Source organism: Nannobrachium achirus (genome assembly GCF_963921795.1).
Source record: "Nannobrachium achirus genome assembly, chromosome: 2".
NCBI lineage: Eukaryota > Metazoa > Chordata > Actinopteri > Myctophiformes > Myctophidae > Nannobrachium > Nannobrachium achirus.
The window spans coordinates 10,746,892-10,891,070 of NC_137811.1; the positions used below are offsets into that span (position 1 = coordinate 10,746,892).

Here is a 144,179-nt window from a genome sequence, read left to right on the forward strand (position 1 = left end):
ATGTGTAATGTAATGTATGTGAAATTGCTGAGTTTTATGGTCAGACATAGCCAATAAAAATATTTTTCTCTGCATTTTTCTAAACAGAAAAAAAAAAAAAAAAATCCTATTACATAATTACATTAGTACACTTATCTGATAATGCCTGAAGCCATAAAGACAAATATCAAGTGAGTTATCCACTTGAAAACAGATCATTCACAAAAAGGTCAATAACTCCAATTATTTTGAATTTCCACCTGGATTTTGAAAAAACAAGGGGTTTGAAATGGCTGAAACTCTAGATTGCTACATCGTACATACAAAAAAATATTTTTTGGAGAGACTAGAGGATGTCCTCTTTTATTTCAGGCACTGTATGACATTTTCGTGCAAACAGGGAATTTAGGAAAAATGTATAAATATGAAGAAAATGCTTAAACAAAATGGCAGGAGAGCCATACAGTCAATGTTAAAATGGCGGCCAATGTGTTAAGTATGTGCAACCTTGTGTAACGGTTGGTGTTAGCATTAGCGTTGGATTTTTTTTGGTGTTAGCATTAGCGGTAGATGAGCTTTCGATTTTTTAACATTAGCATTTTTTGCATTAGCTTTAACATTATCGACTGTACGACAAACGGTTCATGAGATATAGAGGCACTTCCTGTTTGGCGAAGGGCACTTCCTGTTTGGCAAAGGAAGCACCAATTAAAGTTAAGGACTCTTAAGCCCTTTGCACACAGGACAGTTACGTTTTTTTCGTTTGCGGCATGAATAAAACGCATTGGATTTGGTGTGCAAGGCTGTGCGGAATCGGCGCTGCGGATCCTAAAAGGAGTCATAAAAGGAGTGATGAGTTTTTTACCGCATGCGACAAGACGCACGAATCGAACTGGGTTCGATCGAGAAAAAAACGCACGGTGGCAGCCACTCGTCGCACGGCTAATTCGGAGCCGGTGTGCATGAGGTCATAGAGAATCATTGTTTTCTTTTCAAAAAATGATATTGTCCGTTTTATCCGTGCGGTTAAACGCGCCTGTGTGCAAAGGGCTTTAGGGTACGGTCACACAGTCGACGCTTCGGCTCGTTACTCCCATCCACTCCCATGTTAAGGGAAAAAAAGGACATGACGTATTGCGCGCCGGCGGGGACGCGTTCAAGGCGTTTCCGGCCGGGCGTTTCCGGCCAAGCGCTGGGGGTTCATGGTTCAGCACTGCTGTACTATCACCCGGCTGTGATGCACACTATCCAATGGGACAGAACGTCCTGTGGAGCTGGTTTTTACCTTGTAGTTTTCTTTCATCACCCAGCTCTCCAAATACAGAGGGAATGTATGGAAAATAAGTCAAAACAAACGGCAAGACACATGCATGAGTGTTTCAATAAATGTAAACATCCTTATTGTTGTTGAATTGCCAGACCAATTTCCACTCTTTCTCCCCATTGAATAGCTTATGTGAGCATATTAGGAAGAACAGCAGAATGATATTACTATCCAAAATATATATTTTTATTAACTCTCCAGTTACACAATCAAACACAAACGTGGGCTACAAAAAACAAATAAAAACGAAACATCTATTTTATTGTCATACATAACCATATGGATCTGTCATTAATAATTAATGATGTAATTCACATTATAGCCTATTAAACCCTCTATTCTCAGTAAAAACGGACCCACATTTCTTTGACTGCTTTATTTATATAAATCTTTACAAAAAATAGACAATCTACAAGCTCACAACGCGACGCAGAGCGACACGTTGTGAGCTTGTAGATTGGCTATTTTTGCTTATTCTCCCCCAGAATATGCATAGCTGGGGTTCATATTTGGTTTGTTTGATTGATTGATTGATTGATTGAAGAATTTATTAGAAGGTTGCATAGGAAACAGTACAATTCATGACAGTACAAATCACTGGTACAAGGCCAACTAAAAGGATATCAGCTTAGTTTCAGGTGGTGCACTAATGTTGATTGTTGTTGACTGTGGCATTCATATTATTATTATTGCATGCACATGCATGTTTTCATGTTGATTAGTGTAGGGTACGTAGGCTATATCCTTTGATCTGTCCTTCTGCAAATCGCGCTAGTTAACACGATGACTGCCAGGGGCCACAATGTGCCGCTAGAGTGCCAGCCATTCCTCCATAAGGCTTCATAGTAACATCCGGTTAACTACGAAGAAGTGGCTTGTGTTTTTTCTGCTAACAGTGTTATGAACGTGAAATGGAGGCCTAGAGCTAACAGTTAGCTAACGGCAATTTTTTTTTTAGAAGCCCGATCGGAGGCTATTTAGCCGCAAAAAAAACTTTTCCGCTGCACTAGGAACACAGTTCAGAGAAAATGAACTCTAAAGATGTGGCTATGTATTGGATTTGGCCGGCACGTTTCGGCGGCGTTACCCGATTACGGGCCGGTGGAAAAGAAGCTCGGTAGGCGGCTTGGATCAAGATTTAGACCGAGGCTTTGTTGAGGCCTCCGATTGTTTAATTCATTTTATTAAAGAAACCAAAATTGTTCGGTTTTTGTACCTCAGATACGTCTTGCAAAAATAGAGTTTTTTTGGGGGGGCTCTAAACTTTATTCTAAACCATTTTCAATGGAATAAATCGTCTTAACATTTAGCTTGGCTCGTTGGAAAGCGATGGACGAGCCAGGACCACCCACGTCGCTACTAGCAGCTCAGGGTAAGTAAAATAGCAAAAAAAATATTGTATTGGATTGAAAAAAATAACCAAAATTGTTCGGTTTTAGCACTAAAAGAGTTAAAAGAACTACACGTACTTCTGACCAGCGCCATGTTGACTGTCCCATAGTGCAAATCGGGGCTCACGGGAACAGCCGAGGATGATAGGATATGGAATTACACCAGGCGCGAGTACGAGATCTCAACGAGCCGAAGCGTCGACTGTTTGACTGTGCCCCTAATCAAGCCATATAACGCCACACACACGTCTGTACGACAAACGGTTCATGAGATATATACAGGCACTTCCTGTTTGGCGAAGGGCAGTTCCTGTTTGGCGAAGGAAGCACCAATTAAGGTTAAGGACTCTTAATCAAGCCATATGACGCCACCCACGCGTCTGTCCGACAAACGTTTCATGAGATATAGAGGCACTTCCTGTTTGGCGAAGGGCACTTCCTGTTTGGTGAAGGAAGCACCAATTAAGGTTAAGGACTCTTAATCAAGTCATATTACGCCACCCACAAGTCTGTACGACAAACCGTTCATGAGATAGAAGGTCACTTCCTGTTTGGCGAGGGGCACTTCCGGTTTGGCAAAATAGGCCCCAATTAAGGTTAAGGACTCTTAATCAAGTCATTTGACGCCACTCACAAGTCTCTACGACGAACGGTTCACGAGATATAGGGTCACTTCCTGTTTGGCGAGGGGCACTTCCTGTTTGGCGAAATAGGCCCCAATTAAGGTTAAGGACTCTTAATCAAGTCATATGACACCACCCACGCGTCTTTACGAAAAACGGTTCATGAGATAAAGAGGCACTTCCTGTTTTGCGAAGGGCACTTCCTTTTACAGGGCTTAGGAGGGGGCGGGGCTCAAGTAATAAGTCCCTGTTGGCTGTTTAAGTCCAGACACCAAGTTTCAAGACGGTACCATGCTGTGAACTGGAGTAGTGGCTGTTTAAAACCCAGCCAATAGGAGTACAGAGGGGGCGGGGCTTAATCAATTACAGCTCATCCCTATTGGCCGGAAAAAGAGCAAAGTTATGTGGGCATTTTAAAGTTTAAATCACGTTGCTAGGCAAAAGTATGGCAGAGTTATGTGGCACATAATTTTCTGTTTTTTTTTCGAGTCCCCCATTCTAAGTCAATGGGGTTTTTGGACGTTGTTTTTTGCGAATTACGTCACAATGGTAACAGGGATCGGAAATAAAAGTAATAGCACACCATTCCCGGCCGAGCCGCACATTTTGATGTATATATTGCGGCGGTGGCGTAAATCGTGCGGCAGTTATTACGTGCCGAAATTTGCAAGAACATTATTATTACTAGAAAAGAATATTTCTAAGAAATTTTAAGTGTGCCTGCAGCTCGCTAAGTGTGTGCAACCTTGTATAGCAGTTGGTGTTAGCATTAGCATTTTGCATTAACATTAAAATCATTATTAGAATTTTTTACTTCAACATTTTTATCATTAGCTTTAACATTAACATTTTTTTAGCATTAACATTATCATTGATTTTTTTCCTTTAAACATTAGCATTTGTTAGCATTAGCATTAGCATTTTTTGCATTTGTTAGCATTTGCATGTTTTAGCATAGCATTAACATGTGTTAGCTTTAGCATGAGCATGTGTTAGCATTAGCATTTGATAGCATTAGCATTTGTTAGCATTAGCATTTGTTAGCATTAACATTAGCATTTGTTAGCATTAGCATGTGTTAGCATTAGCATGTGTTAGCATTAGCATTTGTTAGCATTAGCATTTGTTAGCATTAGCATGTGTTAGCATTAGCATTTGTTAGCATTAGCATCTGTTAGCATTAGCATTAGCATTTGTTAGCATTAGCATTTGTTAGCATTAGCATTAGCATTAGCGGTTAGCCGTTGGGACTGTGGGACCACCCACCGAGTTTGTGACCAGTAACGTGTTGGGAAGTGGAGACATGGCTGTTTAAAGCCTAGCCAATAGGAAGGCAGAGGGGGCGGGGCTTAAGTATTTACAGATAGCTCCTATTTGCCATGTAAGTAAACTCAGCGAGTTTCGAGACGGTACCATGCTGCAAACTGGAGATAAAGCTGTTTAAAGCTAAGCCAATAGGAAGATAGGGGCGGGGCTTAAGAGGGGCAGGGCTTAAGTAATAAGTCCCTATTGGCCGTTTAAGTCCAGACACCAAGTTTCAAGATGGTACCATGCTGTGAACTGGAGTAGTGGCTGTATAAAACCCAGCCAATAGGAATACAGAGGGGGCGGGGCTTAATCAATTACAGCTCATCCCTATTGGCCGGAAAAAGACCAAAGTTGTGTGTGCATTTTAAAGTTTAAATCACGTTGCTAGGCAAAAGTATGGCAGGGTTATGTGGCGCCAAAGTTTCTGGGTTAGTCAATGGGGGTTTTTGCGCATAGTTTTTTACGAATTACGTTGCCATGGTAACGCGGATCGGAAAGAAAAGTAATAGCAACCTATTCCCGGCCGAGCCGCATGTTTTGATGTATATATTGCGTGGGTGGCGTAAATTGTGCGGCATTTGTGTTATTACGTGCAGAAATTTGCAAGAACATTACTGACTTACTGACTTACTTAAGTATGGCGGATTACAATAAGTGTTTTGCCATTGCATTGCATGGCACACTTAAGGCACACTTAATTAAGTGTGCCTGCCATGCAACGCAATGGCAAAACACTTATTGTAATCCGCCATACTTAATTACATAATTAACTAGAAAAGAAAATTTCGAAGAAATTTTAAGTGAGCCTGCAGCTCACTAAGTGTGTGCAACCTTGTGTAGCGGTAGGTGTTAGCATTAGCGTTAGATTTTTTTTATGTTAGCATTAACGTTAGATTAGCGTTAGATTTTTTTAAATTAGCATTTTTTCAATAGCTTTAACATTATCGACTGTATGACAAACAGTTCATGAGATATAGAGGCACTTTCTGTTTGGCGAAGGGCACTTCCTGTTTGGCGAAGGAAGCACCAATTAAGGTTAAGGACTCTTAATCAAGTCATATGACACCACCCACGCGTCTGTACGACAAACGGTTGATGAGATATAGGGTCACTTCCTGTTTTGTGAGGGGCACTTCCTGTTTGGCCAAATAGGCCCCAATTAAGGTTAAGGACTCTTAATCAAGTCATATGGCCGACCCACGCGTCTATACGACAAACGGTTGATGAGATATAGGGTCACTTCCTGTTTGGTGAGGGGCACTTCCTGTTTGGCAAATTAGGCCCCAATTAAGGTTAAGGACTCTTAATCAAGTCATTTGACGCCACCCACGAGTCTGCACGACAAACGGTTCATGAGATAAAGGGTCACTTCCTGTTTGGTGAGGGGCACTCCCTGTTTGGCGAAATAGGCCCCAATTAAGGTTAAGGACTCGTAATAAAGTCATTTGACACCACCCACGAGTCTGTACGACAAACGGTTCATGAGATGAAGGGTCACTTCCTGTTTGGTGAGGGGCACTTCCTGTTTGGTGAAATAGGCCCCTATCGAGGCTAAGGAATCTTAATCAAGTCATATGACGCCACCCACGCGTCTATACGACAAACGGTTCATGAGGTGTAGAGGCACTTCCTGTTTGGCGAAGGGCACTTCCTGTTACAGAGGGGGCGGGGCTTAATCAATTACAGCTCATCCCTATTGGCCGGAAAAAGACCAACGTTGTGTGCATTATAATGTTTAATTGATGTTGCTAGGCAAAAGTATGGCAGAGTTATGTGGTGCCAAAGTTTCTGGTTTTTTTTCCGAGTCCCCCATTCAAAGATAATGGGGTTTTTGCGCGTAGTTTTTTACGAATTACGTTGCCATGGTAACGCGGATCGGAAAGAAAAGTAATAGCACACCATTCCCGGTCGAGCCACACATTTTGATGTATATATTGCGGGGGTGGCGTAAATTGTGCGGCAGTTATTACGTGCCGAAATTTTCCCCATTCTAAGTCAATGGGGTTTTTCGGCATCGTTTTTGGCGGATTACGTCGCAATGGTAACACGGATCGGAAAGAAAAGTAATAGCAACTTATTCCCAGCCGAGCCGCACGTTTTGATGTATATATTACGGGGCTGGCGTAGATTGTGCGGCAGTAATTACGTGCAGAAATTTGTGGCGAAACTAATTAATTAAGTATGGCGGATTACAATAAGTGTTTTGCCATTGCGTTGCATGGCAGGCACTTAATTAGTTTCACCACAAATTTCGGCACGTACGCACGATTTACGTCACAGCCGCAATATATACATCAAAACGTGCGGGGTGCTATTACTTTTCTTTCCGATCCGCGTTACCATTGCGACGTAATTCGTAAAAAACTAAGTGCAAAAACCCCCATTGACTTTGAATGGCGGACTCGGAAAAAAACCCAGAAACTTTGGCGCCACATAACTCTGCCATACTTTTGCTTAGCAACGTGATTTAAACTTTAAAATGCCCAAACAACTTTGGTCTTTTTCGGGCCAATAGGGATGAGCTGTAATTGATTAAGCCCCGCCCCCTCTGTATTCCTATTGGCTGGGTTTAAACAGCCACTACTCCAGTTCACAGCATGGTACCGTCTTGAAACTTGGTGTCTGGACTTAAACGGCCAATAGGGACTTATTACTTAAGCCCCGCCCCCTCTTAAGCCCCGCCCCTATCTTCCTATTGGCTTAGCTTTAAACAGCTTTATCTCCAGTTTGCAGCATGGTACCGTCTCGAAACTCGCTGTGTGTACTTACATGGCAATTAGGAATTATCTGTAATTGCTTAAGCCCCAGTCCCAACGGCTAACCGCTAATGCTAATGCTAATGTTAACAAATGCTAATGCTAACACATGCTAATGCTAACAAATGCTAATGCTAAACATGCTAATGCTAATGCTAACAAATGCTAATGCTAATGTTAACACATGCTAATGCTAACAAATACGAATGCTAACACATGCTAATGCTAACACATGCTAAAGCGAACAAATGCTAATGCTAACAAATGCTAATGCTAACACATGCTAATGCTAACAAATGCTAATGCAAACAAATGCTAATGCTAACACATGCTAATGCCAACACATGCTAATGCTAACAAATGCTAATGCTAACAAATGCTAATGCTAATACATGCTAATGCTAACAAATGCTAATGCTAACACATGCTAATGGTAACAAATGCTAATGCTAACACATGCTAATGGTAACAAATGATAATGCTAACAAATATGCTAATGCTAATACATGCTAATGCTAACACATGCTAATGCTAACACATGCTAATGCTAACAAATGCTAATGCTAAGACATGCTAATGCTAACAAATGCTAATGCTAACAAATATGCTAATGCTAACACATACAAGGTTGCACACACTTAGCGAGCTGCAGGCACACTTAACATTTCTTAGAAATTTTCTTTTCTAGTTATTATTAAGTGTGCCTGCCATGCAATGCAATGGCTACTGTCTCGAAACTCGCTGTGTGTACTTACATGGCAAATAGGAATTATTTGTAATTGCTTAAGCCCCGCCCCCTCTGCCTTCTTATTGGCTGGGCTTTAAACAGCCATGTCTCCACTTCCCAACACGTTACTGGTCTCAAACTCGGTTGGTGGTCCCACAGTCCCAACGGCTAACCGCTAATGCTAATGCTAATGTTAAAAATGCTAATGCTAAAAATGCCAATGCTAATGCTAACAAATGCTAATGATAATAAATGCTAATGCTAACAAATGCTAATGCTAATGCTAACACATGCTAATGCTAACAAATGCTAATGCTAACAAATGCTAATGGAAAAAATCAATGATAATGCTATGCTAAAGCTAATGCTAATAAAAATGTTAATGTTAAAGCGAATGTAAAACATTCTAATAATGGTGTTAATGTTAATGCAAAAATGCTAATGCTAACACCAACTTAGCGAGCTGCAGGCACACTTAAAATTTCGTAGAAATTTTCTTTTCTAGTTATTATTAAATATGGCGGATTACAATAAGTGTTTTGCCATTGCATTGCATGGCAGGCACACTTAAAGGAGTGGTGACGCGCCCTGAAATGTAACATTGTGCTGCAGTAGGTCACGTGGTCTTTCTCCAAACAGTCTGAAAAGGAGGCTGGGCCGTATCAGTTAGTAGTGAATGTATACTTCGTCCGTCGTGCGGTGCCGCGCAATGTATACATCGTCCGTCGTGCGGTGCCGCGCACAACGTGATGCGTTGTTGTTAGCGTGTAGCCCGGCTAGCGCCGCACCGCACTATTTTCGAGAGCTATTGTGTGTGTACACACACACACACACACACAACACACACACGCGCACGAACGCACACACAAACACAGGCTACACACACAGAGTGTATGAGCCACGGACCTCACGGGCGTACAGCAGGACATATGGCTTGCTCCGGTCGGCCTGGTGCTCCAGTCAGGTTTAGGGGAAGAGACAGCAGGGTATGGCTGACAAAACCGTCTCATAGACGGGGAGAAGCGTGTTGACCCTCGTAACTAATCTCTGACACCTTTTTTAGCAATAATTAGCTGTTTTGGCCATGTCACCCAACCTTCAACTAACTAACTAACTAACTAAGTATGGGGGATTACAATAAGTGTTTGCCATTGCATTGCATGGCAGGCACATTTAATTATTAAGTGTGCCTGCCATGCAATGCAATGGCAAAACACTTATTGTTATCCGCCATACTTAATAATTAAGTGTGCCTGCCATGCAATGCAATGGCAAAACACTTATTGTAATCCGTCATACTTAAGTCAGTAAGTCAGTAATGTTCTTGCAAATTTCTGCACGTAATAACTGCCGCACAATTTACGCCACCCACGCAATATATACATCAAAACGTGCGGCTCGGCCGGGAATCGTGTGCTATTACTTTTCTTTCCGATCCGCGTTACCATGGCAACGAAATTCGTAAAAAACTACGCTTAAAAACCCCCAGGCCTATTTCTCTAAACAGGAAGTGCCCCTCACCAAACAGGAAGTGACCCTTTATCTCGTGAACCATTTGTCGTACAGACTCGTGGATGGCGTCAAATGACTCGATTAAGAGTCCTAATAAACCTTAATTGGGGCCTATTTCACCAAACAGGAAGTGCCACTTATCAAACAGGAAGTGACCCTATATCTCGTGAACCGTTTGTCATACAGACTTGTGGGTGGCGTTAAATGACTTGATTAAGTGTCATTAACCTTAATTGGGGCCTATTTCGCCAAACAGGAAGTGCCCCTCGCCAAACAGGAAGTGACCCTTTATCTCGTGAACCGCCGGAGATACGGACTCCTTCACCAGAGTAAATGCTGTTGTTGAGGCAAGCTACTTCCTGAGAAGACAGCAAGACGCGCTGTGATTGGCCGGCGTCGTATGATCCGCGCTGTGATTGGCCGGTAGTGTATGATCTGGGAGACACGTATACGGAATGATGCAACGGCCCAGTAGAAAACATAAAAGAAAAGGCTTTTGGGGCTGAAATTAACGGAGTGGGTGTTCTAAAACTTTAGTGATTTAACAGTTAGGACAATTTTAAGATTTGTTTTATTAAAAAAGTTACATAGTATAACTTTAAAGTGTGTGTGTCAGTGTGAGTGCGCGCGCATGCGTGCGTGTGTGCGCGTGTGTGTGTGTGTGTGTGTGTGTGTGTGTGTGTGTGTGTGTGTGTGTGTGTGTGTGTGTGTGTGTGTGTGTGTGTTTTCTTTCCCTTGGTAACCATCATAAATAGGTACACTTAGTGAGGTGGAATTTCCCCGGTAGGATGTAGTGCGTGGAAGGAACACGTTATTCCCACCAGCTCCTTTCCCTCCATCAGGCATGTGAGAACACACAAAAAGCACACGGTTACTTGAGAACAAGAGATCCAGTTTTACCTGATAAACTGTTTGTCACGTTAGAGAAAAAGATGATACTCTTGGTTTCATTCAGGTGAAGAGGCATTCTGTGTTGATGAGAAAGTCTTAAGCTATGCATAGGGGCGGTGTATCGCGTGTCTATGGAACAAGGAAGAAAAGAAGTAAACAGATCATTATGTTCAAGATGAGTGATTAATGAAGGACATGACTAGCATTCCTTTGATGCACGCACACACCCACACCCACACCCACACACACACACCTTGGACATGAACATGATCCAGCAGTGCCAGTCACAGGTTGTGACCTGAGCATGGGTCCTGCAACATTTCATTTTTTTTTATCACACGATTTTTTAACCCATTTTTCACCCAGTGCCAATTACCTAAGCTGTAATCCTGGGCTCTGCTGGGCTCTGCTCTCCCTCTGCCTCTCCCTCATTTATACAGCACCTTACTCATACACTCACACGCACATTCAGTCTTTGTCAGTCAAGGGCACTTCCGGGAACACTTAAGTATATGGCATGGTTCATTAAATTGACTTGTGACCTGTTTTACATCTCATTCAAAGTAATGATAAGGTTGTAGATCTGTAGTCCTACTCTGACGTGCTTGATAAATCAGACCCCTGAATTTGTAGTTTCAAAAGATTAATATATTGTTCATGTTCTGTTATATACAGTAGTAGGAGTTACGGGGTCCGTTCCAGCACACTATCATCCCATACATTTGGGCCAGTTGGGCCCATCTACCCAAATAGTTGGGGCTATTTGGGGCCTATCTTCACTGAGTGGGAAGTGAACCGAGGCCCTGGTTTAATGGCCTATAGGTGCTCTACCTACTGAGCTACCGTGCAGCAGGCCAACCACTGTTTTTATTTATTTATTTATTTTTAAAGCGGTGAAAGCCGCTTCCAAGGAGTGGCTTTGTGTGTCCCATGTCCATATATGGTAATTTAAGTCCAGAATGAACAGGTTTTATCAAAAACAAAATGTGCGTCCCATGTCCATATATGGTCATTTCAGTCCAGAATGAACAGGTTTTATCAAAAACAAAATGTGTGTCACCTCATGTCCATATATGGTCATTTCAGTCCAGAATGAACAGGTTTTATTTGTCCCGTACGTCCAGAATATGTGTCCGTCCCGGTCTGATGATTGGATTCTTTGAGGATTGGTCAAGCTTCACATGACAATTCGGCCCTCCAGATAAATACATTAATTCATTTATTCAGAATAAAGAATGTATCATAACTCTGGAACACATAGAATAAAGTAGAACTAATAATGTGGTATACGATAAGTTCCTATTAATCAGTATCACAGTGAAAAATCATTTTGTAAAAGTTAAAAATGTAATAAATATGTTTTTTGCACTAACTAAGACAGTGAGTAAAAGTTTGTCTGTGTGTGTATGTGTGTGTGGGTGCACCTGATCATCCCATAGATTGGGCTCTAATCAGCACACTATCATCCCATACATTTGGGCCAGTTGGGCCCAACTACCCAACTAGTTGGGGCTCTTTGGGGCTCATCACCCTTTTTAAGGCTGATTCAATAAGTGGTCTAAGAAGAAAAAGGAAAAACAAAAAAGACATTCCCTGAGTGGGATTCAGGATTCTCAGCCACCCGACACTGCTGCTCATGCCACAGGATCCATGATGGAGGTGCATCCTACTGATTAGGGTTAGGGTTAGGTTAAGGGTTAGGGTTAAGGTTAGGGTTAGGGTTAGGGTTAGGTTTCGGGTTCGGGTTCGGGTTAGGTTTAGGGTTAGGGTTATGTGCCGTCCATGGACAGAATAGTAATTTTTTGTCCCCCAGTATCCACGTTGTCAAAGATAATAAAAAAAAAAAAAACCTCGGTTCGAAGTGAAGCGGTGAACCTTTATTCTATGTGTTCCAGAGTTATGAACTCTGTAACACATAGATACATTCTTTATTCTGAATAAATGAATCAATGTATTTATCTGGAGGGCCGAATTGTCATGTGAAGCTTGACCAATCCTCAAAGAATCCAATCATCAGACCGGGACGGACACATATTCTGGACGTACGGGACAGATAAAACCTGTTCATTCTGGACTGAAATGACCATATATGGACATGAGGTGACACATATTTTGTTTTTGATAAAACCTGTTCATTCTGGACTGAAATGACCATATATGGACATGGGACGCACATTTTGTTTTTGATAAAACCTGTTCATTCTGGACTGAAATGACCATATATGGACATGGGACACCCAAAGCCACTCCTTGGAAGCGGCTTTCACCGCTTAAAAAATAAAAAATAAAAATAAAAACAGTGGTTGGCCTGCTGCACGGTAGCTCAGTAGGTAGAGCACCTATAGGCCACTAAAACCAGGGCCCCGGTTCACTTCCCACTCAGGGAAGATAGGCCCCAAATAGCCCCAACTATTTGGGTAGATGGGCCCAACTGGCCCAAATGTATGGGATGATAGTGTGCTGGAACGGACCCCGTAACTCCTACTACTGTATATAACAGAACATGAACAATATATTAATCTTTTGAAACTACAAATTCAGGGGTCTGATTTATCAAGCACGTCAGAGTAGGACTACAGATCTACAACCTTATCATTACTTTGAATGAGATGTAAAACAGGTCACAAGTCAATTTAACCCTTAAGTGCTGTTCGGGTCATTTTGACCCGTTTTACATTTTCATTTGGAAAAAAAAGGTAGAAGTTTAAATTTTTTCCACCTGAAACTCACTGGCCTTAAAGATTCTTCTGAGATGAACATGTAAAAAATATATTTTTGCACTACACCCATGCTACACCCCCCTCATATTTTTTGAACCTTAACTCTCCTACTGCCAGATTATTTATTTATTTATTGGGTCTGGTGCCATCAAAAAGCGGCTTACCTTTGCGACGTTATAGTAGATAGATAGACATTTATTTTTTGATTTTTTTTTTATTGTGCAATAGTGCACTTTGGTCTGCCAGGCAGCAGAGGGCGGCGTCATGCGAGAATGAATGTGAATTTGCCTGTTATGTGTTGCCGTACATTCAGACCAGTCACTGGCCACAGAGCCTCAGAGCCAGAGGAAATCAACAAGGAAGTGAATTGGTCTCCGTTGATGTTAACGCATAATGGATTTTTTACACCATCACCGCGGAAAATGTGTTTACAGTACACGGCGGCGCGACCCCTCATCATCTTAAAGTGATAGTTCACCTATTTTTGACATGAAGCTGTGTGAAATACTTGCCATTAAAATAGTGGTTACAAATGTATTAATCCATTACCAGAGTCCCGTGGTCAGAGTTCTGGTCAGTTTTAGATGAATATAAAGTAGTTCCGGTGATTTGGCAGGGGCTCAAGACCCAATCATTAAAAATAGATGAATCCACAAAACTAGCGTCATTTGTATTGTTGACCTATTTCTACCAAATAGACCAATTTTCGTTCAACTTTGACCCCTCTGTCACATGGTACTATTTTTTGTGTCCAGTATCACTACGCCGCTGCAACGTATTTCCCCAAAACAAGGTGCTTTGCAGTCAGCTGATCAGAACGAAACATCGCTCTATATGGTAGAAATATGCCAACAATACAAATGACGCTAGTTTTGTGGATTAATCTATTTTCAATGATTGGGTCTCGCCAAATGGCCCCCACCACATTGGAACTACTTAATATTCAGCTAAAACTGACCAGAACTCTGACCACGGGACTCTGGTAATCAATGAATACATGTTTAACCACTGTTTTAATGGCAATTATTTCACACAGCTTTATGTCAAAAATAGGTGAACTATCACTTTAAGGACATCAACAAGGTAAACGAACGAACGCGAACGAGCGCCGTATTGGCACGGAGGTCTCTTGAGAATTGGGGCGAACAGGAACGTCCAAAGCAGTATAAGAGTTAAGTGCTGTTCGGGTCATTTTGACCCGGAAGCACAGATGCACAGAAATACACAGTATTATGCCAAAACACAGACACACAGTCACCCCCACTTCTAACACCCCCCTTCCGAAGCCCCTTTCCGAACCCTCCCCCCCCTTCCGCAGCCCCCCCCCCCCCCTTCCGCAGCCCCCCCCCCCCCCCCCCCTCCCCACACTTAAACCCCCCTCCCTGATGCACAGAAATGCAAGGAATCATGTACAAACACAGATACACAATCACCCCCTAACCCCTTCCACCCCTCCCCCTCCAACCCCCCTCACCTCACCCTTACCCCCTCCCCTCTAAACCCCCCAACCCAACCCCCCCCACCTCCCTCCCACCCCCCCTCCCCCCGCCACCCCAGATGCACAGAAATAAAAGAAAGCATGTATACTGTATACTAACACAGACACACAGTCACCTCCCTCCCCCCTCCCCCCTCCTATCACCCTCACCCCCCCCCCCCCCCACACACCCTTCACCCCCTCTCCTCCTCACCCCTCCCCTCCTCACCCCTCACCCCTCACTTATCTGAAGTTTTCCTTGTGACGGTACTGTATCTTAGGGGAAATTTTACATTATTTTACATAAACATAAGGTGCTGTAAAGTAACACTGTAATTCAGGGGTGCTGTGGATGAAAATGTTGTTTACAGGGGTGCCCTGAGACCAAAGTGTTTGAAAACCTGTCCTAGTGTATACGTTCAAGTGTATATTCATATGTGATGTTCATGTGTGTTCACATGTGTGTTCAGCTCTATGTGAGAATGATGTCCTGTTCTTGAACCACAAGTATTCAATTAATGGGCATGTTGAAAAAAAAAAAAAAAGTTCATAAAAATATTGTCTGATTTTCATTTTGTCCTATAAGCATGAGCAATATTGCCCAGTATTAAATGAAGTAGTTTTTTTACATGAATTTCAGCTAAATGATTAAAAACGCCTAGCTCTTTCAGTGTTTAATGTGATATAGCAAAGCAGAAATGCAAACATTTACCATATATATCATATGAATTGATTGGTATTGAGTCAAAGTCAATGTATCATGATGATTTGTTAAGTAAAAATGTATATTAGAGTTGTTTTTTTAAACCAAATATCCCCCGGGTCAAAATGACCCGAACAGAACGAAGGTGTAGTGAATCTGAACAGAACTTAAGGGTTAATGAACCATGCCATATACTTAATAAGTGTTCCCGGAAGTGCCCTTGACTGACAGACAAAGACTGAATGTGCGTGTGAGTGTATGAGTAAGGTGCTGTATAAATGAAGGAGAGGCAGAGGGAGAACAGAGCCCAGCAGAGCCCAGGATTACAGCTTAGGCAATTGGCACTGGGTGAAAAATGGGTTAAAGAATCGTGGGATAAAAAAAATGAAATGTTGCAGGACCCATGCTCAGGTCACACACCTGTGACTGGCACTGCTGGATCATGTTCATGTCCAAGGTGTGTGTGTGTGTGTGTGTGTGTGTGTGTGTGTGTGTGTGTGTGTGTGTGGGTGTGGGTGTGGGTGTGTGTGTGTGCGTGCATCAGAGGAATGCTAGTCATGTCCTTCATTAATCACTCATCTTGAACATAATGATCAGTTTACTTCTTTTCTTCCTTGTTCCGTAGACACGCGATACGCCGCCCCTATGCATAGCTTAAGAGTTTCTCATCAACACAGAATACCTCACCTGAATGAAACCACAAGTATCATCTTCTTCTCTAACGTGACAAACAGTTTATCAGGTAAAACTGGATCTCTTGTCCTCAAGTAACCGTGTGCTTTTTGTGTGTTCTCACCGACATGTCCCCTAGGGTGATGCATTAATCCTATCTCTCCAATATCTATACTGGTGTGGCTGTGGCTCACAAGGTAGGGTAGGGTAGGTCGGCCAATGATCCCTGGGTCGGTGGTTCAAATCCCGGCTCCTCCTGTCATATGTCGAAGTGTCCTTGGGCAGGACTCTGAACCCCATATTACCTCCAATGAGTTGGTCAGTGCAAGCTTGCCACCATTGGTGTGTCAATGTGGAAAGTAAGGACGCTGGCACCACTGTTCGCCACTACACTTCCCAATGTATGAATGAATGGACCATTGTAAGTGCTTTGAGTTTGCAACTCAAAGGAATGTTAGTCATGTCCTTCATTAACACTTGGGTGACTGAAAATGAAAAACTACCACTTATCGTTCATTTTGACCATTAAATTTTCTCCCTTTTGGCCCAGGAGCGCAACACCTCCTCCATTTCCCAAGAGATTAGATTAGACACATGACAAAATAAAATAATGATGGGCTGTAGCTGAAAAAAAAAAAAAAAAAAAGAAAAACAGCCTCGCCAAACGTTTGTCTGTAGAGTGAAACCAAATGGACCCGTACGGTTCCATTTGGTTTCATTTGGCTAATTATATATGGTATACTGTATATATTATACTCAAGTCCTACAAATACCTCAAAACTGTAGGCCTACGTAACGTTACTTTACACCACCGCATGCCTGCATTCTCTATCGCAACGAAATGAAGAACTGTTACGGTTCTTTATTTGGTGGTGCGATAACAATACAATTGATACATTGATATTATCATTATTATTTTCAATATAATCAATTATTTTCAATCCTGAGAATCCTGAATCCCACTCAGGGAATGTATTTTTTGTTTTTCCTTTTTCTTCTTAGACCACTTATTGAATCAGCCTTAAAAAGGGTGATGAGCCCCAAAGAGCCCCAACTAGTTGGGTAGTTGGTCCCAACTGGCCCAAATGTATTGGATGATAGTGTGCTGATTAGAGCCCAATCTATGGGATGATCAGGTGCACCCACACACACATACACACACAGACAAACTTTTACTCACTGTCTTAGTTAGTGCAAAAAACATATTTATTTAATTTTTAACCTTTACAAAATGATTTTTCACTGTGATACTGATTAATAGGAACTTATCGTATACCACATTATTAGTTCTACTGATCCAAGATGGAACATAATTGACTGATTGATCATCAAAATAATAAAAATGCATAAGGCCCACTCAATTTACAACTTTGTAAGGACATTTGTTTTTTTTAAGATTTGGTCCCATTTGATCCTTGATCCAAGGACGGCTGCACTTGTTCATCAGACCCGTTCTCTCATATTAGATGTAATACTGTTAGAGTCAAAGGATATGGAGTAATATCTGACAATTAAATTAACAAATACAAAACCTAAACAATTCCTTTAGTAATTGACCTTTGCAACTAGACAGAGCTGGACTGGGACAAAGAAGTTCATCCTCAAACAGGCAGGGTTGAATAGTGTTAAAAGATGATAAGAAATCAACAAACAGCTTTGCATGATTTTTGAATAAAAGATCACGCAAGGTTACAGTAGTGTCCTGTACACCCTGCAACTCCTACTACTGTATACTGTATAATGCAAACAGAAGATGAACAAATAAGGATCTTTTGAAACCACAAATTCAGGGGTCTGTTTTATCAAGCATTTCAGAGTAGGAATGCTCATATACAACCTTATCATTACTTTTATTGTAAAATAATTCACAGGTCAGCACAACACTCAGGGCCGTAGCGCGTCTAATCAGCACTCTATGCGAGCTCTCTCGAATGCGCCTCTCTCCACTCGCACGATTTTTGATCTAGGCCGCTTAGCTGGCCTATAGCTAAAAACGGCCCTGACAACACCACAACATACAGTACAGACGTTGGTCCAGGTCTGGGCTTTGATGCCTAGTCTGGCCTTTAAAGACAGACCTTTAATCTCATTCATTTATTTTGATCATTATGTTCTGCTGGTTACTGACAGCGTAATGAACCATGCCATATACGGTACTTCCTGGAAGTGTCCTTGAGCAAGACAATGACTGAACCCCTGATTACTCCCAATGATAGGTTGATACCTTGCATGAAATCTTTGAAATACAAATAAAAAATAATAATAATACCAATGCGCAATCCGTAACACCCTAACCCTAACCCTAACACTTTCTTGCACAGGCCTTATCCTGAAGGCACAAACGTGGCATCTCTGTGGACCGTGTTGCTGCTTGACGCGTGCACAAACTTAACATACACAAAGAAATGTTGCAGGACCCATGCTCAGGTCACACACCTGTGACTGGCACTGCTGGATCATGTTCATGTCCAAGGTGTGTGTGTGTGTGTGTGTGTGTGTGTGTGTGTGTGTGTGTGTGTGTGTGTGTGTGTGTGTGTGTGTGTGTGGGTGTTGTGCGTGCATCAGAGGAATGCTAGTCATGTCCTTCATTAATGTCATCTTGAACCTAATGATCTGTTTACTTCTTTTCTTCCTTGTTCCGTAGACACGTGATACACCGCCCTTGTGCATAGCTTAAGACTTTCTCATCAACACAGAATACCTCTTCACTTGAATGAAAGTATCTTCTAATCTTATCATCTTCGTCTCTAACGTGACAAACAGTTTATCCGGTAAAACTGGATCTCTTGTCCTCAAGTAACCTGTCGACTTTACTCCCGATCCCGACGGCCTTTGCAGAAAAGTAAACTTCTTTGTATAGTAGAACTACTGGCCATCCATTTCATGAAGAGGACAAATCAAAGTTATGAACTTTCAAGTTTTGTACTACCGCTTATAAAGATCATCGCCATGCAGGATTATAGGGTGAAAAAGGCTGCTGATTCAGGTAAAACTTCATCTCTTGTCCTGAAGTGACCCAGTGCTTTTTGTGTTCTCACATATGCGTCTCCTCATGCCGAACAACTTTTACACTCTGACTTTTGACCTTTACTTCTCCCACAATTTTGAATTATATGAAAAACAGTAAAAATCTATCTCCTCCTGGGATTTTCGTGTCACGTGCGCAAAACGTTTTTTTTACATGAACTTTGGACCAATACGGTCAGATCTGTCTCGGCGGATTTTTTTTAAAGCAAAACATTATTTTTTAATAATTCACTCAATATTGCAGTTTTATGCAAATTATTCTTCTGCCTCTAAATCATACATGCAAAGTGACACATTCATGGCATTTGGCAAATATGTAGAGGGTTAGTCCAAATATCACTGAAAGCAATCTTAGTCCAATTGGCCAAAGGGGGGGCGCTATACGAAGCGTTTGAAGACTCAAACTTTAAAGGGGCATAAGTCATGCCTCGTATTGTTTGAAGACATGCAACTTGCTTACACGCGTGCCTTGACTCAAGCGGAAGACATCTGTGTCTTTGTTAAGTAAGCTCCGCCCTTCGATCTTCCGCCATTTTGAGCAGTTTGTAAAACGCTTAAACCCGCTTTTATTCCAGAATTTTCGCGTCGCGTGCACGGAACTTTTTATACATGAACTTTGGACCAATATCTAAAGATCTGTCAGATCTGATTATTTTTAAATTGAAACATGCTTTTTTAATAATTCAATCAATATTGCAGTTTTATGCAAATTATTCTTCTGCCTGTAAAACAAACATTCAAAGTAATATTTTCTCACTGTGCAGAGCTGTGCATAGCTCACCTTGTAAGGCCTTTGTCTATCATTCCAGAGGTCCCCGGTTCAAGCCTTACCTCATGCATTTAAAAAGCATTTCACAAAATATAGCCATGAAAACCCTCGTATAACAACCAAACATGGCAACCCAAACAAACATGGCAACCTTGTTAAGCAAAATTATAAATAACGGTTGATTTGCTGCCATTCCCTCTCTCACTCAATTTGTTTGGAAGCCGCATGCTGCTCCCTTCAATACTACACTTCTGTGCCCATCTACTCAGCGGTGAGTTAACAGTGCAATGGTTTATTGTCAATGGCTTGGTTGGTTAGTTTTGCTAAAGTGTGTTGAAATGTGTCTGCTAGTTGTTTGGTGATTTAGCAAAAAGGCTAACTTTAACATGGGATTTAACATGGAATGGCTCTGCATTTGTTTGGGACAAAACAGATGCAGAGCCACAAGCTCAAACCGCTTGATTATTTTATTATACAAAATGGAGAACAGTACAAGTATAGTCAATGCAATAGTAATTTAGTACAAGTAAGTTAAACACCCTGCCTAAATGGAACATCCCAAATAAGACCTTTTTACTGTATAATATATTTTTTTACATTGGACACCCAACTGGGCTTGAATTTTGATTATTCTCTTCTGAAGTATTCATGTTTTGAAGTAATGACGTTTTTGTTTCAGAGCTGGCTGGAGAAGGCAACGCCCACCCCTGGGCCAAGTGATGGGCCAATGTACCTGTTCAATCAGCCTAATCTAAGCACACCTGCAGAGAGCAGGGCTGGGCAGAAGTGCCTTCTCTGCTCCACTCGCCACTTTCCACTGACTCCTCCATGCTGACAGGGGCTGACGGTAAGAGAATTATATACTCCACAAGTCCTTTTAAATGCCATATAGTTAAATGAAATCCTAATGTTGCGTATCTGTCATTTCAGGCAATATAGGAGAACATGCACAGTGATGGGTGGAACGAGCATGCTTAAGGACTGCAAGTACAAATCATGGGTTGAATAGACTGTTAGACTGTTTTTGACTTTGACCTGAGTTACGTGGCTTTATTGTTTAAAGGAGTAGTTCACCCCAAAAATGACTTTTTTTCTATTGATTAGTCATGCCATGGAGACTTGAGTTAAATAATTATTTTTTGTATTGAAACATTCCAGACAAAAAAATTGATTATTGTACACCCCCATTGATTCTGGACGGTAAATTTATTGAAAGCAAATTGTTTTAGGCATGCGACAAAAAACTAAACATATTATTGAACTCAAGTCATTTTGGGGTGAACTACTAATACTTAATTCCTCATTTGATTATCTACTTCATTCGTACTTACTACCTACTTTATGGAGCAGAGCTCCGCTGCTGCTTGGCCTCCTTTTTCTAAATAAATGTGCCAGTGTGGCTTCACCGCTCAATTGTTTCTGAGTGTTGGTTTGGTCTCAGCCCCCACAATATATATTAAGTGCATTACATGGAACTTTTTTTGTTTCTAAACATGACTGTCATGTATGTGCATCAGCCAATGGTTAGTGCCTATGCTGAGTGAAAGAATACGATCACATACAAATGTCAAATACTCAGGTTACATTTACTCGGATTACTTTTAGTAGCCTCCAAAATATGGAAAATCGATAAAATACTGTGGCAATGGCTATTGAATCATTGTTTAATCGAAGGCACTCAGCCTACATGGAACCTTCTTTTTTAACAAACATGACTGACACCAAATGTGTGGCTGTCTAGCGGTTAGAGCATATGCCTTTTATGCAGAAGGTTGGTGGATCAAATCCCGCCTGGGGTTGATATTAGGGGTGCAGGAAAAAATCGATTTGAACTCGAATCGCGTTTTTAACATGGACGATTCAGAATCGGTTTTCTTTTTTCAAAAATCGTTTTTTTTTGCCGTTCCCGAGTGTGCGTTCTCGGCCCCCGTAGTACTAGCCAAGCAGCGCTTCACAACAAGGAAGCAGCATGTACATGCAGGGCTAGCCCGGGCAAGCCTAGTAAGCTACAGAGGGGAGCGTAGCGCCGTTGTTTGTCGTTGCCCTGCTAAAATATGGGGGATGAAGAAAAGGAAATACAGCCGCCTCCGCGGTCTTTGAAAGCAACCATTTGGAAATTCTTTGGCTTTTACCGTCAACCCGGCCCGGGTAAGAAAGGGCTTGACATGACATTTACGATTTGCAGACAGTGCAATGGTAAAGTAAAGTATTTCGGTAATACTTCAAATGCCCGTGCTCACCTCGAAAGACATCACCCGGAGTTGTTGATAGAATTGGATAATGCAGTGAAGCCAACGACAACACAACCAGCAGCTGATCAGCCCACACTCCACCACTTTGAAACTTTACCACCCGGTTCTGAACGGGCAAAGAAGTTATCAAAATCCATCGCTTGTTTCATTGGAAAAGACCAGCGACCATACAGCGCAGTCGACGGAGACGGCTTCCAATTCATGCTCAATACTTTTGAGCCAAGGTATGTCATACCCTCACGTACATACTTCACGGATACTGCTGTGCCTGAAGTGTACAGAGATACAAAGCTAAAGGTCTGGGAAGCCTTGCAAGAAGCCATCAGAGTAGCGCTTAGTTGTGACCACTGGACGTCGAGGGCAACAGAATCATACGTTACATTCACTGCGCACTACATCAACAACGAATGGAAGCTCGTGTCTGTAGTCCTGTTAACTAGGGTGACGCATGAAAGCCACACTGGTGTAAACATTCATGCAAGCTTTATCTCGGTCGCAGAAGAATGGAACCTGACGCTCGATGACTTGGTGATTGTTACCGACAACGCATCTAACATGCTTGCTGCTGTTCGGCTTGAGGAGAACCTCACGCACGTATGTTGTTTTGCACATACACTCAACCTCGCAGCCAAGCGAGCCCTGAAGCTCCCTACAGTGGAACGGGTGCTAGGGAGGATTAGGCGAATCACTGGATACTTCCATAGGAGCGCCCCTGCATCTGATGCCCTGAAAGCGAGTCAGAAGGCTCTTGGTTTGGAAGATCACAAGCTGCAAACCGATGTCCAGACCAGATGGAATAGCGCATACGAAATGGTCGAACGGTTTCTGGAACAGCAGCCTGCCATATGTGCCGCTCTCGCCAATCCAGCAGTGCGAAAAAATAACACAGCCGACACCTGCACACTAAGTGACGCAGAAATAAAGCATGCTGAAGAAATAACCATGACACTCAGGCCAATGAGAGACGCCACCAACATCATGTCAGAGGATTCATCACCTACACTGTCAATCATCGCTCCATTACTTAACCAGCTTCTTCAAGACACAGAAGATGACCCTGCTGGTGATGACTCCACACTTGTCCGGGACATGAAACGGGCGATGCATGAGGACTTGGCCGCGAGATACAGCAGTGTGAAGACCCAAAACCTTCTCCACAAGGCCTCTACACTCGACCCCAGGTTTAAAGCACTGCCCTTCTTTGATAGAGAACAACAGCTGGTCATCCATGCAGATGTGATAAAAGAGGCAGCACTTCAGGTAAAATTAAATTAACCTACAATTTTTAATACCCTTTAAAAACATATACCCTCTTCCCTGTTCTATATGTGACCACAACAGTATATTATATTTATAATGTGAAATAAATATGCAATTTCATTTTCATGCCTATCTAGTACTATGTACCATTTCATTTATTTTACATAGCATATTTCATCAAACAGTTCTTTAATCTTTACACAAAACAAGTGTAAAGAAACACATTGATAAGAAACGTGAAACGTTTTTTAAAGCCTTAAGAAAATATAACATAATAGAGCAAATAGAACAAAACAGACAAATAACAATAATCTTAGGGACCATGTTACAAAACTTTTTTTCTTTTCTTTTTTCCCTGCAGGACCAGGAGAGGCCTGGGGACAGAGGGGAGGCTGTCAGCAGTCCTGTGGAGCCAGGGTCAAGCGCAGAAGAAGGCCCTGCCCCTAAAAGGAGAACAACATCTACTGCTTTGGTGAATCTGCTGGGCAAGACGTTCACTGAGGTCAGAGTTGTGCACAAATCAGCCAGCACCAGGGCTGAGGAGGAGCTGGAAAAGTATTTGGCTGCACCTGCACTTTCTCTCACAGACCCCAAGACCAAGAAACCCTCAAACCCCCTTCACTGGTGGAAGGACAATGAGAGAGATTTCCCCCTACTATCCAGATTAGCTAAACGTTATCTATGCATCCCTGGCACAAGTGTTGCAGCAGAGAGGGTATTCTCCACCGCTGGAGATATAGTGACAGCTCAGAGGAGCTGTCTTTCTTCAGAACATGTAGATCAGCTTATTTTCCTGCACAAGAACCTTGAGCTTCCTACCAAAAAAAAAAAAGAGAACTAACAGACTAGAATTTGTAAAGTGTTCTTTTGCATGCTCTCAGAAATATAAAGGCAATGCCTATTTCTTTATAGAGTCTGCCTATAAACCTTTTGTTTTGTACTTGTTAGTTGTTACACAAAGAGCCTTTATTTAATCTGTGAAGTGGAAGTTCTGGCAGCTAACCTAAGCCTACCAATGTTATAATGTAACAGCACTTATTTTTTGGAAATAATTTCATTTATTTGTAATGTTTGTGATCTGTTAAAACAAGAAGAGAGAAATAACAGTATTTGTAATTTGTTCTCAGAAATATAAAGGCAGCTAGCCTAAGCCTCTTTCTTGTACAAAGCAAATAAGCACTGTGTTCTTTTTACATAACGAACAGTATTTTTGTATAATTTAAGTTTTGAGATGTGGCACGTTTTGGCAGCTAGCCTAAGCCTACCAATTTTATTTATTTTACAGAAGTTTTATTACTTAAATGTAACAATGTTCCGGTAACTGTGACCGAAGAAGTAGCTTGAGTGTCAGACTCAGAAGATATGTTGTGTTGGTACAAGTTAAAAGAATGTGTGTGTGCAAGCATGAATAAATCAGACATGTTGTCTTGGATTTACCTTTGTGTGTTTACATTATTGCAATAAGTTGATAACACCTTTACAATTATAAAAGCTACATAAATGTACTCTGCTTTCATGCCAGCAGACTGGAGTAGATCCTGATATTCTATTATTTGAATCGAGAATCGTTTTAAATCGAGAATCGTTTTTAAATCGAAAAATAATCGTTTTTGAATTCGAATCGTTTGGATTTGAAAGAATCGAAATAAATCGTGAATCGTGAACCCAAGAATCGATTCTGAATCGAATCGTGAGATACCCAAAGATTCGCAGCCCTAGTTGATATAAGCATAAAACAATAACATTTGTTAGACTTGTACAGTTTGGGTCCTTATGGAGCCTTTCCAAAAATGCCCCTCCTTGACGCATATTTTTATATCTGCCATTACTAAAGATATTTTGCATCATAACTCCTGAACCAAGCATTATAAATAATACAAACTATGTGATGTCTACATCTACTGTATGTTGTGATGTCCAAGGATTACAATGATATCATGTACCAGCTCAGTGGACTAGTGGTTTGAGTGTCTGCCCTGAGACGGGGAGATCGGGGTTCAAACCCCAGTCGGTTCATACCAAAGACTCTAAAAAATGGGACCCAGTGCCTCCCTGCTTGGCACTCAGCATCAAGGGTTGGATGTGGGCTAAGTCCCTGCGACATGCTAGCGTCATGTCAAGGGGGTGTACTTGTACATCAAGCTGCCTCACGCTACAGAAACAGGAGATAGGCTCCTGCCCTATGAGCCTCATGGCTCGGCCGAGTCATGGGCCTCATGGCTAGGCAAGGCTTACTATGTACAGCATCATAAACTGTCCATGTGAATAGTATCACACACTATTTTATGTCTGTTGCATATAGGCCTACAGTCTTTTGCATACATGTTGTGTAGAGGCCAATTTGTGCTTTTACCTATAACCACCGATTAGTGTAAAACTTTGTTGCACACTTCCCAGAGGCAGGAAGGAAGGAAAAACCTGTGCCCTGCATTTTTCACATCTGCCATTTATAGCGCCACCAGAAGGCCGACTTACAGTATGTAAAACACATTCTTCGATATTACTCCTTCAGATTTTATCCGAAAATCACACAAATCAGTACACAGTATCTCTACAGTGATGTAATCATGACGGATTTGTCAGATATCATATTCTATCTAATTGGCTAACATTGAATTGAAAGGTTTGCAGGAATGCTCCTATTTGAACAAAATGTCTCAAACACAGCCTGCTATGTGTGTGAGATTTTGCACACACATTCCCACTAGGCCAAGGAACAGATGCCACCCTTCTCACATTGGCCTGTTATAGCGCCACCAGCGGGTCAATTTTTGCAAAACATACACATGCAGCGTCCGATTGCCGTGAAAGGCCCAAGAACATGTGGTACCCTTTTCACTTTGGCCTATTATAGAGTCACCACTAGGCAAAAAAAAACCTACCTGACCTGCCGGAGTCCTGTTCGGAAGAACACTGCTTCTAGTTTTTCTTTGATGTCTTCTTTGCTTTCCCTTGATGCCTTTTTGCTTTCCTGCTTTTTATGCCTTGGCCACTTTATCGCTGCTTGCAGCTATATTTATTATTATTATTATTATTATTTACATCAGTCATTAAGGTGGTACTTCAAGAGACAGATATTTACAGAGGTGGTACTTGGTGTAAAAAGTATGAGAACCACTGTCCTAAACACTATTATATCATAGATATACAGACACAGAGAGAGAGAGAGATAGAGACACACAGGCTCCTACAAATTCACGCCCCCATTTTCTGCCAATTCCGCCTGGTAGGCAAAGCTATTCTTACTGTTTGCCTATATACTGTTGAATAAATACTTTCAAATCCATTTGGGAATGAATAAACACAATACATAGATTAACTCTTACACCTCAAAGTAACACTGTATCTTGAAAATAATCGCTCATCCCTCTTTAAAATTAAAGATAACACAAAATAATTTAGTTTTTTGGCTTTTCCACACGTACGCTGTACACGTACGCCAAACAAATCGACACATACGTCGCACTGGGCAGGTCCGCCTTCCCCACTGGGTCTGAGTCTCGCCGTTTTATCCGTGCTCTTTTGGACTTCCTCATGTGGATGTCCCTACAGTAGCTTCCTTGGCCTTCTGTGAGCCAAGCCTGCAAGACCCCAGGCAAACCCCAAATGACTGGGGCACCCGGCGATTCTCACGAGACTGCAACCGACACCTTGGGTCCTTCTGAGAGCAGTGGGTGAGACTCGGGTGTCTATGGGTGACCCGCCATACCACACAACAGTGGACATCCTCAGGGTTTTCCTCCCGCCCACGGTTTTATTTATTTGAAATTTTCTTTAGAGGATCAACCATTGAGTTGCAGCAACTCGTTTTCGAGGTTTTCCTTAAGCACAACAAACAACAACAACAACAATAAACAACACAGAATAACAAAACAAAACATACATATAAGGCTCCTCCAACATGTCAACCCCCACTACACCCCCCACTCCAACAGTATACTAGTATCCTTAGTGATAAAGATGAATAAAAATGATATACAAATGAAAACATAAAATAAAAAATAACCACACTTTGCAGATGCACAGATCATACAAATAACAGATCAGCATGAAAAATAAATACAAATAATTTAGTTAAGCATAATTACAATCAAAAACAAGAGCAGCTAGTTGTAAGATGGGCCCATAGAGAAGATTTGAATGCATTAAAATTTGAAATTGCTCTAAGGGACAAAGGCAGGATATTAAAGTCAGCTGGTGCTTTAAACTTAAAGGCACGTCTCCCAGTTTCTGAGTTCATAATGGGCACTATGAAGAAAAGATGCTGTGTATGTCTTAGGGAATATGATGATGTGAATGGCTGTAAGTACTGTTTTAAGTATGATGGAAAAATGAAATAAAAACATTTGAAAACAAAAAGTAACCAATGAAATTTTCTCCTAGCCTGGGGTGATAACCAGTTCAGTGATTCGTACATAACACAATGATGAGTAAGATAAGGACATCTCAAAACAAATCTACAAATACTATTATAAGCCACAGTTAATGGATGGAGATGCGTTTCAGAGGTGTTCTGGTAAATGACATCACCATAGTCCAGTATTGGAAATAACAGCTGCTGGGCAATTTGTTTTCTTATTTTAAAGCTAAAACAATTGATTGATCTATACATAACTTTGAGACTAATATTTTATAGTTTATTTTAGTTCGAATGGATTCAATGTGAGGCTTAAAAGAAAGCTCAGAATCCAGCCAGAGTCCCAGGTACTTGAAAGACTCAACCAATTTAAGGGGAGACTGATCAGAAAAATAAATGGACAAATCAGTGGATAAATGATTGAGGTTGTATCTAGTGCCAAACAGCATGCTACAGGACTTCTGTTTATTCAGTATGAGATTGTTATTTGATAACCAATCCTGGACCAGGGAAAATTCAGACTGCAGATTTCTTTGTATCTGAGCTACATCAGAGTGAGATGAGTGAATGACCGTGTCATCTGCAAATAGATGCATGGAACAAATTGACATTATTTTGGGGAGATCATTAATAAAAATTGTGAAAAGCAAAGGACCTAATACGGAACCTTGGGGCACCCCCTTTTCGACCACTAGAAATTCAGACTGAACTTGATTTAGAGAAACACATTGACGACGGTTATGTAGATAGCTGTTAAACCAAAATAAAGCTTGTCGAGAAACACCAATTGCATGTAATTTATGAAGGAGTAAATAATGATCCACCAAATCAAAAGCCTTGGTTAGGTCAATAAAAATAGCACCTGTTAATTGTCCGAGAACACATCATTGGTAAATTTTGTGAGTCCGACTGTCAACCTCCTCCTGCCCCCAGTGCATCCTGACCGCGTCGCGCTGCCCGGGCAGGGGCCGGCCCTCGTACAGCGGGTGTGAGGGGTTGGCGACAATGTCGGCTACCCACCAGACCTGTCTTGAAACACAGACCAAGGAGTCTAACGCGTTTGTGAGTCGTAGGGCTCAATCGAAACCCCGTGGCACAATGAAAGTGAAGGATGACCCGGGCTATCCCAGGTGGGATCGTTCCCACTCCACTCGATACGACCCGAAAGATGGTGAACTATGGCTGGGCTGGGCAAAGCCAGAGGAAAATTTGGTGGAATCCTGATGTGCAACTCGGTCACCCGACCTGAGTATAGGGTCAAAAGATGAATCTAACTCTCGAGCGATTCGCTCATCAAACCCCATTAAAGGTGTCGGTTGATATAAACAGCAGGACCGTAGCCATGGAAGTTGAAAACGGCTAAGGAGTGTGTAACAACTCACCTATCGAATCAACTAGCCCTGAAAATGGATGGCGCTGGAGCGATGGGGCCATACCCGGCCATCGTAGGCCGGGTGGAGTGTGGAGATCTTGGTGGTAGTAGCATGTTCAAAGGGTTGCATGTGAACCCTAGGCTACCACTCGCCATACTGATGCACAACCTGTCGTGCCAATAGGGCTGAGTCAGATTGGCAGGGCTGTTGTATGTCTTGACTATACTAACTATGGGGTCTTACAATCACCCCTCCCGACCCCCCCAAAGTGTAAAGTGTGTCCTCGCTAACCCGCTAATCTACAACCCTCTAACCCTCACGCACCGACCGTGGCACACAACGTCCCTCACGACCCTCACGCAAGGATATCATGGTCCTCCTCCTGCCGACTACGCCAGGTTGTAGTTCTCACTCGCCAGACCGACATGCAACCTGTAGTGCCAACAGGCACGTGAAGAGTGGGGGGGTGGGCTTTGAGTGCTTGGGCACCTGCCCTTTTGCCTCAAAGTGCACTTTTTGATACTAAAAACCTTTTTGATACTAAGTTATATGTACTACTAGCTACATTTCTGGTGTATAATGGCACGAGGGACCCCCACAAAAAGACCACCCCCAAAATCGACACATGCAGAAGCACCCTTTTGTGAGGTCTGAGCACCTGACCACTCAGTGCTCTCTGCACTGCCCTGCATGCCACTACCTATTTGGCTGAGCCTGATTGGCGGGGCTGTTGTGTGCTGGGTCTTGGCTTACTATGGGGGCTACACTTGCACTCAACCAGGAGCCATAATGCATTATGTAAATGTACTTTATTATATTAGAACTTTACAACATCTACCAGGTGAATCATGGTCCTCTCTTTAAGATTTATTTAATCTTTTGTGAAAAAATGGGGGGAAAAGTGGGAAAAACACATGTCCGATTTAGTTTTTTGGGTGGGGTGGGGTGTTTATTTCATGCAAAGTACCAACTCCCAATACAAAATATCTCCCAAATGACCCAATGCACCATCCCTGAAATGGGCGTAATCATTTTCAAAAGTTTTCATTTTTAGGTCATTTATCCTCCCACCCTATCCTTACCAGTCTTTTACAGTGTGTCAAAATGCAGACTATGTTTTATGGAGTGCACACGCACGCACGCACGCACGCACGCACGCACACACACACACACACACACACACACACACACACACACACACACACACACACACTTAGTAGCTAGAAGCATGAATAGATGGAGTTGGGAATGGATAAATGGAGAGACGGTGGCAAGGCAAGGTCATTTTATTGGTAGGCCTACTAGGTTTTCAGACCTTCAAATCAAATCCTATATTTCGCTGATCAGAGCAATGGTCACTGAGATGGACATTTGAAATATTAGACACTGCTGTAAAGCTGATGTGTGCAATCTTTTTTTTTCTTTTTTTTTGTGACAATTGTGCCTAGTCTGTTGAGGATTGGATCAGTGGTGTGCCTGAAGCCTCCGGGCAACGCTAGTTGCGTTTCCATGAAGCCTGTTAATGCGCATTAAGGGTTTTGCGCAAAAATCTTTTTATGGGAACATTTCAAAATTCGAATAAACTTTCATTGAATGGGGTCAGCCAATAAATGCGAATACATGATGACGTTCTGGTCCATCGTGTTAGCAAAAGCCCACAAAACAAACCGTCTGTGTGTAAATTCCTTTCCATTTCTGATAATTCACTTCCTATTTTTGAATACGTTTATGGAATCGCCACCATGTAGTCATAGTTGGGCAAAAATACATAAAAGAAGTTTTCTGATACAAATAAAAAAATACTATGTGAAATACTGACAGACTACAGAATCCTGTTCAGTTACCAAGAACTGGCCATGTGTGTGTGTGTGTGTGTGTGTGTGTGTGTGTGTGTGTGTGTGTGTGTGTGTGCGTGTGTGCGTGTGTGCGTGCGTGCGTGCGTGTGTGTATTACTACTTTATATGTATTTTCTCCCATCTCTGCATGTAGTGTTGTGAAAGCAGTTCCTGGAAGCTGACAGACACTTGTCACCCTGGCATAGGCTCAATTAGCAGTTCGCTGTGATCTTCTGGTCAACCACAAAATATAACCTTAACCAGCTACCCTTCTGCCATCTCGCTGTTTGACTGAGCTGCAAATACACACAGATGCACCGTTTCCACAATGCATCTTTATTTGTTGCAACAAAAGGAACAGGGAAATACTGTAGATGTTTTTTTAAGTAACTGATTGTTTATTTGAAAACAGAAATAAGTAACTGATTACTTTTACAATAACAAAACCAAAACTTTCTTACTTGTTAGGCCTACCCCAAAAAGGCTACTGAATAACAAAGTAACGCTTTACTCCCAACACTGGCAGAAAAAAGAAAGAAAAAACTAAACTGGAGAAACATTCATCCTTTAGAGATTTGAAGAAATTGACAAAGTAAAACTAAAAACTAAAAATATATACTCCATGGTTTTATTGTAAGGAGTTTAGTATAGGTGATTTATCCAATTAATTAAAGGTAGGGTGAGTGATTTAATTTAATTCAAATAATAACAAAATGGTATAGTACTAGTAACTGTGAGGAGAAAAAAAGCAAACTGTTGGGTGACAAGTTTTCCTCCAATCAGGATAGAGTGGGGCCTTCCTCCAATCATGGTTGAGTGGGGACAGGCCTTCCGCACACCAAGGCCTGCCCCCACTTGATCATGATAGGAAGAAACTGAAACTTAAAGGGGAAACCACCAATTTTCAATATTGAACTACCTTAGAGGAGTTGTGCGGAAACACATCAAACTTGTCACCCACATCATACTGGTGTGGATCATACCGTACTGAAATACAACCCCCAAAATCAATCCTCCAGTTCTAGGCAACACAGAAGGGGGGGAACTTTTTTTTTTTTTTTATTTCCACACGTATATTAATGACAGTTCAATATTGAAAATGGGTGGTTTTCCCCTTTAAGTGAAATCACTTACCCTACCTTTAGAAATAACTAAATGCAAAAAAGATATATACATGCAATTTGCCATCTTCAATATAGTAAAAACACATAGGGCCAATTGCACCAAGAGGGATTAAAAACATCTTAGTTTAGTAGTCGGGGGATATCTTAAAAAAGTCCTGGAATAAATTCCTTACCAAAAACTATCTTCACCAATGTGTTTGTAAAGGTGTCTAGTAACACATCCCACAAAGACTGACATTCAGTTTCCCTAGGAGAATCCGTGACAGCTGCAGAGAGTTGGGGTCCCATTAACTTAACCCTAACCCTAACATACAGGATAAAACACACCAAAATAATTATGCTTTAAAGGGGTATTTCACTTTCAAAAAACTTTTGGTCATTGTATCGTCTAATCAGGCTTTTATGAACACCCTGAACAGTTTTTAATTTGCTTGATTCAATATTTAGATATTTGATGTAAATGTTACCAGGCCCTCCAGGCCCAGGGCCTCTCCCCACACACACACATTGTAACTTCAAACTTCATTTTAACCATGATAGATTCATTAAAAACACCCATTATTTTTTCTGGTGACTCATACTAACCTCCTAATATGTGAGCAGGCCGTGTTTTTTCAATAACTTTTTTCATTTATTTTTAATAATTATTTTTGATAATTCATTTTTTCCATTTTCCCAAATAATTATTAAAAATACATGAAAACAGTTATGGATAAAACACGGCCTGCTCATGTATTAGGAGGGTAATATGAGTCACCAGAAAAAATAATGTGTGTTTTTAATGAATCTATAATGGTTAAAATGAAGTTTGAAGTTACAATGGGTGTGTGTGGGGAGAGGAACCCTTCCACTGTTACCACTGTGGCCCTGTTGAAAGTGGAATATCCCTTTAAGTAGAATGTGAGGGGTCAAACTAGGGTTTTTTCATAATTCTGAATCCATTGCAAGCATTTGTTTTGCACACAAAACATTCCTTGGGGTGAAGGGGCTCCCACAAATCTGTGAAAAGTGATGACTAAACCATAGTGTAAACCATAGTGTCCCCCATCAAATCAAACTAAAATTATGAATTTCAGTGAAGTATTGACATCACATCACCAGTTCCAAGGGAATATTTTTTGAACACCATCCCAGAGCTTTTCGTACCACGCTTTCTGCTGCCGTTGCTCTACCTGCCTCTGTCTCCTGAGAGCCTCCTCCTGTTCTTCCAACCGACGTTTCTCTTCCATATCAGCTCTTTCCTTTTGTCTCTTAATGGCCTGAAAGAACACATGAGCAGACACATTACACGACAACATATACATCAAATCAAATCCATAAGCAAGGCAAATAATCATGTACGTACATTGAATGTATGTGATGTGTGTGATTGGTGATTGCTCTGTGCTTAAAGACATTGAGCGACTTTTCGATCCTTAAGGATCGTCTTCAGGTTTAAAGAATGAAATTAATCTAGTGGAGATCCAAGATTCCTTCTCTATTTCCCCCATACATACACTATTCATATAATATTCAATTCACTCACAGCCTTCAGCTTCTCGTGCTCTGCTTTGGCTTTCATCTCCTCTCGCTTCTGCTTCTCCTGGAGCTGTCTCATATTTTCCTCTTGGGTTCTCTTCCGATCAGCCATCTCCCTCTCCAGTACCCTCTTTTGCTCCTCCATTTCCAGTCTCTCCCTCTCAGACTTCTCCCATTTCGCCTTCTCCTCTGTAAGACATCAGTAAGAGGGAACCATACAAAAGACATAATTACAGACAGCAAACAGGAGCGCAGAGCACCTATGTCCCATCAACCCTATGTTCCCTTTAAAAAATTATCGATTGTTTTATTTATCATTGTTTACTGGCAATTTGATACCATCGCGGACATTCATTTTCGGTTAGATTAGAAGGTGTTAATGAAAGGGACTTCCCCTCCTTTCCTCCTATGTACATATTGTCATCTGAGTCCTTGCTTTTAAATACCTTATTTTGGTATTTGTAAAGCACAATTGACTAGGAAATGTAAAGCTTGATTGATTTACTGACTGACTCTTTAATATATTTTACCTTCTGCTTTCCGCTGTGCCTCAGAGAGGTGTTTATCTGTTGCCAGTAAGGCCTTGCCGACTATCGCCTTCTCATCCCGGTATTTCTTCAGCACCTCCTCAGCCTGTTGTCATGCACGTACGCACGCACGCACGCACGCACGCACGCACGCACGCACGCACGCACGCACGCACACACACACACACACACACACACACACACACACACACACACACACACACACACACACACACACACACACAAAGCAACTACAATTATGTCTGCATGCCATTTGATTTAAAGGTTCCTCATCAACTTGAAATGATCAAGAATCAAAAATGCAGCTAGAAAGCATTCATGATCTATGTTTTGCAGACTTGCAATAAAACATAAATCATCAGAACATGTAACATTATTATTATTATTATTCATGTTTGAAACTCTGTGACTACTTTTGTTGTTGACTCTAGTTTGATGATGCTATAAGGACACATTCAAGTATCTGACCATGTATAAAGTCACCGTTCCGACTTTGATGAGGCAATATTGTTGTTGTTCTAAAATCATGTTTTATTTTTCCTGAAAAGTAAATATGTTTGGCTGGTTTTTGCCCGACTGCAGAGATATATAATACAACGTATAAGCCTAGATTATTTGTGTTTTTTTGTCTTTCCCTGATTTTTTTTCCAAGTATAATTTATTCAGATCTGAAGTTGACAGGAATCTGACTCACCTTGACTCCTTTGCCTTCTGTATGGTTGTATTTATCGGTCATCCTCTCTAGGTCCTTGCAGAACGTCTTGTATCCTCCAGGGACAGTATAGAGACCAGCTTCCAGGTTGTTCTCCAGAGGTTTGAAGACACTTTTGATGATTTGTTTACATGCCTTCCTGGACATGTTGAAGTTCTTCTCACAGATCTGATTGTATTCCTCCTGAAGTATACTCTAAAAGCATTGCAAATTGGTTAATTTGTAATGTGCACTGTGTGCTCCGACGTTTATTATCTATCTTAATGTCTTAGTTCAGATTTTTGAGCGTAAAGCTGTAGAAAATCCTTGCCATTAATATAGTGGTTGCAAAGGTATTAATTGATTGCCAGAGTCCCGTGGTCAGAGTTCTGGTCAGTTTCAGATGAATATGGAAATAGTCCCAGGGGGTGGGGGGCACTCATTATATATAGTAGATAAATAGCCTGGAGCTCGCTAAGTGTGCAACCTTGTGTAGCGGTTGGCGTTAGCGTTAGCATTAGATTTTTTAACAAGCATTAGCTTTAGCATTTTTAGGATTATCATTAGCATTTTTAGCATTAGCTAGCTTTAGCATTTTTTAGCATTAACATGTTTTGCATTTGCTAGCATTAGCATTTGTAACATTAGCATATTAGCGTTAGCATTTTTTAGCATTAGCATTTGTTAACAATAGCATTACCATTTTTAGCATTAGCATTTGTTAGCATTAGCATTTTTTTTGTATTAGCATTTTTACCATTTGCATTTTTAGCTTTAGCATTAGCGGAAGTAGCGGTTATCATTAGCGGTTAGCCGTTGGGGCTGTGGGACCACCCACCAAGTTTGAGACCAGTAACATGTTGGGAAGTGGAGTTATGCCCGAATAAAGTTTTGGCCAATCAGAAGAGGGGGCGGGGCTAAGTTAAACCAATTGAGCTGAAGGACTCTGAAACAAGTCAAATGACACCACCCAAAAGTCTGTACGACAAACGGTTGACAAGATAAAGACAAATTAATTATCCGCCAATCAGAAGAGGGGGCAGGGCTAAGTTAAACCAATTAAGCTGAAGGACTCTGAAACAAGTCAAATGACACCACCCACAAGAGTGTACAGTTGACAGTTGACAAGATAAAGTCAAATAAAGTTTCGGCCAATCAGAAGAGGGGGTGGGGCTAAGTTAAACCAATTAAGGTGAAGAACTCTGAAACAAGTCATGACACCACCCACACGTCTGTACGACAAACAGTTGACGAGAAAAAGACAAATAAAGGTTCGGCCAATCAGAAGAGGGGGCGGTGCTAAGTTAAACCAATTAAGCTGAAGGACTCTGAAACAAGTCACATGGGGCGGGGCTTAAGTAATAAGTCCCTATTGGCCGTTTAAGTTCAGACACCGAGTTTTGAGAGGTTACCATTCTGCAAACTGGAGTAATGTCTGTTTAAAGCTCAGCCAATAGAGAAACGAAGCCATGTCGTCATTTGTGCGTAATGTCGCCCTCTAGGGGGTTCATGCTGGTATTGTTTTGTATTCAAATCACCATTGGGGATTCTGCGATCGCCGCATATAAGGACTGTGTTAAAAAAATAAACACACCATGTGCGCGTTTCTGTCAGCGGGGGGGTTCTGCATAGTTTATGATATTCATTTATATCTGATATAGCCTGTGTAACTCGTTTCCAGCGTTTATTGTGTTACTCTTTGGGTAAATCTGTACATTTCCACCTTAGTCGATGCTTCATATCCATTTGGGTCAATCCGAGAGCATGGTGTGTTTATATTTTTAACACAGTTCTTATATGCGGTGATCGCAAATTCCCCAATGGCGATTTGAATACAAAACAATACCAGCATGAACCCCGTAGAGGGCAACATTTCACGCCATTTCACGGAAGTGACATCACACTTCGCTACTGAATAGGAAGACAGAGGGGCGGGGCTTCAACAATTACAGTTCGTCTCTATTGGCCGGAAACAGTCCAAAGTCGTGTGAACGTTTTAAATTGTAAGTTTTAAATCACGTTGTAAGTATGCCAGAGTAATGTGGTGCCAAATGTCAATGGGGTTTTTGGCCGTCGTTTTTACGTCGCCATTGTAACGCGGATCGGAATGAAAAGTAATAGCAACCTATTCCCGGCCGAGCCTCACGTTGTGATGTATTTATTCCAGGGGTTGCATGAATTGTGCGGCAGTTATTACGTGCAGACATTTGCAAGAACATGACTTACTGACTTACTGACTTACTGACTTACTGACTTACTTAAGTATGGCGGATTACAATAAGTGTTTTGCCATTGCATGGCAGGCACACTTAATCACCATGTGACAGAGGGATTGAATTTGAACAAAACTAGCGCTATATAGTAGAAATCGGTAAACAGTACAAATGATGCTAGTTTTGTGGATTAATCAATTTTTAATGAATGGCCCCTGGGCCCCGCCAAATCATCGCTCTGTGATACAGTGGTTGCAAAGGTAACTAGAAAAGAAAATTTCTATGACATTTTTAGTGTGCCTGCAGCTGTGCCTGCAGAAGTGTGTGCAACCTTGTGTAGCGGTTGGTGTTAGCATTAGCGTTAGATATTTTAACATTAGCATTTTTTGCATTAGCTTTAACATTATCGTTTTTAGCATTAACCATTTTAGAATTTTTATTAACATTAGCTTTAGCATTTTTAGCATTTTAACATTAGCATTTTAACATTATTTTAGCATTCACTAGCATTTGTTAAATATTAGCTTTATCATTTGTTAGCATTAGCATTTGTTACCATTAGCATTACCATATTTAACATTAGCTTTTTTAGCATTAGCATTTGTTATTATTATTATTTTTTTAGTATTAGCATTTTTACCATTAGCATTCTTAGGACCACCCACCAAGTTTGAGACCAGTAACGTGTTGGGAAGTGGAGTTATGGCCAAATAAAGCTTCGGCCAATCAGAAGAGGGGCGGGGTTAAGTTAAACCAATTAAGGTGAAGGACTCTTAACACATTAAATGCCCACGTGGTGCCCACGCGCCAATCTCTTTGATGTTTACGTTTGCCCATCAACGCGTTCGACGCGTTTTACAGTAAACTATACTGTACTGTAGCTACTGTACTTGGCTACCGCGGTGATGAAACAAACTCCATTTCCCAATGCAGCGCAAAATCACGTGACCAGGAAGTGCTGTCTGTCTCGTTGACTGCCCTGTTAAGCGGCTGCACAAAAATGCAGTTTTCTCCGGATTCTTTTCCTTTTTTTCTCAAAACGGCGGCCTCTTCTACCGGCTGTAACACAAACCCGCTGTGGCTTAGAATTGATAAAAAACGGTCCTGACTGAAAGAAAGGATTTTCGCGAATTAAACAGGACATGCTTGGATTACATTTACTCTGATTACTTTTCTCGCCAGTACCTCGAAGGTAGGTAAAATGGCAGGTTGCCATGGGCACCAGCAAATTAAATGTTGAATAATTCTGGGCATCCGATGTGTTAATCAAGTCATATGACACCAGCCACAACTCTGTATGACAAACGGTTGATGAGTAATAGCCAAAAAAACGAACAATCAAGTTTCGGCCAATCAGAAGAGGGGGCGGGGCTAAGTTAAACCAATTAAGGTTAGGGACTCTTAATCAAGTCATATGACACCACCCACACGTCTGTACGACAAACGGTTCATGAGATATAGAGGCACTTCCTGTTTGGCGAAGGGCACTTCCTGTTTGGTGAAGGAAGCACCAATTAAGTTTAAGGATTCTTAATCAAGTCATATGACACCAACCACACGTCTGTATGTCAAACTGTTCATGAGATATATAGGCACTTCCTGTTTGGTGAAGGGCACTTCCTGTTTGGCGAAGGAAGCACTAAGAGTTAAGGACTCTTAATCAAGTCATATGACACCACCCACACGTCTGTACAACAAACGGTTCATGAGATATAGAGGCACTTCCTGTTTGGCGAAGGGCACTTCCTGTTACAGAGGGGGGCGGGGCTTAATCAATTACAGCTCATCCCTATTGGCCAGAAAAAGACCAAAGTTGTGTGAGCGTTTTAAAGTTGAAATCACGTTGCTAGGCAAAAGTATGCCAGAGTTATGTGGCACCAAAGTTTCTGTTTTTTTTTGGTCCCCAATTCAAAGTCAATGGAGTTTTGGGCGTCATTTTTTGGGGAATTACGTCGCCATGGTAACGCAGATCTGAAAGAAAAGTAATAGCAACCCATTCCCGGTCGAGCCGCACGTTTTGATGTATATATTGTGAACAGGCCATGTTTTTTTTTAATAACTTTTTTCATTTATTTAATTATTTGGGGAAATGGAGAAAAAAATACAATAAAAGTAAAAAAATAAAAATAAATGTCCAAAAAACACAGCCTGTTCACGTATTAGGAGGCTGATATGAGTCACCAGAAAAGATATTGGGTGTTTTTAATGAATCTATCATGGTTAAAATGGAGTTTGAAGTTACAATGGGTGTGTATGTTGAATCAAGCAAATTAAAATATGTTCAGTGTGTTCATAAAAGCCTGATTAGATGATTATATATATATATATATATATTTTTTTTTTTTTTTTTTTTTTTTTAAGTGAAAAATCCCATTAAGTTGTGTTTTAATGGTGAAGTATCTCTTGAGGGGCCATGATTGAATTGTTTAAAAGAATAACAATAAAATGTTCACTGTAGCGGGGCAGATAAATGCATTTTTGCACTAAAATACTTCACAAGTGGAAAGAAACCTAAAACTTTTCACAAGTACTCCTTAGGGGTTGTTCCTATGATAAAACACGTTAGACACTGAAAAATAAAAATGGCTGCCATGTTTCCAAGATGGCTGCCTCTGAACAGTACGCCAGCCAGTTAATGTCCCATTTTCATAATATTAGAGTTGTTTTGCAGGTTTTAAAACATCCTGAGTTCATTTATTACACTTTTAAAGCAGCCAGAATAACCTTTCTGACTTTTGGTTGGAGTCTTTCCGCACCTGGGACCCCCCAAACAGACCCCTGAGCCTATAATCGCTTTGCTCCTGCTCCAGAGCAATGTTAAATTAGATCATAACTGAAGCATTAAAGTTGTTGTAACTGGGCTCTGAAGGCAAAAATGAGTAGTAGCAAATACCCAGGGGTCTTCCACAGGGGGTCCGGGACCCCTAGGGGGTCCTCAGAGTTACTACAGGGGGCCTGCCGAATCTTGATGGGGAAGTTTTTTTCCTTTTCTTTTAGTAGTAAAAAGAATTAGTATTCTCAGTATTATTTATAACATTTTTGTGTTAGACAGGCAGGTTCACAGGTGTTACTGCAGGGATTGCAAGAATTAAGGTATTGCAACTTCTCACTTTGGGTGCGCAGTCTAACATGTTCATTTATTGCACTGCACTCACACTGACAACACAACACACACACCTCTTTGTTATCGTCACCCCAAAACCCGCACCCTATCTTCTTAAAGAGCTCACGGTCAATTGTACCCAAAGAAATTCACTACTATACATGTCCTCCCTAATAGTGTTGACAGTTTCCACTATAGCATTTGCAGGGAGGAGAGTGCAAGGCAGGTTATTGTTTGAGCAGCTGCACCGTCCCTTGGAACCTGCTTTGCAGCCACATTTGATGAGCTCAAGTACTGCCTTTGCAGCAGGGAGGGCAAGAAACCTGACTGGAACATACCCTCCACTCTCTGAATTCCATCTATTTTTTTTTCAATTGATGGAAGCTCAGGGCAATTTGTCAGGTATGACAAAGTACAGTAGGCATCATAATATGATACCTTCATCAAGGGACATGAATTTGAGGAAGTGCAAACACATGAAGAGGCTGATATCCCGATTCCTTATCAAGTCCTTGCCTCCGGTACAAAAAAAGGAAATTGATATATTTGAGTGAGTTCAAGTTATTGGATATTACAAATGTCAAGGGTTCCTTTGCATACATAGTTTTTCAGGTGCTGACTGGGGAAGAACATTTGTTGGAATCACCAAAAAGACATGGGTCAATGCCTACTTGATGATGATGATGACCAAGCCATTAACCGCTTCAAGGACCTTGGCAAGGTCATTGGCCATTCCTCCTGAGCTTATAAATGGTGAGCTTCCATCAACATTGCAGTCGGAGCATTTTGCATGCCATGTTTACAGTTCAAAAGGTCCAACAACCCTGGGATTACTCAGATGGGAACTATTTCTGTCAAAGAACTTGGAGGGTGAGATGCTACCTCCAACTCGTGCTGCACTGCTACCACATTACCTCCATGCCAACTCCGTCACAATGCAGGATAAATCATACCTGACAAATTGCCCTGTGCTTCCCCCAATCAAAGAAAATAGATGGAATTCAGAGAGTGGAGGGTATGTTCCAGTCAGGTTTCTTGCTCTCCCTGCTCCAACTGCAGTACTTGAGCTCATCAAATGTGTCTGCAAAGCAGGTTGTAAGGGACGGTGCAGCTGCTCAAATAACCTGCCTTTCACTCTATGGTGGAGACTGTGTCAACACTATTAGGTTGGACATTGAAGATGATGACGATGATGAAGACAGATATATCCTGCTGAAATTACTGTATTGTAGTGGATCTCTGGGCGTAATTGACCATGGGCTCTATAAGAGGATAAGGTGAGGGTTTTGGGGTGACAATAACAAAGAGGTGTGTGTGTGTGTGTGTGTGTGTGTGTGTGTGTGTGTGTGTGTGTGTGTGTGTGCGTGCATGCGTGCGTGCGTGCGTGCGTGCGTGCGTGCGTGCGTGCGTGCGTGCGTGCGTGTGTGTGTGGTCAGTGTGAGTGCAGTGCAATAAATGGAAATATTGTTCTGCGCCCATTCATTATTGCAATCCCTGCAGTAACAGCTGTCAACCATAACTGTTTAACACAAAAAATACTGAGAATACTAATAAACCATCAAAGTACAATACATAAAACCAGGATACATAAAAACATTCTAAGTTTCAAATAAAAAAAAAGAAATCTCATAGAGATTTGGCAGGCCCCCTGTAGTAGCTCTGAGGACCCCCCCAGGGGTCCCCCCCGTGAAAGACCTCTGTTATTTGCTACCAGTCATTTTTGGTTTCAGAGCATATTTCAGATCTAATTTAACATTGTTCTGGAGCAGGAGCAGAGCGATTACTGAAATAGGCTCAGGGTCATGTCTGGGGGGTCCCAGGTGAGGAAAGACCCCAACCAAAAGTCAGAAAGGTTATTCTAGCTGCTTTTAAAATGTAATAAATGAACTCAGGATGTTTTAAAACCTACAAAACAACTCTAATATTATGAAAATTCGATATTAACTGGCTGGCGTACTGTAAAACATATCCGAAAAGGCGGCCATCTTTAAAACTGGCGGCCATTTTGAAAATTAAGTGTCTAATGTGATTTTTCTAAAGAATGACCCAAGAGGTACACTCTGTCAAATTTTGGTGCTTCTTTCCAGAACTGAAGTATTGTTCTCCTTAACTGCCCCGCTACTGTTTGATGACAAGATCTTATCGTTACTGCAATCCCATAAATTATTATGATTTGGTGAGGTGTGGTGTAACAAATACAAGTGGGAGGGCTCCCACAGTGAAGAAATTATGCATATCAAGATACAAATAGGGAAAGTAGCAATTAAACAACTGTATTAAGCTAAACGTGTATTAAGCAAGATACTTAAAAGCTTTAGATGTGTTTTAAAAATGTTGCATTATGGTGATGGAAACACTCAATATGACAATAAGGGATGATGATTTCCAACACATACCACAAGCTTCTTCTGATATTCAAGGTTGTCATCTCTGAAAGAATGTTTCATGAAAAATGCCAGGGCCTCTCTCTCACTGGATGCATGGATTGCAGACAGCTTCTCCAGGGTGTTGGTGGGGAAGCGTACTGACTTCATCCTCTGTACATAGAGGACCTGGGCCTGCTCAACAGCTTTGGCATTCTCAATCTCAGCCAGTGCCACCAGAGCATTTTCCAAACAGGGAACCTCTCCACTACGGATGGCTTTCACATATGTCTCTGCCAGTTTACCAAGCACTGTGGAAGGAAGACCCATTCAGCACGTGTGTTCAACTAGTCATGATAGTCCAGAGGTTTAACTTGGAGAAGACAAAAGTCAGATGTTAGCTAACCTTTGTAAGAATTCACGACATTGGCATCAATCGTTACAAATGTACCATCACAATTGTATTACAAAAAGTCCACATCCTCTCAAATGACATGAATCCACAAAAACGAAAGAAAATAACACCCAGCCCTATATTCTTAACACTAACATTTTTTTAATGCAAAGTGAGTAGTCGTGACATCATCATCATACCCAGACGTTATGCGGGAACACTTACTGAGTGGCAAAAAACTACTTTATGGGCTTGACAGCCCACACATTCAAACAGAAAAGTCCTATCTGATTGAATTAAATGACATTAAAGAATGTTAAACTCACTTTGCCACTTGATTTGCCATTCACTTTATGCATTTGCATACCCTTTATTATTCACTGATTTGAATCCCTCAAATGCTGTTGACTGACAGAAATGCCAGACAACAAAGTAACTTTATTTAAATCTAACTTACATCTGCCAGTGACCTCTATGCCATCTCTGAGAATCTTGGTCTCAGACTTGGTGTAGATGTGTTCAGTGAACTTTTTGGCCTGTTCAACAAATTCTTCATCCAGGTCAGCATCAGTCAGTTCCTCCATTCGTTTCAATGTCTTAGTGTTGGCCGGTCTCTCAAACACAAAGCAAGAGCGATGCAAGAAGAATTTACGAAGGCAGAGACGAGGTTCGTTGTATCGCTGATTCTCTTTACCTTTGAAATGAAACACATACAGAACAAAATACTGTTGTAGGAGCATTATTGGCATTTTAAATGATTCAAGTCTCAAGTATATTCAAATTATTTGCAGTTCATGAAACCTTTTTTGTCCTTGAGTCCGTTTTCCAGGTACTCGTCTGCTGTTATGGTTTTCCCATCTAGCTCCAGATCGAGTGAAAAATCTCGCACAGCCCACACAAAGGAGGGAAGGAAACGTACATACGTACGATCATCATCCTCATCCTTGTTGGACTTCATTTTGATATGCTTTGTCAGTTCTGTCACGTAGCTGTAAGGAGATTTGTTGAGGATGACAAAATAACCCCACACTTTTTTACATGAGGGTAGACTCAGCAGATATATACTTGGAAGCAAAGAAAATAAATTTATTTTGAGGACAGAAATGTTCATATTTGAAAAGACAGAAACTATTACATTAGATTATAGCTGTCACAATTAACGCATTAACGGCGGTAATACATTTTTAGGATTAATCACGTTAAAATATTTAATGCATGCACACTCACAGCATAACCGGCCCGGCCCCATTCACTGCAGCCGAGAACACTCAGCCTGCCCTACAACGCAGCCTACTCCCCCCTCCCCCTTCACCATCACGTCTCACACTCTCACACTCACTGAGCAAAGGGGAGACGCTATTCGCTAGCTGCCTGGAAAAAGGTTGTTAAAACCTCTTGGAAACCATCGATGTCACTGGATTAATAATGGATAATCAATACATCTCAAATAGAGATCTACTACTACCTTTGGCTGTTTAATTGGAGAGGACAACAGCAACACATTAAAATCCATGATTTTAGGCTCCAACTGCTTGCATTAGATCCAGAGAAGTGGTCACAATGGATGCGTGATCATGCATCTTCAACATTGCACATATTATTGCCAGCTATCCTAGGCTGTGTAACATAGGTTAACGATGATTCGTTGACCCCGATTTGACCGAGATTTTACATAGGCAATCAGCACAGTCTGTTTTTTACAGTGTGTGTCAACTCAATGAATTATCTGTAGCCGAGCCAGATATCCCTCTCCCTCTCATGCTAAACTTACTTTAAGTTCCACTTCTCCCCAAACTTAAATCCTGAATGACAAGCCTAATATTATTGCATTTAGGCTCTTTAGTTTCCAATAATTAAACTATAAGCCAGTGTTTTATTGCTACACAATAAATCTACCCATGTTATTGTTTTTCTAGATTGATATTCCTATGCATTTGTTATATTGTTGTTACATTATCTTGCTTATTATAGTGATGTGTATTACCTGCTTAGTGTAAGTCGCTTTGGATTAAAAGCCTGTCTGCTAAATGCCTAAACTGTAAACTTTAAACGTATTATGTGGCTATGATGCTCCTACCTTCTCGTTAGATTTTGTTTCAAAAGGTTTTTTTTTGCATTCTTGTCTTTGCATGTAAACCTTTGCCAGTGTTGTCCCAAAACAGCATACCTAAAGTGATACCTGACTAATACGACAAATATGCCTTAATACATTATAATTGTCCTCTATAACTACAATGTAAAATTAAAAACACCTTAACTATTGTATTTCTTCTAGAAATAGCTAATCTTTCACTCAACAGGGGAAATGCCCGTCGCAAGTTGATGATGTCATAAATGTCATGTGTGATCTATCCCTATGGAATTTATGGCATGCATGTGCAAATAAAAACAAACTTAATACTTCATATGGTTAATATGAGCATCAACTCAATATTTCAAATGTGTTTTTTGCACATGCATGGCATAAATTCCATAGGGTTAGATCACACATGACATTTATGTCATCATCAACTTGCGACAGGCATTTCTCCTGTTGAGTGAAAGATTAGCTATTTCTAGATGTGAAGTCAACTTGGAAAATCTCCGCTGGAAATGAAGGGGTTAATACGGGGAGCGTGAGTGACAGCTGTCTGAATTCCTTCCCAAAGCGTTACCTGACAAATCAGCGTCATTGCACGTCACCGCACCAGAGGACAGAAAGAAGAAGGGAGGAATCCTTCAGTAACCTCCATTTTCAAACAAAGCAGACAGCGTGTCCAGCAGCAGCAAAGTTGCGCTGGAAAACATGAATGAAGCAGCACTGGTGCAGCCATAAAAAGCCTGGAGAAACGGCCGGTGAGAGACGGACTTTGTTTGTTTAAGGATCGTAAAACTCTTGCGCAACCGTTGTAGCGCACGTTGAAAGGTGCGGTCTAGTTCATGGACAATTGTTTGTTGTTTGATGTTTAGATGTTCAAGTAACATGATTGTTTGAAAACAAATGGTATCTATTTAGTTGATATGTCGATTGATAAAGATGACTTGAATGCTGCTAAAGTTAAAGTTTATTATATTTACATTTCAATTGGGACTGCATATATTTAAAACATTTAAAATGAATTCATATATTTAAAACAGTTAAAAACGAATTCATATATTTAAAAAACAATTAAAAATGAATTTATGAAAAGACACAGAAAGTATTTACAAGTATTTACAAGTGTTTAAAAGCATAATATGAAAAGCATGAATATTTGTATTTCTATTTCATCTGCATTGCATTTACTGTAGTCCTTTCTTATTTTCTTTAAAGGTTTTTCACCTTACACCTTACTTACCCACAATACCTACCTACTGCTCACCTGTACCTGTAAACCTACGAAAAGAAAAGTAAAGAAGAGTAAAAGAAGGAAAACGGTGTGGTCATTGTATGAGTGGAACCCAGTTAAAACCTCCTATGGTCTGTACCAATCCCTTTCAAGCAGGGAAGCTGCACAAATACAAGATAGCTTGACAGTGAAAAACCGGGACTGTAAACTGGAACAGTGAAAACAGTGACCTGGAAGAAATAAAATCGAAATAAAATCACCCTGCAACAGCAAGTGGACCCAAACAAGAATTGACACAGTCAATATATAAGCAGGGGAAATCCAACATGGCTAAAACCATTGAGCAGCTCAAAAGTGAGCGGACAGCAGCCAAAAAATCCTTCACACGTCTAAGGAACAATATCATCAGAACTCACGACAGCATGTCAGAAGACCAGCTCCGAGATAGCTTCAGTAAAATCACCATTGAAGCCGAGAAAGTCATGGAAACCAATGACGAAGTCATGGCAGGTGTTATTGAAGAAGAGGAGACAAAGCTGGGCGAAGGAGAGTCAGTTAAGCTGACCGAACAGCAAAACGCTGACATAGCAAAGACCGTAAAAGATTGTGATGAAAAGCTGAAGGAAGTTGGAGAGCTACTTGGAAAAACACTCTGGACAAAGTTTGGAGATGAACTGTGCACTGCTGTAGAATTAGCAGAAGCTGAAGCTGATCGTGTTGGAAAAGTACATACCGATAGCAACCTTGACGCCTATGAATTTAGGCTCACTCATCTGAAGTCACTTATGGAGTCTGCAAAGAAAGCGTACTGCAAATGGCAGCAGTGGGTTCCAGTGGAAGACCAGCGAGAGTTCCGTAGTCGGTTGAAAGAGCTGGAACACCAGTCAACCAGGCTGGTCTCTAGAAAGGCTGAGTTCATAACGGGACCACCAGAAAATACAGCTAACACTGCTAGCAATCACAGCTTTACCCCAACCATTAAGCTGAAACCCACAGCTCTCCCAAGATTCTCTGGCTACAAGCGTGATTTTCACAGGTGGAAAAGAGACTGGGAGTCACTCCAAAAACAGGGAGAACCAACCGGCTCCAAAGAAGTAAAAAAGATACAGTTACTCGACAGTCTTGATGACAAAATCAAAAAAGACTTTCGCCTTAACACCTATAACACTGCAGATGATATTCTTCGTGTCTTGGAGAACCGCTATGGCAATCGAACGGCTATCGCCATTGAAATAGTGGAAGACCTACAGAAGATGCCATCTGTCAGAAGTAGCCAACCAAGGAAAATTGTGGAGTTGATTCAAGCTGTGGAGAAAGCACTCGGGGACCTGAGTGACCTTGGAGACACAGGCGCCATAAAGAATCCCCTTGTGACAAAATCAATCGAGAGTAAACTCCCTGAATCCCTCAAAAAAGAATGGCTTGTCTATGTAGCCGATCCAAATAATCAAGTGACACCAGACAAACGATTTGATTATCTCTTGGCATTCCTCCAGCAGCAAGAGGCTATCTACGAGGAGCTTGAGCAGCTACGAGATGAGGAGCCAAGTAAACCAAGTTGGAGAGACAACAGAATTGAGCAGAAAAGTGCAAGAACCAAGTCTACAAAGTCAGCTGATGACCAAGGCTGTGTAGTCTGTGGCGATGCCAAACACAAGAAAAAGCTCTACTTCTGCAAGCAATTCAAGGCTCTGACTGCAGCGGAAAGGAAGGCTTCAGTAAAGAAGTTGGGAGCGTGTACAAGATGCCTTGAGGTTCATGACGACCATTCATCCTGCAAACCTGGCTTTCTATGCAAAAACCAAGACTGCAGGGAAGAGCAGGCTCCTGAGCATCACTTCTACCTCTGTCCCATATCTGTGTCAAAGAAGTCTGACAGATCTGAAAAGGATAAAGGCAAAAAGAAGTACACAGAGGGTCAAGAGGATTTCATCAAAAGTCTCCCACCCGACTTAGCAAAGCAGTTCAGGGAGGTGTTCTCAAACGTTGCCTCCAGAGTCTTCACAACCTCAAATGACCAGCAAGGTCTACTTGAAACAAGCGGAATGCAGGAGTTTCCAGTGCTCATGATGCTACTCGTTGTCACAGCCAATGCCGGACAGAAAGTCGGAACACTCATCGACTTAGCATCTGACACCAATTACATCACTCACAGAGCAGCAAGCCGTCTGAATCTGAAGAGTGAAGACATCATGCTCGTCGTCCATGGAGTAGCCGGAATGAAGGTCCAAGTAAGGACAAAGCGCTATCTCCTAAAGATCCGTGTATCCACCTCCAAGGGCACACTGAGAGCACATCAATTGGTTTGCTATGGGCTTGACAGCATAGCAGACGTCCACAAAAGTGTGACACCTGGACAGCTGCAACCATTCTTCCCAGATGTACCTCTTGATGAGCTTGTGAGGCCCAAGGAAGTGGAGCTTCTCATTAGCCACAGAGAAGGCCGGCTAGCTCCTCAGAGAATCAGAGTTGTGGGGGATCTTGTACTGTGGGACGGACCACTCGGGAAAACAGTGGGGGGGACCGACCCCAAGCTGTTCGAAGAGGTTGAAGTGTCAGCCCACATGTCAAAGACGCACTTTGCAAGATCAATGAGAGCAGCAGCTGTGAAATATGAGGAGCTCATATACAGTCCAGAACAAGACATCTCAAGCAAAGAAGTACTCGAAATACAAGGATCAACCGCTTCGACCAGCAAACAAAGTTTCCTGGAGTGGTGGAAATGGGATAGCATTGGCGCCGCATGCGAGCCCAGATGCGGTGGCTGCCGTTGTGGAAACTGCCAGCCCGGTGGCAAAGAAATGACCCTTGCAGAAGAAAGGGAGCTTGAGGTGGTGAAAGAAGGACTCACCTATGTCATGAGCGATGATCACAGTGGAGAACCACATTGGCATGCAAAATATCCCTGGATAGAGGATCCAGCTTCACTGCCGAACAACAGAGGAGCAGTGGAAGCAACATTCCTGAGGACAGAGAAGCAGCTAGCCAAAGCACCAGAGTGGAAGTCTGCCTACAAAGCTCAAGTGCATGACATGGTGAGCAGAGGAGCTGCAATCAAGTTGACTAAAGAACAGATCATTACCTGGAAGGGACCAGTATGGTTTGTGAGTCACCTTATAGCACCAAACCCACACTCTGTAACAACCCCAGTAAGACTCGTCTGGAACAGCAGTCAAAAGTTCAGAGGCACCAGCATGAACGACCTGCTGATGAAGGGGCCAGACGTCCTAAACCAGATACGTGCTGTCCTCCTGAGGTTCAGAGGGGGAACCAACGCTGCCTTAGGGGACATCAGAAAAATGTACAACTCTGTTTGGTTGGAAGACCGCGAGATGCACCTCCACAGGTTCCTCTGGCGAGACTCAGAGGAAGAGGAGTTGGAGGAGTACGCTATCACCAGAGTCAACATTGGTGATAAACCAGCAGGCTGCATCGCACAGCTCGCAATGCGAGAAACAGCCAACCTACCTCTCTTTGCCCACCTCGAAGAGGAGCGAGGAGTACTTCACAATGACAGCTATGTCGATGATATCCTAACATCTCACAATGACCCTGAGAAGCTGAAAACCATCACAGCAAACGTGGAGCTAATCCTGAAAGCTGGAGGTTTCCTGTTGAAGTCTTGGGTCTTCTCAGGCCAAAGTGGGAGGAAGGGGAACGACAACGAAGCTGGCAAGACCAAAGTTAACAACATGGTCCTCCCGAATCAAATGAGGGAAGATGATAACAAAGCCCTTGGTCTAGGTTACCTCGTGGAAGAGGATAAGCTCCACGTCATGTCATCCATAAACTTCTCAAGGAGAAAGAAGAAGATGCGACTTGGCCAAGACCTTCTACTAGACCAAGTAAGAGCGCAAACCCCTAACCCTTTGACAAGAAGGGACCTCCTGAGTCAAGTCTCAGGGTTATATGATCCAGTTGGCCTGGTGACTCCTGCCAAGCAAAAGGGTGCCATCCTTGTGCGGAGAGCATTCCAGGAGGCAAAGACAGACAACTGCCCTGTCAAAGACACCTGGGACACAGCATTGTCCGACAGCCTCAGAGAAGATGCAATCCGTCTCTTCGAAGAGTATGTGCAACTTGGGCAGATTACATTCCCCAGGGCCATAATGCCTCCAAGCTTCAGTGGAGAACCTTGGGCAGTAACATTCTCGGATGGAAGCGAGCATGCCTACGGCGCAGTGATGTACCTCCGGTGGAACACCGACCAGGGCCCAGTCGTCACTCTAGTGGAGTCCAAGGCGAAGCTAACTCCTTTAGACCACAAAGGTGATGCTGTCAAGGCAGAGATGTGCGGAGCAGTGTTTGCCTCACGGCTCAAAAAGTACTTCGAGCAGCACAGCAAGATCCAAGTTGAAAAGTGGTTTCATATCATTGATAGCCAAACAGTTCTCGGTGCAATCCAAAGAGAGAGCTACGGTTATCAAACCTTCTTCGCAAACAGAATCGGAGAGATCCAGAACACAACAGCGATCCAAGACTGGTGGTGGATCCCTGGTCCTCTCAATATTGCTGATATCATAACCAGAGGGGCCAGTCCTCAAGACCTGGATGAAAGTTCAGAGTGGCAGAATGGACCAACATTCTTGAAGTCACCAGTGGATGAGTGGCCAGTTAAATCTGCCAAAGAGTTGGTGACAGCTGCCAGAGACAGTGTCAATAGATTGCAAAAGAAAGCATTTGTTGCTGCACTGACCCGAGCACAGGCCAAGGCACAACTGCCACCAGATCCAAAGGATGCTGTCACACAAAAGCCATCTGAACTAAAGCAAGAAGAGGAACCAGCTCAAACTCAAACACAACCAAAGAGGCCACCAGCAGGATCAGCTGTCTTAGAACTTGTGGATGTCAAGCGGTTCAGTAACCTAAGCCGACTTGTCAAAACAATCGCCTGGGTTCGGAGGGCAGCGAAGACGTTCATGAGAGGGAACAAGAGAACTGCAAACAACCCAAAGTGGGAGGCAGTGTCGTCTTCACAAGTCATCTCAGTGACAGAGAGAGAAGACGCCCTAAGAGACATCTTCCTTGCGGCACAGCAAAGTACATCCTTCTCAAGCACAACCACAGACAGGCTGGTGGTGTACAAAGACCAAGAGACTGGCTTGTTGGTCTGTGGGGGTCGCGTGCAGATCTTCAATGAAGATAAGGTTGCTGTCCCCATCTTGCCGTATGAAGCCTGGGTGTCGACACTGTTAGCACGAGAAGCACACGAGGAGAACCATGATGGAGTGGCCGGAACCTTGCTCAAGATGAGAAGAAGAGCATGGGTCGTGAAGGGTCGGAGAATTGCTCAAAAAGTGGTCGAAAACTGCATGCTCTGCAGAAAAACCAAAGCAAAAAGATGCCAGCAAATAATGGGTGATCTACCTCTGGAGAGGACAGAACCAGCTGCCCCATTCCAATACACTACAGTCGACCTCTTCGGACCCTACCAAGTCAGGGATGATGTCAAGAAAAGAGTGTCACTGAAGGTTTGGGGAGTTGTGTTTTGTTGCATGGCCTCAAGAGCTATTCACACAGAGCTGGTAAACTCTCAGTACCAGAGGTTCACAGCACTAAGAGGTCATCCAAAGAAAATTTGGTCAGATCCTGGTACCAACTTCATAGGGGCCAAGCCTGTCCTAGAAGAACAGTACAGATTCCTTGCCAATCTTGACAAAGCAACCCTGGAAGAGAGCGCTGCCAAGAATGGCACAGAGTGGACATGGAAAATTCATCCAGCCGATTCTCCACACCGGAACGGTGCTGCAGAAGCTGCTGTGCGCATTGTCAAGAGAGCACTGCAGAGTGTTGGAGGAGAGTCTGGCCTAAGTTTCAGTGAATTCCAAACAACTCTCTACATGGCCGCTAATCTTGCGAATGAAAGACCAATTGACGCCAGGACACAGAGCCGAGAAGACAGCGTCCAGTTCATCACTCCTAACTGTCTCCTGCTCGGACGAGCATCACAGAGTGGAGATGTCAGAACATTCGACTTCAGTGACTATCCCTACAAAAGACTTAAAGAAATGCAAGCGCAAGTGAACAAGTTCTGGAGGCACTGGAGTCAACTCGCTGGTCCTAACCTATTCGTAAGGAACAAATGGCATACAGCCAAGAGAAATGTCGCTGTCGGAGACATCGTCTGGATGGCGGACCAAAACGCCCTCAGGGGTCAGTTCAGGATTGGAAGAGTGGTCAGTGTCAACTCGGACAACAAGGGAATTGTGAGGGACGTTAACGTCAGAACCTTCCCAAGCTACCCTGTTCCTGTCACAAGGCCTACCACAGTGAAAGCAAAGCACCAAACAACATCTAAGAAACTCAAAGAAGAGATCCCAGCAACAGTTCTTCACAGAGACGTCAGGCGACTGGTCGTCTTGCTCTCCATCGAAGAACAGAACGAAGCAACAGACCCAAGTTTGCCTCTGTAACGTGTGACCTCCCAGGTGTCTCCACTGGAAGGTCGAGTGGGAGGTGTGAAGTCAACTTGGAAAATCTCCGCTGGAAATGAAGGGGTTAATACGGGGAGCGTGAGTGACAGCTGTCTGAATTCCTTCCCAAAGCGTTACCTGACAAATCAGCGTCATTGCACGTCACCGCACCAGAGGACAGAAAGAAGAAGGGAGGAATCCTTCAGTAACCTCCATTTTCAAACAAAGCAGACAGCGTGTCCAGCAGCAGCAAAGTTGCGCTGGAAAACATGAATGAAGCAGCGCTGGTGCAGCCATAAAAAGCCTGGAGAAACGGCCGGTGAGAGACGGACTTTGTTTGTTTAAGGATCGTAAAACTCTTGCGCAACCGTTGTAGCGCACGTTGAAACGTGCGGTCTAGTTCATGGACAATTGTTTGTTGTTTGATGTTTAGATGTTCAAGTAACATGATTGTTTGAAAACAAATGGTATCTATTTAGTTGATATGTCGATTGATAAAGATGACTTGAATGCTGCTAAAGTTAAAGTTTATTATATTTACATTTCAATTGGGACTGCATATATTTAAAACATTTAAAATGAATTCATATATTTAAAACAGTTAAAAACGAATTCATATATTTAAAAAACAATTAAAAATGAATTTATGAAAAGACACAGAAAGTATTTACAAGTATTTACAAGTGTTTAAAAGCATAATATGAAAAGCATGAATATTTGTATTTCTATTTCATCTGCATTGCATTTACTGTAGTCCTTTCTTATTTTCTTTAAAGGTTTTTCACCTTACACCTTACTTACCCACAATACCTACCTACTGCTCACCTGTACCTGTAAACCTACGAAAAGAAAAGTAAAGAAGAGTAAAAGAAGGAAAACGGTGTGGTCATTGTATGAGTGGAACCCAGTTAAAACCTCCTATGGTCTGTACCAATCCCTTTCAAGCAGGGTAGCTGCACAAATACAAGATAGCTTGACACTAGAAGAAATAAAATATTGAAGGTGTTTTTAATTTTACATTGTAGTTATAGAGGACAATTATAATGTATTAAGGCATATTTGTCGTATTAGTCAGGGATCACTTTAAGAAGAAGAAGAAAAGTAACAAAAAATAACAAAAACAATAATAAATATAGCTGCAAGCAGCGATAAAGTGGCCAAGCCAGAAAAAAGAAAAAAAGAAAAGGAAAAAAGCTGCGGAAAAAAGCAGGAAAACAAGAAAAGTGGGAAAATAAATCAAAGACTAGAAAAGAAAAATTCTAAGAAATTTTAAGTGTGCCTGCAGCTCGCTAAGTGTTGGCAACCTTTTAAAGCAGTTGGTGTTAGCATTAGCATTTTTGCATTAACATTAACATTATTATTAGAATTTTTAACATTAGCATTTTTATCATTAGCTTAACATTAGCATTTTGCATTTTAGCATTAGCATTAGCTAGCATTAGCATTTTAGCATTAGCAATTTTAACATTGGCATTTGTTAGCATTTGTTAGCATTAGCATTTGTTAGCATTGGCATTTGTTAAAATTAGTATTTGTTAGCATTAGCATTAGCATGTGTTAGTATTAGCATTTGTTAGCATTAGCATAAGGTTAAGGACTCTTAATCCAGTCATATGACACCACCCACGCGTCTGTACGACAAACGGTTCATGAGATATAGAGGCACTTCCTGTTTGTCGAAGGGCACTTCCTTGGCGAATGAAGCACCAATTAAGGTTAAGGACTCTTAACACAATGACTGCCACCTTTAAAAATTGACCCAGTTCCCTGCCACACACTTTTTACACTTTTTTTTTACACTTTTTTTTCCTAATTCTGTGTTGGTGTGAGAATGTCAAACCATGCACCATATGAAAGATGAGAGTCTCTAGTTACACACTTCATCGGCCACCAGCAACAAAGGGTTAATGTTTTTTGTCCAGATCACATGGCACCGCTGCTTTGACTGTGATTGGCTGGGGGAGGCTGGGTCTTTCCAGCAATGAAAGCTCTTGTGTAAGCGATCTGGTCACACGATTGGTCCAGCGTGGGTCACATGACACAGTCTAAGATGGCCACTAGCACTACACAGAGTGAAGAACATGAAGCCATGAACTTTTTCCATGTTTTGGCTGTAAAAGTCTGTTTTAGAGAAAATGGAGATTTCTTTTTGGGGATAATGCATTCTCTATGGCCGGGCTTCACTTCACATGCACGGCCAACGTGCATTGTAATTGAATCGCAGACTTTTACCGATTCACACGGGACTGGAGCGACGTACTGTAAGTAATCAATGTAAAATCATTAATTATGATAAAATTACAACTCGGGCAAGTCGGGCGGTGGCATGAGTAGACACTGGGCCAGCTCGTGCAACTCGGGCCGGGGCAGTCATTGTGTTAATCAAGTCATATGACAGCACCCACGCGTCTGTACGTCAAACGGTTCATGAAATATAAAGTCACTTCCTGTTTGGTGAAGGGCACTTCCTGTTCAAGAGTTATAGGGCTAAAAGTAAAGTGGGATGTTATAGCGCCACCATGAGGCCGACTGATGTAATTCTTTTTCGATTAATTCTTAAAATTATTATGAATCTCCTCTCCACGTTTTGAAACTGTAGACCCTATGGTTTGCGAGAGAAAAATATTTGATTGTGAGTTGTTGCGATTCCCATTATAAGTCAATGGGGAAAATTAATTCAATAGTAAATTAATATAAATTAAACAATACAACTTTTCTCTTAGCAAAATGATAGCACATGATTCCCGATGAAGCCGGTCAATTTCACATATGGCGCGAGTGTGTGGCGCAAAAACTGTGGGCGGTGAAAAGAAAGAATAAAGAATGAAAGAAAGAAAGAAAGTTTCCCCAGGACTATAGCGTGTTGCCCATTTAGGGCAACCACACTAATAATGACAAGAACATACGTCTGTTCGCTTTCAGCGAGCCCACAATAATGACAATAACATACATGTGCTCGCTTTCAGCGAGCCCACAATGATGAAGTACAATATCCATGAGTGGCCTTTGCCACTGCGTGGCTTGGCCACTAATAAAAAAAGTAAAAAAAAAAACAGGTATGCCCATAACAATGTACTTGGTCTGGAAAAGACTTCTCTAAAGTTAACAAATGAAAGCATTCAACATATAAGACTCAATAATCACATATGATTAAAATAGGAAATAAATTAGATTGTCATGTCTTATAATGTGATTTCTATTGCATGCTGTTATGTTGCTTAGTATGACTTTACTTTGAAAGACAGAAGTACCTATATAGATGAAAGGCCCTCTTAATTGAGTGGAGGTCACGGTGACTAGCAAAGGCAGGTGTGTGAGTTTGTTGATTGCACTAGTCAGGAATCAGCTGTGTAGGCTCACAAACAGCATTCTTGTCAGAAGCAGCACAGAGAGTGCGTCTCTTCTCTGTGTCCAGTTTGATGCTTTCCATCTTACCTTCTGCATGCCCTCACCAGGAGGCAATGCCGTAAGTTATAATTCATGCGGATGCTATAATTTCATATTGCATTGATAATTTCATGTGTGCATAATTAAGAAGAATAAGTTATGTTAAAAAAGGCAATTCATGGTTATTTAGTATTATTTAAAATGATTGTATTTACAAGATACTGTAAAGTGAAACAGACAACATTTGATGTTGTATTTTTGTGTATTGTTTATTTTCAGTTTTTACTCCATGACCTGTACAATTGATGAAGAATCCTCAGTAAAAGGACCCATCTTACTTCACGATTCTGTCATTCTTTCTAAGGGGAATTGGAGTTTAGCTCGCTGTTGAGCTGAAGTTAGAGAACACTTTAGTAGGAACAGCACAGAGATAATGAAGTAATGAAGGATACTGAAGGTTCTCCAGAGCAGTGTTATCGATGGTGCCCATGCTGTTGTAGACCAGGGTGCTGCTGAGCAGAACTGCCATGGCAAAGATCCAGTTGTCATTTGTCGTATCTCCCTGAAACCAGAAGACATTTTCAGGATGTCATCAGTTACTGTAATTACTGTGATGAGTTTATTAATGTATTCATTTATTGCCATATAAACTCATTTCATTTATTACATTATTCAGGATCAGCCTCAGGCTTATTAATGTCATGATCAAGCTCGGGTAGGAACTTTACTTAAAAGCCCACTTCACCCCTGAGACAACCAAATCTTATTTTATGTTGTTTGTGAGACAATAAACACTCCTGCGGTTCTTATGTGTTGTGTATGTCTTTAGAATTCTTAGTATTGCATGACATTCTGTGTTTAACTGCATTACTCCAACTCCCAGAATGCTCTGCATATCACCATTCTTTGACTCAAAAAATAAAATTCCCTCCCATAGTCCTTCCCTCTAGACTCTTCCCACACAAAAATAAACAAACACACACATGTAGTAGTCACATGGTGTCGAAGTGTGTTGTTATGGATTGGATTGCAAGAAGGGTTGCCAACCGTCCCGTAAAATACAGGATCGTCCCGTTTTTGGAAACAAAAAGACGTGCTTTGTCCAATATTTTAAGGTCAGGGAATAAATATGAATGACAGGGCCATTTAATAGGGAAATGACTGCGTTTCTGCTGCCAGCTTCCACTCTGCTCTTAGTGCTGCTGTCCCCTCTGCATCCCATCGTTGCTATGTGCAGTGCTGCACTAGTTTGGAGGTTTGTGACCCATGGCGGGTGGCCAGGAGGTGTCCCTTATTTGAAACTCTGGGAGTTGGCAACCCTAGCTGTAAGCGGGACAGACAAGACGCTCATCCCCCTGACATGCATGTCAGATACTCTGCGATAAAAAAATATCTTATGCTTCTGTGTAGAAGTATCTAACATTTCTTACTTGAGTGAAAGTATCAATGCTGCAATATAGAGATACTCTGTTACAAATAAAGGTTCGGAATTCAAAATGGACTTGAATAAAAGTACAAAGGTATTGGCATCAAAATATACTTGAAGTAAGTAAAATACAAAATGTTGAAAATAGCACATCTACGAGCTCGAAATGTGTCATGATGCGACACGTTGTGAGCATGTAGTGGAGTAGCCTAGAAGTAAAAGTACTGAAAAATAAAAATACAAGTGAAGTTTAAAATACCTCAAAATTATACTAAGGATAGTACTTGAGTAAATGTACTTAGTTACTTTTACACCACTGGCAGACCAAATGATATTATATCCAAGTTACCAAATGCTTGTGCAAACATGATAAATACATAGTTGTGCAATAGTATGAATTGCAGTTTATTTACACCAAGGATTGACAATTACAAATTATTATAGCAGTAGGCTATATTTGATCATTTGCCTGGCCATTACATATCTGCAGCTGTTGATTCATGTTCTGTAAGTGGCTAGCAAACGCTGTTGTCTGGAAAAGAATGAAACAACATGTAACACTAGAAAAGAACATTTCTAAGACATTTTAAGTTTGCCTGCAGCTCGCTAAGTGTGTGCAACCTTGTATAGCAGATGGTGTTAGCATTAGCATTTTTGCATTAATATTAACATCATTATTAGAATTTTTAACATTAGCATGTTTATCATTGGCTTTAACATTAGCATTTTTATTAGTATTAGGTTTAGCATTTTTAGCAGTGTGTGCAACCTTTAACATTAGCATTTTTATTAGTATTAGCTTTAGGCATTTTTAGCATTATCATTGAATTTTTTGCTTTAGCATTTTAAACATTAGCTAGAATTAGCATTTTAGTATTAGCATTAACTAGCATTAACATTTTAACATTGGCATTTGTTAGTATTAGCATTTGTTAGCATTCACATTTGTTAGCATTAGCATTAGCATGTTTTAGCATAGCATTTGTTAGCATTAGCATTGTTAGCATTAGCATGTGTTAGCATTAGCATTTTTTAGCATTAGCATGTGTTAACATTCGCATTAGCATTTGTTATCATTAGCATGTGTTAGCATTATCATTAGGACTTTTAGCATTAACATTTGTTAGCATTGGCATTTGTTAGCATTATCATTTTTAGCATTATCATTTTTAGCATTGGTGTTAGCATTAGCATTTGTTAGCATTGGCATTTGTTAGTATTAGCATTATCATGTGTTGACATTAGCATTTGTTAGCATTAGAATTAGCATTGTTAGCATTTGTTAGCATCAGCTTTTGTTAGCATTAGCATGTGTTAGCATTAGCATTTGTTAGCATTAACATGTGTTAGCATTAGCATTTTTTGCATTGGCATTAGCATTGGTTAGCATTAGCATTTGTTAGCATTAGCATTAGCGGTCAGCCGTTGGGACTGTCGGACCACACACCGAGTGTGAGACCAGTAACGTGTTAGGAAGTGGAGAAATGGCTGTTTAGCCCAGCCAATAGGAAGGCAGGAAGGCTTAAACAATTACAGATAATTCCTATTAGCCATGTAAGTACACACAGCGAGTTTCGAGACGGTACCATGCTGCAAACTGGAGATAAAGCTGTTTAAAGCTCAGCCAATAGGCCAAACGGTTCATGAGATAAAGGGTCACTTCCTGTTTGGCGAGCGGCACTTCCTGTTTGGTGAAATAGGCCCCAATTAAGGTTAAGGACTCTTAATCAAGTAATTTTTGCCACCCACAAGTCTGTACGACAAACGGTTCACGAGATAAAGGGTCACTTCCTGTTTGGTGAGGGGCACTTCTTGTTTAGAGAAATAGGCCCCATATAAGGTTAAGGACTCTTAATCAAGTCATATGACACCACCCACGCGTCTGTACGACAAACGGTTCACGAGATAAAGAGGCACTTCCTGTTTGGCAAAGGGCACTTCCTGTTACAGAGGGGGCGGGGCTTAATCAATTACAGCTCATCCCTATTGGCCGGAAAAAGACCAAAGTTGTGTGTGCATTTCAAAGTTTAAGTGACGTTGCTAGGCAAAAGTATGTGTGGGGCCAAAGTTTCAGGGTTTTTTTCAGAGTCCCCTATTCAAAGTCAATGGGGGTTTTTGAGCGTAGTTTTTTTAGGAATTACGTTGCCATGGTAACGCGGATCGGAAAGAAAAGTAATAGCACAACATCCCCGGCCGAGCCGCACATTTCAATGTATATATTGCGGGGCTGGCTAAACTTGGGGCAGTTATTACGTGCCGAAATTTCCCCCATTCTAAGTCAATGGGGTTTTTGGGCGTCGTTTTTTGCGAATTACGTCGCCATGGTAACACGGATCGGAAAGAAGAACTAGGTGGCAAAAAATCTTGGGGACACCCCGTGGGCTGTCTGTGTGGCTGGTGACGTTGGTCTGACTGAGAAGAGGGTGTAGTTTTTCCGCGTCCGCCGAGTGACGTAATTTGCATCATACGTACAACGTTTATGAAAATAAATAAAAACAATAAAACACATTAAACAACAAAATGAAACCAGAAAGGTGTTCCTTGTCTCCCAAACAACTTAGAAATCAAGGTTTTTGTCTCAGGGGTGAAGTCGTCCTTTAACATTACTAGAAGCTCGGCCGCCCGACCTGGCCACGATGTAAATAGGGAATGAATATCCCGCCCTTTAATGCAAACCCCATTATACCTGTTGTCATAGGAACGGGTCCTATGACAACAGGTATAATGAGGTTTGCATTAAAGATTTGACCATCTGTTTGCCTGTGTCCATTTATGCCCATATATGGAGGTATCTGTCTGTCTGCGTCCATTTCATGCCCATATATGGAGATCTATGTAGGACCCGTTTTGACCATCTGTTTGCCTGTGTCCATTTATGCCCATATATGGTGATATCTGTCTGTCTGCATCCATTTTATGGCTCATAAATGGAGATCTCTGTAGGACCCGTTTTGACCGTCTGTTTGCCTGTGTCCATTTATGCCCATATATGGAGTTATCTGTCTGTCTGCGTCCATTTTATACCCATATATGGAGATCTATGTAGGACCCATTTTGACCATCTGTTTGCCTGTGTCCATTTATGCTCATCTGTTTGCCTGTGTTCATTTATGCCCATATATGGAGATATCTGTCTGTCTGCGTCCATTTTATGCCCATATATGGCGATCTCTGTAGGACCCGTTTTGACCATCTGATTGCCTGTGTCCATTTATGCCCATATATGGAGATATCTGTCTGTCTGTGTCCATTTTATGCCCATATATGGAGATCTCTGTAGGACCTGTTTTGACCTTCTGTTTGCCTGTGTCCATTTATGCTCATACAGTATATGGAGATATCTGTATCTGTCTGCATCCATTTTATGCCCATTTTATGCCGGTGAGACGAAAGGTTCTCGAGATACTCAGATTACATACATACATACACACACACGCACAGAGATTTTTTGTTGACTCATGTGGCGTATGTGATGTCAGAGCCTTTTATGAAGTGATGTCACAATGAGTCAGCCGATTTCCTCCGGAACAGCCTGATGTCAACAATCAGCTCCGCATAAGGAGCTGAAGCAGCAGTGTGCCGACGGGCCGTTATTCCAACACTAAAACTATAACCCTAACTCTACCCCCAACCCTAAACCTAACCTCAGTAAACCTTACCTCAGTAACTAACCTGCCGACGCTAAGTAACTAACCTGCCTTACGCTAAGTAACTAACCTGCCTTACGCTAAGTAACTAACCTGCCGACGCTAAGTAACTAACCTGCCGACCATGTCGGAACAGCGGATAGTCGGGATAGTGAGCGGACCCCGCTGAAGCCGGTGGGACGAACAGTTCCTGAGATACGTGGGGCACATACATACTCACAGAGATTTCTCGCATTTATAGTAAGATATAGTCCCCACCAGGCTGGTACTGAACTCCCTGTTGTTTGCCTGCATACTACATATCCTAACCAGTGTTGGGTATAACAGCGTTTAAATAAACGGCGTTACATAACGCCGCTATTTTTTTCAGTAAAGGGTAATCTAATTAATTACAATTTCCATCGTTACAACGCCGCTACCGTTACTGACAATGAAATGTGCTCCGTTACCGTTACAAGCGTCCCCAGCTGTCACGATGGTTGTGTGAGAAAAAAAAAGAGAGAGAGAGAGAGAGAGAGAGAGAGAGAGAAAGCAGAGAGAGAGAGACAGAGAGAGAGAGAGAGAGAGAGAGAGAGAGAGAGAGGGTGCAGAGAAAGAGAAAGAGAGAGAGAAAGGGTGCAGAGAAAGAGAGAGAGAGAGAGAGAGAGAGAGAGAGAGCCCCCGTGTCGGGTCTTCCAAAAATAAATAAATAATGACTCACGGAGTTGCAAGAATCCACACCAGAAGCTCATTAAGTAATTTCCAGTCCCAACAAAATACTCAGTGATTGTTGATAACAGCTCTTCTTGCAATCATTAGCTAGCATCCTTAAATCCTTAAGCAGAGATGTATAACTGCCTAAACTTTTGTTTAGTTTAGTATTCTTTGCGACAGATCTCCCCTCCTCTCTGTGTCCACACGTGAAGCAAAATGACATGAGGTATTTTCCCCCCTTGAGAATAATAATGGAAGGCATCAAAAAAGCGATATAAGGTATTTATTTTTCCTTGAAAAGAATGAAAGGCAGAAAATACTGTAATCTGTCTGAATCGATTTTTTTAACTCTAATTTACTTTAAAAAAAATACTTATATTTACTTACTTATATAATACAAATATTTTTTGTTAAATAAACTGAAATCTTTGGATTTTTTTTTCTTTTTTACTTTGTAACGCAAATAATTACTTTTCCTAGTAACGAGTTACTTTTACAATAGAGTAATTCAGTTACTAACTCAGTTACTTTTTTGGAGAAGTAACTAGTAACTATAACTAATTACTTTTAAAGTAAGTAATTTGCCCAACACTGATCCTGACTGACTGAGAGGTGGGCACTGTCCATCAGACTCATCTCAGCCACCTTCATCCTCAACACCGGAGCCCCTCAGGTTTGCATGCTTAACACGAGAGACAGCCGCTGGCCGCCGCGTCCACGTCCATGGACGCGAGGCCGCGTCCACGGACGCAAACGGCCGGCCGTCCCGGCCGTAAACGCGACCGTGGACGCGGCCGTGGACGCAGACGGCCGTGGACGCGGCCGTGGACGCAGACGGCCGTGGACGCAAACGGCCGGCCGTGGACGGATCCATGGACGAGGCCGCGAAAAAAAGGCAGCGAAAAAGAAAAAAAAAGGTGTCTATTGTATGTATATTTTGATGGAGAATTCAAATATGACCTTCTTTTTTGCATAGGACAACTCTAAACTGCATCAATTGGTATTTTATAATTGCCAATTGTACCCTATCCATCTAAAAAACAAATTGGATGTCTATTGTATGTATTTTTTGATGGAGAATTCAAATATTACCTTCTTTTTGGGATAGGACAACTCTAACCTGCATCAATTGGTATTTTATAATTACCAATTGTACCCTATCCATCTCAAAAACTAATTGGATGTCTATTGTATGTATTTTTTGATGGGGAATTCAAATGTTACCTTCTTTTTTAGATATGACAACTCTGACCTGCATCAATTGGTGCATCAACCTACTTACTTACTTACTTACTTACTTACTATCTATCTATCTATCTATCTATCTATCTATCTATCTATCTATCTATCTATCTATCTATCTATCTATCTATCTATCTATCTATTTATTTATACTTCACCTTTAGTCCAGAAGAGAGTTCAGCCTCAGGAACTTGCACACATGGAATTGTGTCATGACTGTGTCATGGAGCTAAAACAGAGCTATGTTAAATACTCACAATGACTCTGATGGACCAATCAGGGTGGTGGTGGGGGGAGGGATCAACAATAGACAGAAACTGGATAATGCTTTGTTAACTGTCCCACCTAAGTCCCTGCTAGTCTGAACAAACATCACCTTCCCTCTCATAACACTACTACTACTACATTTATATAAAGCTGCTCTTGCATTTGAATTCAAGTCTGACACAAGTTAAGGTTAACTTAGGTAGTATTTCATTTTGCTGGCTTTTAGGGTTTGTGTGAGTGTGTAGGCTCACACATTATTATAATTGTCATTAAGTGACTCTGAGATCTATCCATCCATCCATCCATCCATCCATCCATCCATCCATCCATCCATCTATTTATTTATACTTACTGTTTACATTTTCTATAAATATTTATTTCTATATAAAACTCAGTTGTGTGGAGTTATTGTGTGCCTTTTCTTGTTGCTAAAGAGTCCATTTGTTCACTAGACATTAAGTCAAGGTTACTATTTTGAGTTGAAGCTAAGTGTTTTATTGCTTTGTGGTTTAACATGATTTAAAAGGCAAATTCATTGTTATGGTTACTTTAGAAGACTGCTTTATCATTCATGAGTTAAGAGAGCCAAGCTAATTCAAAGAGTTAGGTTAAAGGAACAAAAAACATGACCTAACTCACAGCTGCCATTGGACAGACAGTTACAACATACTCTTATCTTTCACAGAACAGACAATTATCATTTATTTGATCTATTTGAGACTATTTAGCTGCTCTAGGGGAAATAGAGCATTATATCAGCCTATTCAATTGATAATGACCAATGGGTGCCAGTTTCTAAGTAGTTAAAGCATATTAACATAACAATATATGTGGCCTAGACATGGACATTGCCCAATCAACTCGTAATCTACAGAAATGTCCACCACATCACACAGTATAAAACCTAGTAGGCTTAGTGGATTACCTATGTTAAATCATGTCAGGTTAGTTTGGTTCAAGGTTCAAGTATAATAATTTATGAGACAAAAATGTAAACAGCACAAATGTACAATCACATCTAGGCTAGAATGATAACATAAAGTCCTGACTACTCCTTGTTATTGTGGTCCTAAATACTACAATGATTAGTTTGGATGCATTGCTTCTATCATGTCCAATTAAAAATAAATACATTACATACATACAGAAATCTGCCTTCTCCTGTATTGTATTAGTGACATTCATTATAAATAGTAAAATAACAGGACAGAGCAAAAAAGGCCTCTGTTGTGTCTTTATCTGATCACATGCAATCAGACACTCACACTGCACAGCAATACTTTATTACAGGCTCAAGGCCCACAGGGTAAGAAGACCATACATTACAAAGATAATAATAAAAAAAACAACAACAGAGTACATTCACCAAGCCCCACCGGAGCTAAAAAGGCACTCATGCCAGTGGCCTCTAACGGTAGACGTGTACCTGACAGAGTTTTCCCCACATTGGTTACAGATATAAGGTTTCTCTCCGGTGTGAATTTGTTGGTGTATTTTGATATGTTCCAGTCTAGGAAAGCTCTTTCCACACTGGTCACAGCAATAAGGTTTCTTTCCAGTGTGATTTTTCTGGTGTGCTTTGAGATGATGAATATCACTGAACCTTTTCTCACACTGGACACAGCAGTATATGGCTTCTCACCAGTGTGGATTTTCAGGTGTCTTTTCAGAGCCGTCTTCAGAGTGAACCTTTTCCCACATTGGTGACAGCAGTAAGGTCTCTCTCAAGTGTGAATCTTCTTGTGTTGTACGAGGCTAGATTTTACAGTGAAACGTTTGCCACAGTGTTCACAGCAGTAAGGCTTTTCTTCGGTGTGAAATCTCTGGTGTACTTTCAGAGCAGCCGTTAAACTGAACTTTTCCCCACATTGGACACAGCTGTATGGTTTCTCTCCTGTGTGAATTCGTTCATGTATTTTGAGATAAGACAATCGAGTAAAGCTTTTCCCACACTGGTCACAGCAATAGGGTTTCTCTCTAGTGTGAATTCTCTGGTGTTCTCTTAAAATCCCCTTTTGGACAAATCTTTTCCCACACCGGTCACAACAATAAGGTTTCTCTCCAGTATGTGAACGCTTATGATCTTTTAATTGTCCAGACGAGCAAAATACTTCCCACATTGTTCACAGCTGAATGGCTTCACTCCGGTATGAATTCTCTGGTCTACTTTGAGATAATAAATTGAGCTGAAGGCTTTTTCCACATTGGTCACAACAGCACTGTCTTGGTTTAACTGAGGACAGCACAGGACAGGGAGAGAAAACACACACCTGATAAGAGCCAGATTCACACATTGATCAGCATTTAAGTAACATCATCATTATTATTGTTGAGTCTGAAAAGAACAATACAATGTGATAGATCTTTACACATCTGACCCATAACATTATTAGCAATTCACATGGTTACTATAATAGGTGAGTCTTCTAGCTTTTAAAAAAAATAATATTTCATTAATTCTTTCTCTTACTAAGTGGAACATCCCACTTCTTAATTGTATATTATTTGGAAAGGGTTGAGTAGCAAAATGTTTGCCATAAATTCAATGCTGAGTTGCATTTGTTTTCCTACATTTCCCCTTCAATGTATTATTACAATGTATTTACTATTTCTTACTTGTGTTAGGTTAGGTTAGGTTAGTTGCAGAGTGTCCACAACTGTCCAGAATACACTGTACATCATTTCAAGACTCCAGACTTCAAGTGAAGATGAAATCTCTAGACGGCACCAGCGGCAATTCTGATGAACAGGTGGAACCCAAAGACCATCAAGATCTCTGTAAGTCACAGACTGAGTAAGTCTCCAGATAAACTCACACACATCAAAGTGTTTAAACATTACTTTTATCATGCATGACATAATATCATGTTACTGTTACCTACATGCCTTTATATGGGGAGAACCAAGCAACAACTTTGACCCGGTGATGATTTTGCTTTTAATAGAAAGGAATCCCGTACATTGTTGTATGTTAAATTACTTTCTGATCTGTTTGTGTTCATTATAACAGCCACAGGAAAGATACATTGTGTCAGATTGTTCCAGAGACTGATGACAGACCCTGGATGTAGCTCTGTCAGGTACACGTCTACCATTAGTGGACACTGGCATGAGTGGCATGAGTGCCTCTTTAGCTCCGGTGGGGCTCGGTGAATGTACTCTCTGTTGTTGTTTTTTTAAATTATTATCTTTGTAATGTATTGTCTTCTTACCCTGTGGGCCTTGAGCCTGTAATAACGTTTATATATTGCTGTGCAGTGTGAGTGTCTGGTTGCATGTGATCAGATAAAGACACAACAGAGGCCTTTTTTGCTCTGTCCTGTTATTTTACTATTTATAATGAATGTCACGAATACAATACAGGAGAAGGCAGATTTCTGTATATGTAATGTATTTATTTTTAATTCGACATGATAGAAGCAATGCATCCAAACTAATCATTGTAGTATTTAGGACCACAATAACAAGTAGTAGTCAGGACTTTATGTTATCATTCTAGCCTAGATGTGATTGTACATTTGTGCACATTTGTGTTACATTTTTGTCTCATAAATTATTATACTTGAACCTTGAACCAAACTAACCTGACATGATTTAACATAGGTAATCCACTAAGCCTACTAGGTTTTATACTGTGTGATGTGGTGGACATTTCTGTAGATTACGAGTTGATTGGGCAATATCCATGTCTAGGCCACATATATTGTTATGTTAATATGCTTTAACTACTTAGAAACTGGCACCCATTGGTCATTATCAATTGAATAGGCTGATATAATGCTCTATTTCACCTAGAGCAGCTACATAGTCTCAAATAGATACAATAAATGATATTTGGCTGTTCTGTGAAAGATAAGAGTATGTTGTAACTGTCTGTCCTATGGCAGCTGTGAGTTAGGTCATGTTTTGTGTTCCTTTAACTTAACTCTTTGAATTAGCTTGGCTCTCTTTTTAACTCATGAATGCAAAAGCAGTCTTCTAAAGTAACCATAACAATGAATTTGCCTTTTAAATCATGTTAAACCACAAAGCAATAAAACACTTAGCTTCAACTCAAAATAGTAACCTTGACTTAATGTCTAGTGAACAAATGGACTCTTTAGCAACAAGAAAGGGCACACAATAACTCCACACAACTGAGTTTTATATAGAAATAAATATTTATAGAAAATGTAAACAGTAAGTATAAATAAATAGATGGATGGATGGATGGATGGATGGATGGATGGATGGATAGATCTCAGAGTCACTTAATGACAATTATAATAATGTGTGAGCCTACACACTCACACAGACCCTAAAAGCCAGCAAAATGAAATACTACCTAAGTTAACCTTAACTTGTGTCAGACTTGAATTCAAATGCAAGAGCAGCTTTATATAAATGTAGTAGTAGTAGTGTTATGAGAGGGGAGGTGATGTTTGTTCAGACTAGCAGGGACTTAGGTGGGACAGTTAACAAAGCATTATCCAGTTTCTGTCTATTGTTGATCCCTCCCACCACCACCACCCTGATTGGTCCATCAGAGTCATTGTGAGTATTTAACATAGCTCTGTTTTAGCTCCATGACACAGTCATGACACAGTTCCATGTGTGCAAGTTCCTGAGGCTGAACTCTCTTCTGGACTAAAGGTGAAGTATAAATAGATAGATAGATAGATAGATAGATAGATAGATAGATAGATAGATAGATAGTCAGTCACTTATAGACAATTAAAATAATTTGTGAGCCTACACACTCACACACAGACCCTAAAAGCCAGCAAAATGAAATACTACCTAAGTTAACCTTAACTTGTGTCAGACTTGAATTCAAATGCAAGAACAGCTTTATATAAATGTAGATAGATAGATAGATAGATAGATAGATAGATAGATAGATAGATAGATAGATAGATAGATAGATAGATAGTAAGTAAGTAGGTTGATGCACCAATTGATTTAGGTTAGAGTTGTCATATCTAAAAAAGAAGGTAACATTTGAATTCCCCATCAAAAAATACATACAATAGACATCCAATTTGTTTTTGAGATGGATAGGGTACAATTGGTAATTATAAAATACCAATTGATGCAGGTTAGAGTTGTCCTATCCCAAAAAGAAGGTAATATTTGAATTCTCCATCAAAAAATACATACAATAGACATCCAATTTGTTTTTTAGATGGATAGGGTACAATTGGCAATTATAAAATACCAATTGATGCAGGTTAGAGTTGTCCTATGCAAAAAAGAAGGCCATATTTGAATTCTCCATCAAAAAATACATACAATAGACACTTTTTTTTTCTTTTTCGCTGCCTTTTTTTTGCGGCCTCGTCCATGGACCCGTCCACGGCCGGCCGTTTGCGTCCACGGCCGCGGCCTCGTCCACGGCCGCGTCCACGGCCGCGTCCCCGGCCGTCTGCGTCCACGGCCGCGTCCACGGCCGGGACGGCCGGCCGTTTGCGTCCGTGGACGCGGCCTCGCGTCCACGGACGTTTTTTTCGCGTCCGCGTCCATGGACGTGGACGCGGCGGCCAACGGCTCTTGCTGCTTAACACAGTGGTGGTGGGCCCGAGAAGATCTGGAGCAATGGTTCCCAAATGTTTTAGCTCGACACCCAAAAGAGAAATGAAACATTTGCCCGGGATCCAAATTAGTGATAATAGCAGATCTTCATTACCAGTTCACAGCGTGTTCAGAGCTTGCATTTTCACTATCTTCTTAATAAGTGGCCAAGCCCTGTAAGGGGCTTGTAAGCCACTATTGAGATTGGTGTTTTTCTTTTTCTTCTGCCACTTTTTCTGTCCTGGCTTGACCAAGCAGTGGCTTTTTACGGAACTGCAATATGGCCAAACGGCAAAAACACTAAACTCGCAACAATTGGCCAAAGAGTAGGACAGGTATAGCTCATGTTCTGTTTGACCCAGGGCCATGAAACCTGTATGGACATATGCGTCTCCTCATGCCGAACGACTGTGACACTCTGACGTTTGACCTCTGACCTTTAGATCTCCCACCATTTGAATTATATGAAAAACAGATCAAATCTATCTCCTCCTGGGATTTTTGCGTTACGCGCACAAAACCTTTTTCACATACATTTTGAACCTAGATCTACAAAGGCTATGGATCTCCCACCATTTGAATTATGTTAAAAACAGTTAAAAACGATGTCCTCCTGGGATTTTTCACGTCACGTGCACATAACTTTCTTTACATGAACTTTGGACCAATATCTAAAGATCTGTCTGATCGGATTTATTTTTTAAATTACACTTTTTTTTTAATAATTCAATGAATATTGCAGTTTTATGCAAATTATTCTTCTGCCTTGAAAACATACAGTACATGCACAGTCACACGTTCATGACTTTTGGCAAAGATGTAGAGGGTTAGTCCAAATATCACTGAAGCCAATCTTATTCCAATTGGCCAAATGGGGGCTATACGAAGCATTTGAAAATTCAAACTTTAAACGGGCATAAGTCATGCCTCGTTTGGCTTGAAGACAGGCAACTTGCTTACGCGCATGCCTTGACTCAAGAGGAACACATCTGTGCTTTTGTCAATCAAGCTCCACCGTTAGATTTTCTGCCATTTTGAGCAGTTTGTAAAACGCTTAAACCTGTTTTTATCCTGGGATTTTTTTTAGAAATTTGCATGAAACGTTCTACAAGCAATCTAAGGACCTTTATCTACATGCCTATGAAGTGCACACAAAATACATAATATTAAGGGTAATAATAATAATAATCATAATAGTAATAATAAACAGGAAGTGCCCTTCACCAAACAGGAAGTGCCTCCATATGTCATGAACCGTTTGTCGTACAGACGCGTGGGTGGTGTCATATGACTTGATTAAGAGTCCTTTACCTTAACTCATTGCATGCCAGGCCCGATAGTCCCGAGATTATTTTAATGTCCTTCCCTGCCAGGCCCGATAGTCCCGAGAATTTCCGCCATTTTTTTTTTTTTTTTTTTTTTTTTTTAATGTTTGGACCCCAAAAAATTTAGTAGGCATGATAGAAATCGCGAAATTGCATGTTTAACCCCCATAGCAACCCCATCTATCAAACATGGCAGCCATCTTTGTTTACATTTTAGGAAAACATAATGGCTTGTATCTCATGAATGCCTGAACGGATTTCCATTCGGATTTTTTTGTTTGAAAGCTGTGAGCAATGTGGACACACGTGGTGCATTATCTAGGCATGGGTGTGCATGATCCGTGCACTATGAATTACATGGAAGTCTATGGAGACCAGAGGCACCATAGAGTACAAAGGTATTGTTAAATGGCGGGGAATGTGTTAATTGGTGCTTCATTCCTCAAACAGGAAGTGCCCTTCGCCAAACAGGAAGTGCCTCTATATCTGATGAACCGTTCGTCGTACAGACGTGTGGGTGGTGTCATATGACTTGATTAAGAGTCCTTAACCTTAATTGGTGCTTCCTTCACAAAACAGGAAGTGCCTTTCGCCAAACAGGAAGTGCCTCTATATCTCATGAACCGTTTGTCGTACAGACAATAATGTTAAAGCTAATGCAAAAAATGGTAATGTTAAAAAATCTAACGCTAATCTAACGCTAATGCTCCACTTTCATTGGTACACCAACCGCTACACAAGATTGCACATACATAGCGAGCTGCATGCACACTTAACATTTCTTAGAAATGTTCTTTTCTAGTTATTATCATTATTACCCTTATTATAAGTGTAGCCTACTAATAATAATACATTATTAAATGCAACACAAGTTGAACATGAAACAAAATGGTCTCTCACCTTCTCTATATCTCCCAGGCCCTCTGTATCCAGCAGCACTAGAGTGTGGTCAGTTTTTCTGGGGTGAGGTACACACCACATCCAGATGCCCTTTGTCTTGGACTGGACAGTGGATCCCAGAGGAAAGCCTTCATTCATTCATTCATTCATTCATTCATTCATGCATTCATTCATTCATTCATTCAATCATTCATTCACCATCCATCCAGTTCAGTACGGTTATCCAGTAATGCAGTCATTTTTTCATACACATATAGCATCAGTGAAATATTGTTAGTTATTTTGTATGCCAGAGAATATCAATATCAAATTGTCTCTCATCTCACTGTTATACCATGATTTCAAACTGTTATCGGTATGTAATGGACCATTCCCAAAAACCCCTCTCCTACTGCGATGATTGGACCACAGCGCAGCTAAACCCACCCGTCCAAAAAGTTGTCCCCTTCTCCCATGCATGCGCACACACACACACACACACACACACACACACACACACACACACACACACACACACACACACACACACACACACACACACACACACATACCCCCCCCACAGCCAAACAAACTGTCAGCCATAACTCAGGTTCTTCACCTTGGTTTAACTTAGCCCCGCCCCCTCCCCTGATTGGCCGAAACTTTATTTGGCTTTACTCATCAACCGTTTGTCGTGCAAACTTGTGGGTGGGGTCAATTGACTTGATTAAGAGTCCTTCATTTTAATTGGTTTAATTTCGCCCCGCCCATTCCCCTGATTGGCCGAAGCTTTATTTGGCTTTACTCATCAACCGTTTGTCGTACAAACTTGTGGGTGGCGTCAACTGACTTGATTAAGAGTCCTTCACCTTAATTGATATTTTGAGTACTATTACTCTTTGGTATTTTGAGTGCTTTTACTCAAATATTTTTTACTTCATAATGAATACTTTCGATACTTTAACAATACTTTTACTCTTTGATATTTTGAGTACTTTTATTCAAATATACTTTTACTTAATATTGAGTACGCTTCATTCAAAATGTGTACTTTATAATTTTACTCTTTTGTATTTTGAGTACTTTTACTCAAATATGATTTTACCTCATAATGAGTATTTTTCAATTCTTAACAAGAACTTTTACTTACAATACTTTAACAATACTTTTACTCTTTGATATTTTGAGTACTTTTACTGAAATATTGTTTTCTTCACAATAGATACTTTTCAATATGAAATGATTACTTTTACTTTTTATACTTAATTTTATGAGAGTGAAATCCGCGTTCCGCCAATGCATTTCAATGAGAGTGAAGCAGTTTCATGCCAGAAGAGGATTTCTGCAAAAAACCCTCCCTTATCATTAAAATGCATTGGCGGAACGCAAATTCCACTTTCATAGGTAATTTGGTGTGAGGGCAGCCTAACAAGAACTTTTACTTTCAATACTTTAACAATACTTTTACTCTTTGGTATTTTGAGTACTTTTACTCAAATGTTTTCTTCACCATGAATACTTTTCAATACGAAATGAGTACTTTTACTCTTTTGTATTTTGACTACTTTTACTCAAATATGTTTTACTTCATAATGAGTACTTCTCAATTCTTAACAAGTACTTTTACTTTTAGTATTTTTTGCCAATTGGTTTTTAGAGTACTTTAACTCAAATATACTTTTACTTAATATTGAGTACGCTTCATTCAAAATGTGTACTTTTACTTTTTATTCTTAATTTTACTCATTTGTATTTTGAGTACTTTTACTCAAATATGATTTTACCTCATAATGAGTATTTTTCAATTCTTAAGGCTGCCCTCACACCAAAATACCTATGAGAGTGAAATCCGCGTTCCGCCAATGCATTTCAATGAGAGTGAAGCAGTTTCATGCCAGAAGAGGATTTCTGCAAAAAACCCTCCCTTATCATTAAAATGCATTGGCGGAACGCAAATTCCACTTTCATAGGTAATTTGGTGTGAGGGCAGCCTAACAAGAACTTTTACTTTCAATACTTTAACAATACTTTTACTCTTTGGTATTTTGAGTACTTTTACTCAAATGTTTTCTTCACCATGAATACTTTTCAATACGAAATGAGTACTTTTACTCTTTTGTATTTTGACTACTTTTACTCAAATATGTTTTACTTCATAATGAGTACTTCTCAATTCTTAACAAGTACTTTTACTTTTAGTATTTTTTGCCAATTGGTTTTTAGAGTACTTTAACTCAAATATACTTTTACTTAATATTGAGTACGCTTCATTCAAAATGTGTACTTTTACTTTTTATTCTTAATTTTACTCATTTGTATTTTGAGTACTTTTACTCAAATATGATTTTACCTCATAATGAGTATTTTTCAATTCTTAAGGCTGCCCTCACACCAAAATACCTATGAGAGTGAAATCCGCGTTCCGCCAATGCATTTCAATGAGAGTGAAGCAGTTTCATGCCAGAAGAGGATTTCTGCAAAAAACCCTCCCTTATCATTAAAATGCATTGGCGGAACGCAAATTCCACTTTCATAGGTATTTTGGTGTGAGGGCAGCCTAACAAGAACTTTTACTTTCAATACTTTAACAATACTTTTACTCTTTGGTATTTTGAGTACTTTTACTCAAATGTTTTCTTCACCATGAATACTTTTCAATACGAAATGAGTACTTTTACTCTTTTTTATTTTGAGTACTTTTACTCAAATATGATTTTACTTCATAATGAGTACTTTTCAATTCTTTAGTACTTTTACTTTTGATACTTTATTGATATCTTTTTCCAATTGGTATTTTGAGTACTTTTACTCAAATATACTTTTACTTAATAACGAGTACACTTCAATCAAAATGAGTTCTTTTACTTTTTATACTTAATTTTACTCTTTTGTATTTTGATTACTTTTACTCAAATATGATTATACCTCATAATGAATATTTTTCGATTCTTAACGATTACTTTTACTTTCAATACTTTAACAATAATATTACTATTTGGTATTTTGAGTAATTTTACTCAAGTATTGTTTTCTTCACAATGAATACTTTTCAATACGAAATGAGTACTTTTACTTTTTATACTTAATTCTACTCTTTGGTATTTTGTGTACTTTTACTCTTGTATTTTGAGTACTTTTACTCAAATATGAAATTACTTCATAATGAGTACTTTTCAAATCAATGCTTAGGGTGCCCACACACCAAAATACCTATGAGAGTGGAATCCGCATTCCACTAATGCATTTCAATGAGAATGGAGCGTTTTTTGCAGAAATCCTCTGCTGGCATGAAACCGCTTCACTCTCATTGAAATGCATTGGCGGATTCATCCGCCAATGCATTTCAATGAGAGTGAAGTGCATTGGCGGAACGCGGATTCCTCTCTCATAGGTATTTTGGTGTGAGGGCACTCTTAACGAATACTTTTACTTTCAATACTTTAACAATACTTTTACTCTTTGGTATTTTGAGTACTTTTACTCAAATATGTTTTACTTCATAATGAGTACTTTTCAATTCTTAATGAGTATTTTTACTTTTAATACTTTATTGATACTTTTCGCCAATTGGTATTTTGAGTACTTTTTAAGTGTGCCTGCCATGCAATGGCAAAACACTTATTGTAATCCGCCATACTTAATTAAGTGTGCCTGCTATGCAATAGCAGAACACTTATTGTAATCCGCCATACATAAGTCGGTCGGTCGGTCGGTAATGTTCTTGCAAATTTCGGCACGTAATAAGTGCCGCACAATTTACGCCACCACCGCAATATATACATCAAAACGTGCGGCTCGGCCGGGAATGGTGTGCTATTACTTTTCTTTCCGATCCGCGTTACCATTGCGACGTAATTCGCAAAAAACGACGCCAAAAAACCCCATTCACTTAGAATGGGGGAAATTTCGGCACGTAATAACTGCCGCACGATTTACGCCACCCCCGCAATATACACATCAAAATGTGCGGCTCGGCCGGGAATGGTGTGCCATTACTTTTCTTTCCGATCCGCGATACGATTGCGATGTAATTCGCAAAAATCGACGCCCAAAAACCCCATTGACTTAGAATGGGGGACTCTGAAAAAAAAAAACAGAAACTTTGGCGCCACATAACTCTGCCATACTTTTGCCTAGCAACGTGATTTAAACTTTAAAATGCACACACAACTTTGGTCTTTTTCCAGCCAATAGGGATGAGCTGTAATTGATTAAGCCCCGCCCCCTCTATAACAGGAAGTGCCCTTTGCCAAACAGGAAGTGCCTCTGTAACTCATGAACCGTTTGTCGTACAGACTCGCGGCTGGTGTCATACATTTAAACATTTTTTCTCAAAAAAATTTTTTTTTCTCAAAAAAATTTTTTTTCTCAAAAAAAATTTTTTTCTAACTTTTTTTTTCTCATTTTTTTTTTCTCAAACATTTTTTTTTCTCAAAAAATTTTTTTTTCTCAAATTTTTTTTTCTCCAAAATTTTTCTTTCTCAATTTTTTTTTTCTCAAAAATTCTTTTTTTCTTAATTTTTTTTTCTCAAATTTTTTTTCTCAAAATTATTTTTTTCTCAAATTTTTTTTTTCAATTTTTTTTCTCAAATTTTTTTTTATCAAATTTTTTTTCTCAAAAAAAAAAATACTCAATTTTTTTTTCTCATTTTTTTTCTCAAAAAAAATGTTTTCTCAAAAAATCTTTTTTTCTCAAAATGTTTTTTTTTTCTCAATTTTTTTTTCTCAAAAATTATTTTTTTTCTCAAAAAAAATTTGCCATGGTAACGCGGATTGGAAAGAAAGTTAATAGCACACCATTACAAAAGACCCTTTATCTCATGATCCGTTTGTCGTACAGACATGTGGGTGGTGTCATATGAAGAACCATAATGTTAAAGCTTATGCAAAAAATGCTAATGTTAAAAAATGTAACGCTAATGCTAACACCAACCGCTACACAAGGTTGCACAGACTTAGCGAGCTGCAGGCACACTTAAAATTTCTTAGACATTTTCTTTTCTAGTTAATAATGATCCCACAAATTTGGTGCGCTAATAAACTGCCGCACAATTTACGCCACCGCCGCAATATATACATCAAAACGTGCGGCTCGGCCGGGAATGGTGTGCTATTACTTTTCTAAGAGAAAAGTTGTATCGTTTAATTGATATTAATTTATTAGTGAATTAATTTTACCCATTGACTTATAATGGGAATCGCAAAAACTCACATTCAATATTTTATTTCTCGCAAACCATAGGGGCTACAGTTTCAAAACTTGGAGAGGAGATTTAAAATGATATCAAGGATTAAAGAAAAAATAATTTCATCAGTTGGCCTCATGGTGGCGCTATAACAGTCTACTTTACCGTTCGGCCTGTAACTCTTGAACCGTGGGTCGGAAAATTAAAATGTCTTTTTCCCTGGATTCCTTGGGTCATGACGCATCTCCTCATATAGGCCACGCCCATTTGCGTCAGGATAGATTTTGCGCCATTTTGAATTTTCTTCAAAACACACTTTTTGCTCCTTTTCCTACATATTTTCTCCAAATGTCACAAAAATCGATACACACGATCTATGGACTCATGCGATAAACATATTTAAACGATATTTTGATAGTCCATACCGTTCTTCCGTAACAGGGTTCCAAAGTTAGCGGGAGCCCGTTTTGTAAGAAGTAGCCATGAATCACAAACGAAACATCCAGTCAACTATACTGAACATATACCCAAAAGCATTTCCACTTCGACCCATAGGGGGCACCACAAACGCGCAAAACGTAACCGTTTCATGCCAAAGCGTGTTTTTCAGGGGGAACGACCCTCTCAAAACGAAACACAAACGATCTCGGGAGCGACGGGACAACGTAATCGCCTTGCGGAACTTGTGGGAGGAGCCTATTTCTTAAAAAAAAGAAACCATATTGCTAATGCTAACACATGCTAATGCTAACAAATGCTAATGCTAACAAAGATGCTAATGTTAACACATACAAGGTTGCACACACTTAGCGAGCTGCAGGCACACTTAAAATTTTGGTATTTTGAGTAGTTATACTCTTTTGTATTTTGAGTATTTTTACTTGTATTTTGAGTACTTTTAATCAAATAGATTTTTAGTTCTTAATGAACCATTTTCTATTCTTGAAGAGTACTTTTACTTATATACTTTTAGTACAATTCCATTTGAACCTTTTATACTATTTATACTACTGGTATACTACTTTATACTATTTTACTATAGATAGAGACTAATTTACTTTACACCCTTGCACTTAAATGAATTTTCTACTATTACATCATAACATTTGCGGCAGCTTCGAGCAAGACCATGCAGTTTCTGCAGGAACTGTTTTTCTAGTTAAGTGTGCCTGCCATGCAATGCAATAGCAAAACACTTATTGTAATCCGCCATACTTAAAGTAAAAATAATAATAATAACAAATGCTAATGCTAAAAAGCTAATGTTAAAAATGGTAATGCTTATGCTAACACATGCTAATGCTAACAAATGTTAAAGCTAATATCTAACAAATGCTAGTGAATGCTAAAATAATGTTAATGCTAATAATACTAATGCTAAAATGCGAATTAAAATGCTAAAAATGCTAAAGCTAATGTTAATAAACATTCTAAAATGGTTAATGCTAAAAACAATAATGTTAAAGCTTGTGCAAAAAAAGCTAATGTTAAAAAGATTAACGCTAATGTTAACACTAACCGCTACACAAGGTTGCACAGACTTAACGAGCTGCAGGCACACTTAAAATGTATTAAAATTTTTCTTTTCTAGTTATTATTATTCTGTTTCTAGAGTAACCAAAAGTTTGGCACACTACTCCTTCCACAGTTTTCGTGCCACACACTCGCGCCATATGTCAAATCGACCGGCTTCATCAGGAATTTTGCGAATACTTGTGCTAAGAGAAAAGTTGTATAGTATATTTGATATTAATGTATTAATTACTTAATATTCCCCACTGACTTTTCCCAAATATGAAGATGGTTGACATCATAGACCAGTGGTTCTCAACCTTTGGGTCGGGTTGAGACCCCAAGTGGTCCCCAAATTATTTTTGGGGGGTCCCCAGATGATTAACTTTATGTGCAACATTGTTTTCTCACTCAACAGTAAACAAACCAACATAAAGTTTAAGTGTATAGAGGGTATCTGACCATTTCTAAAGTCACAATTTAAGGACTTTTTAATACCTCTAAAAGGACAAATTAAACATTGGAGAAATTGTCAAATATTAGAGGCAGAAATTGTGTAAATAGTCGATCTACATGCTCACTTGTGTTCAAATATGATTATTTTGGGGGTTGCAGGCTGAAAAGGTTAAGAACCACTGTCATAGACCACATGAGACCATATATGTCCATATATGGGCATTCCCCCCGAAAACGTTAATATTAAGTACATAATATATTATGCCCATATATGAAGATCCCTGATTACTCTGATTTACACCCTACTATTTCTAAGAAATTTTAAGTGTGCCTGCAGCTCGCTAAGTGTGTGCAACCTTGTATAGCAGTTGGTGTTAGCATTAGCATTTTGCATTAACATTAAAATCATTATTAGAATTTTTTACTTCAGCATTTTTATCATTAGTTTTAACATTATTTTTTTTTTAGCATTAACATTATCATTGATTTTTTTCCTTTAAACATTAAGCATTTGTTAACATTAGCATTTGTTAGCATTAGCATTAGCATTTTTAGCATTTGTTAGCATTTGCATGTGTTAGCATAGCAATAGCATGTGTTAACATTAGCATATTTGTTAGCATTAGCATTTGTTAGCATTAGCATGAGCATGTGTTAGCATTAGCATTAGCATTTGATAGCATTAGCATTATCATTTATTAGCATTAGCATTTGTTAGCATTAGCATTTGTTAACATTAGCATTAGCATTTGTTAGCATTAGCATGTGTTAGCATTAGCTTTAGCATGTGTAGCATTATCATTTGTTAGCATTAGCATTTGTTAGCATTAGCATGTGTTAGCATTAGCATTTGTTAGCATTCGCATGTGTTAGCATTTGTTAGCATTAGCATTAGCATTTTTTAGCATTAGCATTTGTTAGAATTAGCATGTTTTAGTATTAGCATTTGTTAGCATTAGCAATAACATTAGCGGTTAGCCGTTGGGACTGTGGGACCACCCACCGATTTTGTGACCAGTAACGTGTTGGGAAGTGGAGACATGGCTGTTTAAAGCCTAGCCAATAGGAAGGCAGAGGGAGGCTTAAGCATTTACAGATAGTTCCTATTTAACATGTAAGTACACACAGCGAGTTTCGAGACGGTACCATGCTGCAAACTGGAGATAAAGCTGTTAAAAGCTAAGCCAATAGGAAGATAGGGGCGGGGCTTAAGAGGGACGGGGCTTAAGTAATAACTCCCTATTGGCCGTTTAAGTCCAGACACCAAGTTTCAAGACGGTACCATGCTGTGAACTGGAGTGGTGGCTGTTTAAAACCCAGCCAATAGGAATACAGAGGGGTCCCTATTGGCCGGAAAAAGACCAAAGTTGTGTGTGCATTTTAAAGTATAAATCAAGTTGCTAGGCAAAAGTATGGCAGGGTTATGTGGCGCCAAGGTTTCTGGGTTTTTTCGGAGTCCCCCATTCAAAGTCAATGGGGGTTTTTGAGCGTAGTTTTTTACGAATTACGTTGCCATGGTAACGCGGATCGGAAAGAAAAGTAATAGCACTCCATTCCCGGCCGAGCCGCACATTTTGATGTATATATTGTGGGGGTGGCGTAAATTGTGCGGCAGTTATTACGTGCAGAAATTTGCAAGAACATTACTTACTGACTGACTGACTTACTTAAGTATGGTGGATTACAATAAGTGTTTTGCCATTGCATTGCATGGCAGGCACACTTAATAAAATGTCCATATAGAGTATGGGCATTTCCAGATGATGCCCTGTTAGGGTACCCCCTTATGCCCATTTATGGAGATCCCCAGGCATCAAAACCAGGTCCTAACTTGCCAAGGCCCTGCTTGGCTTTACTAATTAAGTGTGCCTGCCATGCAACGCAATGGCAAAACACTTATTGTAATCCGCCATACTTAAGTAATTAAATGTGCCTGCCATGCAATGCAATGGCAAAACACTTATTGTAATCCGCCATACTTAAGTCAGTAAGTAAGTCAGTAATGTTCTTGCAAATTTCGGCATGTAATAACTGCCGCACAATTTACGCCACCGCCGCAATATATACATCAAAGCGTGCGGCTCGGCCGGGAATAGAGGCCTATCTGGGCCCGCCCCTTTCCCCCCTCCCCCTGAGCGGCAGCCATGATGGAGTTACTGCTGCAGCAGTGTGTGTCTATGTCTATGGAGATGGGACTTTTAATGAAATTAGTCATTACCAGTCCCATCTCCATGATATTTAGATCTAATTCCTTTGCCAGTTCCATCCGCATGATTTGTAGATCTAATTCTATGAGTCCCATCCCCATGATTTGTAGGTCTAATACCATCACCAGTCCCATCCTTATGATTCGTAGATCTAATTCTGTCTGTTCCATCTCAATTATGTTTAGGTCTAATTCCATCGCCAGTTCCATCCAAATGATTTGTAAATCTAATTCTATGAGTCCCATCTCCATGATTTGTAGGTCTAATTCCATCGCCAGTCACATCCTTATGATTTGTAGATCTAATCTAAGATCTAATTCTATCTGTTCCATCTCAATTATGTTTAGGTCTAATTCCATCGCCAGTTTTATCTGCATGATTTGTTGATCTAATTTCATCAGATCCATCCCAATGATTTTTAGATCTAATTTCAGCACCAGTTCTATCCACATGATTTGTAGATCTAATTCCATCAGTCCCATCTCAATTATGTGTAGGTCTAATTCCATCTCCAGTTCCATCCACATGATTTGTTGATCTAATTCTATATAGTTCCATCCTCATGATTTGTAGATCTAATTCCATCGCCAGTCCCATCCTTATGATTTGTTGATCTAATTCTATCAGTCCCATCTCAATTATGTTTAGGTCTAATTCCATCGCCAGTTCCATCCCCATGATGTGTAGGTCTAATTCGATACATTCCCAACTCCATGTTCTTTAGATCTAATTCGATAGTCACATCCCCATGATTTGTAGATCTAATTCCATCACCAGTCCCATCCCCATAATGTGTAGGTCCAATTCCATCGGCAGTTTTGCCAGTTCCATCTGTATGATTTGTAGATCTAATTCTATGAGTCCCATCCCCATGATTTGTAGGTCTAATACCATCGCCAGTCTCATCCTTAAGATTTGTAGATCTAATTCTATCAGTCCCATCTCAATTATTTATAGGTCTAATTCCATCGCCAGATCTATCCGCATGATTTGTAGATCTAATTCTATATAGTTCCATCGTCATGATTTGTAGATCTAATTCCATCACCAGTCCCATCCCCATGATGTGTAGGTCCAATTCTATCGCCAGTTTCACCCGCATGATTTGTAGATCTAATTCTATCTGTCACATCTCAATTATGTTTAGATCTAATTCCATCGCCAGTTCCATCCCCATGATTTGTAGGTCTAATTCGATACAGTCCCATTCACATAATTCATCTGCTTACAATAAATCTGACAAATCTCTGTGAGTATGTATGTATGTAATCCACTTATCTCGAGAAACGTTCATCCCACCGGCTTCAGATTTGGCACATGAATTAGATCTACAAATCATGTGGATGGAACTAGCAATAGAATTAGACATACAAATGATAGGGATAGGACTGGTGACGGAATTAGATCTACAAATCATAAGGATGGGACTGGCGATGGAATTAGACCAACAAATCATGGGGATGGGATTCATAGAATTAGATCTACAAATCATGCAGATGGAACTGGTGATGGAATTAGACCTACAGATGATGGGGATGGGACTGGTGATGGAATTAGATCTACAAATCATGGGGATGTGACTGTATGGAATTAGATCTACAAATCATGCGGATGGAACTTGCTATGGAGTTAGACCTACACAAAATTGAGATGGGACTAATAGAATTAGATCTACAAATCATAAGGATAGAGCTGGCGGTGGAATTAGATCTACAAATCATTGGGAAGGATCTGATATAATTAGATCTACAAATCCTGCGGATGAAACTGGCGATGGAATTGTACCTACACATTATGGGGATGGAACTGGTGATGGAATTAGATCTACAAATCATGGGAATTAGATCTAAAGAATATGGAGATGGGACTGTATCAAATTAGACTTACAAATCATGGGGATGGAACTGGCTATAGAATTTGACCTTCACATAATTGAGATGGGACTGATAGAATTAGATCTACAAATCATAAGGATGGGACTGGCGATGGATTTAGATCTACAAATCATGAGGATGGAACTGTATAGAATTAGATCTACAAATCATGTGGATGGAACTGGCGATGGAATTAGACCTACACATAATTGAGATGGGACTGATGGAATTAGATCTACAAATCATAAGGATAGAACTGGCGATGGAATTAGACCTACAAATCATGGAGATGGGACTCATAGAATTAGATTTACAAATCATTTGGATGGAACTGGTGATGGAATTAGACCTAAACATAATTGAGATGGAACAGATAGAATTAGATCTACAAATCATAAGGATGTGACTGGCGATGGAATTAGACCTACAAATCATGGAGATGGGACTCATAGAATTAGATTTACAAATCATTTGGATGGAACTGGCGATGGAATTAACCTGACTTTCGCCAGATAGTTGCAGCAGTGCGTAACGCTTTGCCTTACATCTGGGATCTCTCGGCCAGACTCTATGTAAGGGGCGGGCCATTTTTTGAATTTCTGTAGCAGGTGATTGGATGTGGCCGTTTCTATCACAGTCTGGGAGTGCCAACTCCAACCACTCATATTGGCCTGTCTGCATGACGTTGCAGACAGGCAACGTCATGCACTCAGGCAACGTCACTCTATTGGCTCAGAGCCGCTCAGAGCCCGCCCATAGCTGCCGCTGATTGGTCCGGCCCGGGACTTTGCGAGTGTTATCAACGCTGGCGGACCGAGCCCAGATGGTAAAGCAATGCAACGCAATGCTGCCACCATCTGGCGAAAGTCGGGTAACGATGGAATTAGACCTAAACATAATTGAGATGGAACAGACAGAATTAGATCTACGAATCATAAGGATGGGACTGGCGATGGTATTAGACCTACAAATCATGGGGATGGGACTCATAGAATTAGATCTACAAATCATGCGGATGGAACTGGCGAAGGAATTAGATCTAAATATCATGGAGATGGGACTGGTAATGACTAATTTCATTAAAAGTCCCATCTCCATAGACATAGACATAGACACACACTGCTGCAGCAGTAACTCCATCATGGCTGCTGCTCAGGGGGAGGGGGGAAAGGGGCGGGCCCAGAAAGGCCTCTATGGGGTGCTATTACTTTTCTTTCCGATCCGCGTTACCCATAGAGTTATAATAAGAATAGAGAGGATACCAGATATCCCCGCCCGTCCACTTGCATTGAGTTGCTCACCCAGCGCATGAGGCGTTTTCACCCCTCCTTCCGGCTAGTAAAACCGTGACGTAGTGGGTCTACTGTGACGCGTTTTGCGTCATAATTTGTGTTCATGGACGCGCTTCATGAACGAGCACTTCCGGTATGAACTCGCATCAATACAAAGAAGCCTAGACGAGCGTTCATGTGAGTAGACCCAACTGCAGTACCTCAAAACGGCCACCATGTCCAGGTTCTGGGGGCTTGGCGTTACCATGGCGACGTAATTCGCAAAAAACTACGCCCAAAAACCCCCATTGACTTTGAATGGGGGACTCCGAAAAAAACCCAGAAACTTTGGCGCCACATAACTCTGCCATACTTCTGCCTAGCAACGTGATTTGCACTTTAAAATGCACACACAACTTTGATCTTTTTCCGGACAATAGTGAAGAGCTGTAATTGATTAAGCCCCACCCCCTCTGTAACAGGAAGTGCCATTCGCCTAACAGGAAGTGCCTCTACATCTCATGAACCGTTTGGCATACAGATGCGTGGATGGTGTCATATGACTTGTTTAAGAGTCCTTAACCTTAATCGGGGCCTATTTCGCCAAACAGGAAGTGCCCCTCACCAAACAGGAAGTGACCCTTTATCTCGTGAACCGTTTGTTGTACAGACTTGTAGGTGGCGTCAAATGACTTGATTAAGAGTCCTTAACCTTAATTGGGGCCTATTTCACCAAACAGGAAGTGCCCCTCACCAAACAGGAAGTGACCCTATATCTCGTGAACCGTTTGTCGTAGAGACGGGTGGGAGGCGTAAAATGACTTGATTAGGAGTCCTTAACCTTAATTGGGGCCTATTTCGCCAAACAGGAAGTGCCCCTCACCAAACAGGAAGTGACCCTATATCTCGTGAACCGTTTGTCTTACAGACGCGTGGGTGGCGTCAAATGGCTTGATTAATAGTCCTTAACCTTAATTGGGGCCTATTTCGCCAAACAGGAAGTGCCCCTCACCAAACAGGAAATGACCCTTTATTTCATGAACCGTTTGTCATACAGACTCATGGGTGGCGTCAAATGACTTGATTAAGAGTCCTTAACCTTAATTGGGGCCTATTTCGCCAAACAGGAAGTGCCCCTCACCAAACAGGAAGTGACCCTCTATCTCATGAACCGTTTGTCGTACAGACTCGTGGGTGGCGGCAAATGACTTGATTAACACATCTAGTGCCAACCCCGAGTTTCCCGAGTATGTATTGGTACCAACGTTGTGCCAACCCCGAGTTTCCCGAGTTTGGGCCGTTTTTGAAAAAAAAAGAAAAAAAGTTTTTTCAAAAGTTTTTTTTGGACCTCCAGAAATGTATTAGGCATGATCGCGATCGCGAAATTGCATGTTTAACCCCCATACCAACCCATTCTTTCAAACATGGCAGCCATGTTTGTTTACATCTGAAGAAAACATAATGGCTGATAAATCATGAATGCCTGAACGTATTTCCAAGCGGATTTTTTTGTTTGAAAGCTGTGAACAGTGGGCACACACGTGGTGCATCATCTAGGCATGGGCGTGGACTTTTTACACAATTGCGCAATTACATGGAAGTCTATCGTAACCATGGCAACGTGGGACATTGAAGAGAAAAAATCATAGCAACATAAGTGTTAAGAGTCCTTAATCTTAATTGGGGCCTATTTCACCAAACAGGAAGTGCCCCTCACCAAACAGGAAGTGACCCTCTATCTCATGAACCGTTTGTCGTACAGACTCGTGGGTGGTGTAATATGACTATGTTAAGAGTCCTTAACCTTAATTGGGGCTTATTTCACCAAACAGGAAGTGCCCCTCACCAAACAGGAAGTGACCCTCTATCTCATGAACCGTTTGTCGTACAGACTCGTGGGTGGCGTAATATGACTATGTTAACCGATTTAGTGCCATTCCCGAGATATCTCGCGAAATGTACTCGAGTATCTGGAGTGCCATTCCCGAGATATCTCGCGAAAAGTAATATATTACTGTAACGGCGGTTACATTACCGAGTACAATGGCCGGAGGTCCGGAGACGAAATCCGTCGCTGATTTGTCATCATCACGGCTCCACGAGCACAAAATAGTCATCCCATAACATTGAGGTGGACGGGGGATCTCATCTTTAATGTCCATTATCTCAAAACTACACTTTAGAAGCGAAGATGGAGGCATATGCTCGCTTATGTTACACATGTATAAAAGCTCCGGTCCGCCATTACACAACTCCACGTGGACAAGGATCGGTTCCGGCGCAGGACGCGATGACGTCAGACCGGAAGTGTTTGTGCTGTGGACTTCTGGCCTTCAAAATAAGATAACGGGAGTGAATGGGGCCTGAGGGAGGCACTCTGGACATTATAATCCGTTAATGTCTGGGGCTCAGAATGAGTTAAGAGTCCTTAACCTTAACTGGTGCTTTCTTCACCAAACAGGAAGTGACCTTCGCCAAACAGGAAGTGCCTCTATATCTCATGAACTGTTTGTTGTACAGACGCGTGGGTGGCGTCATATGGCTTGATTAAGTCCTTAACCATAATTGTTGCATTCTTTGCCAAACAGGAAGTGCCCTTCGCCAAATAGGAAGTGCCTCTATATCTCATGAACCGTTTGTCATACAGTCAATAATGTTAAAGCTAATGCAAAAAATGCTAATGTTAAAAAATCTAAAGCTAATCTACCGCTAATGCTAACACCAAAAAAATCTAACGCTAATGCTAACACCAACCGTTACACAAGGTTGCACATACTTAGCGAGCTGCAGGCTTTAGGTTGCTATTACTTTTCTTTCCGATCTGCGTTACCATGGCGACGTAATTCGCAAAAAACGACGCCCAAAAACCCCATTGACTTAGAATGGGGGAAATTTCGCGACGTAATAACTGCCGCTAGATTTACGCCACATCAAAATGTGCAGCTCGGCCGGGAATGGTGTGCTATTACTTTTCTTTCCGATCCGCATTACCATGGCAACGTAATTCGTTAAAAACTATGCGCAAAACCCCCATTGACTTTGAATGGGGGACTCCGAAAAAAAAACAGAAACTTTGGCGCCTGATAACTCTGCCATACTTTTGCCTAGCAACGTGATTTATACGTGATTTATAAAATGCACACACAACTTTGGTCTTTTTCCGGCCAATAGGGATGAGCTGTAATTGATTAAGCCCCGCCCCCTCTGTATTCCTATTGGCTGGGTTTTAAACAGCCACTACTCCAGTTCACAGCATGGTACCGTCTTGAAACTTGGTGTCTGGACTTAAACGGCCAATAGGGACTTATTACTTAAGCCCCGCCCTCTTAAGCCCCGCCCCTATCTTCCTATTGGCTTAGCTTTAAACAGCTTCCAGTTTGCAGCATGGTAGCGTCTCAAAACTCTCTCTGTGTACTTACATGGCAAATAGGAATTAATTGTAAATGCTTAAGCCCCGCCCCCTCAACCTTGCTATTTGCTGGGCTTTAAACAGCCATGTCTCCACTTCCCAACACGTTAATGGTCACAAAATCGGTGGGTGGTCCCACAGTCCCAATGGTTAACCGCTAATGCTAATGCTAACAAATGCTAATGCTTACAAATGCTAATGCTAAAAATGATAATGCTAATGCTAACAAATGCTAATGCTAACAAATGCTAATGTTAACACATACTAATGCTAACAAATGCTAATGCTAACACATGCTAATGCTAACAAAACTCAAATATGATTTGAAACACATGGCAACCACAATTGCAATTTCACAAATTACAAATCTTCTAGTTGCATATCAATATTTGACATTAGAACTGTGTGACATGGATTTTGGTATACAAGTGAAGCAATTAATAGTGAATACATGAGCTTAAGCAAACAAACATTGCTTATTTTTGAGTAGTGAAAGCTTATTGCCTTTTTCATTTTTACTACACATTGGCACATTGGCTCATCAGTACAATAACATAACATGGTTCTCAAAATTATTCATGTCAAGTTCCCCCCCAAATTGACACACCAGGGAGCCCCATTTGAAAAGATACACCTGGGACCCCCATATAAGAGAAGTTTTTTTACACAGATTCCCAACCATTTTAATTTCAAGGACCCCCCAGTTTTTACATGCATTAGGCTATGGACAATGTCAATTCTCTCATCTTTAGGACCTTAATTTATATGCTAAAATCAATGTTAATGTAATTCTGAGATTGTAGTTTATTTGCAGAATAAGAGTACCCGGAAGAGATTTTGAAGCTCTGGGTCCAAAACTGAATTAATATATATTATCAATGAGTGAATGAGGTGGCTGTAATTCTTTCAGACGTCGAGGAGGTTTTGCGAAAGGCTCATTAGCTTCCTAATTTGGTCAAAAGGGCCTGCTTGACACAAAATGCCAAAAGTCATAAACAAGTACTTGAGTAGGCCCATCTAGCACACTAAATAGGTGCAATTTCGAACCACACTAACTATAAACAAAAGCAAAAACTCCTTGGCAAGCAATTGGAATTACCTGAGCCACAAAGTTATATTTTGTGGACTTTGGAAAATATATATCATGTAGTGTAGTTACCTTTGTTGGTCCCAGCCAGCTTGTTCATGAGGTAGGACTTTCCGGTTCGGTACAGGCCCACTACTGACACCACAACCACTTTCTGCTCAATCTGCTCTAAAATCTTCTGGGCACTGGGAACCATACGCAGTCTCCCATCACTGTCACTCTCTATCAGACACACTGGCTCCTTCATTGACACTCGGGCTGCCATGATGGTCACTGCTAGTGCTACTGTGCTAGTGGAGAAAATACAAGGAACACAAAGGGACAAAATCATAACAACATCAACTACCTAAATGCTTAAAGGTGATACACCATGCATTTAAAAAGTATTTATGTCATATTGTTTATGTCCCAAAAACGTTTTTCAAAAGGTTTGAGGCTAGATTACCACTCCTGAATAGAGAGCCTCTCTCATTTTTTAATAGACCATATTCACACCGCGGCCATCTTGGATCACATGACTTCCTGGGGTAGCAGCCTGCACAAGCCTGCATTACAAACCATTGTGAACAATGGAGCGATGGTCCCAAAATATGAGTTCTGTTCAACCAATTTATTTTTACAAAATTGATAAATGGGCAGATGACAACATCATCATCCCCAAAATTATTAAATAGAAGGGTATTATCCACAATATTCATGGTAGTTAGGCTGCAACCTTACTGTGTACAAAGACTTGCTATCTGTGCAGTGCTTGCTCCACTATCATATTAAAGGAGATATAGTCAACTTTTTCTTGAAAAAAGGATGCTATGTTTGAAAGTGTAGAGTGCTTAGTATAAGAAACGACAGACACGCTGGTCAGGTACATGCTCTGTATTGAACTGAATGAATCTGGTACAACAAGCCCAACGTCTAGGCTATATGCTCATACAAGTCCTACAAGCAGATCACTGATAACATCGATATGCAAACCCTGTAACATGCTAGTCTAAAAGACTAGAATGTAAACAAAGTGTCGGTCCGATATGGCCAAAATGATTACTAGAAAAGAAAATTTCTAAGAAATTTTAAGTGTGCCTGCAGCTCACTAAGTATGTGCAACCTTGTGTAACGGTTGGTGTTAGCATTAGCATTAGATTTGTTTGGTGTTAGCATTAGCGGTAGATTAGCTTTAGATGTTTTAACATTAGCATTTCTTGCATTAGTTTAACATTATTGACTGTACGACAAACGGTTCATGAGATATATACAGGCACTTCCTGTTTGGCGAAGGGCACTTCCTGTTTCGGGAAGGAAGCACCAATTAAGGTTAAGGACTCTTAACACATCGGATGCCCGCGTTAATTCAGGGTTTACCCTCACAGGGGCCCATCGTCTCCATGGCAACACGTCATTTACGTACCTTCGCGTCGTGGAAAAAGTATCCGTAATACGTTGAGTAAATGTAATCCAAGTATGTCCAGTTTATTTTCACGATGATCTTTTCTTTCAGTCAGGACAGCTTTTTACCAATCTTGGGCCACAGCGTGTGTGTCATGGGCGGTAGAAAGGGTCGCGTTTTGAACATGGTGATTGAAAAAGCTAGACCAGGAGAGGAATCCGCCATGTTACGTTACCTCCGCCGCGTCACTGGGAAAATAGTATCCATGATACGAGTAAATGTAATCCACGGATGTCCTGTTTATTTTTACGATAAAGTTTTCTTTCAGTCAGGACATCTTTTTATCAAACCTGGGCCACAGCGTTTGTGTCACGGTAGATAGAAAGGACCGCGCATTGAACATGGTGATTGAAAAAGCTAGACTTGGAGAATAATCCGCCATGTTACGTGTATCTCCGCCGAGACTCCGTTACTGGGAAAATACTAGTATCCATGATACATACGAGTCGTGCGAGCCTGCGAGGGGACGATAGAGTTCAGTGCAGGATAGGAACAGAAGCTTGTGATTGGCTGCAGGGAGACTGCACATCCTGGTCACGTGTACCGCGTTGCATTTTGGGAAATGTTGTTGGCGTTTGATCACCGTGGTAGAGCCTTCATTGCGTTAGCAATGTACAGTAACTACAGTACAGTATAGATCAGGGGTCCTCAAATACAAATCTTGAAGGTCCACAAATATTTTTTTGAAACAGGCCCGGGTCCGGGGAAAAAATAAAACAATTAATATATATATATATATATATTAAAATATATTTATATTCGCTTATTTTTATTATGTCGGTCAATCTTAAATAGTAGGCTAACTGGCTAAGATACAAAAAAGTACCAACCAGGGGTTGACACCATGGTCTCAGAGGCACTTGTCCGTCTGGAAAGTACAGGTCATGTTCTACTTGCCCTCAGTCATGACCACTTGCCCTCATTATTGTTCATCTTACATAATTAGGGATCCCTTTCTTATTTTTTTTTTTTTTTTTTACAATGGCTGATGTGTTGTTGTTTTTTTAGTAGTAGTTTGTTGATACAGTAATAACCTCGCCCACCAGGCTTCATGCAGTAATGGTCTTTTCCCGTTTCTTTCTTTATTAAAAGGGTCCTTAAATTATGACTTCACTGTCATCTGGGCTGGGGACTCCTCCAAAATCATTTGGGGGCATTACTTGATTGAAGAGAAACAACCCATTAAAGCAGGGAGAACAGAATGTTCAATGGAGCAGAGATATTTTGCGCTAGTGCTCTGGTTTCTTTTAACAAACTGGGATAATCTTCGAATAATTTATGCTTGTGTCGCAACGTGAATATCGATATGAAAACAAGGTGTCGCGCGTCAGAGACAGGGGAGCACACACTGAACGCGGACGGCTGCGCAGCGTCGCATCGTGGTATCGACGCACGTTGTGCCGCACGGTAACCCCAACTGGATGCGGCGCGCTGCCACACAGCACATCCATTTTCCCCGGTGGGGAGAACCATGGGAGAACAACATCCATGCAGAAAGAGAGGCAGCCGTCACGGGCCGTCTGGCCGTGGCACGTCGCGACAAACTCTGGAGAGAAGATTACAATCCTGCAAACGTATTCACGTTGATGATGTTTAGCGTGAATGAAACCCCACTGATTTATAACTAGTTGCATTGTTGGTGGCTGCTGCTGTTGCTGCTGCTGCTCCGAAAACATCCGCGGTCTGTAGCAACAGCCTATCAGCGCATCTTTGTCAAAGACATGACAGCCCATAATACTTTGTTGCCAGGCATCAGCCAATCACCGCGTCGTTCTCTCTCTCTCTCTCTCACACACACACACTCAGCGCATGCAATGAAAGTGAATGAATACGAGAAGTGGAAACAAAAACGTTGAGATGTTTTTCCACTTTTTTTTTTTTTTTTTTTTCACTATAATTTGTCCTGGGTCCGGTCGGCGGTGCCTCGCGGTCCGGACATGGACCGCGGTCCGCCTATTGAGGACCCCTGGTATAGATTATTGTAAAACACGTCAAACGCGTCGTGGGCCTCCAGAGACATCAAAGAGATTGGCGTGTAGACACCACGTGGGCACCCGATGTGTTAATCAAGCCATATAACGCCACCCACACATCTGTATGACAAACGGTTCATGAGATAGAGGGTCACTTCCTGTTTGGTGAGGGGAACTTCCTTTTTGGCGAAATAGGCCCCATTTAAGGTTAAGGACTCTTAATCATGTCATTTGACGCCACCCACGAGTCTGTACGACAAACGTTTCATGAGATAAAGGGTCACTTCCTGTTTGGTGAGGGGCACTTCCTGTTTGGCGAAATAGGCCCCAATTAACACTTTGTAAGCCGGGCCGTACTTGCCCGTACTTTCCCGACCACCCAATTAGCCGCTCAAACTTTCCCGTACTTTTGATATAAATGATAATGATCAAAAAAAAAGATCAAAAAAAAAAAACGATCGGCCGTTGTTCTCTGGGTCTTCTTGGATCCATCTAAAGGGTTAAAATTTTCTCCCCCCTCCTTTCTGGAAGTGGGTGTACTCCTCGTAGTTTCCAGCAGGCCGCGCCGTTCACTTAAATTCTAGCTGCATGGTTGGCTCAGCAGCTCCTCCTTCACTCCACGCGGCAGGGAATCAACAACAACCACAACCACCATGGCTGGATTAAAAGCGGCTAGGTTTCGGTACGTGGATCGCGGACTCAATCACGCTCGGGCGCCGCTTCCCTATCGCTCTTTTCCCTGCTTCGCCGCACGGAAACGAATGGAGGAGATCTCCCCGCCGCGTCCCCAAAGTAAGGCTGTCGACCTCTAAAGGATCAATATACACGCTGTACCGAGCACTCCATTACGTGTTGTTATCATGTGGGCATTGTTTTTTTAAACATGTTTATAAATAAATAACATATTTGTTCGGCAGAACCTGTGTTCAGGGGTTTTGGGGGGGCTTACAAAGTGTTAAGGTTAAGGACTCTTAATCAAGCCATTTGACGCCACCCATGTGTCTGTACGACAAACGGTTCACGAGATAAATAGGCACTTCCTGTTTGGCGAAGGGCACTTCCTATTACAGAGGGGGCGGGGCTTAATAAATTACAGCTCATCCCTATTGGCCGGAAAAAGACAAAAGTTGTGTGTGCATTTTAAAGTTTAAGTGATGTTGCTAGGCAAAAGTATGTCAGAGTTATGTGACGCCCATTCAAAGTCAATGGGGGTTTTTGAGCGTAGTTTTTTACGAATTACGTTGCCATGGTAACGCGGATCGGAAAGAAAAGTAATAGCACACCATTCCAGGCCGAGCCGCACGTTTTGATGTATAAATTGCGGGGGTGGCGTAAATCTTGCGGCAGTTATTACGTGCCGAAATTTCCCCCATTCTAAGTCAATGGGGTTTTTGGGCGTCGTTTTTTGCGAATTACGTCGCCATGGTAACGCGGATCTGAAAGAAAAGTAATAGCAACCTATTCCCGGCTGAGCCGCACATTTTGATGTATATATTGCGTGGGTGGCGTAAATTAAGCGGCAGTTATTACGTGCAGAAATTTGTGGCGTAACTAATGACTTAACTAGAAAAGAAAATTTCTAAGATATTTTAAGTGTGCCTGCAGCTCGCTAAGTGTGTGCAACCTTGTATAGCAGTTGGTGTTAGCATTAACATTTTGCATTAGCTTTAAAATCATTTTTTAGAATTTTTTACATCAGCATTTTTATCAATAGCTTTAACATTACATTTTTTTTTGCATTAGCATTATCATAGATTTTTTTCCCTTTAAACATTAGGCATTTGTTAGCATTAGCATTTGTTAACATTAGCATTTGTTAACATTAGCATTAGCATTTTTTAGCATTAGCATGTGTTAGGAATTGCATATGTTAGCATAGCATTAGCATGTGTTAGCATTAGCATATTTTTGAGCATTAGCATTTGTTAGCATTAGCATTTGTTAGCATTAGCATGTATTAGCATTAGCATTTGTTAGCATTGACATTGGTTAGCATTAACATTTGTTAACATTAGCATGTATTAGCATTAGCATTTGTTAGCATCAGCATTTGTTAGCATTAGCATGTATTAGCATTAGCATTTGTTAGCATCAGCATTTGTTAGCATTAGCATGTATTAGCATTATCATTTGTTTGTTAGCATTAGCATTTGTTAACAGTAGCATTAACATTTGTTTGCATTAACATTAGCATTAGCATTTGTTAACATTAGCATTTGTTAGCATTAGCATTTGTTAGCTTTAGCATGTGTTAGCATTAGCATTAGCATTTTTTAGCGTTAGCATTATCATTTTTAGCATTAACATTTGTTAGCAGTAGCATGTGTTAGCATTAGAATGCGTTAGCATTAGCATTTGTTAGCATTAGCATTAGCATTAGCATTAGCCGTTGGGACTGTGGGACTACCCACCGAGTTTGTGACCAGTAACGTGTTGGGAAGTGGAGACATGGCTGTTTAAAGCCCAGCCAATAGGAAGGCAGGGGGGGCGGGGCTTTAGCATCCTATTTGCCATGTAAGTACACACAGCGAGTTTCGAGACGGTACCATGCTGCAAACTGGAGATAAATCTGTTTAAAGCTAAGCCAATAGGAAGATAGGGGCGGGGCTTAAGTAATAAGTCCCTATTGGCCGTTTAAGTCCAGACACCAAGTTTCAAGACGGTAACATGCTGTGAACTGGAGTAGTGGCTGTTTAAAACCCAGCCAATAGGAATACAGAGGGGGCAGGGCTTAATCAATTACAGCTCATCCCTATTGGCCGGAAAAAGACCAAAGTTGTGTGTGCATTTTAAAGTTTAAATCACGTTGCTAGGCAAAAGTATGTCAGAGTAATGTGGCGCCAAAGTTTCTGTTTTTTTTTTCGGAGTCCCCCATTCAAAGTCAATGGGGGTTTTTGAGCGTAGTTTTTTACCAATTACGTTGCGATGGTAACGTGGATCGGAAAGAAAAGTAATAGCACACCATTCCCGGCCGAGCCGCACATTTTGATATATATATTGCGGCGGTGGCGTAAATTGTGCGGCAGTTATTACGTGCCGAAATTTCCCCCATTCTAAGTCAATGGGGTTTTTGGGCGTCGTCTTTTGCGAATTACGTCCTAATGGTTACGCGTATCGGAAAGAAAAGTAATAGCACACCATTCCCGGCCGAGCCGCACCTTTTGATGTATATATTGCGGCGGTGGCGTAAATCATGCGGCAGTTATTACGTGCAGAATTTTGTGGGATCATTATTATTAATCAAGTATGGCGGATTACAAGTGTTTTCCCATTCCATTGCATTGCATGGCAGGCACACTTAACTAGAAAAGAAAATTTCTAAGAAATTTTAAGTTTGCTGCAGCTCGCTAAGTCTGTGCAACCTTGTGTAGCAGTTGGTGTTAGCATTAGCGTTACATTTTTTAACATTAGCATTTTTTGCATAAGCTTTAACATTATGGTTCTTCATATAACACCACCCACATGTCTGTACGACAAACGGTTCACGAGATAAACGGTCACTTCCTGTTTGGAGAGGAGCAGTTCCTGTTTGGCGAAATAGGCCACAATTAAGGTTAAGGACTCTTAATCAAGTCATATGGCTCCACCCACGCGTCTGTACGACAAACAATTCACTAGATATAGGGTCACTTCCTGTTTGGTGAGGGGCACGTCCTGTTTGGCAAAATAGGCCCCAATTAAGGTTAAGGACTCTTAATCAAGTCATTTGGCGCCACCCACGCGTATGTACGACAAACGGTTCACGAGAAAAAGAGTCACTTCCTGTTTGGTGAGGGGCACTTCCTGTTTGGCAAAATAGGCCCCAATTAAGGTTAAGGACTCTTAATCAAGTCATTTCAAACCACCCACGCGTCTGCACGACAAACGGTTCACGAGATAAAGGGTCACTTCCTGTTTGGTGAGGGGCACTTCCTGTTTGGCGAAATAGGCCCCAATTAATGTTAAGGGCTCTTAATCTTGTCATTTGACGCAACCCACGCGTCTGTACGACAAACGGTTCACGAGATCAAGGGTCACTTCCTGTTTGGTGAGGGGCACTTCCTGTTAGGCAAAATAGGCCCCAATTAAGGTTAATAACTCTTAATCTTGTCATTTGACGCAACCCGCGCGTCTGTACGACAAACGGTTCACGAGATCAAGGGTCACTTCCTGTTTGGTGAGGGGCACTTCCTGTTTGGCGAAATAGGCCCCAATTAAGGTTAAGGACTCTTAATATTGTCATTTGACGCAACCCGCGCGTCTGTACGACAAACGGTTCACGAGATCAAGGGTCACTTCCTGTTTGGTGAGGGGCACTTCCTGTTTGGCGAAATAGGCCCCAATTAAGGTTAAGGTCTCTAAATCAAGTCATATGATGCCACCCATGCGTCTGTACGACAAACGGTTCATGAGATGTAGAGGCACTTCGTGTTTGGCGAAGGGCACTTCCTGTTACAGAGGGGGCGGGGCTTAATCAATTACAGCTCATCCCTATTGGCCGGAAAAAGACCAAAGTTGTGTGTGCATTTTAAAGTTTAAATCACGTTGCTAGGCAAAAGTATGGCAGAGTTATGTGGCGCAAAGTTTCTGGTTTTTATTTCGGAGTCCCCCATTCAAAGTCAATGGGGGTTTTTGAGCGTAGTTTTTTACGAATTACGTTGCCATGGTAACGCGGATCGGAAAGAAAAGTAATAGCACACCATTCCCGGCCGAGCCGCACATTTTGATGTATATATTTCGGGGGTGGCGTAAATCTTGCGGCAGTTATTACGTGCCGAAATTTGCAAGAACATTTCTTACTTACTGACTTACTTACTTAAGTATGGCGGATTACAATAAGTGTTTTGTCATTGCATTGCATGGCAGGCACACTTAATTAAGTGTGCCTGCCATGCAATGCAATGGCAAAACACTTATTGTAATCCGCCATACTTAAGTCAGTTAGTAAAGGTGGTTGCACACTGCTGCGTTTTTCGTTGTGAAATGCGTTTTTCAGGGCAAGGAGAGAGAGGGAGATAGAGAGAGCAAGGGACTGAGTATTGCGCGAAACGGGCGGCAGTGTGCAAACGTGACTGACATAACGTGAAGTTGATTTTTTTATTTGCGTTCTCCGAAATTCACTCCGATATTCGGCCCGAAAAACACAGCAGTGTGCAACCAGCTTAATCAGTCAGTCAGTAATGTTCTTGCAAATTTCTGCACGTAATAACTGCCGCACAATTTACTCCACCCACACAATAGATACATCAAAACGTGCGGCCGGGAATAGGTTGCTATTACTTTTCTTTCCGATCCGCGTTACCATGGCGACGTAATTCGCAAAAAATGACGCCCAAAAACCCCATTGACTTAGAATGGGGGAGATTTCGGCACGTAATAACTGCCGCAAGATTTACGCCACCCCCGCAATATATACATCAAAATGTGCGGCTCGGCCGGGAATGGTGTGCTATTACTTTTCTTTCCGATCCGCGTTACCATGGCAACGTAATTGGTAAAAAACTACGCTCAAAAACCCCCATTGACTTTGAATGGGGGACTCCGAAAAAAAAAAACAGAAACTTTGGCGCCACATAACTCTTTTGCCTAGCAACGTGATTTAAACTTTCAAATGCACACACAACTGTGGTCTTTTTCCGGCCAATAGGGATGAGCTGTAATTGATTAAGCCCCGCCCCCTCTGTAACAGGAAGTGCCCTTCGCCAAACAGGAAGTGCCTCTACATCTCATGAACCGTTTGTCGTACAGACGCGTGGATGGTTTCATATGACTTGATAAAGAGTCCTTAACCTTAATTGGGGCCTATTTCGCCAAACAGGAAGTGCCCCTCACCAAACAGGAAGTGACCCTTTACCTCGTGAACCGTTTGTCGTACAGACGCGTGGATGGCGTCAAATGACTTGATTAAGAGTCCTTAACCTTAATTGGGGCCTATTTCGCCAAACAGGAAGTGCCCCTCACCAAACAGGAAGTGACCCTTGATCTCGTGAACCGTTTGTCGTACAGACGCACAGGTTGCGTCAAATGACAAGATTAAGAGTCCTTAACCTTAATTGGGGCCTATTTCGCCAAACAGGAAGTGCCCCTCACCAAACAGGAAGTGACCCTTGATCTCGTGAACCGTTTGTCGTACAGACGCGCGGGTTGCGTCAAATGACAAGATTAAGAGTCCTTAACCTTAATTGGGGCCTATTTCGCTAAACAGGAAGTGCCCCTCACCAAACAGGAAGTGACCCTTGATCTCGTGAACCGTTTGTCGTGCAGACGCGTGGGTGGTGTGAGATGACTTGATTAAGAGTCCTTAACCTTAATTGTGGCCTATTTCGCCAAACAGGAAGTGCCCCTCTCCAAACAGGAAGTGACCGTTTATCTCGTGAACCGTTTGTCGTACAGACATGTGGGTGGTGTCGTATGAAGAACCATAATGTTAAAGCTTATGCAAAAAATGCTAATGTTAAAAAATGTAACGCTAATGCTAACACCAACCGCTACACAAGGTTGCACAGACTTAGCGAGCTGCAGGCACACTTAAAATGTCTTCGAAATTTTCTTTTCTAGTTAATTAATTACTTAAGTATGGCGGATTACAATAAGTGTTTAGCCATTGCGTTGCATGGCAGGCACACTTAATTAAGTGTGCCTGCCATGCAATGCAATGGCAAAACACTTATTGTAATCCGCCATACTTAAGTAAGTTGGTCATGTTCTTACAAATTTCTGCACGTAATAACTGCCTCACAATTTACGCCACCGCCGCAATATATACATCAAAACGTGCGGCTCGGCCGGGAATAGGTTGCTATTACTTTTCTTTCCGATCCGCGTTACCATTGCGACGTAATTCGCAAAAAACCACGCCCAAAAACCCCATTGACTTAGAATGGGGGAAATTACAGCACGTAATAAATGCTGCACGATTTACGCCACCCCCGCAATATATACATCAAAATGTGCGCCGTGGCCGGGAATGGTGTGCTTTTACTTTTCTTTCCGATCCGCGTTACCATGGCAACGTAATTAATAAAAATCGATGCGCAAAAACCCCCATTGACTTTGAATGGGGGACTCCTAAAAAAACCTAGAAACTTTGGCGCCACATAACTCTGCCATACTTTTGCCTAGCAACGTGATTTGAACTTTAAAATGCACACACAACTTTGGTCTTTTTTCGACCAATAGGGATGAGCTGTAATTGATTAAGCCCCGCCCCCTCTGTATTCCTATTGGCTGGGTTTTAAACAGCCACTACTCCAGTTCACAGCATGGTACCGTCTTGAAACTTGGTGTCTGGACTTAAACGGCCAATAGGGACTTATTACGTAAGCCCCGCCCCCTCTTAAGCCCCGCCCCTATCTTCCTATTGGCTTAGCTTTAAACAGCTTTATCTCCAGTTTGCAGCATGGTACCGTCTCGAAACTCACTGTGTGTACTTACATGGCAAATAGGAACTATCTGTAAATGCTTAAGCCCCGCCGCCCCCTCTGCTTTCCTATTGTTGTCTCCACTTCCCAACACGTTACTGGTCTCAAACTCGGTGGGTGGTCCCACAGTCCCAACGGCTAACCGCTAATGCTAATGCTAATGCTAATGCTAATGTTAATACTAATGCTAATGCTAACACATGCTAATGCTAACAAATGCTAATGCTCATGTTAACACATGCTAATGCTAACAAATGCTAATGCTAAGCTAACAAATGCTAATGCTAACAGATGTTAATGCTAAGAAATGCTAATGCTAACAAATGCTAATGCTAACACATGCTAATGTTAACACATGCTAATGCTAACAAATGCTAATGCTAACGCATGCTAATGCTAACAAATGCTAGTGCTAACAAATGATAATGTTAATGCTAACAAATGCTAATGCTAATACATGCTAATGTTAACAAATGCTAATGCTAACACATGTTAATGCTAACAAATATGTTAATGTTAACACATACTAATGCTAGGCTAACACCTGCAAATGCTAACAAATGCTAATGCTAACACATGCTAATGCTAACAAATGCTAATGCTAACAAATGTTAATGCTAATGCTAATACTTGCTAAGGCTAACAAATGCTAATGTTAACAAATGATAATGTTAATGCTAACAAATGTTAATGCTAATACATACTAATGCTAACAAATGCTAATGCTAACAAATATGCTAATGTTAACACATGCTAATGCTATGCTAACACATGCAAATGTTAACTCATATACTGCTTTGGACGTTCCTGTTCGCCCAATTCTCAAGAGACCTCCGCGCTAATACGGCGCTCGTTCGCGTTCGTTCGTTCGTTTGTTTACCTTGTTGAAGCTGATGAGGGGTCGCGCCGCAGTGTACTGTAAACACATTTTCCGCGGTGATGGTGTAAAAAATCCATTATGCGTTAACATCAACGGAGACCAATTCACTTCGTTGTTGATTTCCTCTGGCTGTAAGGCTCTGTGGCCAGTGACTGGTCTGAATGTACGGCAACACATAACAGGCAAATTCACATTCATTCTCGCATGACGCCGCCCTCTGCTGCCTGGCAGACCAAAGTGCACTATTGAACAATCAAAAAATAATAATAATAATACATAAATAAATGTCTGTCTGTCTATCTACTATAACGTTGCAAAGGTAAGCCGCTTTTTGATGGCACCAGACCCAATAAATAAATGAATAATCTGGCAGTAAGAGAGTTAACAAATGCTAATGCTAAAAATGCTAATGCTAACAAATGCTAATGCTAACACATGCTAATGCGAACAAATGCTAATGCTAACAAACGCAAATGCTAATGCTAACAAATGCTAATGCTCACACATGCTAATGCTAACAAATGCTAATGTTAACATGCTAATGCTAATGTTAACATATGGTAACACATGCTAATGCTAACAAACGCAAATGCTAATGTGAACATATGCTAATGCTAACAAATGCTTAATTGGCGTTTCCTTCGCCAAACAGGAAGTGCCCTTCGCCAAACAGGAAGTGCCTCTTTATCTCATGAACCGTTTGTCGTACCGATGCGTGAGTGGTATCATATGACTTGTTTAAGAGTCCTTAACCTTAATTGGGGCCTATTTCGCCAAACAGGAAGTGCTCCTCACCAAACAGGAAGTGACCCTTTATCTCGTGAAACGTTTGTCGTACAAACTTGTGGCTGGCGTCAAATGACTTGATTAAGAGTCCTTAACCTTAATTGGGGCCTATTTCACCAAACAGGAAGTGCCCCTCACCAAACAGGAAGTGATCCTTTATCTCGTGAACCGTTTGTCATACAGACTTGTGGGTGGCGTCAAATGACTTGATTAAGAGTCCTTAACCTTAATTGGGGCATATTTTGCCAAACAGGAAGTGCCCCTCAACAAACAGGAAGTGACCCTATATCTCATAAACCGTGTGTCGTACAGACGCGTGGGTGACGTCATATGGCTTGATTAAGAGTCGTTAACCTTAATTGGTGCTTCTTTCGCCAAACAGGAAGTGCCCTTCGCCAAACAGGAAGTGCCTCTGTATCTCATGAACTGTTTGTCGTACAGATACGTGGGTGGTGTTATATGAATTGATTAAGAGTCCTTGACCTTAATTGGTGCTTCCTTTGCCAAACAGGAAGTGCCCTTCGCCAAACAGGAAGTGCCACTATATCTCTATAATGTTAAAGCTTATGCAAAAAATGCTATTGTTAAAAAATGTAACGCTAATCTAACGCTAATGCTAACACCAAAAAAATCTAACGCTAATACTAACACCAACCGCTACACAAGGTTGCACAAACTTAGCAAGCTGCAGGCACACTTAAAATTTCTTAGAAATTTTCTTTTCTAGTATATATATATATATATGTTCTGACAGAATTTCGGCACGTAATAACTGCCGCACGATTTACGCCACCGCCGCAATATATACATCAAAACGTGCGGCTTGGCCGGGAATGGGGTGCTATTACTTTTCTTTCCGATCCGCGTTACCATTGCGACGTAAATCGCAAAGAACGACGCCAAAAAACCCCATTGACTTAGAATGGGGGAAATTTTGGCACGTAATAACTGCCGTACGATTTACGCCACCCCAGCAATATATACATCAAAATGTGCGGCTCGGCCGGGAATGGTGTGTTACTACTTTTCTTTCCGATCCGCGTTACCATGGCAACGTAATTCGTAAAAAACTACCGTCAAAAACCCCCATTGACTTCGAATGGGGGACTCTGAAAAAAACCCAGAAACTTTGGCCCCATATTACTCTGACATACTTTTGCCTAGCAACGTCACTTAAACTTTAAAATGCACACACAACTTTGGTCTTTTTCAGGCCAATAGGGATGAGCTATGATTGATTAAGCCCCGCCCCCTCTGTAACAGGAAGTGCCCTTCGCCAAACAGGAAGTGCCTCTTTATCTCGTGAACTGTTTGTCGTACAGACTTGTTGGTGGCGTAAAATGACTTGATTAAGAGTGTTAGGATATTGTGCCTCATAGGCTTACATATATCTTTCCAGTTTCCACACCCTGTACACATGGTTTGGTTATTTTACTTTTATTGTTTTGGCAATGTCTCTGTGCGTCATGCCAGCGGGAGGCACGGCTATATGAATGGACGTCATCACACGGGGACAGACAGAAGGAAGTGTTTGAAGAAGCGTGGCGGTTCGTTTGTTACGGGCTGCGATCTATGGCTGCGATGTGGAAGACGATATATCTTTGACTTTAACGTATATACGGAGGCCACAACTCAACGGCGATTGCAGAAGATAAGAGACGGATGGATAGCGCTGTCCTCCGGTGCCTTAGTTCGCATGAGTGGAGAATAGTGAAGCTTCGCGTACGATAGAAAGTTATTGTTGACTGTCCAGCTGTTTTGAGAACCAGCGTCGTGGATGTGCAGAGACTAATACATAAAACGAAGAAAAAACCTACGGGAGAAAAAAAAGAGGAAAATATAAAAACAACAAAAGACCACGGGAGTTTACCTGCATCTGAACGGACCATATCCAGCACCTCGCTCCGGCCGTGTTTGCCCACGACAGAGCTGGCCGTGGCCAATAGGTGAGTGGACTTGTAAAGCGTTGATGTTGGGGACAGTGCCGTTTTGTTTTAGTTTGACATGCACACACGCACACACACACGCACACCCACACCTACACGCACACAGCGTACTTATAGTTCAGGGTAGCTCCTATCTAGTGATATTTAACGAGCCGATAGGGTTAACCCGTGACAAGAGTCCTTAACCTTAATTGGGGCCTATATCGCCAAACAGGAAGTGACCCTTTATCTCATGAACCGTTTGTCGTACAGATGTGTCATCAAGTCATCAAGTAGGTCGGGAGTGGCTTATTGTCGGTGGGTGGCGTCAAATTACTTGATTAAGAGTCCTTAACCTTAATTGGGGCCTCTTTCACCAAACAGGAAGTGCCCCTCGCCAAACAGGAAGTGACCCTATATCTCATGAACCGTTTGTCGTACAGACTTGTGGGTGGCGTCAAATGACTTGATTAAGAGTCCTTAACCTTAATTGGGGCCTATTTCGCCAAACAGGAAGTGCCCCTCACCAAACAGGAAGTGCCTCTATATCTCACGAACCATTTGTCGTACAGACGCGTGGGTGGCGTCATATGGCTTGATTAAGAGTCCTCAACCTTAATTGATGCTTCCTTCGCCAAACAGAAAGTGCCCTTTGCCAAACAGAAAGTGCCTCTATATGTCACGTACCCACTTGTCATACAGACACGTGGGTGGCGTTATATGGCTTGATTAAGAGTCCTTAATCTTAATTGGTGCTTCCTTGGCCAAACAGGAAGTGCCCTTCGCCAAACAGGAAGTGCTTCTATATCTCATGAACCGTTTGTCGTACAGTCGATAATGTTGTAAAGTATGCTGATGTTAAAAAAATCTAAAGCTAATCTACCGCTAATGCTAACACCAAAAAAATCTAACGCTAATGCTAACACCAACCGTTACAGAATGTTGCAGACACTTAGCGAACTGCAGGCACACTTAAAAATGTCTTCGAAGTTTTCTTTTCTAGTTAACACATATGGTGCCAACCCCGAGTCTCCCGAGTTTGTATTGGTACTAGTGCTGTGCCAACCCCGAGTTTCCCGAGTTTGGGCGTTTTTTTTTTTTTTTTTTTTTTTTTCAATTTTTTTTTTTTCAAAGATTTTTTTTTGGACCTCCAGAAATGTATTAGGCATGATCGCGATCGCGAAATTGCATGTTTAACCCCCATACCAACCCATTCTTTCAAACATGGCAGCCATGTTTGTTTACATCTGAAGAAAACATAATGGCTGATAAATCATGAATGCCTGCACGGATTTCCAAGCGGATTTTTTTGTTTGAAAGCTGTGAACAGCATCTACACACGTGGTGCATCATCTAGGCATGGGCGTGCACTTTTTACACACTTGCACAATTACATGGAAGTCTATGGTAACCATGGCAACGCGGGACATTGGCCGGAAAAAAATCATTGCAACATAAGTGTTTTAAGTCATTAGTTTCGCCACAAATTTCGGCACGTAATAAGTGCCGCACGATTTACACCACCGCCGCAATATATACATCAAAACGTGCGCAAAACGTGCGGCTCGGCCGGGAAAGGGGTGCTATTACTTTTCTTTCCGATCCGCGTTACCATGGCGACATGATTCGCAAAAAAACAATGCCCAAAAACCCCATTGACTTAGAATGGGGGAAATTTCGGCACGTAATCACTGCCGCACGATTTACGCCACCCCTGCGATATATGCATCAAAATGTGCGGCTCGGCCGGGAATGGTGTGCTATTACTTTTCTTTCCGATCCGCGTTACCATGGCAACGTAATTCGTAAAAAACTACGCTCAAAAGCCCCCATTGACTTTGCATGGGGGACTCTGAAAAAAACCCAGAAACTTTGGCGCCACATAACTCTGCCATACTTTTGCCTAGCAACGTGATTTAAACTTTAAAATGCACACAAAACTTTGGTCTTTTTCCGGCCAATAGGGATGAGCTGTAATTGATTAAGCCCTGCCCCCTCTGTAACAGAAAGTACCCTTCGCCAAACAGGAAGTGCCTCTACATCTCATGAACCGTTTGTCGTACAGATGCGTGGATGGTTTCATATGACTTGATTAAGAGTCCTTAACCTTAATTGGGGCCTATTTCGCCAAACAGGAAGTGCCCCTCACCAAACAGGAAGTGACCCTTTATCTCGTGAACCGTTTGTCGTACAGACTTGTGGGTGGCGTCAAATTACTTGATTATGAGTCCTTAACCTTAATTGGGGCCTATTTCGCCAAACAGGAAGTGCCCCTAACCAAACAGGAAGAGACCCTTTATCTCGTGAACCGTTTGTCGTACAGACGCGTGCGTGGCATCAAATGACTTGATTAAGAGTCCTTAACATTAATTGGGGCCTATTTAACCAAACAGGAAGTGCCCCTCACCAAACAGGAAGTGCCTCTATATCTCATAAACCGTTTGTCGTACAGTCGATAATGTTAAAGCTAATGCAAAAAATGCTAATGTAAAAAAATCTAATGCTAATCTAACGCTTTTAGACCTTTATATCACCCTAAGTCCCCGACTATTTGGGTCACAGGCTAAAAAGTTTGGGAACCACTGATATATCGCATTTGGAGATTGTGGAACAGTTGTCTGGCTACGTAAGGCTATCACAAGCGCATGAAGTGGCAGGAAGTAGCTCTACGTACTGGATTGGATCCAGTTTTGGCCAGATCTGACCACCATGCTTTGGTGGCTTCGATAATCCTTTGCGGTTCTGTGGGCTTGTTTCTGAGTGATGACTTTGTGGCCCTTCTTGCAAGGAAGACAATCACTTGCAGGTATAGGGCCCGGACTATGGGTGGGTCTTGTCTGGCCCTTCACATTAAATAAGCTTTTTCCACCAGCCCTCAGAGAGGGCGAGCCAATCAGGGCTGTAGGCTTGGGGCACGTGGTGGGTGGTGGCCTGGTTCAAAACCATTCAGCCAATCAGGCGAATCTGTGTGTATTCAAACACATTCCCCCCTCCAATCTTATTACAGACATCAAACAGATTGTAGTCTTTGATGCTTTCAGTGACTAACGAGCTATTGACACTTGTATGGCTCAATCAATTACAGCAGCTCACAAGCCCTTTGAAGTTCAGAGGGAGCAATTAAGAGCAAGTCAACTTAACATTTTTTTTAAACCACCCCCTGCCCGCCCCCCCCCCCCCCCCCCCCCCCCCAGAAGTGGAATGTTTGCCCGAAATCTCAGACTCTCTTCCCAAAACGAAGTGTGTGATAGAGTCTGACGCTTGCAGTCAGGCTAGGTCTTTCTATAACTTCTGAGCAATCCATCAAGCATCAGTGAATCTGCGCAAACCGCCCACCCACATGATCACTGTGAAGTTATAGCTACCACGCAGCTGTTATCGCAATACAGATATTTTCCCATACATTTTCCTGGCATTACAGCAACACAGTGTGATGTAAATAATTATGCTATAATACATGTATACAATTATCTAGTTTCATTTCAAATAAAAAGAAGAGAAAGACTCACCACAATGAAGTTGCAGACAGATTTCCAGCAGGTGCAGTTCAGTAAATGTATTAATCTAAATGAGGTACAAGAGAATAGCGGGACTGAGCTGGTGTAAATCTACACAGCAAAGAATGGGCAGGTGTTATCCTGATTTCAGAATAATCAGTCCGCTCAGAGAGTGGGCGGGTCTATGGGCTGGAGCCAAGCTAGGCAGGTGTATTATTATGTGTGTGGGTGGCTTTATCTGAGTGATTGAGGTGACATGAGGTGACTGGAATGTAGATGCAGGGTTTGATATGCCAGTCTATCTATCCACCCCTGTTCTGCAGGTTGTTCAAGTATACGCCAACACCCCCAAGGCATTGGGGCCAGGCAGGCAGACAGATAGAGAGATATCCATATGGGCACAAAACATTGTGCGTTCACAGACATACAACCTCTCCAGTGCATGTACTTTAGACAGCATGAGTGAAGATTTTCTTTAAAACAACATGACCACATTAAGGCTAAAGTGGTTTATGCATGTTTTATAATATTATATATATATATATATATATATATATATATATATATATATATATATATATATATATATATATAACTAGGGCCCGAGCACACACAGTGTGTGAGGTCCCTATAGTCAGGCGGAAATTCTGAAAAAAGGCCTTCTATAAGCAGGTTAGAGGCATTTGGGGGTAAAAGTGGGGAACCGGGCTATTTTACATAATTCAAGGGTGCCGAATCTGAAAAACCTTGTTCCCAATCAAAATTTTGAGTTTTTGACCTTCTAATTTGCATAACAAAGTGGCTGCTGAATTGTACATTTTGAACTATTTTTTCAAGCAATATTTCTCTTTCAAAAAACTTTTCATCATTTTATCATATAATCAGGCTTTTGCGAACACCCAGGACAGTTTTTGAGGTGCTTGAATCAGTTTAGATTTAGATATTTCATATTCATTTTTATCAGACACGCCCCCTTCCTATACAAACCCATTGTAACTTCAAACTCCATTCTAACCATGATAGATTTAATGAAAACACCCATCTTTTTTTCTGGTGACTCCTGACACCCTCCTAATACGTGAGCAGGTCTTGTTCTTTCGATAACTCCTTTCATGTATTTAAAAAATATATTTTTTGTATTTATTTATTTTTCATTTTCCCATAAATTATTAAAAAGAAAAAAAAAGTTATCGAAAAAACATTGCCTGTTCGTGTATTAGGAGGTCATCAGGAGTCACCAGAAAAAGGATGGGTGTTTTCATTGAATCTATCATGGTTAAAATGTATTTGTATTTAAGTGAAATATCCCTTTTAAATAAAACATAAAACATTTTAACCATGATAGATTCAATTAAAACACCCATCCTTTTTTCTGGTGACTCCTGATGCCCTTCTAATATACGAACAGGCAGTGTTCTTTCGATTACCTTTTTAGTTTATTTTTTATAATTATTTGGGAAAATGAAAAAAATTAAATACAATTATTAAAAATAAATGAAAAATGTTATTGACAAAACACAAACTGCTCACGTATTAGGAGGATGTCAGTGGGCACCAGAAAAAAGGACGGTGTTTTCGTTAAATCAATCATGGTTAAAATGGAGTTTGAAGTTACAATGGGTTTGTATAGGAAGGGGGCGTGTCTGATAAAATGAATATCAAATATCTAAATCTAAACTGAATCAAACAACTCAAAAACTGTCCTGGGTGTTCCCAAAAGCTTGATTAGACGTTAAAATTACTAAGGGTTTTTTGAAAGTGAAATATCTCTTGAAGAAAAAGTTTAAAATTGACAATTCGGCAGCTATTTTGTTATGCAAATTAGAAGGTCAAAAACTAAAGTTTTTGCTTGGGAACCATTTTTTTCAGATTCAGCACCCTTGAATTGTGTTAAATAGACTGGTTCCCAACTTTTACCCCAAAATGCCTCTAACAATCACATTTTTCAGAAAAACCACTAGACTACTATTGTAATTGCAAAGATTATTAGGGCCCGAGCACACAGTGTGAGAGGACCCTATTGTAATTAAGTGTGCCTGCCATGCAATGCAATGGCAAAACACTTATTGTAATCCGCCATACTTAATAATAATAATAACTAGAAAAGAAAATTTCCAAGAAATTGTAAGTGTGCCTGCAGCTCGCTAAGTCTGTGCAACCTTGTGTAGCGGTTGGTGTTAGCATTAGCGTTACATTTTTTAACATTAGCATTTTTTGCATAAGCTTTAACATTATGGTTCTTCATTTGACACCACCCACAGCCATTTCGACTAATTAGTGGCGTTTTGGCGCATTTTTGGCCGTTATCAAGGGTCGCACTTTAACGACAGTTTTTTGAGAAAAAAATGTTTTTTGAGAAAAAAATGTTTTTTGAGAAAAAAAAAGTTTTTTGAGAAAAAAAAAATGTTTGAGAAAAAAAAAATTGAGAAAAAAAATGTTTTGAGAAAAAAAAGAATATATACATCAAAATGTGCGGCTCGGCCCGGGAATGGTGTGCTATTACTTTTCTTTCCGATCCGCGTTACCATGGCAACGTAATTCGTAAAAAACTTTGGGCAAAAACCCCCATTGACTTTGAATGGCGGCCTCGGAAAAAAACCCAGAAACTTTGGCGCCATATAACTCTGCCATACTTTTGCCTAGCAACGTGATTTAAACTTTAAAATGCACACACAACTTTGGTCTTTTTCCAGCCAATAGGGATGAGCTGTAATTGATTAAGCCCCGCCCCCTCTATAACAGGAAGTGCCCTTTGCCAAACAGGAAGTGCCTCTACATCTCATGAACCGTTTATCGTACAGAGTTGTGGCTGGTATCATATGACTTGATTAAGAGTCCTTAACCTTAATTGACGCTTCCTTCGCCAAACAGGAAGTGCCCTTCACCAAACAGGAAGTGCCTCTATAACTCATGAACCGTTTGTCGTACAGACTCGCGGCTGGTGTCATACATTTTATTTTTCTCAAAAAAAATGTTTTTCTCAAAAAAAAGAAAAAAAATTAAAAAAAGAAATTTTCTCAAAAAAAATGTTTTCTAAATTTTTTTTCTCAAATTTTTTTTCTCTCAAAAATGTATTTTTCTCAAAAAACTTTTTTTCTCTCAAAAATGATTTTTTCTTAAAAACTTTTTTTTTCTCAATTTCTTTTTCTCAATATTTTTTTTCTCAAAAAAAATTTTTTTTCTCTCAATTTTTTTTTTCTCAAAAAACTAACGGCCAAAAATGTGCCAAAACGCCACTAATTAGTCGAAATGGCTGACTTCCTGTTTGGTTTCTGATTGGCTGCTGGCCTTGTGACGTGGGTAGAGCTGCGAGGGCCCGGTCATCGCTGCTTGCAGCTTTAATTCATTAATCGTCCATGACCTTAATTGGGGCCTATTTCGCCAAACAGGAAGTGCCCCTCACCAAACAGGAAGTGACCCTTTACCTCGTGAACCGTTTGTCGTACAGACGCGTAGATGGCATCAAATGACTTGATTAAGAGTCCTTAACCTTAATTGGGGCCTATTTCGCCAAACAGGAAGTGCCCCTCACCAAACAGGAAGTGACCCTTGATCTCGTGAACCATTTGTCGTATAGATGCGCGGGTTGCGTCAAATGACAAGAATAAGAGTCCTTAACCTTAATTAGGGCCTATTTCGCCAAACAGGAAGTGCCCCTTACCAAACAGGAAGTGACCCTTTATCTCGTGAACCGTTTGTCGTGCAGACGCGCGGGTGGTGTGAAATGACTTGATTAAGAGTCCTTAACCTTAATTGGTGCCTATTTTGCCAAACAGGAAGTGCCCCTCACCAAACAGGAAGTCACCCTATATCTCATGAATTGTTTGTCGTACAGACGCGTGGGTGTCATCAAATGACTTGATTAAGAGTCATTAACCTTAATTGGGGCCTATTTCGCCAAACAGGAAGTGCCCCTCACCAAACAGGAAGTGACCCTTTATCTCGTGATCTGTTTGTCGTACAGACATGTGGGTGGTGTCATATGAAGAACCATAATGTTAAAGCTTATGCAAAAAATGCTAATGTTAAAATGTAACGCTAATGCTAACACCAACCGCTACACAAGGTTGCACAGACTTAGAGAGCTGCAGGCACACTTAAAATGTCTTAGAAATTTTCTTTTCTAGTTGCAAAGATTATTCTTATTCTTTTCCCGAGGGCGGGTGGTGTGAAATGACTTGATTAAGAGTCCTTAACCATAATTGGGGCCTATTTTGCCAAACAGGAAGTGCCCCTCACCAAACAGGAAGTACCTCCTTATCTCATGAACCGTTTGTCGGTTCATTTGTCGATGTAGTGGAATAGAAGTAAAAAATATTGGAAATTGGAAGCTACTCAATTAAAATACAAAATTGTACTTAAGTACAACACTTAAGTAAATGTACTTAATTACGTTACACCACTGTGCACCATCAAAACATCTCCTTGCCAAGCCACAAAAACGCACACATTGTTCAGTCACTCAACATGATATTTAATATAGGCCGTCCACACCCCAAACAGACTTGGAAACAATCCAGAGCTGTTAAATCATTCATTTGTCATGATACACGGGCCAGGAGTGTATGATCGAGGCAGGAACTGAAGAATGAAAAGCTCATATATATATATATATATATATATATATATATATATATATATGTATGTATGTATATATACGTATATATATATACGTGTATATATATATATCAACATATATATCAGCTTATCTATCCATCTACCTAGTCGTAGCATAATATTTCAAATAGTTTAATATTTATGACATTATAGATTTTTGCATGACATCATGTTTGGTGGGGAAGACAGGACATTTAGGGGGGCAAAGCATGCATGCATGCGCCCTGATTGATCCGACGGTTACAAAACATTTCAGCATGTATCATTTCATTGAGTGGGTAATCAAATCATAATTGATACACAGAAGTAACATAATTATAGCCTACTTCAGATATAGAGATAACTCTGAACTATTGCAATTGCTTGGAGTTCTGGGTTAAAACCTCTCCAAATATGCAGAATTAATTGAGACAAAAAAACTGCGCTGTTTGCTTTCATGAAAGGACATAGGCCTACACAGATAAGATAAGACAGATGAGATATGTTTTATTTTATTTAATTAAGAGGATTAATGAAGCATTAATATAGGCTTCACAGGTGCCGATATATTAATAATAAATATAGCTGCAAGCAGTGATAAAGTGGCCAAGCCAGAAAAAGCAGGAAAGCAAAAAAGCAGCAAGGGAAAGCAAGGGAAAAGTGAGAAAATAAATCAAAGAAAAAAATAGAAGCAGTGCTCTTCCGAGCACTATAATATGCAATTGAAATAGTCTGCATGAGGTGAGACTTGAACCGGTGACCATCGGCTCTAAAGACACTGACTGGAACCTGTAAAATAACCTCTCTAATACCTGAGATAGTCAGAGTACCACCGTTTTTATGTAAACCTGACAGTGCTTAGCACGTATCACCAATTTCTTTTATGTTCCTTTTGCTTTGATAATACAATAAACGTAGGTAGATCAAGCTACAGGGGAACAGGGGTGTGTGTTTGTGTGTGTGTGTGTGTGTGTGTGTGTGTGTGTGTGTGTGTGTGTGTGTGTGTGTGTGTGTGTGTGTGTGTGTGTGTGTGTATAATGCATATTACCAGTAAGACTCCCTATTCGGGAGATAAGCGACCGTCAGGTCGCATACACAAACTTTAGAAAGCAATCGTAGCCAATAGAATATGGGAAATCCATGTTGATGACATGACTTTAGAGATACTGTGTACCACTTTGTGTGATTTTAGGCCAAATTCTGTAGGAGCAGTGTTGAAAAATGCAGGGAAATGTAGTTTTTAGAATTGGTGTTGAGCATATATGGGAGAATCTCCTCTCCTGAGATTTTACTCAACAGTGCATAGTGCAAAAGCTCACAACACCTTGCATTGTGAGTTTGTAGATCTGCTATTTTTTTACAATATTAATCTGTGGAACAGTCAAAATAAATGTAATGCCTCAACTCCTACATTCCAAGTATCATGGTGGGCAAGACCCAAATTCAGAGTGAATATTTTAACGCAAAAAGGCCTATTTACTTATTGGGGTCCCTGGAACAAAATATTTTGAGATGGGTGTCTGCAGCCAAATACCTTTTTTCTTCATAACTACTTCAGTAACTACCTTGTCTGTCCCTGTGGTCTCCTTTAAATAGGAGTGGACTGTACCACAGACACAGCCCCAATTAGCAACAATACTTCCTTTAAATACTTCCAAAATAACCCATTGCCTAAAATTAACCTATACACTAAAGATGCGTTACTATTATTAAAACTCATTCTCAGCCAATCGACTATCGCCTGGGACATGCGATAGACGCCACAGACACTTCAAACCGGATCTGACGTATTGACGCTGAGATATAGAGGAGTTGCTTTATTGGCTGCAAAGTAAAAAATAATATGGACAGACGTTGAAGAGACGCTCCATTTCCGGTTTACGTCGATGATGTCATATCCATCGCAAATCCAATGCTGAGACTCTTAACACACGGGTGACTAACCTGTCCCTTAGGCCGATTTTGAGATTGCAAAGTGCAATAACTCTCAGAAATTTCCCCTTCCATGACTTTTCCTAAATACTCAAGATATATTTTCTCGTTTTTTTCCCCCTTCTGAAACGTTTCCTAATTATGAAATAAAATAGAATTATACCACTCTGACGTTAGTTATCAGCTGAAAAGACCGCTCTCCCCCATTTCTCCCCTTTCCAGAAGAAGCAAAAGAGACTTCGCACCTCCAGCCCACCAAGAGTGCGCCTTTGTTTGTAAAGTAGCTTTACGTAGGCCTACAGTTTTGAGGTATTTGTAGGACTTGAGTATAATTGTGACCGAAGGTCGCATATACTCTGAAGAACTGTGTCGCTTGAGTGACCTTCCTTCCGTATCCTGTGACCTTCCTTCCGTATCCTCTGTGATGTCAGTGTGATGTCAGCGAGTTGTGACATCACTTCCTGTACAGGGTGGCTACACGAAATGTGGATAACACTATATATGGAGATAGTCCAGTCCATCATGTCATATGGGACTACCGTCATAGAAAGTAGCCATTGTTAGGCCGGAGTCAATGGCTGTCTGTCTGATTGTCTGTACAGGAAGTGATGTCACATGACATACCTTTTATATATATATGTAAATATGGGGGCATCTGTGTTAAGAACGTTTCGTTGTCAAGCTCAACGTTGGGCATTTGGAGGTGGCAACAGGGCGGCCAGATAAAGTTATTAGGCCTGGATCCAACTTTAAGTCGATGTATCAAACCGGTACTCGAAACGTACTTAGAATTTAACATATTTTATAAAGTAAATATGGGGGCGGCTGTGTTAAGAACGTTTCGTTGTCAAGCTCAACGTTGGGCATTTGGACCTATACATGGAGAAATGGAGCGAATCTGTTTGGCCTAAACATGGAGATGGGGATAACACTATAGGGATAGTCTAGTCCAATATGTCATATGGGACTACCGTCATAGACAGTAGCCATTGTTAATCCGGAGTCAATGGCTGACTGTCTGTACAGGAAGTGATGTCACATGACATACTTTTTATGCCCATATATGATTCCTAACATGGAGATGTGGATAACACTATATATGGAGATAGTCTAGTCCAATATGTCATATGGAACTACCGTCATAGACAGTAGCCATTGTTAGGTCGGAGTCAATGGCTGTCTGTCTGTCTGTCTGTCTGTCTGACTGTCTGTACAGGAAGTGATGTCACATGACATACTTTTTATGCCCATATATGAGTCCTTCTGTACCACATCTCCATGTTTAGGCAAACTCCACACAGAAAGGCCCTATCGCCAACCCAACCTAGGGTGTGAGCGATAGGGCCTTTCTGTGTGGAGTTTAAATGTTCTCCCCATGTCTCCTAGGGTTGATACCCTCACAAAAACATGAACAAACTCCCCCCAGAATGACAACAACTAGAATCGTCAGAGAAACGCTGTGGTTGGCCAGATGGTCAAGAATTGGCGCGACCTCGCCCTTTAGGGCGAGGTTGCATGTCACCCTGAGGTCGCATTCCACCCTCAGGTGTATTACTAGTACATACAGTATACCATATATAATGAGCCAAATGAAACCAAATGGAACCGCACAGGTCCATTTGGTTTCATTCTAGAGCCAAACGATTGGCGAGGCTGTTTTTTATTTATTTTTTATTTTTTTAATACTACTCCACAACATCTCGGATCCAAATTGTATTTTTACTCCTCTACAATTAAATGAAAAAATAGCTACTAATTACTTTGCAGATGTAAATTATTATATTATAAAACATAGTGCCCTTATAGCCCTGTTTTATAGACTATTTGAAAATAGCCAAGCTCACAACGCGTCACGCTGCGCTGTGACACGTTGTGAGCTTATTTTGATGCCATCATTTTCGTAGCCTACTTTTACCCAAGTGCATTTTGAATTCCGGACTTTAACTTATAGTCAGTATTATAAGTTAAAGTCCCCTGTGCTGTGCTTTGCCCCCTCTGCTGTGCTGTGCTTTGCTTTGCTTTGCCAGTTGGGCTGTGCTGTGCTTTGCTTTGCTTTGCCAGTTGGGCTCTGCTGTGCTTTGCTTTGCTTTGACTGTTGGGTCGTGCTGTACTGTGCTTTGCCCTCTTTGCTGTTTGCTGTGTTTTGCCCCCTGTGCTATGTGCTGTACTGTGCTCTGCTTTGCCCCATGCTGTGCTTTGCTTTGCCAGTTGGGTTGTGCTATGCTTTTATTTGCTTTGCCAGTTGGGCTGTGCTGTGCTTTGCTATGCTTTTTCCCCTGTGATGTGTGCTGTGCTTTGCCCCCTGTTCTGTGTGCTCTGCTTTGCCCCCTGTACTCTGCTGTTTTGCTTTGCCAGTTGGGCTCTGCTGTTTTGTGCTTTTCCCCCTGTGCTGTGCTGTGCTGTACTGTACTGTACTGTGCTTTGCTTTGCTCTCTAGCAGTGCTGTGCTGTGCTGTGCTGTGCTGTGCTGTGCTGTAAGTACTGTATGTGTCTGCTTCACATGCAGGAACATGAAAAGTCTAACCCTACTGTCACATCATTACATTGAAGTCAATCTGAATTCAGTAATATTTAAACCTGGAAAACATTTGACATGTTTCCGTTGGCTAATACAAGGTTACTTTACCAAATAATGGGCAATTACATGTTTTATAACATTTTGAAAAGCTGTGAAAGTGTCTCATTCATGAAATTACAAAAAAAGGTTTGAGAGCTACTGATTTGAAAGGCATTTGTACACTCTCAGTTACAGACCTGTAAGCGTCCATTTGTTCCATTTGTACACTCTCAGAGTTACAGACCTGTAAAACAAATATATGGCAAACGAAGAAAAATAAACACACAATCTACTTGAAAATTGTTTACCAAGGCTTTTGTCTGTTTAGCTAACATTGATACAGTAGTTAAATAGAGCTACAATTTGAATTTTTAATTTATGACTGGGCCCACAGTTTTCTTCTTTTTTTTCTGCAGCAGAGCCTTTGCTTCGGCTGGACATGTCCACTGTGCTGTGCTTTGCCCCCTGTGCTATGTGCTGTGCTGTGCTTTGCTTTGCTTTGCCAGTTGGGCTGTGCTGTGCTTTGCTTTGCCAGTTGGGCTCTGCTGTGCTTTGCTTTGCTTTGACAGTTGGGTTGTGCTGTACTGTGCTTTGCCGTCTTTGCTGTTTGCTGTGCTTTGCCCCATGCTGTGCTTTGCTTTGCCAGTTGGGATGTGCTATGCTTTTATTTGCATTGCCAGTTGGGTTGTGCTGTGCTTTGCTATGCTTTTCCCCCTGTGATGTGTTGCCGTGCTTTGCCCACTGTTCTGTGTGCTCTGCTTTGCCCCCTGTGCTCTGCTGTTTTGCTTTGCCAGTTGGGCTCTGCTGTGCTGTGTTTCCCCCTGTGTTGTGCTGTACCGTGCTTTGCTTTGCTCTCTAGCTGTGCTGTGCTGTGCTGTGCTGTGCTGTGCTGTGCTGTGCTGTGCTGTGCTTTGCTTTGCTCCCTTTGCTGTGCTGTAAGTACTGTATGTGTCTGCTTCACATGCAGGGACATGAACAGTCTAACCCTACTGTCACATCATTACATTGTAGTCAATCTGAATTCAGTAATATTTATACCAGGAAAACATTTGACATGTTACCGTTGGCTAATACAAGGTTGCTTTACCAAATAATGGGCAATTACATTTTGTATAACATTTTGAAAAGTTGTGAAAGTGTCTGATTCATGAAATTACAAAACAAGGTTTGAGAGCTACTGATTTGAAAGGCATTTGTACACGCTCAGAGTTACAGACATGTAAGGGTCCATTTGTTCCATTTGCACACTCTCAGAGTTACAGACCTGTAAAGAAATATATGGCTAACGGGAAAAAAAACACACACAATCTACTTGAAAATAGTTTACCAAGGCTTTTGTCTGTTTAGCTAACATTGATACAGTAGTTAAGTAGAGCTAAAATTTGAATTTGTAATTTATGACTGGGCCCACAGTTTTCTTTTTCTTCTGCTGCAGAGCCTTTGTTTCGGCTGGACATGTCCCTTGTGCTGTGCTTTGCCGTGCTGTGCTGTGCTCCCTTTGCTGTGCTGTAAGTACTGTATGTGTCTGCTTCACATGCAGGGACATGAAAAGTCTAACCCTACTGTCACATCATTACATTGAAGTCAATCTGAATTCAGTAATATTTAAACCTGGAAAACATTTGACATGTTTCCGTTGGCTAATACAAGGTTGCTTTACCAAATAATGGGCAATTACATGTTTTATAACATTTTGAAAAGTTGTGAAAGTGTCTCATTCATGAAATTACAAAAAAAGGTTTGAGAGCTACTGATTTGAAAGGCATTTGTACACTCTCAGTTACAGACCTGTAAGCGTCCATTTGTTCCATTTGTACACTCTTACAGACCTGTAAAACAAATAAATGGCAAACGAAGAAAAATAAACACACAATCTACTTGAAAATTGTTTACCAAGGCTTTTGTCTGTTTAGCTAACATTGATACAGTAGTTAAAGGGATATTACACTTTCAAAGTCATTTTATCGTCTAATCAGGCTTTTATGAACACCCTGAACAGTTTTTAATTTGCTTGATTCAATATTTAGATATTTGATGTAAATGTTACCAGTCCCGACACGCCCAGGCCCTCTCCACATACACACCCATTGTAACTTCAAACTCCATTTTAACCGTGATAAATTCATTAAAAACAACCATTATTTTTTTCTGGTGACTCAAACTACCCTCCTAATACGTGAGCAGGCCGTGTTTTTTCGATAACTTTTTTCATTTATTTTTAATAATCCATTTTTGTATTAAATATTTTTCATTTTCCCAAATAATTATTAAAAATTAATGAAAAAAGTTATCAAAAAACACGGCCTGCTCACGTATTAGGAGGGTAGTATGAGTCAACAGAAAAAACAACAGGTGTTTTTAATGAATCTATCATGGTTAAAATGGAGTTTGAAGTTACAATGGGTGTGTATGTGGAGAGGGCCTGGGCGTGTCGGGCCTGGTAAGATTTACATCAAATATCTAAATATTGAATCAAGCAAATTAAAAACTGTTCAGGGTGTTCATAAAAGCCTGATTAGACGATAAAATGACTTTGAAAGTGTAATATCCCTTTAAGTAGAGCTACAATTTGAATTTTTAATGTATGACTGGGCCCACAGTTTTCTTCTTTTTTTTCTGCAGCAGAGCCTTTGCTTCAGCTGGACATGTCCCCTGTGCTGTGCTTTGCCCCCTGTGCTATGTGCTGTACTGTGCTTTGCTTTGCCAGTTGGGCTGTGCTGTGCTTTGCTTTGCCAGTTGGGCTCTGCTGTGCTTTGCTTTGCCAGTTGGGCTCTGCTGTGCTTTGCTTTGCTTTGACAGTTGGGTTGTGCTGTACTGTGCTTTGCCGTCTTTGCTGTTTGCTGTGCTTTGCCCCATGCTGTGCTTTGCTTTGCCAGTTGGGATGTGCTATGCTTTTATTTGCATTGCCAGTTGGGTTGTGCTGTGCTTTGCTATGCTTTTCCCCCTGTGATGTGTTGCCGTGCTTTGCCCACTGTACTGTGTGCTCTGCTTTGCCCCCTGTGCTCTGCTGTTTTGCTTTGCCAGTTGGGCTCTGCTGTGCTGTGTTTTCCCCCTGTGTTGTGCTGTACCGTGCTTTGCTTTGCTCTCTAGCTGTGCTGTGCTGTGCTGTGCTGTGCTGTGCTGTGCTGTGCTGTGCTTTGCTCCCTTTGCTGTGCTGTAAGTACTGTATGTGTCTGCTTCACATGCAGGGACATGAACAGTCTAACCCTACTGTCACATCATTACATTGTAGTCAATCTGAATTCAGTAATATTTATACCAGGAAAACATTTGACATGTTAGCGTTGGCTAATACAAGGTTGCTTTACCAAATAATGGGCAATTACATTTTGTATAACATTTTGAAAAGTTATGAAAGTGTCTGATTCATGAAATTACAAAACAAGGTTTGAGAGCTACTGATTTGAAAGGCATTTGTACACGCTCAGAGTTACAGACATGTAAGGGTCCATTTGTTCCATTTGCACACTCTCAGAGTTACAGACCTGTAAAGAAATATATGGCTAACGGAAAAAAACACACACAATCTACTTGAAAATAGTTTACCAAGGCTTTTGTCTGTTTAGCTAACATTGATACAGTAGTTAAGTAGAGCTACAATTTGAATTTGTAATTTATGACTGGGCCCACAGTTTTCTTTTTCTTCTGCAGCAGAGCCTTTGCTTCGGCTGGACATGTCCCCTGTGCTGTGCTTTGCCCCCTGTGCTACGTGCTGTACTGTGATTTGCTTTGCTTTGCCAGTTGGGCTGTGCTGTGCTTTGCTTTGCCAGTTGGGCTCTGCTGTGCTTTGCTTTGACAGTTGGGTTGTGCTGTACTGTGCTTTGCCGTCTTTGCTGTTTGCTGTGCTTTGCCCCATGCTGTGCTTTGCTTTGCCAGTTGGGATGTGCTATGCTTTTATTTGCTTTGCCAGTTGGGTTGTGCTGTGCTCTCCTATGCTTTTCCCCCTGTGGTGTGTGCTGTGCTTTGCCCCCTGTTCTGTGTGCTCTGCTTTGCCCCCTGTGCTCTGCTGTTTTGCTTTGCCAGTTGGGCTCTGCTGTGCTGTGTTTCCCCCTGTGTTGTGCTGTGCCGTGCTTTCCTTTCTCTCTAGCTGTGCTGTGCTGTGCTGTGCTGTGCTGTGCTGTGCTTTGCTTTGCTTTGCTCCCTTTGCTGTGCTGTCAGTACTGTATTTGTCTGCTTCACATGCAGGGACATGAAAAGACTAACCCTACTGTCACATCATTACATTGTAGTCAATCTGAATTCAGTAATATTTATACCAGGAAAACATTTGACATGTTAGCGTTGGCTAATACAAGGTTACTTTACCAAATAATGGGCAATTACATTTTTTATAACATTTTGAAAAGTTGTGAAAGTGAAATTCATGAAATTACAAAAAAAGGTTTGAGAGCTATTGATTTGAAAGGCATTTGTACACTCTCAGAGTTACAGACATGTAAGGGTCCATTTGTTCCATTTGCACACTCTCAGAGTTACAGACCTGTAAAAATATATATGGCTAACGGAAAAAAGACACACACAATCTACTTGAAAATAGTTTACCAAGGCTTTTTGTCTGTTCAGCTAACATTGATACAGTAGTTAAGTAGAGCTACAATTTGAATTTGTAATTTATGACTGGGCCCACAGTTTTCTTTTTTTTCTGCAGCAGAGCCTTTGCTTCGGCTGGACATGTCCCCTGTGCTGTGCTTTGCCCCCTGTGCTATGTGCTGGGCTGTGCTGTTCTTTGCTTTGCCAGTTGGGCTCTGCTGTGCTTTGCTTTGCTTTGACAGTTGGGTTGTGCTGTACTGTGCTTTGCCGTCTTTGCTGTTTGCTGTGCTTTGCTCCATGCTGTGCTTTGCTTTGCCAGTTGGGATGTGCTATGCTTTTATTTGCATTGCCAGTTGGGTTGTGCTGTGCTTTGCTATGCTTTTCCCCCTGTGATGTGTGCTGTGCTCTGCTGTTTTGCTTTGCCAGTTGGGCTCTGCTGTGCTGTGTTTCCCCCTGTGTTATGCTGTACCGTGCTCTGCTTTGCTCTCTAGCTGTGCTGTGCTGTGCTGTGCTGTGCTGTGCTGTGCTGTGCTGTGCTTTGCTCCCTTTGCTGTGCTGTAAGTACTGTATGTGTCTGCTTCACATGCAGGGACATGAAAAGTCTAACCCTATTGTCACATCATTACATTGTAGTCAATCTGAATTCAGAAATATTTATACCAGGAAAACATTTGACATGTTAGCGTTGGCTAATACAAGGTTGCTTTATCAAATAATGGGCAATTAAATTTGTTATAACATTTTGAAAAGTTGTGAAAGTGTCTGATTCATGAAATTACAAAAAAGGTTTGAGAGCTACTGATTTGAAAGGCATTTGTACACTCTCAGAGTTACAGACATGTAAGGGTCCATTTGTTCCATTTGCATTTCCATTTGTTAAGAACGTTTCGTTGTCAAGCTCAACGTTGGGCATTTGGACCTATACATGGAGAAATGGAGCGAATCTGTTTGGCCTAAACATGGAGATGTGGATAACACTATATATGGAGATAGTCTAGTCCAATATGTCATATGGAACTACCGTCATAGACAGTAGCCATTGTTAGGTCGGAGTCAATGGCTGTCTGTCTGTCTGACTGTCTGTACAGGAAGTGATGTCACATGGCATACTTTTTATGCCCATATATGAGTCCTTCTGTACCACATCTCCATGTTTAGGCAAACTCCACACAGAAAGGCCCTATCGCTCACACCCTAGGTTGGGTTGTCTCCTAGGGTTGATACCCTCACAAAAACATGAACAAACTCACCCCCAGAATGACAACAACTAGAATCGTCAGAGAAACGCTGTGGTTGGCCAGATGGTCAAGAATTGGCACGACCTCGGGCGAGGTCGCATGTCACCATGAGGTCGCATTCCACCCTCAGGTGTCTTACTAGTTATTAGTTTACCATGAGAAATGTCACTGCTTGTCTCTGTGAAGCTGTGTGTGTACACATTTTTTGTCTATGGGTTGGTTCCCTTGACACATCACTATGACATCACAGGTAATATCACAGGTGACAGGTGACTATGTAAAAGTCCATATATGGTAGAATCCCTTTTATGCCCATATATGAAGATCCCTGATGATCATCGATATACAGTACATCACTGTCCAGATGGCCAAGGCATGGCCCATATCTGTGTGGCTGGTTCAGATAGGGATCTCCATGTATGGGCATAAAAGAGATGCACTATATACAGTACATGGATCTCCATATATGGGTAACTGGTCCAATATACATCACTGGCCAGATGGCCAAGAATTGGCGCGATGTCACCCTGAGGCGTCTTACTAGTTAGATTAGAATGAGGGGAGGCAACCTTAGGCACATGGGGAGGGTGATCACTGGAGGACTGAGCATTGGCTCAACCTCCCGTTGGTTTCAGGAGTTATGATGCAAAATACATTATTTTAGTACAGGAGATAATAAGAGCAATCGTTCACTTGGTGATACAAGCGTGGAAATTGGTAAACATCATCTTTGGAGGCCACTCTTCGAATTAAGAAACCGAGCCACTTGAAAATCAAAGATGGCGGCCCCCGAAATCCAAGATGTCCGTCCGAAAACGTGGTTTTTCCTTTATAACTCCAAATGCATTGATGTTAAGACCCATAAATGTATTAAAGTTGAATATAAAGTTGGGCATTGTGGATATTTTGGTACCAAGTAAATGCCTGTATCTATTTCAGTTATTGAGATAAAGCATATAGGTACACCTGAGTCTGTATAAGTAACTATATGTTGTATCTCAAAAACTGTAATAGATAAAATCAATGCATTTGGAGCTGGAAAGGGAACCACAAGTTGAGCTGGTTCTCTTTTCAGGTCATATCATCCTCCTGTGGACAGGCTAGGCTTTGTACCTTAGGCACCGTGCCAACATTGGCACAGGGGAGGGTGATCACATTATTCATGCCATGGAGACCTGAGTTAAAAAATAAATGTATTTCTCGAATTCCTAAGTCAATAATTTGATTACAATTAATGTACCCCCATTGACTCCGAATGGGGACCCAAATGCATTTGGGTCCCCATTCGGAATCAATAGATAAAAAGTCATTTTGGGGGTGAACTAGTCCTTTAAGAGCTGGAAAGCATGTTTGTCACTTTAGATTTGAACCACTTTAACCATTGTTTTATATACTTTGCTATTCGAAGATAGTAGACCTACAAGCTCATAGCGCGGCACTCTACTCGGTAGTAAATCTGCTATTTTTTAAATGACCTTTAGAGTGGTTACACTGATTCCCCCCCGCCCCCCCTTGAACCCCCTCAAGGACCCCTGGGGGTCCCCGGACCCCACTCTGAGCACCATTGAGAATATATTCTTTCATGTACCGTAACAGCTTTTCTAGGATGTCAGCAGAGGTGGAAGTGGAAGGTAGAAATGAGCTGAAAGGGAACCACAAGTTGAGCTGCTTCCCTGTTCAGGTCATTTCATCCTCCTGCTCTCTTCAGAGCTCCCCAGGGCACCTTGCCTTCTTCTGTGGAGGTTTACCGTCATAACACGCTGGGCTTTGTACCTTATTATTAGTTTACCATGAGAAATGTCACAGCTTGTCTCTGTGAAGCTGTGGGTGTACACATTTTTGAAGCGGTGAAAAACCGCTTCCAATGAGTGGCTTTGTGTGTCCCACGCCCATATATGGTCATTTCAGTCCAGAATGAACAGGTTTTTTCAAAAACAAAATGTGTGTTTAATGTCCATATATGGTCATCTCAGTCCAGAATGAACAGGCTTTTTCAAAAACAAAATGTATGTCACCTCATGTCCATATATGGTCACTCCAGTCCAGAATGAACAGGTTTCTTCTGTCCCGTACGTCCAGAATATCAGTCCAGAATGAATAGGCTTTTTCAAAAAGCAAAATGTGTGTGCCATGTCCATATATGGCCATTTCAGTTCAGAATGAACAGGTTTTATCTGTCCTTTCCTGTCCCGTCCCGTCCCGTCCCGTCCCGTCCGTCCGTCCGTCCGTCCGTCCGTCCGTCCGTCCGTCCGTCCGTCCGTCCGTACGTCCGTACGTCCGTCCGTATGTGTGTAGTGTCCGTCCCGGTCTGATGATTGGATACTTTGAGGATTGGTCAAGCTTCACATGACAATTCGGCCCTCCAGATAAAATCATTAATTCATTCAGAATATAAAGAATGTATAGATCACAGAGTTCATAACTCTAGAACACATAGAATAAAAGCTCACCGCTTCACTTCGAACCGAGGTTTGATTTTTTTGTCTATGGGTTGGTTCCCTTGACACATCTCTGTGACATCACAGGTGATATCACAGGTTACAGGTGACTATGTAAAAGTCCATATATGGTAGAATCCCTTTTATGCCCATATATGAAGATCCCTGATGATCATCGATATACAGTACATCACTGTCCAGATGGCCAAGGCATGGCCCATATCTCTGTGGCTGGTTCAGATAGGGATCTCCATGTATGGGCATAAAAGAGATGCACTATATACAGTACATGGATCTCCATATATGGGTAACTGGTCCGATATACATCACTGGCCAGATGGCCAAGAATTGGCGCGATGTCACCCTGAGGCGTCTTACTAGTTAGATTAGAATGAGGGGAGGCAACCTTAGGCACAGGGGAGGGTGATCACTGGAGGACTGAGCATTGGTTCAACCTCCCGTTGGTTTCAGGAGTTATGATGCAAAATACATTATTTTAGTACAGGAGATAATAAGAGCAATCGTTCACTTGGTGATACAAGCGTGGAAATTGGTACACATCATCTTTGGAGGCCACTCTTCGAATTAAGAAACCGAGCCACTTGAAAATCAAAGATGGCGGCCCACGAAATCCAAGATGTCCGTCCGAAAACGTGGTTTTTCCTTTATAACTCCAAATGCATTGATTTTAAGACCCATAAATGTATTAAAGTTGAATATAAAGTTGGGCATTGTGGATATTTTGGTAAGTAAATGCCTGTATCTATTTCAGTTCTTGAGATAAAGCATACAGGTACACCTGAGTTTGTAAAAGTACCTATATGTTGTATCTCAAAAACTGTAATAGATCAAATCAATGCATTTGGAGCTGGAAAGGGAACCACAAGTTGAGCTGGTTCTCTTTTCAGGTCATATCATCCTCCTGTGGACAGGCTAGGCTTTGTACCTTAGGCACCGTGCCAACATTGGCACAGGGGAGGGTGATCACATTATTCATGCCATGGAGACCTGAGTTAAAAAATAAATGTATTTCTCGAATTCCTAAGTCAATAATTTGATTACAATTAATGTACCCCCATTGACTCCGAATGGGGACCCAAATGCATTTGGGTCCCCATTCGGAATCAATAGATAAAAAGTCATTTTGGGGGTGAACTAGTCCTTTAAGAGCTGGAAAGCATGTTTGTCACTTTAGATTTGAACCACTTTAACCATTGTTTTATATACTTTGCTATTCGAAGATAGTAGACCTACAAGCTCATAGCGCGGCACTCTACTCGGTAGTAAATCTGCTATTTTTTAAATGACCTTTAGAGTGGTTACACTGATTCCCCCCCGCCCCCCCTTGAACCCCCTCAAGGACCCCTGGGGGTCCCCGGACCCCACTCTGAGCACCATTGAGAATATATTCTTTCATGTACCGTAACAGCTTTTCTAGGATGTCAGCAGAGGTGGAAGTGGAAGGTAGAAATGAGCTGAAAGGGAACCACAAGTTGAGCTGCTTCCCTGTTCAGGTCATTTCATCCTCCTGCTCTCTTCAGAGCTCCCCAGGGCACCTTGCCTTCTTCTGTGGAGGTTTACCGTCATAACACGCTGGGCTTTGTACCTTATTATTAGTTTACCATGAGAAATGTCACAGCTTGTCTCTGTGAAGCTGTGGGTGTACACATTTTTGAAGCGGTGAAAAACCGCTTCCAATGAGTGGCTTTGTGTGTCCCACGCCCATATATGGTCATTTCAGTCCAGAATGAACAGGTTTTTTCAAAAACAAAATGTGTGTTTAATGTCCATATATGGTCATCTCAGTCCAGAATGAACAGGCTTTTTCAAAAACAAAATGTATGTCACCTCATGTCCATATATGGTCACTCCAGTCCAGAATGAACAGGTTTCTTCTGTCCCGTACGTCCAGAATATCAGTCCAGAATGAATAGGCTTTTTCAAAAAGCAAAATGTGTGTGCCATGTCCATATATGGCCATTTCAGTTCAGAATGAACAGGTTTTATCTGTCCTTTCCTGTCCCGTCCCGTCCCGTCCCGTCCCGTCCCGTCCGTCCGTCCGTCCGTCCGTCCGTCCGTCCGTCCGTCCGTACGTACGTACGTCCGTACGTCCGTACGTCCGTCCGTATGTGTGTAGTGTCCGTCCCGGTCTGATGATTGGATACTTTGAGGATTGGTCAAGCTTCACATGACAATTCGGCCCTCCAGATAAAATCATTAATTCATTCAGAATATAAAGAATGTATAGATCACAGAGTTCATAACTCTAGAACACATAGAATAAAAGCTCACCGCTTCACTTCGAACCGAGGTTTGATTTTTTTGTCTATGGGTTGGTTCCCTTGACACATCTCTATGACATCACAGGTGATATCACAGGTTACAGGTGACTATGTAAAAGTCCATATATGGTAGAATCCCTTTTATGCCCATATATGAAGATCCCTGATGATCATCGATATACAGTACATCACTGTCCAGATGGCCAAGGCATGGCCCATATCTCTGTGGCTGGTTCAGATAGGGATCTCCATGTATGGGCATAAAAGAGATGCACTATACAGTACATGGATCTCCATATATGGGTAACTGGTCCGATATACATCACTGGCCAGATGGCCAAGAATTGGCGCGATGTCACCCTGAGGCGTCTTACTAGTTAGATTAGAATGAGGGGAGGCAACCTTAGGCACAGGGGAGGGTGATCACTGGAGGACTGAGCATTGGTTCAACCTCCCGTTGGTTTCAGGAGTTATGATGCAAAATACATTATTTTAGTACAGGAGATAATAAGAGCAATCGTTCACTTGGTGATACAAGCGTGGAAATTGGTACACATCATCTTTGGAGGCCACTCTTCGAATTAAGAAACCGAGCCACTTGAAAATCAAAGATGGCGGCCCACGAAATCCAAGATGTCCGTCCGAAAACGTGGTTTTTCCTTTATAACTCCAAATGCATTGATTTTAAGACCCATAAATGTATTAAAGTTGAATATAAAGTTGGGCATTGTGGATATTTTGGTAAGTAAATGCCTGTATCTATTTCAGTTCTTGAGATAAAGCATACAGGTACACCTGAGTTTGTAAAAGTACCTATATGTTGTATCTCAAAAACTGTAATAGATCAAATCAATGCATTTGGAGCTGGAAAGGGAACCACAAGTTGAGCTGGTTCTCTTTTCAGGTCATATCATCCTCCTGTGGACATGCTAGGCTTTGTACCTTAGGCACCGTGCCAACATTGGCACAGGGGAGGGTGATCACATTATTCATGCATTGGAGACTTGAGTTAAAAAAATAAATGTATTTGTCGAATTCCTAAGTTAAATTTGATTACAATAAATGTACCCCCATTGACTCCGAATGGGGACCCAAATGCATTTGGGTCCCCATTCGGAATCAATAGATAAAAAGTCATTTTGGGGGTGAACTACTCCTTTAAGAGCTGGAAAGCATGTTTGTCACTTTAGATTTGAACCACTTTAACCATTGTTTTATATACTTTGCTATTCGAAGATAGTAGACCTACAAGCTCATAGCGCGGCACTCTACTCGGTAGTAAATCTGCTATTTTTTAAATGACCTTTAGAGTGGTTACACTAATTCCCCCCCCCCCCCTTGAACCCCCTCAAGGACCCCTGGGGGTCCCCGGACCCCATTCTGAGCACCATTGAGAATATATTCTTTCATGTACCGTAACAGCTTTTCTAGGATGTCAGCAGAGGTGGAAGTGGAAGGTAGAAATGAGCTGAAAGGGAACCACAAGTTGAGCTGCTTCCCTGTTCAGGTCATTTCATCCTCCTGCTCTCTTCAGAGCTCCCCAGGGCACCTTGCCTTCTTCTGTGGAGGTTTACCGTCATAACACGCTGGGCTTTGTACCTTATTATTAGTTTACCATGAGAAATGTCACAGCTTGTCTCTGTGAAGCTGTGGGTGTACACATTTTTTAAGCGGTGAAAACCGCTTCCAATGAGTGGCTTTGTGTGTCCCACGCCCATATATGGTCATTTCAGTCCAGAATGAACAGGTTTATTCAAAAACAAAATGTGTGTTTAATGTCCATATATGGTCATCTCAGTCCTGAATGAACAGACTTTTTCAAAAACAAAATGTATGTCACCTCATGTCCATATGGTCACTCCAGTCCAGAATGAACAGGTTTCTTCTGTCCCGTACGTCCAGAATATCAGTCCAGAATGAATAGGCTTTTTCAAAAAGCAAAATGTGTGTCCCATGTCCATATATGGCCATTTCAGTTCAGAACAGGTTTTATCTGTCCCGTCCGTCCGTCCGTCCGTCCGTCCGTCCGTCCGTCCGTCCGTCCGTCCGTCCGTATGTGTGTAGTGTCCGTCCCGGTCTGATGATTGGATACTTTGAGGATTGGTCAAGCTTCACATGACAATTCGGCCCTCCAGATAAAATCATTAATTCATTCAGCATATAAAGAATGTATAGATCACAGAGTTCATAACTCTAGAACACATAGAATGAAAGCTCACCGCTTCACTTCGAACCGAGGTTTGATTTTTTGTCTATGGGTTGGTTCCCTTGACACATCACTGTGACATCACAGGTGATATCACAGGTGACAGGTGACTATGTAAAAGTCCATATATGGTAGAATCCCTTTTATGCCCATATATGAAGATCCCTGATGATCATCGACAGTACATCACTGTCCAGATGGCAGGGAAAAAAAAAAAAAGAAAAAAAAACTGTGGGCCCAGTCATAAATTACAAATTCAAATTGTAGCTATACTTAACTACTGTATCAATTTTAGCTAAACAGACAAAAGCCTTGGTAAACTATTTTCAAGTAGATTGTGTGTTTTTTTCCCTGTTAGCCATATATTTTTTTTACAGGTCTGTAACTCTGAGAGTGTGCAAATGGAACAAATGGACCCTTACAGGTCTGTAACTGAGAGTGATGTACAAATGCCTTTCAAATCAGTAGCTCTCAAACCTTTTTTTGTAATTTCATGAATCAGACACTTTCACAACTTTTCAAAATGTTATAAAAAATGTAATTGCCCATTATTTGGTAAAGCAACCTTGTATTAGCCAACGGTAACATGTCAAATGTTTTCCGGGTATAAATATTACTGAATCCAGATTGACTACAATGTAATGATGTGACAGTAGGGTTAGACTTTTCATGTCCCTGCATGTGAAGCAGACACATACAGTACTTACAGCACAGCAAAGGGAGCAAAGCAAAGCACAGCAAAGCATAGCACAGCACAGCACAGCACAGCACAGCACAGCACAGCACAGCACAGCACAGCACAGCACAGCACTGCTAGAGAGCAGAGCAAAGCACTGTACAGCACAGCACAGGGGGCAAAGCACAGCAAACAGCAAAGAGGGCAAAGCACAGTACAGCACAACCCAACTGTCAAAGCAAAGCAAAGCACAGCAGAGCCCAACTGGCAAAGCAAAGCACAGCACAGCCCAACTGGCAAAGCAAAGCAAAGCACAGTACAGTACAGCACATAGCACAGGGACAAAGCACAGCACAGGGGACATGTCCAGCCGAAGCAAAGGCTCTGCTGCAGAAAAAAAAACTGTGGGCCCAGTCATAAATTAAAAATTCAAATTGTAGCTCTACTTAACTACTGTATCAATGTTAGCTAAACAGACAAAAGCCTCGGTAAACAATTTTCAAGTAGATTGTGTGTTTTTTTCCCGTTAGCCATATATTTTTTTTACAGGTCTGTAACTCTGAGTGTACAAATGGAACAAATGGACCCTTACAGGTCTGTAACTGAGAGTGTACAAATGCCTTTCAAATCAGTAGCTCTCAAATGCCTTTCAAATCAGTAGCTCTCAAACCTTTTTTTGTAATTTCATGAATCAGACACTTTCACAACTTTTAAAAATGTTATAAAACATGTAATTGCCCATTATTTGGTAAAGCAACCTTGTATTAGCCAACGGTAACATTTCAAATGTTTTCCTGGTATAAATATTACTGAATTCAGATTGACTACAATGTAATGATGTGACAGTAGGGTTAGACTTTTCATGTCCCTGCATGTGAAGCAGACACATACAGGACTTACAGCACAGCAAAGGGAGCACAGCACAGCACAGCACAGCACAGCACAGCACAGCACAGCACAGCACAGCACAGCACTGCTAGAGAGCAGAGCAAAGCACTGTACAGCACAGCACAGGGGGCAAAGCACAGCAAACAGCAAAGAGGGCAAAGCACAGTACAGCACAACCCAACTGTCAAAGCAAAGCAAAGCACAGCAGAGCCCAACTGGCAAAGCAAAGCACAGCACAGCCCAACTGGCAAAGCAAAGCAAAGCACAGTACAGCACATAGCACAGGGACAAAGCACAGCACAGGGGACATGTCCAGCCGAAGCAAAGGCTCTGCTGCAGAAAAAAAAAAAACTGTGGGCCCAGTCATAAATTAAAAATTCAAATTGTAGCTCAACTTAACTACTGTATCAATGTTAGCTAAACAGACAAAAGCCTTGGTAAACAATTTTCAAGTAGATTGTGTGTTTTTTCCCCGTTAGCCATATATATATTTTTACACGTCTGTAACTCTGAGGCGGCTTGCACCAACACAGTTTAAGCCTTAAACTGGTTTAAATCAAGGTTTATCTTTTAATCAGCTTGCACCAAACCTTAAACCTAGTTTTCATTAATCAGGTTTAGTTTTAAACCATCCTTTTAATCTTGGTTTTACTTTTCATTCTAAACTTGGATTAATGTTAATCCTGTTGCACCACTACTTTAAACTTCGATTTAAACATCAATAAGGCATTAATTTTAAACTTGCTGTAGAGGTGGTTTAAATACAAACATGCCATTGACATGAATGGGGGTCCCCCTCCTGTGAGGGAAGCCTCACAGCAAGCCCTACAGGCTTGCAACTGCAAGCTGAAGCTGCGGACAGCGTTTCACAGTTGAAAACAAAAATCTCATCATATTGTTGTCTTCAATAGACTACATCCTTGTACATCGGCTATTTTAAAATAGCGAACACTTAAATATTTACAGGGACATAATACAGTCAGTTTTCATGGAAGTGGACTTCCCAACCAATATGCAGACGTTTTAATTTTCGAAATCGCTTCATAATTGACAAAACTATCAAACTGTGGTGTATTTCTTTGCTTCCTAGTTCGGCTAGATAGCCGCGCATCGCCGCGCCGCGCCGCCGCACCGCGCTGTAGCGAGCGTCACGTAGTATGACGGAGCGTTATAAAATTAAATATTTTTTGGCTACAGGCGCTCTTCTTAATATAGAAGGTGATAGGCCTGCCCACATTCTCCCCGAAGTAAATATAAAAGTAACGTTAATGATAGTAGGCTCAAGAGAATAGTTTATTCCAGTGTGTTTACATCGCAAATCCAAGATGGAGGACATTTAAACCATGAATTAATCGCAGGTTATGGTTTTAATCACAGGTTAAGGGTTTAATCACAGATTTGTTAAGCAATGCTTAAATTTAAGTGGTGCAACCCACCTCGATTTAAAATAAATCATAGATCAACAAAACCATGATTAACCCTAAACTAAGATTTATTTAATCCCTCTTGGTGCAGGCCGCCCTGAGAGTGTACAAATGGAACAAATGGACCCTTACAGGTCTGTAACTGAGAGTGTACAAATGCCTTTCAAATCAGTAGCTCTCAAACCTTTTTTAGTAATTTCATGAATCAGACACTTTCACAACATTTCAAAATGTTATAAAACGTGTAATTGCCCATTATTTGGTAAAGCAACCTTGTATTAGCCAACGGTAACATGTCAAATGTTTTCCTGGTATAAATATTACTGAATTCAGATTGACTACAATGTAATGATGTGACAGCTAGGGTTAGACTTTTCATGTCCCTGCATGTGAAGCAGACACATACAGTACTTACAGCACAGCACAGCACAGCACAGCACAGCACAGCACAGCCCAACTGGCAAAGCAAAACAGCAGAGCACAGGGGGCAAAGCAGAGCACACAGAACAGGGGGCAAAGCACAGCCCACATCACAGGCGGAAAAGCATAGCAAAGCACAGCACAACCCAACTGGCAAAGCAAATAAAAGCATAGCACATCCCAACTGGCAAAGCAAAGCACAGCATGGGGCAAAGCACAGCAAACAGCAAAGACGGCAAAGCACAGTACAGCACAGCCCAACTGTCAAAGCAAAGCAAAGTAAAGCACAGCACATAGCAGAGGGGGCAAAGCACAGCACAGTGGACATGTCCAGCCAAAGCAAAGGCTCTGCTGCAGGAAAAAAAAAAAAAGAAAAAAAAAACTGTGGGCCCAGTCATAAATTACAAATTCAAATTGTAGCTATACTTAACTACTGTATCAATTTTAGCTAAACAGACAAAAGCCTTGGTAAACTATTTTCAAGTAGATTGTGTGTTTTTTCCCTGTTAGCCATATATTTCTTTACAGGTCTGTAACTCTGAGAGTGTGCAAATGGAACAAATGGACCCTTACAGGTCTGTAACTGAGAGTGTACAAATGCCTTTCAAATCAGTAGCTCTCAAACCTTTTTTTGTAATTTCATGAATCAGACACTTTCACAACTTTTCAAAATGTTATAAAAAATGTAATTGCCCATTATTTGGTAAAGCAACCTTGTATTAGCCAACGGTAACATGTCAAATGTTTTCCTGGTATAAATATTACTGAATTCAGATTGACTACAATGTAATGATGTGACAGTAGGGTTAGACTTTTCATGTCCCTGAATGTGAAGCAGACATATACAGTACTTACAGCACAGCAAAGGGAGCAAAGCAAAGCACAGCACAGCACAGCACAGCACAGCACAGCACAGCACAGCACAGCACTGCTAGAGAGCAGAGCAAAGCACAGTACAGTACAGCACAGCAGAGCCCAACTGGCAAAGCAAAGCACAGCACAGCCCAACTGGCAAAGCAAAGCAAAGCAAAGCACAGTACAGCACATAGCACAGGGACAAAGCACAGCACAGGGGACATGTCCAGCCGAAGCAAAGGCTCTGCTGCAGAAAAAAAAACCTTGGGCCCAGTCATAAATTACAAATTCAAATTGTAGCTCTACTTAACTACTGTATCAATGTTAACTAAACAGACAAAAGCCTTGGTAAACAATTTTCAAGTAGATTGTGTGTTTTTTTCCCGTTAGCCATATATTTTTTTTACAGGTCTGTAACTCTGAGAGTGTACAAATGGAACAAATGGACCCTTACTGGTCTGTAACTGAGAGTGTACAAATGCCTTTCAAATCAGTAGCTCTCAAACCTTTTTTTGTAATTTCATGAATCAGACACTTTCACAACTTTTAAAAATGTTATAAAACATGTAATTGCCTATTATTTGGTAAAGCAACCTTGTATTAGCCAACGGTAACATGTCAAATGTTTTCCTGGTATAAATATTACTGAATTCAGATTGACTACAATGTAATGATGTGACAGTAGGGTTAGACTTTTCATGTCCCTGCATGTGAAGCAGACACATACAGGACTTACAGCACAGCAAAGGGAGCACAGCACAGCACAGCACAGCACAGCACAGCACAGCACAGCACAGCACTGCTAGAGAGCAGAGCAAAGCACTGTACAGCACAGCACAGGGGGCAAAGCACAGCAAACAGCAAAGAGGGCAAAGCACAGTACAGCACAACCCAACTGTCAAAGCAAAGCAAAGCACAGCAGAGCCCAACTGGCAAAGCAAAGCACAGCACAGCCCAACTGGCAAAGCAAAGCAAAGCACAGTACAGCACATAGCACAGGGACAAAGCACAGCACAGGGGACATGTCCAGCCGAAGCAAAGGCTCTGCTGCAGAAAAAAAAAAAAAACTGTGGGCCCAGTCATAAATTAAAAAATCAAATTGTAGCTCAACTTAACTACTGTATCAATGTTAGCTAAACAGACAAAAGCCTTGGTAAACAATTTTCAAGTAGATTGTGTGTTTTTTTCCCGTTAGCCATATATATATTTTTACACGTCTGTAACTCTGAGAGTGTACAAATGGAACAAATGGACCCTTACAGGTCTGTAACTGAGAGTGTACAAATGCCTTTCAAATCAGTAGCTCTCAAACCTTTTTTAGTAATTTCATGAATCAGACACTTTCACAACATTTCAAAATGTTATAAAACATGTCATTGCCCATTATTTGGTAAAGCAACCTTGTATTAGCCAACGGTAACATGTCAAATGTTTTCCTGGTATAAATATTACTGAATTCAGATTGACTACAATGTAATGATGTGACAGCTAGGGTTAGACTTTTCATGTCCCTGCATGTGAAGCAGACACATACAGTACTTACAGCACAGCACATCACAGCACAGCACAGCACAGCCCAACTGGCAAAGCAAAACAGCAGAGCACAGGGGGCAAAGCAGAGCACACAGAACAGGGGGCAAAGCACAGCCCACATCACAGTCGGAAAAGCATAGCAAAGCACAGCACAACCCAACTGACAAAGCAAATAAAAGCATAGCACATCCCAACTGGCAAAGCAAAGCACAGCATGGGGCAAAGCACAGCAAACAGCAAAGACGGCAAAGCACAGTACAGCACAGCCCAACTGTCAAAACAAAGCAAAGCACAGCAGAGCCCAACTGGCAAAGAAAAGCACAGCACAGCCCAACTGGCAAAGCAAAGCAAAGCACAGCACATAGCAGAGGGGGCAAAGCACAGCACAGTGGACATGTCCAGCCAAAGCAAAGGCTCTGCTGCAGGAAAAAAAAAAAAAGAAAAAAAAAACTGGGCCCAGTCATAAATTACAAATTCAAATTGTAGCTATACTTAACTACTGTATCAATTTTAGCTAAACAGACAAAAGCCTTGGTAAACTATTTTCAAGTAGATTGTGTGTTTTTTCCCTGTTAGCCATATATTTCTTTACAGGTCTGTAACTCTGAGAGTGTGCAAATGGAACAAATGGACCCTTACAGGTCTGTAACTGAGAGTGTACAAATGCCTTTCAAATCAGTAGCTCTCAAACCTTTTTTTGTAATTTCATGAATCAGACACTTTCACAACTTTTCAAAATGTTATAAAAAATGTAATTGCCCATTATTTGGTAAAGCAACCTTGTATTAGCCAACGGTAACATGTGAAATGTTTTCCTGGTATAAATATTACTGAATTCAGATTGACTACAATGTAATGATGTGACAGTAGGGTTAGACTTTTCATGTCCCTGAATGTGAAGCAGACACATACAGTACTTACAGCACAGCAAAGGGAGCAAAGCAAAGCACAGCACAGCACAGCACAGCACAGCACAGCACAGCACAGCACAGCACTGCTAGAGAGCAGAGCAAAGCACAGTACAGCACAGCACAGGGGGAAAAGCACAGCACAGCAGAGCCCAACTGGCAAAGCAAAACAGCAGAGCACAGGGGGCAAAGCAGAGCACACAGAACAGGGGGCAAAGCACAGCACATATCACAGGGGGAAAGCATAGCAAAGCACAGCACAGCCCAATTGGCAAAGCAAAAATAAAAGCATAGCACAGCCCATGGCAAAGCAAAGCACAGTGTACAAAAGTCACCAACCCTCTCCTTAGTTTGACTCCACCTCTCACTCACCTGCACTCCCCACACCTGAACTCACTCACTGATAATTGGTTACCAGGTGTATATATGTCACGGTTTTAAAGAGAACCAGGGCATTCGAGACGCGGAGCACTCGTGGTGCGGCACGGGGCGGAGCAAGCGGTCGCCAATACAACGTACTCCAGGCGGTGCGCCGCTCTATTGTCCACGACACTGCGAGCGGCTACCGAAGCCCCCCTGTATCCACGAAGCCCAAACGAGTTACGAGGCCCCCCTGGGTCCACGAAGCCCCAAGCGGCGCGAAGGCCAGCGGACCTTGGTCCTGCTCTTCGCCCCCGAGCGCCGCAGGCGCGAGTGGCCGCGAAGAGCGGGCCAGGGCCGCGCGGCCGGCGGAGCGCCGCGCGAGTTACGAAGCCGTGGTGAATGCAATCGTTATATTTATGCCCAGGCCGTAAGGCCTGGGCAAGCGCACGTTAAACGCCCTGTCCAAGTGACTACAATGGAGCTAATGGCTAGGCTAGGCTAGGCTAGGCTAGGCTAGGCTAGGCTAGGCTAGTAAATAAAGAGTAAACACTTCCGGTCTGCGGCGAGTTCAAAGCGTGACGTAACTCTCTTATCCAGTGGCTGACGTCGCCATCTGGTGGTGATTAGTGTGTGGTGAACTACAAAACGAGCGCTCTTACCGAGGTCTCCCTGAGTTACCCATTTACCCTGTAACATATATACTGCCTCTGTGCTCTGCTCTCAGTTGTAGTTTGGCAGAGATGGAGACAGGTAGCACCAGAGCCCTGGCCTTGAGTCCTAATATAGAAGTTATGCATCACTTGAGTAAGTTTGTGCCTTGTATGTTTTATTGGTTATTGTTTGTCTTGATGGCCCTATGCCTAGTGTCTGTTTAAATATGTTGAGTGGTTTGTACCTAGATGCATATTGCCCTTTTATTGGTGGTTGTGAAAATGTAATCCTGTATGCCTGAAACGAAATAGTAATGCAAATGCACAGTCACTTTAGTGTCCTTGGAGTTATATTGGTGTAACTTTGTATTTATTGCTGAAATGTTTGTAGATTGAATTATATACTGATTGTATTTCTCTATTTGTGTTATAGCAAATAAACCATAACTTTACACACCATCTGGAATCCTGCTTCCTGACCGAAGCCCTATGGCGATTTTAACACACCTTTAAACCAGCCCCTGAAACCTTAAACCCTATTAAACATGGTCCTTCGAGCCGGAATGAGCAAAATTGCCATGGCCAGACCAAAAACGGCACCCTCCTAGTCTCCGCCTCCTGCAGCCCGGCACCCTCCTAGTCTCCGCCTCCTGCAGCCCGGCACCCTCCTAGTCTCCGCCTCCTGCAGCCCGGCACCCTCCTAGTCTCCGCCTCCTGCAGCCCGGCACCCTCCTAGTCTCCGCCTCCTGCAGCCCGGCACCCTTCTAGTCTCCGCCTCCTGCAGCCCGGCACCCTTCTAGACTCCGCCTCCTGCAGCCCGGCACCCTCCTAGTCTCCGCCTCCTGCAGCCCGGCACCCTCCTAGTCTCCGCCTCCTGCAGCCCGGCACCCTCCTAGTCTCCGCCTCCTGCAGCCCGGCACCCTCCTAGTCTCCGCCTCCTGCAGCCCGGCACCCTCCTAGTCTCCGCCTCCTGCAGCCCGGCACCCTTCTAGTCCCCGACTCCGCCTCCTGCAGCCCGGCACCCTCCTAGTCTCCGCCTCCTGCAGCCCGGCACCCTCCTAGTCTCCGCCTCCTGCAGCCCGGCACCCTCCTAGTCTCCGCCTCCTGCAGTCCGGCACCCTCCTAGTCTCCGCCTCCTGCAGCCCAGCACCCTTCTAGTCCCCGACTCCGCCTCCTGCAGCCCGGCACCCTTCTAGTCCCCGACTCCGCCTCCTGCAGCCCGGCTCCCTCCTAGTCCCCTCCTCCTGCAGCCCGGCACCCTCCTAGTCTCCGCCTCCTGCAGCCCGGCACCCTTCTAGTCCCCGACTCCGCCTCCTGCAGCCCGGCACCCTTCTAGTCCCCTACTCCGCCTCCTGCAGCCCGGCACCCTTCTAGTCTCCTACTCCGCCTCCTGCAGCCCGGCTCCCTCCTAGTCTCCTCCACTACCTCCTGCCGTGAAGCTCTACATCAGCCCCAGCCACCATCAGCGCCAATACCCGACCCAAGCTCAAATCGTTTTTCATGGGGCGGCAGGCCCCTCTGTCTTGGTCTCTCCCTACCTAGCCCATATCATCTCTCCCTACCTAGCCCATATCATTATGCTTGTGTGACTTTTCAGTTTTAAAATACTCCGTATTTGGGGCGGCTGTACAAAAGTCACCAACCCTCTCCTTAGTTTGACTCCACCTCTCACTCACCTGCACTCCCCACACCTGAACTCACTCACTGATAATTGGTTACCAGGTGTATATATACTGCCTCTGTGCTCTGCTCTCAGTTGTAGTTTGGCAGAGATGGAGACAGGTAGCACCAGAGCCCTGTCCTTGAGTCCTAATATAGAAGTTATGCATCACTTGAGTAAGTTTGTGCCTTGTATGTTTTATTGGTTATTGTTTGTCTTGATGGCCCTATGCCTAGTGTCTGTTTAAATATGTTGAGTGGTTTGTACCTAGATGCATATTGCCCTTTTATTGGTGGTTGTGAAAATGTAATCCTGTATGCCTGAAACGAAATAGTAATGCAAATGCACAGTCACTTTAGTGTCCTTGGAGTTATATTGGTGTAACTTTGTATTTATTGCTGAAATGTTTGTAGATTGAATTATATACTGATTGTATTTCTCTATTTGTGTTATAGCAAATAAACCATAACTTTACACACCATCTGGAATCCTGCTTCCTGACCGAAGCCCTATGGCGATTTTAACACACCTTTAAACCAGCCCCTGAAACCTTAAACCCTATTAAACACACAGCATGGGGCAAAGCACAGCAAACAGCAAAGACGCCAAAGTACAGTACAGCACAACCCAACTGTCAAAGCAAAGCAAAGCACAGCAGAGCCCAACTGGCAAAGAAAAGCACAGCACAGCCCAGCACATAGCACAGGGGGCAAAGCACAGCACAGGGGACATGTCCAGCCGAAGCAAAGGCTCTGCTGCAGAAAAAAAAAGCACAGCACAGCACAGCACAGCACAGCACAGCACAGCACAGCTCAGCACAGCACAGCACAGCACAGCTAGAGAGCAAAGCAAAGCAAAGCAAAGCACGGTACAGCACAACACAGGGGGAAACACAGCACAGCAGAGCCCAACTGGCAAAGCAAAACAGCAGAGCACAGGGGGCAAAGCAGAGCACACAGAACAGGGGGCAAAGCACAGCAGACAGAACAGGGGGCAAAGCACAGCACACATCACGGGGGTAAAAGCATAGCAAAGCACAGCACAACCCAACTTCCAAAGCAAATAAAAGCATAGCACATCCCAACTGGCAAAGCAAAGCACAGCATGGGGCAAAGCACAGCAAACAGCAAAGACGGCAAAGCACAGTACAGCACAACCCAACTGTCAAAGCAAAGCAAAGCACAGCAGAGCCCAACTGGCAAAGCAAAGCACAGCACAGCCCAGCACATAGCACAGGGGGCAAAGCACAGCACAGGGGACATGTCCAGCCGAAGCAAAGGCTCTGCTGCAGAAAAAAAAATAAAACTGTGGGCCCAGTCATTTTTCCGTTAGCCATATATTTTTTTTTCTTTTTTCAAATCAGTAGCTCTCAATCCTTTTTTTGTAATTTCATGAATCAGACACTTTCACAACTTTTCAAAATGTTATAAAAAATGTAATTGCTCATTATTTGGTAAAGCAACCTTGTATTAGCCAACGCTAACATGTCAAATGTTTTCCTGCACTGTAAAAGTACAGAAACTCATTGCCTCAAAAAAACTGAGTTAACGTACAATCAGTAATGATGAATTAGAGAAACTCGTTCATTCTGAGTAAGCAGTACGATTAACTTGTTCATTCTGAGTAAGCAGTACTAGATTCTTTTGAGTGTGCAGCACTACAAATGTGGTTATTCTGAGTAAGCAGTACTAGGTTATTTTGAATGTGCAGCACTACAAAACGTGCTTATTCTGAGTAAGCTGTATGTGTTGCAGTGCTATAATGGTTATTCTGAGTAAGCAGTACTTAAAACATATTATGTAGCCTAAATCCCTTAATTAAATGTATTTTCTTGAAAATTCTATAACAAATGCAATTCTTGAATGTCCTTGAATTTAGAATTCTACTATACAATTACAACACTTACTTTATAACATGCATGTGCAAAACAATAACAATGCATTGAGGACACTTCAACTAAAGTTTATTTTCAAATGTCATGTTCACCAGGCAGAACCTCTTCCATATTTTTAGCATTTGTGTGATCTTTCTTAAGGTAATATGACCCACTTCTTCATACTACAGTCACACAAAAGTAGATGTACAAGCTCAAAGGGCATAAAAAAGCAGCTTTACAAGGTTAAACCAACATATTATATAGACAGAGCTGTGTTGAACAACACATTAGCAAGAGATTACCATTTAGCTTTTTATAAATACCCAACTTAAAATGTAGTAATATAAAGCTAACCTAATTGTTCAGCCGCAATTGTTTTAATAAATAAAATCACATCCCGTCTCAAAACAGTTGAGGTACTTTACATGTTTGTATAGATCTTTTTTTTTTTTTTTTTTTAGCTCATAAGTTTCAGTGTGAGGGCTTTATTCCCAAATCCCAGCATTACCTTATCAATGCATGTCCATTTCCCATGCATTTTGGGTAATCCAATTGCAGTACATGTGTACAAGGCCAAATAAAAGAGAAAATCCTGAGGCAAGTCTCTAATATCCACGATGACTATGTCCCCTCCAGTTCGATGGCAGTGCAGGGCTCTAGGTGCAGTTTGGACCCTTTTGAAGAGCATTGTCAATAGTCAGCACATGCACCAACTGTAAACAGTTAGTAGGTCCTCAGTTCTGTGTTCCAGCTCTCATAAAGGCACGATCTCCCAGAAGATTCTGATTAACATCCACTGAGAACTTGGGTGTATACATGTCAAAGTCCTAAGAGAAAGGAGAATTTTGTGAAATTATGTCCATGTTTAGGTTTTACATAGACCCATGTGAAACAATGACAGCAAAGGAAGCAAAGGAGGAATTTGAATTAAGTGGGAATTCAATTAGGCCGGCTTTACACTGCCACTGAAATCTAGCCTGAATCAGATCTGAGTCACTTCAAAAGTGGAATCCGATTTTTTTAAAATAGTCTAAATCCAAACATGTCACATTCAGGTCACATGAAATCCGATTTTGAAAAACCACATCCAGAGGTAGTTTCAAATCCGATCCATATCGGATCTGAGGACATCTGACTCAGTCTGAAAGCAGCAACCACATCCACCCCATTGACTTATATGTAGGTCACATTCAAGTCACATCAAACTGGCCCAAGCGTCACTTGCTGCGCGAGCAGCGCGACCCGATCGCGGCTGTAAATTACATCATTACAGAACGTGAGTATTTACTATTTGATTACAGCGCACTGTGCACATGAGAAAAACTAAAGAGAAGAGAGAACATGTGAGCTAAACAGTGAAAACGAGAGAGAAGAGCGAAACACAAGAGTAAAGAAAAGAAGAGAGAAAAACAATATTAACGTGTGTTTACTATGGTCTATTATGTCGCATTTCCTGAGCGTAATCAGAACGTAATCAACCAGCGTCGACGTAGTGACGTAACGTCATGACGCCTACGTCGTTACCACGGTAACCAAAGCATACATGTCGCCGCAGGGCAGCTTTGGGCTAACGCTGTCTGAATGCACAGAAAAGTCGGGCCAAAAGATCAGATTTGAGAACAAATCGGATTTGGGCTGGATTTGACTGCAGTGTAAAGCCGGCCTTGGTGGGTTTTGACTTCGGGGGCGGTTTTAAATGCAGCTTTTACTCTAAATGAATTGTTCAATGTGTAAACATTGTGTATTGATGTATTGACTGATTATTGTATTAGACAAAATGGAGAACAGTACAAGTATAGTCAATACACTTGAAATGTAGTACAGTACAAGTAGAAACACCCTGCCTAAAAGGAACATCTCAAAAGGTGTGGGTGAGAATACCTGTAACTGCTCTGGGAGATGGACAGAGCAGAAGGGTCAACTGAGTCTGAGCTGGCCTGGGAGACCTAAGAAAGAGAGACACAAGTTGAGCCAACCATGAAAAACAGATATCACATAGCTTTTATCTCAAACAATATCTAGACATTAAGCACTTTAAGTATTTACTCTGATAGCTCCTCTGCTATTATATTTCCCTCTACACTAGAAATACTGCTCAAAGAAATGAAGGGAACAAAATGTTTCCTTAATTTATTTACATTTATTTGAGTATAATTAACTGTAGTACTGCTCAAAGAAAGCTCAAAGAATGAAGGGAACATTTTGTTCCCTTCATTTCTTTGAGCAGTGGTACTTTGCTGAAATTTGCCCATCTTCAAATGTGGAGAAAGCTATGTAAACCAGGCTGAATTTAGCAGCCACTGTTTTTAAGGAATATAACAAACTGTATCAAAGAAAGCAACCACACAAAACTAGCTGAATTACAACACATCAAAACAATTTGATCAAGGATAAAATGTGTACTCACCAAATCAGTGAACAGAGCATAAAAAAAGTCCAAAAGCTGACAGAAAACAGAGTAGGTCTTCTGTTTGAGTGCTTTTCTTCCTCATTCAAAAGGGCTGCTTTCAAATTTCAACTGACAACAAGTCCCGCCCCTGGACTGATCTGCACATGTGTGAATGATGAAAAAAAGCACTGAACGTAGTTTTTTAAGTTAACTCAAGTCTTTCGACTCCAAAGTACTAGTAACTTAGTTTAAATTAGTTCTAATAAACACAACTCAAAACAATCAAATTAGTCAGTTTTTTGGACCAAAAGTACTATTAACTTAGTTTAAGTGATTAGGAATAACATGCTGATGAAAACTAAGTTAAGTGTATTCCATATTTTTGCCTAAGCAGAATTATCCAGCATGTTTGGTTTTACAGTGTGGTATAAATATTACTGAATTCAGATTGACTACAATGTAATGATGTGACAGTAGGGTAAGACTTTTCATGTCCCTGCATGTGAAGCAGACACATACAGTACTTACAGCACAGCAAAGGGAGCTAAGGGAGCAAAGCACAGCACAGCACAGCACAGCACAGCACAGCACAGCACAGCACAGCTAGAGAGCAAAGCAAAGCACGGTACAGCACAACACAGGGGGAAACACAGCACAGCAGAGCCCAACTGGCAAAGCAAAACAGCAGAGCACAGGGGGCAAAGCAGAGCACACAGAACAGGGGGCAAAGCACAGCACACATCACAGGGGGAAAAGCATAGCAAAGCAAAGCACAACCCAACTGGCAAAGCAAATAAAAGCATAGCACATCCCAACTGGCAAAGCAAAGCACAGCATGGGGCAAAGCACAGCAAACAGCAAAGACGGCAAAGCACAGTACAGCACAACCCAACTGTCAAAGCAAAGCAAAGCACAGCAGAGCCCAACTGGCAAAGCAAAGCACAGCACAGCCCAGCACATAGCACAGGGGGCAAAGCACAGCACAGGGGACATGTCCAGCCGAAGCAAAGGCTCTGCTGCCGAAAAAAAAAGAAAACTGTGGGCCCAGTCATGAATTAAAAATTCAAATTGTAGCTCTACTTAACTACTGTATCAATGTTAGCTAAACAGACAAAAACCTTTGGTAAACTATTTTCAAGTAGATTGTGTGTGGTTCTTTTTCCGTTAGCCATATATTTTTTTACAGGTCTGTAACTCTGAGAGTGTGCAAATGGAACACATGGACCCTTACATGTCTGTAACTCTGACAGTGTACAAATGCCTTTCAAATCAGTAGCTCTCAAACCTTTTTTTGTAATTTCATGAATCAGACACTTTAACAACTTTTCAAAATGTTATAAAAAATGTAATTGCCCATTATTTGGTAAAGCAACCTTGTATTAGCCAACGCTAACATGTCAAATGTTTTCCTGGTATAAATATTACTCAATTCATATTGACTGCAATGTAATGATGTGAGAGTAGGGTTAGACTTTTCATGTCCCTGCATGTGGATCAGACACATACAGTCTTTACAGCACAGCAAAGGGAGCAAAGGGAGCAAAGCACAGCACAGCACAGCACAGCACAGCACAGCACAGCACAGCACAGCACAGCTAGAGAGCAAAGCAAAGCACAGTACAGCACAACACAGGGGGAAACACAGCACAGCAGAGCCCAACTGGCAAAGCAAAACAGCAGAGCAGAGCACACAGAACAGTGGGCAAAGCACGGCAACACATCACAGGGGGAAAAGCATAGCAAAGCACAGCAAAACACAACTGGCAAAGCAAATAAAAGCATAGCACATCCCAACTGGCAAAGCAAAGCAAAGCATGGGGCAAAGCACAGCAAACAGCAAAGACGGCAAAGCACAGTACAGCACAACCCAACTGTCAAAGCAAAGCAAAGCAAAGCACAGCAGAGCCCAACTGGCAAAGCAAAGCACAGCACAGCCCAACTGGCAAAGCAAAGCAAAGCACAGTACAGCACATAGCACAGGGGGCAAAGCACAGCACAGGGGACATGTCCCGCCGAAGCAAAGGCTCTGCTGCAGAAAAAAAAAGAAAACTGTGGGCCCAGTCATAAATTTCAAATTGTAGCTCTACTTAACTACTGTATCAATGTTAGCTAAACAGACAAAAGCCTTGGTAAACTATTTTCAAGTAGATTGCGTGTGGGTTTTTTTCCGTAAGCCATATATTTTTTTTACAGGTCTGTAACTCTGAAAGTGTGCAAATGGAACAAATGGACCCTTACATGTCTGTAACTCTGAGAGTGTAAAAATGCCTTTCAAATCAGTAGCTCTCAAACCTTTTTTTGTAATTTCATGAATCAGACACTTTCACAACTTTTCAAAATGTTATAAAAAATGTAATTGCCCATTATTTGGTAAAGCAACCTTGCATTAGCCAACGCTAACATGTCAAATGTTTTCATGGTATAAATATTACTGAATTCAGATTGACTACAATGTACTGATGTGACAGTAGGGTTAGACCTTTCATGTCCCTGCATGTGAAGCAAACACATACAGTACTTACAGCACAGCAAAGGGAGCAAAGGGAGCAAAGCAAAGCAAAGCAAAGCACAGCACAGCACAGCACAGCACAGCACAGCACAGCACAGCACAGCACAGCTAGAGAGCAAAGCAAAGCACGGTACAGCACAACACAGGGGGAAACACAGCACAGCAGAGCCCAACTGGCAAAGCAAAACAGCAGAGCACAGGGAGCAAAGCAGAGCACACAGGACAGGGGGCAAAGCACAGCACACATCACAGGGGGAAAAGCATAGCAAAGCACAGCACAACCCAACTGGCAAAGCAA

At 41.4% G+C, this 144,179-nt stretch overlaps 1 protein-coding gene across 1 annotated transcript; it reads right to left on the minus strand.

Annotated features, from left to right (window-relative positions):
- Positions 1-29,510: 29,510 nt before the first annotated feature.
- LOC308296366 (guanylate-binding protein 2-like) lies at positions 29,511-88,314 on the minus strand (the record flags this gene model as incomplete). The annotated part of the gene is made up of 11 exons (XM_080739626.1): positions 29,511-29,553; positions 33,227-33,339; positions 33,606-33,787; positions 34,129-34,231; positions 34,841-35,053; positions 42,550-42,827; positions 42,996-43,000; positions 43,864-43,899; positions 56,471-56,580; positions 71,069-71,196; positions 88,122-88,314. The coding sequence occupies 11 exons, from the start codon at positions 88,312-88,314 to the stop codon at positions 29,511-29,513; spliced, it is 1,404 nt and encodes a 467-aa protein (XP_080595752.1).
- Between the last annotated feature and the right edge of the window lie 55,865 nt (positions 88,315-144,179).